Source organism: Lepus europaeus, chromosome 4, assembly GCF_033115175.1.
Source record: "Lepus europaeus isolate LE1 chromosome 4, mLepTim1.pri, whole genome shotgun sequence".
NCBI classification, from domain to species: domain Eukaryota; kingdom Metazoa; phylum Chordata; class Mammalia; order Lagomorpha; family Leporidae; genus Lepus; species Lepus europaeus.
In genome coordinates, this window is record NC_084830.1 from 158,177,488 (window position 1) to 158,299,383 (window position 121,896).

The 121,896-nt window shown below is 52.1% G+C and overlaps 1 protein-coding gene across 5 annotated transcripts; it reads right to left on the reverse strand.

Moving 5' to 3' along the window:
- Window positions 1-6,527: 6,527 nt before the first annotated feature.
- On the reverse strand, window positions 6,528-119,703 carry TNFAIP8 (TNF alpha induced protein 8). Of its 5 annotated transcripts, none has more exons than XM_062189815.1 (2): window positions 119,620-119,703; window positions 6,528-8,069 (listed from the first exon to the last, which is right to left on the reverse strand). In XM_062189815.1, coding segments are annotated over exons 1-2 (567 nt in total). In that variant the 5' UTR covers window positions 119,621-119,703; the 3' UTR covers window positions 6,528-7,503. The 5 variants fall into 5 exon arrangements, with proteins under 5 accessions (XP_062045799.1, XP_062045800.1, XP_062045796.1 ...); XM_062189816.1 differs by lacking the exon at window positions 119,620-119,703 and adding an exon at window positions 119,341-119,359; XM_062189812.1 differs by lacking the exon at window positions 119,620-119,703 and adding an exon at window positions 66,187-66,360.
- Window positions 119,704-121,896: the final 2,193 nt, after the last annotated feature.

Consider the following 121,896-nt stretch of genomic DNA (forward strand, 5'->3'; position numbering starts at 1 on the left):
AGGAACCAACCAATCGCCTTTCTGAGAGCTGGAACCTGCTGAGGATATGACCTCCACCAGGTGCTGAGGAATGAGAGGTCATTGTCGGAGGGAGCCGGCAGTGCGGCTCAAGGCAGAATCTGGTTTTGGTTGGGGAAACTGTGAGCACAGCCCTTGTACTGATAGTTGAATGTGGTATTATAGTTCCAAAGTGACGAGGAAGAGATGCAAAACGATGGTTAGGGAATGTTTTCAAAATGCAGATCAACAGTCCACTCTCAATCAGAATCTCCTTCACATGTCCATGGGTTAAGCAAGTCTCCTAAACAAATTCTCTTGACATTCAATTCTTTATTCAGAAAACAGCCTGGATGACAGCTAAACTGCATTTCAAATCCAAAATAGAACAACTAGAATTTTCTTAGGAAAGGCAGCTGTTGGCTGGCGCCGTGGCTCAATAGTCTAATCCTCTGCTTGCGGCGCAGGCACCCCGGGTTCTAGTCCCAGTAGGGGCGCCGGATTCTGTCCCGGTTTCCCCTCTTCCAGTCCAGCTCTCTGCTGTGGCCCGGGAATGCAGTGGAGGATGGCCCAAGTGCTTGGGCCCTGCACCTGCATGGGAGACCAGGAGAAATACCTGGCTCCTGGCTTCGGATCAGCACGATGCGCTGGCCGCAGTGGCCATTGGAGGGTGAACCAACGGCAAAGGAAGACCTTTCTCTCTGTCTCTCTCTCACTGTCCACTCTGCCTGTCAAAAAAAAAAAAAAAAAAAAAAAAAAAAAAAAAAAAGGCAGCTGTTAACCACAGTGTCATCTCCGCCAGAAACCTGACTTCAGCCCACAATCACCTCCGCCACGTCAGCGCCAGGTGGCTGTTCATATTCTCCGGGTGACGACAGTGATGACGGTGGTGGTGGTGGCAATGGCTGCGGACACTGAACCCTTCCTGCATCTGACGTACTTCTTCACAGAAGTGCTTTGTGTGGCTTATGGATAGGACCCCAATTATCTCTACTTAACAGAGGAAAATAACAAGGGCTAGAAGAAATATGCAATATGCACAAGGCCACAGCCACCAAGTGGCTCCCTCATACCCATTATCAGTCGTGGGGTCTGCGGACATGACAGGAAGCAGCTCCATTTTCTCACCGTCAGCAAAAAGCCAGCTGTCCATCGAAGCATCATCAGCATTCTCATGTGGCTATGCACGAGCAAGCAAAGTGCAGGTAGACAGGACTAGGGGGATGGAAATAACCATGTGACAGTAACTTCCTTAGATCCACCACAGAGCATTTGGTGCCAATGAACAGGTGGAGCAAGAGAACGGCAAAGATTCACTTCTGCCCACTGGTGCTGGGAGTGCAAGGGTGCTGCACCCAGAAGGGAGCTCTTGGTGTGTGCATCCCGTGTCAGGCTCTGGCTCTGCCACTTACCCAGTTCTATTACTGGAAATTTCATTATCTTCTCAGTGTCAGCGCCACTTCTGTAGTCGGGAACGGCATCCTGCAGCTTGTGTTGAGGGAGAGCGACATAAAACATCCACCATTGCATGTTAGCGTGTGCAAGTACTGCCCGATCATAGCACCACATTGACGTGTGTCAGAATCCCAAGATGACTGCACCACGGGCACAACTGACAGAAGACAACAGGAAACATGCAATTCAAAGATACCCACTTTATCTCTGTAAGAACTAATCTCAACTACCCCAAACGTGCCACTTCCTCTTTTCTGGAACAGAATAATTTTATCATCTATGAGAACTCACAAAGTTGCTGATGATCCCCTCACTTGCAGAGATGTTTTCCGATCTCAACCAGCAGCAGCCCTGCCACCAGTGAGCACAGGTGAGTTGGGACAGGTCAGGTAATTGACTGATGCCCTCGCCCAAATGATCTCTAAACTGTCTTCTTTTTTTCACTCCTCAAATGCCCACTACAGCCAGGGCTTGGCCAGGTCAAAGCTGCGGGCCAGGAACTCAATCCACATCTATGTGAGTGGTAGTGACCCACGGAGGAAACACATTAACAGGAAGCTAAAGTCAGGAGCCCGGGCTGGGACTCTAACCCAAGTACTCTAAATGCGTGACGTGGTTGTCTTAATGGCTAGAACAAATGCTGGCCCCAGACATGCCTCTTCTCCATTTATCAAGAAGCTGATGTCGAATGCATCACCACATCTCAGAGAAGTGTTCTTGATAGCATCAGCTTCCCCAACACCACAGCTGTCTCTCAAAACAGCCTGCACTCCCTTGAAAAGATGGACCGGGGAGAAGGTGGGAAGGCTCGGGTCCTAGCCACCATCTGATGGCGACCAGTGCCCACCTGAACCTGCTCAAGCAAGGTACATGGGAGAGAACAGAAAGGTTGCTGTGCTAGGTCATCCAGTTTTGGGTTGGTTCATTATGCAGCAACAGATGACTAAAGCCAGACAGAACAATCAGATAATTTAAGAGGTTCAACATTTAATCGATTAAGAGATCACACATCAGGAACTGCCAGAAACAACTACTTTCAACAACTCCATCCAAAACGATTTTTCTAAGTTGAAAGCAAAAGCCAATTTTCAAGAGACTGGAATCTACCAAAATGTTCTGTTGCTTGGTTTCCACTTAGCCTGATTTCCGTTTAGTTGGAAATGGTGACGCCCACCAGTAAACAATGCCTCACATGGGATTAGCCTTCAGGTTTCAAAGCCCTCTGTGTTTTCTTTCATTATATCCTTAAAATAAAACTGCGAGGTGGTTGTTTTCTTGCAAATTTCGGAGACAAGGTGAGAGGCCCCTGGCAGGCGAGGACACTCCAGTTACCTGATGGCTCCAGCACACGCCTGTGCCCTCCTGGGTTCACCAGGTCTCCCGCTGGTGAGTGCGGCAGGAAGATGCCAACCTCCTGACACACGGCTGAATGGTTTGTGAATGAGTCCCATGGATGCTCTCTAGGGAGTTTCGTAGCTGAACAGGCGAGTCCTTCCTTGTGAGAACACCGAGCCCACCAAGCAAGAATGCTGGCACTTTTATCTAATTACCAGCAAGTGCTCTTCTGGGACATGAACTGTCTTATAAAATTTCATAATAAGCTGAGCCAGTATTTATCCTTTGGTGAAAACAAGAGGTCTTAGGGAGAGCAGCCGAAGATGCTGACCAATCATTTGGCAGGAGTTAGCAGCAGCTCCCACTGAGCTCATAAAAGTCCATTTCTAGGAAAATGGAACTGGGGCTTCTTAGAACACATCACTCATCTCGGACAACGGCGACAGTACAGATATTTATACTCCCGAGTTTTTACTTCCAGGCTTTGTGTATCTACCTTACATCAGGCGATCTTAACCGACTTAATTAATCTGCTAGCTTCTAAATGGAAAAGCCAGAAGAGCCTACTGTCTTACATCACTCTAAGAATCAAAACACATTTTTTCAAAGTCAAATCTCCCTTCCTTGTGCTAAGAACAAACCCCCAGGGCCTGATCAACCGCTTTATTTCCCTGAGACAGAAACCCAGTTCTGCAGCTGTTGCTCAAGAAGCCAGAGGGCCTCAGCCACCCATGAAGGGAGATAAAGGGGCCGTACGCACGGGCTGGTTCATCTTAGATCTCATGGAAGTCGGGCAGACACAGAGCACAATTCTCTACGCTCAAGCAACCTTTTCCAAAGCACAGATGTTTTCCTAACTGTGAACGCTGGCTGACTTGTCCACGCCGGTTTTCAGCGCTCAGCACAGCCCGAGCTTGGAGCGGCTTGAACCCTGTAACTTGGGGCTGGTGCTCACTGCTAGGGGGAAAACAGATCTTCAGCTGGACAGGAATGATTCAGTACTACGCAAAAATGTTTCCGTTTTGGGAATGTCCCCGAGATAAAGATGTCTTTCCGGCTCTGAGCATTCCTAACTGTCCCCGGGACCCCTTTGTAAAAAACATATTTTGAACTCTGTGATGATGGTGATATGTGACAGTAAACCCCTAAGGATTTTCCGGTTGTTCTCATTCTGCAGACAGAAAGCTGACTCACTTTTCTGGTTAAGAGCTCCGTGTTTTCACTAGGGGGTTTCTATTAAATCTCCACCGGAATCGCACAAAATCAAATTTCAGATCTAAGATAAGGCTTTTTCTGTCATAAACAGACCTGAGGAATGAAACCTGTCGTGAGCTTCACAAATCACTTGGAAGTTTTACGGCCGGGAATGCAATATATTGAACTTCAGCTAATTTAGTGAAGTTCAGTTCATTTAGTGTGGAAATGCAAGATTGACTAAGATTTTTAAAACATTCTATTCCTATTAAAATGCTATTTCAGTTCATTTTATGATATTTTAATTTCCCAGCAATTGAATAGCACTTAATTTTTTAAAAACGATACATTTTTCAGCAAATGAAATCAACACATCCAACTTTCATTTATTGTCAGGGTTGGAATGTAAAATTCTAATTTAACCTACATTCTCTCATTAAATAGCCCAAGGATCACTCAAAATTGTCAGTAAAAACCCAACTGATGAAATGAACATTGGACCATTTTGAGCTTCTGGGAGGGAGTGGGAATCCACCAGAAAGGTTAAGCTTTGTATATTTATTTAAAGTGTATTTGTATGAATAGAGAAAAAGAAGTTTCCCAATAATTGTGAATGAGATACTGTTATATAAGACAAAAAAAAGAGCACTATTTCTGTACCATTAATGTTTCTAACACATGCTTTCCTTTTAAACCAAACATTCACAGTGTCTGCAAGGTTTAATAATCAGAAAAACACAAAAGTACTTTCTAACTTCCTTGCTCCAGTGTTTTCAGTCTCCAAGCCTGTACAACAATGCTGATGCTGTGAGCTGACACCACAGCTACCCAGGAGTGCATGGCAAGCTTCACCATGCTGAGTGGGTCACTGCCAGGCTACACCCACATGTCAGTGTCCACTGCGAGCACCCTGAATTGAGGCTCCGTGAGGGATAGAAATCCAGGCCCCCAGATGCCCCCGACTTAGCAGCCCTGTAGAAAACCATCTTTGTATGAAAATCACACCATTCTTTAGATCAGACCTGTAACGACTCAAATGCTGCCTCTAATATTACTGTCATTTCAGAAGCACCCGGCGCACTCTCCTCTGAGCCACTGAGGTTTTAGAGTTGCCTTTGGCCATGCCATCTTCACATGGAAATCAGGGACATCCATGTTCTGGCTGTGATCCTCAATAGCTATGGGACTTCAGGCAAATTCCTGACTTCTCTTGTCTTGGTTTCGTCATCTGCAACACGGTGAAGGATGCGGCAGAGATTTGGTGTTAGTGTGCCTGGCACTGGGGCAGGCGTTCTGGTGCAGTGGGTTAAGCCACCACTTGCAACACCAGCATCTCACACTGGCATGCTGGATAGAGTACTGGCTATGCTGCTTTCAATCCAGACCCCTACTCATGCTCCTTGGAAGCACCAAATGGTGGTGCAGGTCCTCGACTCCCTGCTACCGCCATGGGAGATTGGGATGGGGTTCTTGGCTGAATTGGAAGCAGGGAAGCCAGGACTCAAACCAGGCATCCTGATACGGGATGAGGGTGCCCTATGTGGTGTTTCAAGTACTACACTTGCATTGTATTAGGTATTATAAGACATGAGATGGTTTAAACTATACAGAAGGATATATGTAGATTACATGCAAATACTCTGCTATTTTATAATAAGCATCCTTGGATTTTTATAACCAAGGACATTCTGGATCTAACCCCTGCAGAAAACAAGATGACTGTCCTCCTTTGTGCGTTCCCTCTGCGTGAAGGCAGGGCTTCGTGGGCCACCTCCCACCACCATGTCCAGTTGACTGCTGTTCTGCTGGCATAACTGTATGAGCCACATGTAAATTTCTCCCCAGGTCTCCTCCCTCTCTCTATGATTGGTCCTGCCCACCGCAGCAGTCCACTGTTCACACCTCTGCTGAGTGAGGTCTTCTACAGCAGGCATTAAATCTACACCTGACAGCCCCTCACAGGCTCAGCTTTGCCACACCAGGCTGAGCTGCACTAATAAGCCACTTGGTTATTAACTGGTTATGAAGCAACAGCGGTCATTTCTGTGGTCACTGTGCTATTGTTAAATACCTGGTGACCACCTACAGGATCTGGGAAATGGGAATGGTGCCTCTAGTGGCAGGATGTGGTATCAACCAGGGAGACAACCTTTGCTGTGCTGCTAGTCTTTGCCAAAGCAAGTGAGGGTCTCAGGGAAATAGCTGGCTTCTTCCAGGCCACCGTGGGTTAAGGCAGACCTCACCTCCAGAGTTTTCATGGTGAGATTTTTCCAGGGAACTGTTATTTTAATGTCAGATTCTAGGAGAGTACACTAAGTCACAGAGGCAGTGACCATGCAAAGACTCCCTGCTGGTGACTGGATCTGTCACTTCCTAGGAGGATGTGGTCAGCCAGCGGGTTCCCATTTATCTTTTACAAAACAAGCGAATACCTACTTTATCATTCACACATGCAGAAGTGCACACAAACAGCACCCACACTTCTTGGAAGGAAAATAAACTTTCAGTTTACTCATCAAATACAACAAGTAACAAAAACCCTCATCAATTAAATAAAAAAGTGACATTCTTTATTTTATCAGACCTTCTTAGACATTATATTGCATTCATCTGCATGGTCACGTTCTTCAGGAAGATCCTTTGTTCCCTTCTGCACCCCCACCCCCTCAATTACGTTGATGGGCTCATCTCCAAAATGAAGATTTAAAAAATCTTCCTTAATGCCATTTTTTAAATTGACCAATCCAGATTTTTTTCTTTGTCTCTTACATGTTAAACTTAGATGTCACACGTGGAGATTTCATCAGCACATTTTCAAGATAAATCGAAAGTTAAGCCCTAAGTAAGCATTTCAAGGCCGAGACGTGCCATTATATTTCTGGGAATTTAAGAATCACCGTGTTGCATCAAAAAAGCAGGATTCAGTTCCAGAAGCAAATTCTTATCCTGGGCTTTATCATGAAGTCTAACATAGTTCATTTCCACAGTACTGACTTCACACAAGCAGTGTTCTGTTCTTCTGAAGGTTCACTTGGACTGCCTCAGCCTTAATTCCTGAAAGTCAATGACACCATCTTTACTCAAAGAGCCAGGGTAGACTAGAAAATGGAGCAATGCCAGCAAGAGAAAATTCTTGGCTTCTAAAAAGGAGAACATTGTAAGGAATAAAAATGAATCAAATCACGTAACTTTGTACATGCTGAAAATATCCAATGTGCCACCAACACAATTTCCAGAAAAATGTCTGAAGGTTTGGATCCATATACACAGTCTCCCCTGTCTGTGTAACTACCTTTGCTACCAACCGCACATCTTTCCTGTATCTGTTATTCATTACGAAACTTTTAACCAGAATTGTTGGAAGTAAGCTTCTTATTAAATAAAACAAGCCTCATAAAAGCACTAGCATTAACGTCGGAAAACTGAATTGGGAGTCTTTCTGAAATATGTGTCATCTTCAAAGAATTGCCTTTTCCTTCATAAATCAGCAGTGCTCCGTCTTTAGACAAATCACTCACGCGCTCAGATGTTCTCTTCGTCCAACATCTTGTTGATGCCATCACAAAGTTTCTGTAAGTGGGGTTTGAAGTTTCCGAAAGGATTATACAAGGCAGCCAAGAAATCGCAGTCTGAGAAATGGTCAAAGACATTATTAACCCGTCCGTGCGACTTGGCGGTGAGGTGACGCTGGATGATCTGGTGCAGCAGCTCTCTGCACTCGTTCAGCAGCCTGGACAGCACGTTCCGGTCGAAGGTGTAGTCCACCTGGTGGAAGCTGACCACCGTCATGGCCAGCTGGTGGACCTTCTTCTTGAACTTCTCCATGAGGGCCAGCTCGTCCTGGTTAAACTGGTTATTCCTGTAGAGAATGGCCAGCTTGATGACGGTCTTGATGAGGTCCTTGATGATCTTCTCGGCCTCCTTCTTGCTCTGGGTGTACTCCCGGGTCACCCTGTACAGCTCGTCCAGCACCTCGCTGCTTGTGTCATCTATCAAGGTGGTGGCGATGGATTTGGACACCATCTTCCCCAAGATCTTCTTTTGCGCCTGAACGGCCAGGTTTTTGGAATTGAAGACATCTGTGGCCACTGCAAAAGAGAAAAAGCGGGGGAGGGGAGGGAAAAATAAAAGACCATTAAATATCAGCAAGAGAAGCAAATTTTAAAACAGGTATTATCAGGGAGTACTTTTCCCCTCTCATTTCCCCATTATTTGTGGCTTGTCTCCCACTACTTTCCACATTTCCAGGCACTGTGGAATCAGTGGGTTCAGTTGAACAATCTTTAACGTCTTTGGCAATTCAATTACCTTCTGTTATACAGTTAATATCTTCTTTAGAAGTTCAAGGTGATAATGTCTTTAAAAAACAATTTTCATCTTTATAAAATAGTATGTCTCATCAGACACTAAGATTTTACGCCATCTTCCCTAGTTCAACTTTATTTAAAAAAAAAAAAATGCATTGAGAAGATCAAGTCTATACTGGTCCACTGGGCAACGAACAGCAAGGGAAGCAACAGAAAGAACCCCACCTAAATCAAGAAGGAGAAGTGGCAAAGCGATGGCAATGAGTAAAAATGGCAAATTCATGGAAGCAAATCAAAGGGGAGCCCTGTTTCACAACCCAGTTATAAAAAGGCAGATTTCCCAAGACGCTGGCCAGCACCCTCCAGCTGTGCTGCCCTGACCACTTTGGATTTCAACACTCAGAAGGTTTTGAAAGAAATACCACTCGGAGAGCTCACTGCCACCTGCTGTTTCTGACGCACAGCCCCTCCCCCTCAAGATTTGATACATTTTGAGGAAATAACCACTCTTCACGAGCAAATGAGATGTGGTACACAAAGAACCTGAACTCTGAAACCGCCGCTGCTTAGAGTTCATTTTTGCAATTCCTGTAACTTTGCATTTTTTTTTTTCTGACAGGCAGAGTTGGCCAGTGAGAGAGAGAGACAGAAAGAAAGGTCTTCCTTCCGTTGGTTCACCCCCCAAATGGCTGCTACGGCCGGCGCACTGCGCCAATCCGGAACCAGGAGCCAGGTGCTTCCTCTTGGTCTCCCATGGGGTGCAGGGCCCAAGCACTTGGGCCATCCTCCACTGCACTCCCGGGCCACAGCAGAGAGCTGGACTGGAAGAGGGGCAACCGGGACAGAATCCGGCGCCCCGACCAGGACTAGAACCCAGGGTACCGGCGCCGCAGGCAGAGGATTAGCCTAGTGAGCCACGGCGCTGGCCAACTATGCATTTGACAGATATGTGAGACATACATATTAACGGACTGTAAGCAGTGCTCCTAGCTTAGAACCAGCATCTGTCCATCCACTGAAAGACGTTCTCAACCTAACTAGCAATGGTGCCCTCACACATGTGAGTATTTCAACTCTGAAACACGAACTGAAACTGCAGAAGAAGAACTGGAATCCACTTTGAGAACGAAAAGGAAAGTGAGAACGCGTGAGAAGCAGCCAACTCTAGGTGGAGGGTTTCCAAGCGATCTTACGTTTTCATCGTTTGAGCAGTTGTCTTTCTATGGCTACTCTTCAATGATCTGCCAAAGAGAGCAAAGACTGATTCCCACGAAAGCATCTGTGCCACAGAAGCGGCACACGCGGCGTTCACACCACAGAAGCGGCACACGCGGCGTTCACACCACAGAAGCGGCACACGCGGCGTTCACACCACAGAAGCGGCACACGCAGCGTTCACACCACAGTACAGACCAGGACCACCCTTCATCTCAGAACTGCCAAGAACGCAGCACAACACAGAGAGCCCTGACTGACGGAGGGGCGGGTCCCTGGTCTCCTCACACACAGCACCTAACTAGATTTCACCGGGCAGGGGCCGGTTCCTAAGACCCCGCTGTGCTCCTCCATCAAGGCCGGACTTGCATGTTGGCACCTCTTCCCAGCGCCTTATTAAATCCCCAGGTCCCGCTTCATTTCAAACAGAAAGAGAACACACAAACTCCAAGTGCAGCACAGGAAGGGGCACGAAAGGTAAAACCTCCCACCAACCAGGCAAGCTCATTCCCCGGGTGCTGCCACCCAGCCTGGGCCAGAACAGGGACTCTGGGCTCGGGGCCTGCATACTAGTCCCAGAGAAACTCCTACCTGGGTTCTGGGAAACCCAGAACAGCACACTGGGAGACACGCATGAAGCAGACTTACTTTCCAGGGATAAAGAAGGCTCTGTCGGGGCCAGCTGGGGGCTGCGGCTCAGGCTCGCTGGCCAGCAATGCGCCGTCTGTGATCATGAAATGTGATTTTTTTCCCTTACAAGTTAACTGGCTCGCTCCTCTCCTGCTCAGGCTCGTCTGTGAGTTCCTCAGCCTCTCCCAGGTCCCTGAAAGGCCTGGTGCATCTCAGGGTTAGTCCTGGACCAAGGTTTTCCTTTCAGTGTGATCTCACGCACTCCTAGGGCCTGAGGTACCGCCCAGGTGCCAAGTGCCAAGGACTCCCACAGTAATAACGCGGCCTTGACCTCGTCTCCTGACTCACACATAAATGCATTAAAGCTGTCCTTCTCCTTGGCTAGTTTGCAGGCATCTCACATGTAGCATGTCCAAATGGGAATCCTTTTCTGAGTCTCTCTTGTCCTCACAGACAATAGCACCCTCTGCTCTGGTCAAAGGCCCGGGGTCACCCCCATACCAACCTCTCTGTGCCCATTCCATGAGCAAGCTCTGCCCATGCTCTCTAAATTCTGACCATTTCCCTCCATCAAGGCCAAGCCCCTTTCCAATCCATTTCTATACAGAAGCCAGAGTTTTTAGTATTTGTGCTGCTGAAGCGAGCACAGAAGCCAGAGTTTTTTTTTTTTTTTTAACTTTTATTTAATGAATATAAATTTCCAGTGTACAGCTTATGGATTACAATGGCTTCCCCCTCCCATAACTTCCCTCCCACCCACAACCCTCCCCTCTCCCGCTCCCTCTCCCATTCACATCAAGATTCATTTTCAATTCTCTTTATGTACAGAAGATCAATTTAGTATAAAGATTTCAACAGTTTGCACCCACATAGAAACACAAAGTGAAACATACTGTTTGAGTACTAGTTATAGCATCAAATCACAATGTATAGCACATTAAGGACAGAGATCCCACATGAGGAGCAAGTGCACAGTGAGAAGCCAGAGTTTTAAACACAAGTTCTCCTTGTTCCTGAAATCCTCATTTTTTGCTCACATTAAAAAAAAAAAAATTTATTTAGGGGCAGGCATTGTGACATAACCAGGTTAAACCTGTGATGCTGGCAGTTCATATGGGTGCTAGTTCGAGTCCTGGTTGCTGCACTTCCCACTCAGCTCCCTGCTAATGCATCTGGGAAAGCAGCTGAAGATGGCCCAAGTGCTTGGACCTCTGCACCCCAACACGGGAGACCCGGATTAAGCTCATGGCTTCAGCGTGTCCCAGACCTGGCTATTGTAGCCACTGGAGGAATGAACTAGAGGATGGAAGATCTCTCTCTCTCTTTCTCTAATTCTGCTTTTCAAATAAATAAATTTTTAAAACTGCAGGGCAGGCGCTGTGGTATAGAGGGTAAAGCCTCTGCCTGCAGTGCTGGCATCCCCTATGGACACCAGTTCTAGTCCTGGTTGCTCCACTTCCAATCCGGCTTTCTACTATGGCCTAGGAAAGCAGAAGAAGATGGCACCTGGAGGAAGCTCTAGGCTCCTGACTTTGGAACGGTGCAGCTCCGGCCATTGTGGCCATTTGGGGAGTGAACCAGAAGATGGAAGACCTCTCTCTCTCTCTCTGCCTCTCTGTAACTCTGCCTTTCAAATAAAATAAACAAATCTTTAAAAATAAATAAAACATTTAAAAAAGATTTATTTATGTATTTATTAGTGGGGGGGGGGGAGAGAGAGAGAGAGCTTCCATCCACTGATTCTCTCCCCAAATAGTGCAAGAGTCAGGTAGGAGCCAGACTGAAGCCAGGAGCCAGGAGCCAGGAACTCCATCTGGGTGTCCCACAGGGGTGGCAGGGACCCAAGCACTTGATCTGCCCACATTTTTGTTGTCTGCTTCTCCCGACTAGGATCTAAGCTCTTCTGTCTCCCATTTGCTGTGTCACCCCTGGGACTGGTAGCAGTGAGCTGCTTCCCCCACCCCACACTTAAACACTTCTCAATGAAAATATCTTGGCCCCCAAATCAGAGTTGTAAATACATAGGTGGGTGTTCTGAAAGCCAGAGGAAGAGGTATTTGTTTGACTTGGGCAAATATGTGGCTTCCTTGTAAGCATGCTTTAGAATGTGGTCTCCCTTACTGCCCTCTGTGAGTCCTTTAAAAAAAAAAAAGATTTATTTATTATTTATTTGAGAGAGTTACAGAGAGGGAGAGGGAGAGACACACAGAGAGAGGTCTTCCATACACTGGTTCACTCCCCAAATGGTCACAACTGTCAGAGCTGGGCCCATGTGAAGCCAGGAGCTTCTCCCATGGCTCCCATGTGGGTGTAGGGGCCCAAGCTCTTGGGCCATCTTCCACTGCTTTCCCAGGCCATCAGCAAGGAGATGGATAGGAAGTGGAGCAGCTGGGACTCAAACCAGTGCCCATTTGAAATGCCAGTGCTACAGGTGGAGGCTTAACCTACTGTGCCACAGTGCCAGCCCCCCTTTTAAAGAGCAAAGAGGTATGTGCACACTGGGAATACAACACAAACGTTAGAGTCTACACAAGGTGCAGCAGTTCTGACTTACACAAGCCCACCGCTGCTTCTGGCTGGTCCTGGGTTGAAATATGTGACAGAGAGAGGGGCCACAGGCCTGGCCTGTCCCAGGACAGGGGACAGAGAGAGTGCTCAAGGCACTGATTCAGTGTTGTACCTAGGAGGATGATTCCACTTGTGCTTTGGAAGAGACATGTAAGTTACTGACTAATGAAAAACAATGCCACCTATCAAACATACACAAAGAATTGCTGCTATGTTAATCTATTGAAGACTGGTTTACAGAACTAGTGTCAATTTCTTACTTCCCTCCCTCTTTGTTTTTGTATCTTTTCCATTGGCTTCATCAAATAGTCCCTTTTGGCAACGTTTGTTGTCAAGCAAACTGATGTTTAGGGAATCCTGGTTTTAGCATTGACAACTATATAGTTGATGGCAAAAATACACCAACTCAGAATGTGCTCAGAAGGAAAAAAGTGGGGGGAGGAGGGGAGCTTTTAATCGCCTTAATGAATGAAAATCTACAGTTTTCCGAAGATTAGCAAAATGCTCCATAATGGAACTATTCCAAGAGTTTGCTAACACAGCGAAGTATAAAGGTCTCTTTATTTACATTCCCACCAGCAAACACATCATTTTTTCACACTCCAATCTGTTATACTTGGAATTTGTAAGCGGTTACTACAGATGCACACGTCCCTGCAAACGCCTGCCCAGTTACACGCATGGAGGCCAGAGGGCCCGGTATCAGGAAGGAAAGGAAAGAAAATGTACAGAGCAGATATGTCAAACCGTGCCTCTCCTGCGTGTGAGTAACTCCACATCTAACGGCAACTGGACAAGGCAGCTTCCAGAGCAAAGTGGCTGCAGCCCAACGCAGGCACTGTCACAGGCAGGCTACAGGCTACGGGGACCACCCCCCCCCAAAAAAAAAAAAAAAACAAACAAACAAACATGGGGACTTAGCAACACTCCAGGAGAAAAGCAAGGAGCATCCAGAAGCCAGGATGTATCTGTGACACTAGCCTGCAAACTTGAAATCCCCAAGAAGTAAATGCAACAGGACAGAGAACAAACAAGGAACAGGAAGAGAGCACAGCAGAGGGCAGGGGCTGTGGCAGGGACAGCACCTGCCGGGGGCAGTGAGGGACAGAAGCATGAGCAGTGCTCTGGGGAGCACCGACACACCCGACACGAGTCCACCTTTTATTTGTCTTAAATGTTTATGCATTTATTTGAGAAGCAGAAAGAGAAACATACACACACATTGGGGAAGGGCGTGGAGCTCGTATCCACTGGTTCACTTTCCCAATGTTCACAATGCCCAGGGCTGGACCAGGCCGTAGCTAAGAGCTGGGAACTCAACCCAGTGGTCCCACAGTGGGTGGCCAGAACCCCATCCAGCACCTGCTGCCTCCTAGCGTCCGCATTAGCAGGAAGTAGTCAGGAGCTACAGGTAGGGCAGAAACCCAGGTACACCAATACGGGACGTGGGCCTTTTAACCGGTGACTCAATCCCCAGGCAGCGCACACAATGCCCAGAATGCACCTTTTGCTGTGTATACATTTTCCTGACCCCAATGATCTGCACCATCACAGGGACAAGCCACATCATTCCCTCTGTGTCCCATACCAACTCGATAAAAATATCCATATAAAATGGCAACACATGGGGCTGGCATTGTGGCGCAATGGGTTAAACCGCTGCCTGCTGTATCAGCATCCCGTATGGTCACCGGTTCAAGTCCCGGCTGCTCCATTTCCAATCCAGCTTCCTGTTAACGCACCTGGGAATGCAGCAGAAGATGGCCCAAGTGCTTGGGCTCCTGCACCCATGTCGGAGACCTGGATGAAGCGCCAGGCTCCTGGCTTTGGCCTGGCCCATGTCAGGGATGAACAAACAGAAGGAAGATTTCTGACTCTTCCTTTCTCTCTCAACCTCTGCCTTTCAAATAAAATAAATAGATCTTAAAATAAATAAATCCATCCTTAAAAAAAGGCAACACATTAAAGAAGACTTGAGTCAGGGGAAAGCATGACTCCCCCTCCCTCGAGATCACTGCCTTCAGAACTGAACCACGCTTGGTCAGAGTTAATCAGCTCCTTGTGCAAGTATCGTGGAACTGAGAAGCCCAAAACGCCAGATGGCTGGGTGAAAACAGACCTCACATGGCTTAGTGTATAAGGAGTTAATTTCCTTTTCCATGACGACATTTTGAAATATATCACACAGTAAAACTCTCTTTAGAAGGGAATTTCTCTTTTTTAAAGTATTTGATCTCCTGGTAGCAACAGACTGTGATGAGTAAGACCAGGGTCTTTTGCCTAGGAAGATCGGCCCGCTGGGAACAGAACAAAAGCCTGCAAAAGATGACGGGAGGGGAAGCAGTGTGGACATCCATGTGGAGTGGTGTAAGAGGGGCAAGGTGCAGAGGAAGTGGGCCAGAAATAAACGAGAGTGAAGACCCGCCACTGAAGATCCCCTCAAAAGCTGCTGCAACCTCACAGAGAGTTCGAGCAGCCTCTGGTAGGAGCAGAGCCCAACAGCAGCGCATGAAGCCAAGGCTCAAAGCCAGGGCTGTATACTGGGTGCGCTGAACGACTCTGAAGCTCAGTTTTCTCATCTGCTTAATGGGGGCTCACTTCAGGTGCTGGGACATCAAGGGGATTGGACGAGTCTGCAAACCCAGCAGTGTGCTAGGCTCACAGACAGCAAGGGAACACTGTTTTACAGCCTTAGCTAATCTCACCTGAAACAGGAGTGTAGACTCAAACCCAGTGTTTGCACACACTCTGCCCTCACCACTTACGTCTCCATACAGCCCCGATCTGCCAAATTTGTGCTCAAGATAAAAGGATGCCGCGAAGCAAACACTGCGCAGCCTTCCCTGTGCGGTGTCAGGTCGTGCTTGCTGCTCTAACTTTGGAATCTTTTGGGTTCTACTGTGTGACTTTTATTTCTGTGGCTAAATTCTGTGAGCGCTTTGAAAAGGCCACTTCCTGGGTTTCAGCTCCTCTAACTTCCTACCTGACCCCACCTCTGCTTTGTGTCCATCCCTCTGCCCCAGGAGTCACGTGAGGCCTTGGCTGCCTTTGCTATGGCACGAACTCTGCCAAGACATCCCTGCTGCTTCCAGATTGGTCTAGCACCAGGATGGGAAGAATGTCAGGTGATATTCACATAAAGTGGTACAGATGGGTCCAAGGCAGGTCAGTCCCGTCAACATCCAGAGGTTACAGGGGAAAACGGGTCAGAGGCATAGAGTCACAGCCATGAGAACCCTCCGGTTGCACTTGGCAATGTGACAGTGGTAGCGATGTAATTCATAATAATTACAACCACAGCAACCACTTCTTGAATTCTTACTACGTTACTGGTAGAACCTGCATTATTGTTGCCTTCACAACAACCCTTAGAATAAGGCTACTATTGGCCAGCGCCGTGACTCACTAGGCTAATCTTCCGCCTGTGGTGCCGGCACCCCGGGTTCTAGTCCCAGTCGGGGTGTTGGTCCTGTCCTGGTTGCTCCTCTTCCTGTCCGGCTCTCTGCTGTGGCCCAGGAAGGCAGTAGAGGATGGCCCAAGTGCTTGGGCCCTGCACCCGCATGGGAGACCAGGAGAAGTACCCGGCTCCTGCCTTTAGATCGGCTCAGCGCGCCAGCTGCAGTGTGCCGGCCATAGCGGTCACTTGGGGGGTGAACCAACAGAAAAGGAAAACCTTTCTCTCTGTCTCTCTCACTGTCTAACTCTGCCTGTTCAAAAAAAAAAAAAAAAAAAAAAGGCTATTATTATGATACCCCCTCTACAGATAAGGTAACTAAGATTCAGAGACATGAAGCTATCTTTTTTAAGATTTATTTTTTTATTTATTTGAAAATCAGCAGAGCTACAGAGAGGCAGGGAGAGCGAGAGCGAGGACAGATCCCCCAACCACTGGTTCACTCCCCAAAAGCTGGAGCTGCACCAATCTGAAGCCACGAGCCAGGAGCTTCCTCTGGGTCTCCTACTTGGGTGCAGAGGCCCAAGGACCTAGGCCATCCTCCACTGCTTTCCCAGGCCATAGCAGAGAGCTGGATTGGAAGTGGAGCAACCGGGACATGAACCGGTGCCCATGTGGGATGCCAGCACTGCAGGCGGTGGCTTTACCTGCTACGCCACAATGCCGGCCCCCCCACTAGCTACTTTCTTAAGGCCATATAGTCAGAGAGAAGCAAAAATGAAACTGAACTCAGATATGTTCAAGTCCAAGGTATTCTCTGAACAGCTATATTACAGTACATGAGCTCTGGAAAAGAGAGCTGCAAGACGGGCATCTGGCCCAGCAGTTACTCCACCTCTTTGGACAGCTGCACCCCATATGGGAGTGCCTGGGTTCAAGTCCTGTCTCTGCTCCTGATTCTATCTTTCTGCTAATGTGCACACTGGGAGGCAGGAGGTGATGGCTCAAGTGGGAGATCCAGATTGAATTCATGACTCTTGGGCATTTGGAAAATAAAACAGTGGACAAGTCTCTCTCTGTCCCTCTCTGTCCCCCTACTTCTCCAAGCCTCTCAAGTAAAAAATAAATAAATATTTTTAAAAGGAAACCTAGAGGCTTCCTCTTGAAGATATGGGGAAATCTAATAATGTTCCACTAGGTGAACTGAGATAAGAGAAAAGAGAGGTCAGATCTCGTACAGGGAGGAAACAGACGCAGAGTAGATCAAGCCAGCTCGGCTTGACATGGTCTGTACTTCCAGGGAGAGCTGACGCAGCTTAAAATTTTAAAATTTAATCCAAAAACTAAAACAAAAACAAATACCAGCGGTGGGTGTTCTGGAATAGCACGGCGAGCCCCTGCCTCAGACGCCTGCATCCCGTACCCACCGCCTAGGAGAGGCTCCCAGCTCCGTTTCCAACGCAGCTTCCTGCTAACCTGCTTCCTGGAAGGCAGCGGATGATGGCCCCTGCCACCTATTTGGGAGGTGGACTGAGTTCCTTACACCTGGCTTCAGCCTGGCCCAGCCCCAACTATTTTGGGCATCTGGGGAGTGCACCACTGGATTGAAGATTTTTCCTTTCTCTCTCTCCCTCTCTGTCACTACACCTTTCAAATAAATAAAAGTCCTACTAAACAAAAAACTGGGGCCGGCATCTTGGCATAGCAGATAAAGCTGCTGCCTGAAGCCGGCACCACGGCTCACTAGGCTAATCCCCCGCCTTCGGCGCTGGCACACCGGGTTCTAGTCCCGGTCGGGGCACCGATCCTGTCCCGGTTGCCCCTCTTCCAGGCCAGCTCTCTGCTGTGGCCAGGGAGTGCAGTGGAGGATGGCCCAAGTGCTTGGGCCCTGCACCCCATGGGAGACCAGGGGAAGCACCTGGCTCCTGCCATCGGATCAGCGCGGTGCGCCGGCCGCAGCGCGCCAGCCGCGGCGGCCATTGGAGGGTGAACCAACGGCAAAAAGGAAGACCTTTCTCTCTGTCTCTCTCTCTACTGTCCACTCTGCCTGTCAAAAATAAAAAAAAAAAATAAAATAAAATAATAAAATAAAATAAAATAAATAAATAAAAAAGAGTTGCTGCCCGAGACACCAGCATCCCACACAAGCACTGGTTCTTGGCCCGGCTGCTCCACTTCAGCTCCAGCCCCGCACTAATGGCTAGAGAAAAGCAGTGGAAGATGGTCCGAGTGTTTGGGCCCCTGCCACCCACGTGGGAGATCTGGATGAAGCTCCTGGCTCCCGGCTTTGGCCTGGCCCAGTGCTGGCCATTGCAGTCATCTGGGGAGTGAATCAGCAGATGGAAGATCTCTCCTTGTGACTCTGCCTTTCAAAATAAACAAACATTAAAAACAAAACAAAACCAAACAAACAAAAAACCCCAAACACTTCACTTACATTATTCCAAGTCAGAATGCAAATATATAAAGTAGACAGTCTCAGCTTTGCCACTCACTGCACAGATGCCACCCAACTCTTTCCCCCAAGGGACAACAACTGTTGTTAGATCTGCAGCATCCTTTCAGAGGTAGCAAATGTATGAACGATACTGAAGGGCTGGCAAGTCTCAGGAGAGGCAGTTTTTGAGTGGCGAGAGAACATGCATTGTGCAGGCGTAACCCTGACATCACATGGTGACACCCTGGAGGACCATGGGCTGTACTGGTTGTTCTCTACACACACAGCAGTGGGCAGAGTCCACAGGCAGTGATGAGCAGGCAGTGAGTTTGTGAGATGAGGCTTTCTTTAATGAGGTTTGTTCAGCATCATGAGTGGGGTGACCAGAGTTTATCATCCAGACAGGATCCTTTAGAAAAGGGCATTGTTAGTGACCACACTGTGACCGCTGCAGCTCTGTGACTGCCCCAGGTGGACATAAGCAGTCACCCTACTGAAAGGAGAAAGGATCCAAAGCAAGGACTAACCCAAATATTTAGGACTTGAGAAATTTAAAGGAAACCCCACAAAAGCACCCGTCAGCTTTTTCTCCAAACTATGTTCAAAACAAAAACAAAACAAATAAACAAACTAGCTCTTCAAGAAGTGAAAACGAGCAGTAGGGAGAAAAATCCTCTCCAGTTAAACACATCTGGAAAACAGTGTCCTCGGATCCCCTTGGAGACGCACAAAATGCATCGGTAACATTACACACAACTCTTGTGCAGTAAAGAAACATTGTAGCTCCACTTACCCTAGCTTCCTAAAATAATTTCACAGGGGACTCACCACCAGATTTGCAGAAGGTCAGTAGATTATTGGTTAACAAACTAACTGGGATTCTTGGTGTTCCTCTGGAATGGACTCAGAATTATCTCATGCAAATGGTGGAGAGCAAAGCAGGCCACCTGGTGATTACGAGCCTGGGCTCTGGGGTCTGTACTTAGTGCCCATCTCCCTGGAGCAGACGACCTAAGCTCGCTCGGGGTCTTCATCTGGACATGGGGATACCTAAAGGTTTTATAAAAATTAAATGAAAAACATCCATACAAAGGGCCCAGCACAGCCCCAGATGTAAAACAAGTGGGTATGTTTGTCTAAGCACTTATTGTCATTATGACTGCTTCCCTCACTATTCGGGTAGATTCTGCTGAAGCTCTGCTGGTCTTATGGTCAGGTCTTGATAAACAGGAGTGGAGAAGAGGAAAGACGAACCCAAAGACATGAGTCATCCAACAAAAACTTCAGTTGAGTGTTTGCATCAGATACTGCGGTTTTAAGGATAAACACGGCCCCTCTGCCCAAACACTTGGACCAACAATTTCCACGGGGTGGAGTCGGGGAGAGGAGCACTCCGCTAGGCAGGATACAGATGCACTGGGAAGCCCACAGCAGGGACTTGTCAAAATGCAGTGGCTGCAAAAGCAGGGGAGGTCAATTCTGCAGGATGGGGTGACAGTGGAGCCAGGTTTGGGGAAAGTTTCACAAAAGGAAACTGAGGTCGAAGAGAGGATTCTGCTGGACTCCAGAGCTGACCTACACATAGAATTCTTTTTCTTTATGCTTTATTTGAAAGGCGCAGTTATAGAGAGAGGGAGAGAAAGAGAGAGAGAGAGATCTGCCTTCTGCTGGCTCACTCTCCAAATGGCTGCAATGGTCAGGGCTGAACTAGGCCAAATCCAGAAACTTGGAATTCCATCCAGGTCTCCCGTGTGGGTGGCAGGTGCCCAAGTCCTTAGGCCATCCTCTGCTGCTTTCCCAGGTGCGTTAGCAGAGAGCTGGATCAGAAGCAGTGCAGGTGAAACTCAAACCGATGCTCTAATGGGATACTGATGTCTAGCGGCTTAGCCCACGGTGTTAAGTTAGTTAGGAGTGCAAGGTTCTGTTCATCAGTGTGCCTATCTCTGAACCCCACGGATGTATCTGAGTGTCCAGAGGATTACCTGAAAACATTAAACACAAACTAGGTACCACCTGTCAAGGCCCAGGAAACACTCCAAGGCACTGGGTTTTTAAGGGTGTTCTGCAGGGAGGCGAGATGGAGTAGGCACCAGGCAGAGGAGTCTGTATCAGGAGGGCCTGGAGGCTTTCCTCCAGGACTGCGGCCTGAGCACCTGCAACTGTAAGACGCGTCCCCCGGGGCGCTGGTGTGGAGCAGTCGGAGGACCCCTGCCTGGAAACTGACATAATTCAGCCACGAAGACAAGATGCGTGAGCACACTACGGATGCATTCAGTTTCCACTCACAAAAACACAGACGTCCATTTAAGCATGGTATTCAGATATTTTACAATCATTTATTCCAAACTGATATTAACGAACTCTTCCTCTCTATCCATTACATGAACCCTCTCTGATTTACTAGGCTAAATCAGTACATGCTTATTTTTCTGAATTTTCAATTCAGCTAAATGTAGTTACATATTTTCTTGAGGACAGAAGGCTTTTCCACTGTGGAGACAACACCATCTTCTACCAGGAAGCAGAGAAAAATCTTCTAAACAGCTCTGTGATTTTCTACAGTGTTCAACCCCCAATTTCTCCCATCTTGCCAGGGGCCCTGGCTTCTGCTGAATATTTATATTCATGATGTGTAGAAAACAGGACCAGATTTTGAAATCCAGCAAAGCAGAGAAAAGTTTATTTACAGAACCAGCCTCCAAACTCATCTCTCCTGATCTCATCAGGTTGCTCATGGCCACACAAGAAAAAACAACCAGACAACAAAACTACAGTGCAGCTCTGCACAGCCTGCAAAACATTTTCATTATAACACCTTCATATGCATTTCTGGTTTGGCCCTGTTATTACCCAACCCTGAGAGAACCACATGAGAGAACCTAGGCTCCCAAGCCAAGGGTACAGGAGTGGTAAAAGCTGAGGCAAGTTGATTCCTACAATAGTACACAACTGCTGTACCAGAAAAGTGAAATTAAAGTCAAGCACATTGTTTCTGAATTGACTATCAAATGCCACAATGTTGCTGAGCCAGCCACAGAATCCGGCTCCCCCAGAGAACAGAAACTAACGAAAATTACAGATCTGCCTTCACCTCTCCCTCATGCCTGAAAAAGTGCCGTTCACCAGTTTAGGCTCAGCTCAAATACCACCTATTCCAAGAAGCCACGCCAAATACAGGGGCCAGGACAGACCTTTCCTAACCTGCTTTTCTGCTGGGCAGGAGAGCTAAATTCCTCTCTTAATCGTTCAGATGCTTGACAAGTTAGGGACAAAGTCGCCTCTGTACTTTTCAACCTGTGTTACAGGTGCCCTGCGGCCAGCAGGGACAGAACTAACCACAGGGTGCTCAGAAGTACTGAAGACACAGCCAGAGTTCAGCTTCTTACATCTGCAGTGTAACAAGTGAACTTACTGGTGCCCCTTGGGCAGAAATAGAACCCTGTTTATGGGATGTAACACACTTTGCTTCAAAGGAGAAGAAGCTATACACAAGGAAAGGATTTTCCTTTTTTCATCTATGGGTTTTCTTCCCAGCCCTTTGCCAACAGATACAGAATAACCAGCTACTTCTGCTTGGGGAAGTGGCCATATTTAGTTAACTCAATCCCTACAGCAAATGTTCCGGAATCTTCCGTGCACTATCCCAAGTCCATCTGTTCGGGTATTTTAGGAGCAGTGACCTGCTGGCCTCGGCTTGGGCATCTCTCAAATACGTATCTTGGCACAACTTCGCAACATTCTAGGGCACAATCCTTCCCCCAAGGACTGTACTAAAATGTCTAATTAATTGAGCATTTTACAGCCATCTCAGCGTCCTGAGGCTATGTCCAGCTAAAGGGAAGGAGACAATGAGATGACATCTGCAGGGTCTTACCGTATCGCATTTCAAATACCAAGACACACGACGCGCTGCGCTGAAATTCCAGGGTAACCCCCTGACAAACGCCAGCGGTCTGCAGAAGCAGCGTTTCTGCCAAGGGTGCCTCCAGCAGGGCACCGATGCCTCCAGTGGCTTTTGCCCCTTTCTCACCTCTCCCTTCCTGATGCCCCAGCTCTCCTGTCCCTCGCTGTTTTATGCACATCAGGATGCCTCGCTGAGGCTGTAACCTGCAAACCCCATTCTTTGGCCTGTATAGTGTTGTACCACTCTGAGAATTCATGGTCCCTGTTAGAAAGTCGGCAAATTGCACTTCAAAATCTGTGTTTCTGATTTTCTTAAGATCTGAGCAACAACATAGGTGCACAGTCTCACAGGACAACCAGGGCGCTGAGCTCCGTGCTGGCTGTCTCCGATCCAGGAGGGACTCCCCTGCCCAGGTCACCTCCTGTGGTCCTCACACACTGGCGCTCACTTCCTGGGCTCTGCAGGCATTCGCAGGATTATCCTTGTCTTAGAGAAATAAGCACGCAGAGCTTCCAGAGCCAACCTCTGAACTCCTACAGGACACTAAGGTCCTGGAAAACCCTGTTCATTGGGCACTTGCGTGTCAGAAACTGGAGACATGTCTGGGTCCCAGGGATTCTAGAAATAATTTAAGGTGCTGGAGCTGTGGTTAAGCCTCTCCTTGCAAGATGGGCATCCCATATGAGCAACATTTGAATCCTGGCTGCTCCACTTCTGATCCAGCTCTCTGCTGATGTGCTCAGAGAAGGCAACAGAAGACAACCCAAGTAGTTGGGGTCCTCTGATCCATGTGGGAACTTCAGGCTCCCGGCTTCAGTCAGGAATAGCCCCCACTGTTGTGCCCACGTGGGGGAAATGAACCAGCAGATGGAAGTTCTCGCTCTCTTTTTAAAATTTATTTATTTTATTTGAAAGTCAGAGCTACACAAAGAGAGAAGGAGAGGCAGAGAGAGAGGCCTTCCATCCACTGATTCACTCCCCAGTTGGCCGCAATGGCTGGAGCTGCACCGATCCCAAGCCAGGAGCGAGGAGCTTCTTCCAGGTCTGCCACACTGGTACAGACAGAGGCCCAAGGACTTGGGCCATCTTCTACTGCCTTCCCAGGCCATAGCAGAGAGCTGGATCCTAAGTGGAGCAGCCAGGACTCAAACAGACGCCCATATGGGATACCGAAGCTTCAGGCCAGGGTGTTAACCTGCTGTGCCACAGCATCAGCCCCACTCTCTCTCTCTCTCTCTTTCCTACTCCTTCTGCCACTCTGCCTTTCAAATAAATAAATCTTAAAAAAAGAAAAAAAAAGTTAAACAAATTTTTACAGCCAGCGAGTTTCTAAGGAAGATAGACAGAGAAGCTGTGGGAAGCTTAAGAGGAAGTGGTGAGAAGGTTAAGGGTGACGATGATTTGTTTTTCCTACACTTGTTCCTTAGTCACAGGAAGCTACACTTGGGTACCTAAGTCTTCTTTTTATTTCTACACAACGGGTCAAAGGGTTGGAGAGAGGTGGTAAATGTGCCAAATTTGTAAAGATCCTACAAGAACATGGAACTTGGCTTCTCCGCACCAGACTGGAGCTCCATGCAGCAAACAGACTTCTGGCGGGAAAGCCTTCCCTCCTTCACTCATTCGTTTATTTGACACATTTTTATTGAGCACCTACTGTGTGCCAGGCAGGAAGCAGGTTCTCAGGAAGCACAGGCCCAAGGCCTAAGACACAAGAAACAAACGTGCACAAAAATGTCAGGGTGTGAGGGCGTGCTGCGCATGTGTCTGTGTGTACGAGTGTGTGCGTGTGCTAGGCTACTTCACACAGGGTCCTCAGGGGGAGCCCTGAGCCTGGTGAACCCCACGGCCCTTCCCAAACACTACCCTTGCAAGAAGCTTTCCTGCATGGTCCCCTTCAGAAATGCTGTAGCCGCCTCCAGCTCTCACAGGAAACCTTTCTATCACACTGACCTGCTTCCATTTCCCGTGCAAGCACAGTCCTTGAGACTGGCTTATGGCTTATTCCTCGCTATAATAACCACTCTGTTGACCCAGAATGTGTATCTGCTGGATTTAAAAAGGCTGCCATGTAGTTTGGGGGTGAGGCGGGAGAGAAGTAGGGAGCAAATACCATGTTTTATGAAACACAACCAAAAGAGGCTAAAAATAAATTATATGACCGCTAATTGGGCATCATATTGCAAATATTCTTATGTAGGAAATGAACATTTCACTATAATTCTTTGGGAAAAGTTTATTCTAAGTGAGTCAGTTCACAACTAAAGACAGATATCCCAAAACTCATCTGTTGATAACATTTGGAACTGGTAAGAAATACTGGCTATCTCATACTCCCCCAGAGAAAGCAAAAATTTATTTATTCATTTGAGAGGCAGAGTTATGCAGAGAGAGAAGGAAAAAAGGAGAGACAGAGAGACCTTCCATCTGCTGCTTCAGTCCTCAAATGGCCACAATGGCCGGGGCTGGGCCAGGCCAAAGCCAGGAGCTTCTTCTAGGTCTCCTAGGTGGGTAGCAGGGGCATAAGCACTTAGGCCATCTTTGCTGCTTTTTCCTGGGCCATTAGCAGGGAGCTAGATGAGAAGTGGAGCATCCAGGACACGAATGGGTACCCAGGTGGGATGCTGGCATTGCAAGTGGTGGCTTTACACACTACACCACAGTGCTGGCACCTAGATGCAGCTTTTTTTTTTTTTTTTTTAAGGTGAAGTCATATAATTTAGGATCAATTCATAAGAAATTTGGAAAGGCACACGCTTTACCTGCCTTTGCTAGTTTGTTAAGGAAGCGAAAGGTGAAGACTGAGGCAGGATACAATGCAACATCTTGAACTTACATGCAGAATTTAAAATAATTAAGCCCAGCAAAGCCATCAAGACAGAGTTTTGTGGAAGTAATTATAATCATTTGATGGTGGTAATACAAACTTGGTGTATGAAACTCGCTTTTCAGTTACAGAGAGTAACTGAAAGGACCATTATAGTGGCTCTTTTGCAAGAACTGAAATTTCTTTCCCTAAATACACTAACTTGCTGTCTCGGAGATGGATTACTTCCCTAATGGCAGGGTACCTGGGTGAAGCAAACACTGGCAAATAATATAACACAACCAATCAATTTTACGACTAGTTGCAAACAGCAAAATAAATGTCTTCCCTAAAATACCTCGGCAGGACCGCCCTTTGTGGCGCTGCCATTTCGGCTGTTCACTGTCTGTCACCAGGCAGCTCTGCCAGAGGGGAGACGCCATGCAGGCTGCAGGGGAAATGGGGCCTGGTTAATGCAGGGTCGCCAGGCGGCCCCCTTACCACGGGCCACTGGCTGTTCTGGGAAGACTGCTTTATGCTGCAGTTATCAAAAGAAGCAAACGGCACCTCCTCCAGCCAACACAGACCTGAGGCACTTCTGCTGGTGCCATGCTTGGCCTGGGCCCCTGGAGTGTGTTCTTTTAAAATTGAGATAAAATTCATAGACAGCAAAGCTCACCACTGTCATCACTTTAAGTCTACAAAGTGGCTTTTATTATATTCTCAGTGTAGTACAACATCACTATAATGTTTAAGAAGTTTTATTTATTTTTACTATTTTTGAAAGGCAGGGCAAGAGAGAGAGAGAGACAGAGAGAGAGAGAGAGAGAGAGATCTTCCATCCTCTTGTTCACTCCTCAAATGGCTACAACAGCCAGAGGCAGGTCAGGCTGAAGCCAGCATGCGATCCACATCTCCCACATGGGAGGCAGGGACCCAAGCATCTGAGCCAACACATGCTGCCCCCCACAACCAGCAGGAAGCCAGACCGGAAGTGGAGCTGAGACTCAAACCAGGCACTCTGATATGGGATGCAGGCATCCCAATGGCGGCCTAACCACTGCACTACAAACTTGTTCCAATGTTTTAACTTTTGTTTTTGCAATTGGTTACAAAGTATACACATAAAGAGATCTTGTGAAAATTGAGTTCTAGCTTCTCAGAAAAAATAAAATCTGAGCTTCTGGCAAGACCGAAGATGAGAAACAGGTCTTCTACAGTTGGCCAGCTGGCCATCCTGGTCCCTTGGGTAACTGCCCTGTGGGCACATGAGTTAGCTCTAACCAGAATGGATCACTTCATAGACGCCTGGGTGTGCAACTCTATGGGTGATTCAAGTGCTTGCAGCCTTCTGCTGCCAGGGCTGGCGACTAGGCAGGGAGAGGAGGCTCCCCAGCCCTAGCTCTCCAACAGGACCCCTTCACCCTGCTCTCCTTCACAATGCCTTGCATCCTGTCTTCTTACCTGAAAGCCATCCTGTATCTACCTGAGCCAACACACAACACCCCTGCCCTTGGAATGCCACCATCACAGCTTTGTTGCCAGCTTACTAGCTGCCTTCCATTGCCTATGGCTACTGTATTAGTCAGCTTTTTGCTACCATCAGGAAACACCCGAAGCATCTAACTTAATGAACAAGAGAGGCTTACATTGGCTCATGGTTCTAGAGGTTCACAGTCTGAGATCAAGGGCCCCATTGGTCCCATCTCTACATTTTTATAGCAGAGTCCCAAGGTGGCACAGGACATCACATGACAAGACATGGAGTGCATGGTCTATGTCTTTCATAAAGCCAGAACGACTCAATCATGAACCCCCACCTTAACTACAGGGCTCTGATTACAGCTCCCATGGGGAAGTCATTCTTGGTGTGAGGAGTTCCGAGCTGTCCTATTTCAGGGAGCCTTTGTTTGCAAGGGAAGTAACTGTGGCTAGTGCCTGGGAGTGTGGGGTGGGGGATTTGGTTTCCAGCCTTTGTTTCTGGGGTGGACAATGGACTGGGCACCTTCTGTGAGACTCCAGGTGCCATACAGGCCCAAGGAGGTTTTATTCACATAGCCAGGGCCAACATGGTAGACACTGGACAGAGATCTCATAAGCAAAAAGCAGTGTTTGTGACCACAACTTCAGAGAAATATACTGATGGTCACATTGTATTTTTAAGTTATCTGGATCAGTCTTCAGGAAGACAGGAGCCCTTAGGAACTCTGCAAACATAGTGCTCTGATGCTCAGTTTACAAAACTATGACTTCAATTTCACGGAATCAAATACTCAGCAAGGTTTATGGCCATGTCTTCCTTCTTAGGAAATACCATTGGTTACATCTAGCTGTTATCGGACAATCAATTCCTGATAAATAACAGAGCCTCCATTGAAAACATTTCTGTGTGAACGTCAATTGCACTTCATTGAAACTTTCTTGCTATATTCTCTAATAGTCTCATTGCTGCAAAGGGCAGAAAACACCTGTCTTGGTCTGTTCTGCCTTGCTGTCACAAAATACCAAAGGCTGGGGCCAGTGTTGTAGTGCAGCAGGTTAAGCTGCTGCCTGTAGTGCCAGCATCCCATATGAGCACCAGTTCAAGTCCTGGTTGCCCTGCTTCCAATCCAGCTCCCTGCTAATGGGCCCAAGTGCCTGCACCCCAGCCACCCACGTGGGAGACCTGGAGGCTGCATCACGATGTGGGGAAGACTTCCATGGCAGGAGCACGGGTAGTAGTGCCAAGGTGCACGTGGTAGGAGCCTCACTCTGTCACAACAGGCTCTCAAGGAAACAGCCTGGCCCCCTAGACCTAACCCTCTCCCGGGAGATGAACATTAATCCCTTCTGACAGGTGGAGCCCTCACCACCCAGACACTGGGGACCAGGCTTGCCGTGTCCACCTGAAACTGTGGGACACAAAACCAGATCCAAACCACAGCACCACCTCAGACAAACACCAACCGGCCCGTGTCCACGACGGGAGATGAGCTACGTCATGGTTAAAGGAGAAAATGAATCAAGACTTTCCAGTTCACGATTTGAGTCAGTCTTTCAGAAAACTGAAAATGCAATCTATCCTAGCTGACAGTTTCTATTTGAATGGGTGTCCTGTCGTGCAGGCCACCCCTGCTTTGGTAAGGACAGTGGTAGGAAGATTTGCCAAAAAGAAAGTGCTTCCCCACTCATGATTTAGGCATCCATCTTTTTCACCTTTTGTTGATCCTGGAATGAGGGAGACAGATGCGGTGGCTGACATGCCATGTGGTCTCCCACAGAACGTTTAAGCTGTCAGCTGTACTGTCCCTCTCCATATAGGCAAAGGAACAAGTGTTTCTCTGTACCTTTGTCTGCTAGAAACAGAGAGACGCACACATGCCAGAATCCCCTCCGTATCCCTACACCGGACAGCTTCTAGAGCAAATTCATACCATGAATTCTGCCACCATTTCCCTGTGAATGCAGCAAGGCAAAGTCTTTTTTTCACTGCACCCTACAGAGTAAAAGCAAACTGCGTATCATATTGCCCCACCCAAATTTAGACGCCTTGGTTCAACAAATGCTTAAAGACTGGCTAACATCAGGAGGGAATTTAATTCAACAGCAAGCATCCAGCAGCCATGAGGTCAAGTATTTCTCTTCCACTAAATTTGTATCAGAGTTATCGAAGACACAGGCCACAAAAGGGGGAGGGGGAGGAAGAGACCTCCTGGGTTGAGAGGCCAATGCAGGACCTAACAACCCTTGAGCACAGCAGAGTTTGAAGACCTCTCCTAACGCATGCTCAGGTCAGGCACGTGGTCCCCTTTCCTGGCGAGCTTCCAGCCATTACATGTTTCCAGAGGGAGAGAATCTGAACATTGCTAAGTGTGTTTTAAATGACTAGGGTAGCTGAGAGCATGCCAGCACTCCTGCTGCAGGCTGGCGTTGGGTCAGCAGAGGGCTTAGCCAACAGCTAGCTCTCGCTTCCTGGGTCTAGACTTTTTTTTTTTTTTTTTTTTTTTTTTTGCTTCTGCTGGCTTTGCGAGACCTCCCTGTGCAGGACTGCAAGCCTTTTGACCCATGCTTACCTTTTTTTTTTTATTTGACAGGTAGAGTTATACACAGCGAGAGAGAGACAGAGAGAAAGGTCTTCCTTCCGTTGGTTCACTCTCCAAATGGCAGCTACGGCTGGCGCTGTGCAGATCCGAAGCCAGGAGCCAGGTGCTTCTTCCTGGTCTCCCATGCAGATACAGGAGCCCAAACACTTGGGCCATCCTCCACTGCCCTCCTGGGCCACAGCAGAGAGCTGGACTTGAAGAGGAGCAACCGGGACTAGAACCCAGTGCCCATATGGGATGCCGTCGCCACAGATGGAGGATTAACCTAGTGAGCCACAGCGCCGGCCCCGTGCTTGCCTTTGCACCCCTTACCTGGCCGGCTTCAAGGCACGAGTGACCACTTGGAGGCCTTCGATTTACTGCCAACACCTTGCAAAGCCCTGGTCCACCTTCTACTTCAGTTGTCAGGACATCCCGTGGGGTTCAAAGGCTTCCCTCACTCAGCTCACCACAACCCTGCCTCTGGACACAGCCATTGCTTCTTGGCCCGCCAATCACCAAATGTCTTTCTCCTCTCTCCAAGGAACTGATTTTTATTTTAAATTAGCCATAATCTGAGCTGATGTGGGCTCCCCTAGCTAGAGCCCCAGAAGAATTCCCCAGATGTTTCAAAGACGTGAAACAGATGATCTTGTAGAAGAACAAACTTGGGGGGGGGGGACAGATTACAAAGAAGAAAGCATGTATTTCAGATGCAAGCATTGGCTCAGACACTCCCTTTATCACTGCTGCCAGTTTTTTGATAGTAAAGTGCCATCCGACCCAAATCAGAAAGAACTCTCTCAGCTCCTACCACTTTTCAAGAGAGAAAGACGTTACACTGCTCTGTCTGAGCCCAGACAGAGCCCGCCTGTGTGGGGCCCTCCACGGGGTGTGTGGGCTCTCAGCTGAGGCCTGAACGCCCATGCGAAAAGCAGGCTGGGAGACCCAACACCACCCACGGTGGCTCCGAGGGAACCAGCCAGGAAAAGGCACAAGGACCTCCCAGGCACTTAAACCCTCGGGGACCTAAAAACCAGACGAAGAGGCCAGAGGCCCCAGGGAAGCTGCAATGTCGGGAGAGGGAGGAAGCTCAGGAAAGCTGTGGAGGTTTCAGCTCCGTGAAATATTTCTCGCACTTGGGACCAATGCCTCTCCTAACCCACCATGGTCATCAGCAGCTCCTCTCTGTAGCATGCCCATCACCATGGAACAGAAGAGCCACAGCCACTTCAGGCAATATGACACTGCTACTTCAGCCCAGCCGAGGTCACAGCTCCCTTTGCTCCCTGAAAGCATCCGACTAGAACAGGCAGAGCCTGCTCTGCCCAGAGGACTCCTGTACCCCGAAAGGGGCTGCTTGGTCTGCCTGGTCGTGAGTGAACAGGGTGAGCTCAGGAGTCCTAGCGAGTCAGAGGCACGGCCATGCCATGCCCGAGGGCAACACCAAAACCTCACTCTTTGTACACTGAAGATCTATTTCTAAATGTGGCAAGTGAAATTTAATTGAGTCCTTAAAGATGTCTCAAAAACTGATGTGCCCTAACCCAAACTAAAAATATTTGCATGCACTTTGTATTTTAAATCATTGTCCCATGGCACACGTTCTGATTTGAAAAGCAAATAGACTGCCAGACATGAACACTTGCACATAAGAGACACTTTTCTGCTGATGTTCGAGACACTCTAATAAATGCTGTGTCTAACTTAGCATTTCCATAAACGTGGTGTCAAGACTTCATAAGTTCTAACACCTACTTTTCTTAAAAATCCCTGCTTAGAACAGGCAGAAGGAAGAAGAGACAGATCGCTCTTAAATTAAGGAAAGAGAAATTACATCAGAAAGAGAGCAAGAGGAAATAAAATATGAAGTTACTTTTTAAAAAAATTTATTTTATTTATTTGAAAGAGTTACAGAGAGAGGTAGAGCCAGAGAGAGGTCTTCCATCTGCTGGTTCACTCCCCAGATGACTGCAATGGCCAGAGCTGAGCTGTTCCAAAGTCAGGAGCCAGAAACCTCTTCCAGGTCTCCCATGCAGGTGCAGGGGCCCAAAGACCTGGGCCATCCTCTACTGTTTTCCCAGGCCATAACAGAGAGCTGGAGCAGAGAAAGTGGAACAACCAGGACTTGAACCGGAGCCCATATGGATGCCAGTGCTGTGGGCTGGGGCTTTAACCTGCTGCGCCACAGCACTGGCCCCTGAAGTTACTTATAAAATCCTAAAAAAATAGCTGTAGAACAGTTCTTCCTGGGTTGTTATGATGCTGCCTGACTAAAGAAATCCAAGCAGCACTGGACTGAGGGGCAGTGACTTTTGGGAAAACACGACTTCCAGAGCCTCAGATCCACTGCCAGGCATGCAGCGCACCAGGCACTGGCTTGTTGATCTTGGGCACAGTGGCTTCATGGCTGGCAGAGATTATTTCTCTATGAGCCACCTCAGGAGGGCGATGATTGAAAAAGAGCTAAAAATAGAAGAGGAAACAAGGAGACAACATGGACTCTGATGTGCATGGACATTCATGTATTAGCTTGCTCATTTTAAAAAACCAACAAAACACCAATAGCATGAAGTAAGTTCCAACCTGTGTAACAGAAAATGTGAGGGGACATGAGAAAGCAAAGTGGTTGACTCTGAACTGCAACACTCCTCAGACAAGCTGAAACGAGTGACAAAGACCTACTCTGTCCAGAAATGGCCCCTTCATTTTTCAGCCTGGAAACTGGGTAGTCATATCTATACGAACACTTCCTGCCAACCTTAGGAGCTGCCTACGTTTGTTCAATTGAGTCATTCATGGAATTAAAAAAGAGCATCAAACACACACACAAATCCAACTAACTGACGCTCTCAAAGACGTGCAATGGAAACAGGTTTGACTATTACAAAAACAGGGATGGGGGTGCCATGAGAAACCAAGCAGCAGGCAGCAAGCACTGGGCTAAGACAGCACTGCTGGTGGGCTCTGTGGCGTTCCAGCACCAATGCCAAGGACAACAGCTCTCCCACTCCCAGCCCTGGTCCAACTGCCTTCCCACTCTTTCCTTTACAAAAAGGCCAAAGACTGTGGAATGACTCCAGGAACCAAACAACAATGAAAGACCAATGTATTCTTTTTTCCTTTAAATTGCTTCACCCAGGGGCCGGTATTCTAGTGCAGGGGTCAAGCCACCACCTACAATGCCGGCATCTCATATGGGCTCTGGTCTGAGTCCCGGTTGCTTCACAGCTGATCCAGCTCCCTGTTAATGTGCTTGGGAAGGCAGTGGAAGACGGCCCAAGTGCTTGGGCTCCTGCACCCATATGGGAGACCCAGATGGAGTTCAGGCTCTTGGCTCTGGGTTGGCCCAGCCCTGGCCATTGAGGCCATTTGGGGAAATGGATGGGAGATCTCTTTTCTCTGCGTCTCCCTCTCTCTGTACTTCTGCCTTTGAAATACATAAATAAAATAAATCTTTTAAAAACAATATTTCGTCCACTCAAAAAGGGGTTACCTAAGAATTTTATTTTAAAGAGATAGAACGCAGAGGTCTAAACCAGATGGATGTGTTAACTGATGGCCTAATGACCACAAGGTCACAATAAGAACCCATCTCTCTGGACCAAGCAGGACAACGCTTCCTGAGGCTACTCTCAAACACCATAGGACAGATAGAAAGACAAAAATACCCATATCCATCTCTACACCCATTTGTCAGCTTCTGAAGTAGCTACAGAAAACAGATCTCCAGCCTTTTATCCCAGTAAGATTATGGGTAATTCTCTCTTAAGGGGGGAAATGTCAGGTAGGAAGTCAGAAATTGAGTTTCTGTGTGAGAAAGGCCTGAAGACCAGCACCCACTGCGGAAGCTCCAGAAGCTCAGCATCTTGCACTTCAAAGCCCTGCCCAGACCCTGATGATCTCCCAGGTGGTCCCAGCCCTTCCCCTAAGGGAAGCTCCCAGGAGAATTCTCTCCTCAGGACCAAATGGGTTACCTGACCTGATAACATGGGGCAATAAAATCTTCACAAATTCCTAAGGGAAGACCACTGCCAGCAAATCTGGGGAGGAATTTGCTAATTTTCACCCAACAAACCCTTCTGCTAGGACTCCCCATCCTTTGTCCTGGAAGAGAGGGGGAGGTGGGTAAACAGACTCCCTTAAAAACTCAGGGAGCCCAAACAGACTGCACACTCAGTTCTCTGCCTTTCGGCTGAGCTGCCCAGGTGTATTCTCTCCATTGAACCATGTAATCTCACTCTCCCACAGTCCGTGACTGGGTGCTCTCTATCTGTCCCTGCCATTCTGACAGATGCCCTATCCCCAGTACAGGTTTCTCACTTTGCAAACAACAACAACAAACAAACCAAACGCAGATCTGGGAAGGCAATATGGTTATGCATTTTTCCCAGGGGCCCTGTGGGCTGGGGGGGGGGGGCATGCTTTGGCTGGGCCACTGCCTCTCCCGTGGTTAACCCATGCACATGTCTAAACAGGCCAGCCACCACACCCCTTTGAGGACTACAGGAGTGCCTCCCCTCCCAGTAACCAGCTGTGCGGGGGTGGGGGTGGGGGTGGGGCGCAAAGCATGCTGTGAGTGCTGGCTGGGACAGGAATGCCCTTCCCCGGAACGTGCCTGCACTGCTGGGGTTATCAACGAGACCATCAGGGCAGAGCCAGGGCTGAGTGAACGAGATAATTGAAACCAGGGCTACCCATAAAAACGCAGCCTGGAATGTTCAGGAAGCTTGTGCACCGTCAGGTTTGTTAACGAGGGAAACCCCAGAAGCCGGGCCTACCCTCGCTGGCAGGAGTGGGGGCTCCGTGTTCCTCAAACAGCCGTCCACAGACTGGAGGCAGCAGACAGCTTCCAAGGGATGCCCCCCAGGCTGGCACCACTGCCTCTCTAGTCTGTCACCAGCCGTCTGCCGCCTGCAGGAAATCATTTTTACAACCCTGTAAGGAAGTTACTAGAAATGCAAGCCAAGACAACACAGCCCTGGCTTCTGCCCGATTTAGCAGCTGGAAGAGCGGCCACATTCCTGAGCGTGGTGACCAGCCTCTGTGTCCCCGAGGCCACCACTGCACTTGGAGACCAGCACCCAGCTCCCGGTAACCGCAAAATCAAACACCCAGACTGCCAGCCAAACACCTTTCCCCTCGGCGAGCTCTGCTGCTAGTCTTGTGCACAGCCCTTTGTTCTCTGTGTTATTCTCTCCTCCCCTCCTCTCTCCGCACTCCTCGGCTTCCCTGGCAGCTTCTGCACCAGGCCTGCAGCCCACCCTGGGCTCCCAGGCCCTCCCACTCACCTCCTCCCTGGAAACTCTGTAATCCGCCAACCAGCCCCTCTCTTGCCTGCCTCGGCTCCCTGCCTGCTCTAGGCTGGCAGAGCCACGTGCCCCTGGACACTGCCTCTGTTAAAACTTCCCGAGAGCCTTCCTTTCATCACCTCCTTTGTCTGGAGAACGGGAGGCCGAGGTCTAGACGAGGGATACGGGGGAGGGTGCATTTACCAGCTTCCTCAGTTCTCAGATGAGTCTCAGGAAGGTGACAAGGGTCTCATGAGTGTGGCTGTGCGCTGACGCCTGGCTGCTCCTCACGGAATGAGAAACAAGGACTCTGCAGGGACGGGGCAGGTCTGGGCAGGGCTCTGTCGGCGGTGCGGCTGCAGCCTCCTGGCCTACCAGCACTCTTGCGTGAGGCTGTCTGGGTGCTGAGCTCAACACGAACGCCATAGCGCTGGGCCTGAGGACATAACCACCGGCTGACGTCCTCAGGCTGACTCAGTTTACCAGCGCAGCCCAAAGCCTACCTAATGTGTCTACAACTTAAGTCCGAGGCATTCCAGCTCCGAGGCCGAGGCCAGGCTGCCCCCGGTCAGAAGCATCCAGTTTTCCGAGAGTCGTGCTTGGAATGAGGGAAGAACAGGCGAAAGGAAGGAGAGAAAACTCTTATGAGCTTGGCTGAGGCGTCCTCCCCGTATGGAGAGCCATGTGATCTATGACACAACAAGAAATTCGTCTTTGTCTTTGTCCCCGGCTGCCGGCCAGGGTCCTAAGAAATTGGGGGCTGGCACGTGGCATAGTGGGTAAAGCCATCACCTGCAGTGTCCGCATCCCATATGGGCGCCGCATTGAGTCTGCTTCACTTCCAGTCCAGCTCTCTGCTATGGCCTGGGAAAGCAGTGGAAGGTGGCCCAAATTCTGGGGCTCTTGTGACTGGGTGGGAGACCTGCAAAGAAGCTCCTGGCTTCAGATTGGCCCAGCTCTAGCCCTTGCAGCCATTTGTGCTCGCTCGCTCTCTCTCTCTCTCTCTCTCTCTCTCTCCCTCCCTCCCTCCCTCTCTGTCTCTGCCTCTCTGTAAGCTGCCTTTCCCATAAATAAATCAATCTTTAAAAAAAAAAAGATCCTTGCAATTTCCTGAGTGATGGGAGTGGGAGGGGCCTCCTCCTTTGCCCCAGGGTAAACCCCTCCTACCTTACCTGGGCTCATGCAAATAAAGTTCCAGAAGGGACTGCTCACCTGGGAACCAACCATGTGCCAGCAGCTGTACCTGCACTGTACCTCCATCACCATGGCAGCAAGCTGCTGGGATGGACATTCCCACCTTCCCCGGCACCTTGATCTCTGCACTCCTGCCATTTCTTTTCCTCCTCACTTGCCCCCCTTGTAATAAACCACCAAGTATTTCCCTACATCTTCTGAGCTAATCCAGCAAACGCCTGAACCTGAGGAGGAGGTTGTGAGAACCTCCAGTTTACGGCTGGCCAGTGACAAGGAGGGGGTGTCTTGCCTTGTGATCCCTTGGGCACATTGCTAACCCATGGCAAGACCCTTGCCAGGCACTGGCCATGCCTACGGCCCGCTCCTGGCCCTCCCAGATTTCATAGATTCCCCAGCCTGCGGTGTTCACTTCCTGTGGGAGCCGGGTTAGGTTCCCTACTGATGCTCACGCGTTCCTGCACAGAGCAGTGCTTATCTTGGGTGATGCCACAGGGTCAGCCTGTGCATGAGCGCTCACACATGGCCAGAGCGGACAGGGACCGGGAGAGGGCCCTGCAGCAGGCAGACAGGAGAGCAGGTGGAAATGGAGACCCTGGCCGCCTCCTCCCAGCAGGGCGGTAGTCTCCTACTCCCTGCATTCCACAGTCACCCCCTGAATACTGACCGGACACCCCCAAGGTGCTCCCATCCCTCAGCCAGCTGAACTCTTTAATGAACTCTCTGTCCCAGTCCCACCTCAAGGGAGGCCCCAGGGCACAGCAGCCCCTCTGCAGACATGGCTGATCCTGCTTCCTGGCTCTCACCCCCTGGTAGAAAGCCTGAGCTCCCTTCCGGTCCCCTCCACCCTTCTCCCCAGCAAAGATAAAGACAGGTGCTCTCGGCACACCCTCTGCTCTCTCTGTGGACTTTCCTTCCGAGATCACAGAGGGGAGATCTCTGCTGGGCTCCCCCGCTCCTGCCCTGGGGCTCTCATCCCCAGCTCTGTCTCACCCTCCGCACAAACTCAGGGTGCTCGCTGGCTCAGGATTCCCCAAGTGGCGGTCCACATACCCCTCTTCCACTCAGCTCGACAACCCCCTTCCTTACGAAAACTGTGTTTCCTGCCCAGAAGGTCCTCCAGCATATATTACTGTTCCCATTTTTCTGATGTGAAACGAGTTCAGAGAGGTTAAGCCGCTACTCAAGGTTGCACAGACAACCAGAGGCGAAGGCACAAGTGGAGGGAGACTCCTGACTCCCAGAGCCTTCTCTGCCTCCACACAGTCCCTCTGGGAGGCCCCCGGTTTCTAGCCTGGTCCAGGAGGCACTGAAACACTGCTTGCCAATGGACTCTCAGGCCGTCCACCCCACACTTGTTGCAAGCGTCCTTTCTGAGCTCACACAGGGCCCTGGCTGCCCTCTCCACCTGCTTACAGCCAGCCCTCTGCAAGTCACTGCTGCCCAGCATGGCCTTCAGGGCCAACTCCCTCTCCTGCAGCTTCACAGGGTGCACCTGGCCCTCTGAGCTGCACTCACTCTGAGCTCCCCACCAAGGACCAGTGCCTTTGCCTTGTGAATGCACACACGCTGTGCACGATGCTCCAAACCACTGGTCCTTTGAGGACAAGGAGTCCCACACATAAACACACTTATACACGTACACAATACACTTAGGTACACAAACACCCCACATATGCGCACACATGCAAACACCCCCATACACATGTATACAATACGTGCACACACAGCCACACATACACTCACACCCCCGTACATGTGTATACAATACGTGCACACAGCCACACATACACCCACACCCCCGTACACGTGTATACAATACGTGCACACAGAGCCACACATACACACACCCCCATACATGTGTACACAATACGTGCACACACAGCCACACATGCACACACACCCATACACGTGTACACAATACGTGCACACACAGCCACACATACACACACACCCCCATACACGTGTATACAATACGTGCACACACAGCCACACATGCACACACACCCCCATACACGTGTATACAATACGTGCACACAGAGCCACACATACACACACACCCCCATACACGTGTATACAATACGTGCACACACAGCCACACATACACACACACACATCCATTCATATGAGTGCGCACATACACACATACACACACAGTCTCTGCTTCCCCAGGTACTGGCTCAGACAACTTTGTTGCTACAAGTACCAAGGCCATAGGCAAACAGCACTGGGTGAGGAAGGGCGGCCACCCCTGGAAGCAGGAGTCGGTGCAGTGAGTGTCCACAGAAGACAGCACAGCTGGAGCTTCTGCTCCTCCACCTCACGGAGCTGACACCTGTCGGGGCAGTGAGCTCGCAGCAGCCACAGACTGACTGCTTCACCTCCTCCTGACGTCACCTGGACAGAGGAGGTCTCGAGGCTCCTGGATCCCGAGGCTGCGCTGGTCACTCAGGACTCTGTGTAGCAGCTGCCACCTTCTGGGGAGAAACTTGGCTCCTCATCACTTGCACAGTGAAATTTTTGTCACTACAAAGCTGGAAAAGAATTCCCACTGAGGTCCACAGGGGGCACCAGGCACACAAACACCTCCCTCTCTCACCTTTCCACCTGAAAATGCGCCCAGGGAATGGACTCACAGCACAGGCTTCAACCAGGCGCACACAGCCCTCGGCCGCTCACTCCCCACTCACTCCAGCCCCTGGCTAATTCTTCTTAGAGCAAAGCCTAAGCGGCCGCTTGCTCAGAGCCTGGGGGAGCAGCGGCTGCAACCTCACATCTGCAGAGAAGGTGTTCTGACTCCCAGAATGCTCCAGGCCTTGGCACAGGCGGGGAGGCGAGGCTGTGGGAGCCCACCTGCACCTGCCATGGCCTGTCCCATGTCAGAGCGCAGACTCTCCCTCCACCCTCACAAGAGTTTTCGTGAATGACATTCTCAAAAGAGTGAATGAAAGTGGGCTAACTGGTTAACCACCCTGCCTTGGCTCTACCACATATACAACCGGGGCTCTCACAGAGGATGAAAACGGAAATCTGCATTTGTTCACATTCCATTCAGGTTCTGTAATTCCCCAAAAGGTAACGAGTGACATCCACACGGGTTAGATCTGTCCTCCTTCAGGGAAATCTCATGCAAAAACATTTGATGCTAAACTCATGCTTGCAAAACTCCACAGTGCTAAGGCTATGACTGCAAAAATCCCAGCTTGCAGAACATGTGGAGCGGGCCTGGTGACCCCCTTCTGGCCTCAGTGCTTGATGTCTAAGATGAACAGGTTCTGCGAACGATCTGCCAAGTTGCTTTGAAGGCGAAATCAAGGTGAGCTCTATGGGTTGCTGCAGGGCCAGTAATTTTAATTGCCAAAGAGTTCTCCCTACAGACTTTTCTGGAACATTACAGATGGACACAGGCCTTGGCTTTGCTTTAATTCCCCTTACACTATCTCTTGAAGAGCAGTCCCCTAAATGAAGGGAGGGCTATAACCACACCACACCCATCTCCCTGATCTCCTGGTTGTTAGCATCCTTCTCACACCCATGGGAATGCTGGCAAACAAAAGGTTTATGGCCAATACAGAAACTGTGCGTCATTCTGAGATGGAATCAGTGGATTCTGAGATTTTCTTGGCCCTGTCGCATTCTTGCTTAGCCACCCACTTTTGGGCTACTTCCTGGCTTACTAACAGATGGGAGTAGCCAGACACTTAATCTCCCACGTTATGCTAACTGCTCAATGGTATAATTCAGGGGCAAGAAAGGCTTGACATATACCCCAGCTGATAAAAACTTCAGAGGTGAGGAAGAAAAAGACCCAAATGGATTTAGGTCTGCAGAGTTGGGAGTATCACGCAGCACCAGGTTATCACGTGATGTCCACTGCATAGGAGTGAACATGACACATGTCCATGCACTTTCCACTTTGAGTCCTCATCAGCAACCACTCTCCAAGTCTAATGATGACATAAACAGGAACAGGTCACCACGCCTGAGTCCGGTGCCTAGGAGCATATGTTGCACCTGCTACGTGAGGGATGGGACCGAGGGCAGCCACATTAGGTGCCACACATTTGTCAGAGCTGAACCACCACTTGGCCTCCCTTCTCTTCATTCCCTCTGCAAAGCAAGGGCTGGGGAAGGGAGGGAGCAGGGGACAAAGCTACTGAAGACTTGAGCGTAGCATTGAGTGATGCTGCGTCAGCTACCACAGTACAGAAGGTCCAAATGGTGAGGATGCTACACTGTATGGCAGCTGCTGTGTTACCACTGGGATTCCTTGTTACAGAAGAGGAAGCCTACAAAAAACCAACATAGCACAACCGGCCGTCTCTCCTCCATGACAGCCGCCAGGCCAGGGGGTCTTTGGAAACACAGGAGAATCACTTCTGGACTTCAGACTTCCTGGGGTAAGACCCCTCCAAGAGCTCAAAGAAGAGACAAAGAAGAGACAGCCCGCAGAATGGGAGGAAAGATTTGCACACTGGATTAATATCCACAGTAGGAAAATCAAAACCCCAAATAATCCAATCAGAAAAGGACGAATGATCCCAAAGGGCATTCCCCAAAGAAGACATAGAAATGGCTGGCTAGTATTCCTGTATGAAGAAATGGTCCACACCACTCATCAACAGGGAAACGCAGATCAATGAAATATCATTTCAGCCCAGTCAGAACGCATATGATCAAAGACAAAAATAATAAATGCTGATGAGGCTGTGGATAAAAAGGAACTCTTATGCCCTGTCAGTGGGAATGTAAATTAGTACAGTCATTACAGGAAACCGAATGGAGGTTCCGCAAATAACTACAGACAGAACAATCCTGTGATCCAACAATTCCATGATGGGAACATAACCCAAAGGCACGGAAATCAGTGTGTGAAAGAGATTCCTGCGCTCCCACGTTTACTGCTGCACCATTCACAATAACCAAGAGATGGCCGACGGAGGTGTCCACTGGAAATGGATAAAGCAAACGTGATACATGCACACAATGGAATATTACTCAGCCATGAAAATGGTGGAAAATTACAGGTAATTTGCAACAACATGGATGAACCTGGAGGATATGTTGTTCCATGAAATGAACCATGCACAGAAAGACAAACACCTCACGTCTCACCCACATACAGAAGAGCTAAACAGCTTGACCTCACAGAAGTAGCACAGTAGTGGTTCACAGAGGCTACAAAAGGCCTGGGGAGAGCGGGGAGTGATGGGTGGCCGGTGGATCCAGAAACACAGATGGGAGGCATACATTCTAGTGTTCCACAGCACAGGGCAGGGTAAGCATGGTTAACACTAACTTATTGTACTAGTGTATTTCAAAATAGCCAGAAAAGGGATTGTATGTGTTCCCAGCCCAAAGCAATGATACATGTTTGAGGGGATGCAAATGCTAATTGCCCTGATTTGATCATTACACTTGTGTGTGTGTACAGACACCCCACACTGTGCTCCAGAAACACTAGTACGTACAGTTATCACATGCCTATTAAAATGATGCTCATTCAAGTACTGGCCCATTCGATCCAGTGGTCTGCACTCTTCACTCCCCTGAAGGGTTACAAACACCAGGATGTGGGGCAATGCCGAGCTCCCAGGAAGGTTCTGGAAGGCGGCCTGCAGTGCACTGCCTCCCTGCCCTAGTCGGACCTCAGTCACTTGACTGGCAGCTGGCTGATCAAAGTGAGCGTCCTGCTCAGCCCACTGGGGAGCGGATGCTGCAGCCAGCGAGACTCAAGGTAACCAGCGCCCAGAGAAACCACTGCACCCGCACAGCTGGGGCACCTGTCGAATGATATTTAAACCACGGAAAGCTATAACCAAAAGTGCCAAGGCCTATGCACAATCCACAGCAAACCAGCACACTTCAAGAGATACAATGGGCGACTCCAGTGTAACACGACTGTGCTGAGACTCACTTGCTTACATGCCTGCATTTTGTAGATCTTAACGCAACTTGAAACACAGCAGATGCTGGCCGGCGCTGTGGCTTAACAGGCTAATCCTCCGCCTTGCGGCGCCGGCACACCCGGTTCTAGTCCCGGTTGGGGCGCCGGATTCTATCCCGGTTGCCCCTCTTCCAGGCCAGCTCTCTGCTATGGCCCGGGAAGGCAGTGGAGGATAGCCCAAGTCCTTGGGCCCTGCACCTGCATGGGAGACCAGGAGAAGCTCCTGGCTTCGGATCAGCGAGATGCGCCGGCCGCAGCGGCCATTGGAGGGTGAACCAACAGCAAAAAGGAAGACCTTTTTCTCTGTCTCTCTCTCTCACTATCCACTCTGCCTGTCAAAAAAAAAAAAAAAAAAAAAAAAAGAAAAGAAACACAGCAGATGCTGTGGAGTAGCCCAGCAGTTAAAACAGAACAGCACAAAGCTGAAATATGACCCATGGTCTCCTTTCTCAGGCTGACACAGCAACTGAGGTCCCTTTCTTGTCGCCAAGGCACTTGGGTCCCTTGCACTTGAAGGCTCCAGGCAGCTCCCACATCTCGTGCCACACCTGGGAATCCTGCTATGCTCCTGTGCAGCGGCCAGCAGGCAGGGGGTGGCAGAGAGGCAGTCGGAGCCTGGGCGCTGGGCTCCTCCTCCATGATGCCTGTCTCTCCCCTCCTTGCTTCTCAAGACAGGGGTACGAGGATATACACGGACGCAGAGCATAAGGGCGACCACGGGGTGCTGAGCTCACTTGGGGACAGGTGAGGTTAGCTTCCGATGGCGCGGAAACTCTATGCAAGGGTAGAAGGCACAGGCTCTGTGAGCTTCAGTTCAAGTCCTGGCTCTACCTTTTCTATCTCTGTGGCTGCAGGTAGAGTTGTAACCCCTCTGAACCTCCGTTTTCTCACTGTTTCGTGGAAACGAACACAAGAAGTTCCTGCACAAGTCTGCATCATGGAGATAACCCACGCAAGAAGACGCTCAGCACCAGAGCTGGCGTAAGAGCGTGAGGCCTTTTAGCTTCAGTACTGCACTGTTCTGCCAGCCCACAAGGAAATGTGAGATGCTGGCCCAAGTAATCAAAGACATATGCTTGCTCTGCCTCTGTTTTTAGGAGCATATTAGTGGAAAATTTAAGAACCCTTAAATGGCTGTGTCCTTTATGTTTGGAAGGCCCTCCGTCTATAAAACGAAGCCAGATAACCACCAAGCTGTGCTCTAAAGAGGTCTCAGCAGCTCGCACAACCCCACGGTAGATGAATGAATGAACAGACTTAATACGGCTTCGTTACACCCTCCTATATGAGAAGCCCTCAGTCTGGCAATGAGGATTCAGAGAATAAAACACGGGGCCAGTGTTGTGATGCACTGGGGTTAAGCCAGCATCCCACACTGGCGCACTAGTTCGAGTCCTGGCTGCTTGGCTTCCAATGCAGCTCCTGTTACCAAGCCTGGGAAAGCAGCAGATGATGGTGCAAGTACTAGAGCCCCTGCCATCCACATGGGAGACCCGGAAGAAGCTCCTAGCTTGTGACACGGGTCTGGCCCAGCCTCAGCCACTGCAGCCACTTGGGGAGTGATCAGCAGAGATGTCTCTCTCTCTCTGTTCCTCTATCACTCTGCCTTTCAAATAAACAAATACAATTTGAAAAGAAAAGGTACAAACTTTGCTGTCATAAAGCTCATAGTGAAGTGGAAAAAAACAACACTAAGAACCACCACACAAGGTGACAGTACAGTCCAACTGCCACAGAGAAGGGTGAGGGAACAGCCTGGCAGGGCACCTGCCCCAGACTGTACCGGAGTGATGGAGGAGCTGCCCCACACACGAGGAAGGACAAGAGAGTGGACCCCAGCAGAGGAAATGGCACTGTTTGGGGAATGAGGAAGCAAACAATGTGGCCACACTCAGCCAGCTGGGTCTGGTCCATGGTGTGGCAGGCACGTGGTTGAACTGTTTTGGAGATCCACATACCAACTCCTTTCCTACTTAGAGAAGTGCTCATTGCACAAGCGGTGGAAGGAGGCAAACCCTCTCTCTCTCTCTGCCTCTCCTTCTCTCTCTGTGCAACTCTGACTTTCAAGTAAATAAATAAATCTTTAAAGAGAGAGTCTTCCATCCGCTGGATCATTCCCCAATTGGCCACAACGACTGGAGCTGCACTGATCTGAAGCTGAAGCCAAAAGCCAGGAGCTCCTTCCGGGTCTCCCACAAGGGTGCAGGGGCTCAAGGACTTGGGTCATCTTCTACTGCTTTCCCAGGCCATAGCAGAGAGCTGGATCAGAAGTGGAGCAGCTGGGACTCTAACCAGCGCCCATATGGGATGCCAACACTGCAGGCGGCAGCTTTACCCATTATGCCACAGAGTCAGCCCCAAACCCTATCTCCTGCTACCAAAGCTGGAACCAGAAGTTCCCTTTGCCTGGGGAGCAGCAAGGGGCAGGTATCCGACTAGGCCTTGGCCAGTGGGATGCTCTCTGTGTTAGATTCTGATGGCTCAGGATGACCAAACAGCTAGCTACCTTTGCGGTCCTGGCTGAGGTGCTGCAGGCAGAAGTGAGGCCTCACTCCGGTAACTCCTGGGCACCTCCAGGGCTGGACCTCCTGACACATTTCAGAGGCCACTCTCCAGGCTTCCTGGGGACGTGTGAACCACCCAACGTCCTTTGGATAAACTCCCCTGTCTTGGATGGTAGGAATTAAATTACACTTTTTGCAGCCAGGGGCGATGAGGACAGAGGTGGTTACTGTAATAATGAGGTGCAAATGCTGAGGTCTGAACCAAGGCAGGGCTGGGGACCTGAGAATGAGGCACGGTCCACAGGCAGTGAGGAGGGTGAGGGCCGGGGCTCTGTGTGCAGCTGGAAGCAGGAGACGACAGAGGGCACACCAAGGGCTCTCCCAGGTTTGCGGTTCGGAAGCCAGAGAGAGAGGCCCGTGATAGTCTGTGACAACACAGGAAAGGATGGGCTCGGTGCAGACCTTCTGGACGCGTGGAGCCTGCAGGATACTCACAGCACGGGGTCACCCTGGAAGCCGGCTGCACGGTTCCTAGAAGAGCCCCGACTGCAGGATTAGGAGACCAGAAACAAGCAGGTAGAAAAAGAAAGGAAAACCGAGAGCACACACAGTCACAGTTGTCAACAAGGATGCAAAAAACGGGAGAGCACCTGGGCCCCTAGTGTTAAGTGCAGGACAAAGACCATGAATATGAGCTCACTGATGACGGAAAGGCACTAGTAACTTTGGCAAACATGATTTTTCTAGATGGGGATGAAGGCAGACAAGGAAAATCCAAAATCACAAAGTATTGTTTTTAAAATGGTGGTTTTCCTTTTAAGATTATTTTTTTGAATGGCAGAAATAGAGAGACAGGGAGAGAGAAAGAGATCTTCCATTCGCTGGTTCATTCCCGAAATGGCCACAATAGCTGGGTCTGGGCCAGGCTTCTTCTGGGTCTCCCACGTGGGTGCAGGGGTCCAAGGAATTGGGCCATCTTCCCTTGCTTTCCTAGGCCACTTAGCAGGGAGCTGGATGGGAATCAAAGCAGTTAGGACTCGAACTTGTACCCATATAGGAAGCTGGCACTACAGGTAGAAACTTAACCTGTTACGCCACAATGCCAGCCCCTAAAATGGTTCTTCTAAAGAAGAAATAAAGAATGGAGGTCATGCATTCATTCATTCCCCATGATGGAAGGATCACCTCTGGCTATGCAGGTCCTGGAGGCATAGCGTGGGGTAAAACTGACAACAGCGTGTGGCCTGAAAGGGGAGAGATGTTAACCAGCATGGGGGCCAGTGGGGACGGGAGTAGGTACTCCGAGGGAGAGGGTTTAGGTCGGGGTTCAGAAAATGTCTCTCTGAGATGGCCAAGGAAACGGGTTCAGGGAAACATTAGAACATTTGGGGCAGAAACCCCAGCAGGAGCCGATGCCCCGGAATGGGGGCCTGAGCTCACCTTGTGCAGGAGCCCAGGCTGGAAGGGGTGGCACTCTGCATGGCAGTGACACCTGCTGCACAGGCACCAGGAGGTTGAGGAAGGGAGACTACCGGTCTGGGAGCAGGAAGGGGAAGCAAGTGTCCGCTGGTTACGGTTTGCTCTGCCAAAGAGCAAGCCAGGCGAGGCATGGGGGAAGCTGGCGAGTGGTGGTGGGGAATGGCTGCTGCGGGCAGAGGAGGAGGGGGTGAGCCCACTTCTACTTCCGCTATCCTTACAAAGTGACCACTCCTGGTACCCAGTGCTGCAACAGCTGGGCAAAAGAGCCTTGCATTCCTTGATGCTTGGCACTGGGACAGTCCTCAGAGACCTGTCTGACCACGAAGTCACACTCGTGGCGCTGATTTTCTTGATAGGAAGCTACTGGGTGCAAAGCTGCAGCCTGCAGCTACCTCCCAGGGAGCCCCATCTCACAGAAACCGTGGACACCGTGCAGGTCCTCTTTTCAACCCTTGCTTTCCCATGTATTTTCTGTCTGGATGTCTTCAGCTCATTCAGCTTTTAATAAAGCAAGGCCTGGATTATTTCTCCCTCTAATGTCCAAGCACAATCACCTATTCATCTGTAAGTCACTTCTCTAGGAGGTGGCCACGGGCTGAGGACAGAGGTCCAGCACCCCTGGCACAGAGTCAAGCACACTCTGAAGCTATGCGGGTGTAACAATACCCCAGTCATTTGCTTCCACATTCACGCACAGAAGCAAATATGTGGGCCTCCGGAGACTTGAGTCCTACTTCATATTTTTTTTCAGATTCAACCCCAAAGTACACAAGTTGCTTACTGTGGCTCACAATGACTTAGGAGTATTTCCCATTATAGCCGATCAGGCACAAAGCATCCAGAGGCAATTTTCTTGCAATACAGACATTGGGAAAAGCTTGTGGTGACGTCACAGAACGGGATGTGTAAGTCTGCCAGGGGGTGGGGGGGGGAAGGGGGGGATGAATAGAAGCGATGGCGAAAGAAGAAAGAAAACTGAGTTATTTACACAGTACAACTCTTTACACGGATAACTCAGTGGTAGTAGCTAGTGGGTTCTAGGTCAAGGCCTGTAGCCAGCCTTGCAGGAACTACCCAGGAGACAGACAGACACACTCACACACCCACAAACACCCACAAACACACTGAAGATGAAGTATTTGATCAGTCTCCTGCAAGTTATCCAACATCTGGGCTGGTGTTGTGGCACAATGGGTTAAGCTGCCTGCATCCCATATGGGCATTGGTTGACTCCTGGCTGCTCCAAGGGGCACCTTGGTGGGGTTTGCAGCTCCCAGCTTTGGCCTGGCCCAGCCCTGGCCATTGCAGCCATTTGTGTAGTGAATCAGCAGATGGAAGACCTCCCTCTGTGTTATTCTGCCTTTCAAATAAATAAAATACATCTTTTTTTTTTTTTTTTAAAGTAGGGGATGGCGCCATGGTGTAGTAGGTTAATAATCTTCCGCCTGCCTTGCTGGCATCCCATATGGGTGCCTATTTGTGTCATGGCTGCTTCTCTTCTGATCCAGCTCCCTGCTAATGGCCTGGGAAAGCAATAGAAGATGGCCCAAGTCCTTGGGCCCCTGCACCACATGGGGGACCCGGAGGAAGCTCCTGGTTCCTGGCTTTAGATCGACCCCATTCCGGCTGTTATGACCATTTGGGGTCATAACACATGGAAGACCTCTCTCTGCCTCTGTCTCTTCCTCTCTAACTCTGGTTCTCAAATAAATTAAAACAAACAAAAGCGTAATCCAGTATCTTACCCTGAGATCACCGTAAAGTTCTGGTACCTGATGATCCTGAAAGAAACATTCGGGTCTCTCTTTGGAAAGCACAGAGACCAGATCATGGCAGCAGGGCTGCAGAAGGCATGGGCCCCGGGAGGGAAGGTGAAGGGGCAGGAGACCAGCGCACTGGTCATCAGGGAAGCCTGGGCGCAAGGCTGCAAGTGTGCGACACACACCTGGGAAAGGGCTCCCCCTGGTCCCCTCTGAAAGAGGAGGAAAACAAGACCAGGGGTCACCGGTGGGCTCTCTGAACCCAGCTGCTCTCCGCCTGGTTCTCAGCCAGCCACACAGGCCGCAGCCAGGGAACCGAGCCCCCCGCCCCACATCAGCCTCTGGCTGCCACTCTGCACCCCGCCAGCCTCTGCGTTCAACAAGCCCGCTTCCCCCACGCAAGCTCACAAGGGCGAGGGCGCGGACAAAGCCCCCAGCCTTCATGGGGAGGGGTCGCTGCCCGCTGGAGGCCACGGTCCCAGGGCTCTGCGCCCGCTCCCAGCTCCCGCGCGGCGTGAGGGGCACCAGAGCCCGCAGAGGCGGCTCCAGCGCAGAGGCGGGAATTTCAGGATCCGTGCATTTTCCCCCTTACCCTCTCATCCCCCAACCTCGCCACTTACAAGGGGACTTTTGTGTACACAAAGCACCGGGGAACAAAGCACGCGCATAAACTCCCCCAACCAACGCGTAACTGTGTTTGGGTTGGGCCCTGGCCAGCCCTGTCACCCGTTCTCTGGGCAGAAGCACTCGGCCGCCCTTCGCTTCCCAGCAGCACAGCCCCTGGAGCCTCCCCGCCCCCCAAAACCAGCTCCGTACAGAAAAGCCCGCAAAGACAGAAAAAGGAAAAAAAAAAAAAAACCCAACTATTCCCCAAATACAGATCTCTCACTTCTCCCCCCTCGCCCAGCTTCCCCTTCAGGCCGGAAACGCACGGCACCCGCAACTTCTCTAAGTCCCCTTTTCCACGCAACCCCAGCCTCCCGGGCTGCTCCAGGGGCGCCCGTCCGCGTGGTCCCCACGCAGGCAGGCGGCCGAGACCCCAGCGCATCCTGCGTCCCCGGAGTCAAACGGGGACCCCCTCGCGCTTCCAGAGTGAGCGCAGCGACCGCTGGGCTGGGGGCCTCCCGAGGGGCGCGCGGGGGTCCCCGTCGGCCCCTCCGCCCTCGCGCCCCGAGCAGCCCAGCCCTACCTTCCTTACCTTCCTTGCCCTCCTCAGCCTCGGAGCGCATGGCGTCGGGGTCGGGGTCGCCGGCCAGCCCGCCGCGGGCCTGTCCTGGGGAGCGCGCCAAGCTGGCCCCGCAGCCCAGACCCCGCACACGACTGGGCAGGAAACTCGCCCAAATCGCAGGCGGCGGCGCGGCAGGAACGGCCCGGTGCAGGGATTTCCAGGGGAAAGTTCTGCCTAGTGACGACTCGCGTCTCCGCCCCGTGGCCGTCGGGAGGGAGGCGACCTGGGGCAGGGCGCACGCAGGTGGGCGCGGCCGCCCGGGCGGAGCGGGGGCGCATGGTGCGCGGTGCGAACGCGGCCTCCGCGTCTGCGGGCGACGCTGGCGACGCCCACTTGCCTTCTCCCTGTCGGGGGGCTTGTGCGCCACTTTGGCAGGAAACCAGCGTGGGTGACAAGCGGGGGCCTGGAGGGACCCGCGTCGCCAGGCACAAGGTCCCGAGGGCCAGAGGCGGACCGTGCGCACAGAGAGGGGCGGCCTGTACCCCCATGGCGCCGCGCTGGGCAAGCCCCCTCACCGCATCCGGGCCCGCGCGGCCTCTGGCTCTGGCCAAGGCTGAGAGCGCTGTCAGCCCTCGCTCAGCGCAGCCTCGGTGTTCGCGGCGGAGAAATGGGCACGGGAGCTGTGGGAAGCCCTGCGTTATCTCCAGCCTTGGGCCAAAGACCATGTCTGAAAGACCCATTTGGAAACTGTGACAAAAGCTATCTCCTTTTAATGGGTTTTCCAGTGCTTTCTTCTCGTTTCTCTCTTTCTTTTTTTTTTTAATGGGGCTAGACACAAGAACAGAGGCACTGTGGCAAACTTGGTAAAGATTTCATTCATATATATATATATATATATATATATATATAGCAAAAGACAGAGAGAGAGAAGGAGAGAGACCTGGTCTACGAGTCAGAATTTAAATCACTTCTGCTATTTACTGTTTGTATGGCTGTGAGCAAATCACTCAACCTCTGTGAGCCTCCATTTCCTCATCTGTAAAGTGAGGACAAAAATGGCATTGTTTACTGCACAGATGTTTGGCATTAGGAGGTAAAATAAGTAAAGTACTGCTACACCATCAAAAGTAAATTTTTGTGAAAGACACTGTTGGGTTTCATTCCTGCACTGGGTTTGAACCACGAGAGTGCGGATGCTCTCACAAGCAGGGCAGGCTGGAACGACTCCTGGGAGGCCTGGAGCTAAACCACTTGCTGTTACTGGGTGCGGCTCACACGCCGAGAGTCCTAGCAGGATTTTGTCTCAGTGTCACTGACAAGGGCAGGCGGGAGATTGGAGGACACAACAGCAGCCGGCAGAGGGGAGAGGAGGAGAAACATCTGGAAAAGATCAGTGCTGTGGAGCCTCCGGAAACGGACTCTGCCCCTGAGAGGGTCACAGGCTGCAGCTTTCTGCAAGTCATGGCCAGCTTTGTGGTCGTCCCCTTGCCTTGGATCCGGGGTCGGGGACCTGCTAAAGTGTGCACCTTACACTCGGTCACCCCAGACTTACGGGGACACAAGCTGGGATGGAGATCTTTGTGAACCCCAAGAGATGCACCCTCTCCTGCCCCCACACCACCTATGTGTCCCTGCCACCCCCACTGTAGCCAAGATGTCACCAGGGGCTCTGAGGACACCCCCCCCCCCGCCTGTGCTACATGAGTGAGACAGCGTCTGTGGATCTGTGATGGGGAAAACAACACCTTTTCAAGGTGACGATTATGCAAAGCAAGACAACCCATATTCCAGGCCAGTCTGTCCCAACCAGAATTACTTTCACTGTGTTCTTTCAGAAAGAGCCCCCGTAAGAAATACTTGCGAAACGTCCTTTTGCAAGTCTAGGTGTGGGTTAAGTCCATCTCCTTCATGTCCCAGTTGCTTTGACCTTCAGCCCCAGCCTCTCCCCGGCCCCACCTGGTGCAGCTTAGCCAAGGGGAACAAATGCTGAATGAACAGTTCAGGCACCACTTTGTCAGCCTTGTAATTCAATTTAGGGTCATGCTGGCAGCTCACTGATCTTTGAACATGCACCAGGATCCTCAGGAAGCCCACAGAGAAACTTCGTTTATATTTAAATACAATCCAGCAGTCACCTTGGGGTGAATGTCTTCATCTAGCTCAAAAGCAAGGAATGAATGCTCAGCTTGTTTTAAAAGACTGCAGGAATCAGGGTGCTCCTCCTCTGGTGTAACCTCAAAGCCACCACCTGGGTTAGGCTGCGCAGACTCATCCCTGTCTCTAACCTGTGACAAGGACAGCTGATCCTCCAGGCTCACTGGTCTGCTCCTGCTTCACATGAGTGGTCTTGATTTTGCTTTGCTTTTAATCAACACAGGATGACAGTACTTATGTTTAGCCCCTGTGCACGAAAAATGCTCCAGTATCTCACCAGGATTTTGGGGGGATAGGCATTCTGATGCAGCAGGTTAAGCTGCTGCTTGCCATGCCAGCATCCAGTATCAGAATACTGCCCCCACTTCCGATCCAGCTTCCTATTAGTGCACATGGAGCCAGCAGATGATGTTCCAAGGACTTGGGTCCCTGCCACCCATGTGGGGAACCCAAATGGAATTCTTGACTCCTGCCTTCAGGCTGGCCCAGTCTAAAGCTATTGAGGGCTTTGAGGGGAGTGAATCAGTAGATGGAAAGATGCAAGACCTATGTCTGTCTCTCCCTCTGTTTCTCTGTCACTCTCTCTTTTTTTTTTTTTTAAAGAAAAAGAGAGAGAAAGAAAGGGAGAGAGAAAGAAAGAGTATTTGAAAGGCAGAGTTAAAGAGAAAAGGAGGCGGAGAGATGGTCCATTTGCTGGTTTACTCTCTAAATGACCACAATGGGCAGGGCTTGGCTGGGCCAAAGCCAGGGGTTTGGCACTCTATCGTGGCCTCCCATGTGAATGGCAGGGTCCCAAACACTTGGGCCATCTTCTGTTGCTTTCCCAGCCACCTTAGCAGGGAGCTGGATCAGACAGGAGCAGCTGTGACTCCAACTGGTGCCCTTAGGGATGCCGGTGTTGCAGGCGCGGCTTAGCCACTGCGTCACAACCCTGGCCCACTGTTCACTCCGGCATGTTTACCGAACTCTCACACCCTTAGCCTGCCAATGCCCTTGGAATTCACAGCAATAGTTAAAGACCATATGATACAAAATGGCAACTAAATAGCAACACTCACCTTTTACCTCAAACTGCAATGAAATGCTAGGAGAAAGTCCTACGCACTCCTGAGTGTCAGGACATGAGTTAACACACTGGTGAACATGCTAATGGTTTACTCATGCATTCAAGCATTAGCAGACATTTACATATGCCACATGTAAATTGGCCTGGCTTATCTGGAAATCGGTGTAATTTTGGTCATTCTGACCACATACCTAACGAATTCAACTTTCCAGGTCACCTTGGTTCTAAGAAAGGTTTATTCGCACCAACTCTCAACTGAAATTTATCACAGAGTAGCAGAAAAATCTCCCCAAGTTGTACTGCAGCTATTAAAACAAAACAAAACAAAACAAAAAAACAGCACCACCACCAACACCAACACAGGCCTGGGCTTTGGGGCCTCTCTGCTCAGAGGGGCCCAGATGTCTGTGAAGATCAGGGGAGACAGCTGGGAGTAGCCCGGCAGACTGGGGAGAGGTTTCACCGGCTCTTTGGTATCCAAGATGGTTCTGAGTTGCAGGCAATGAAATACTTAGCACCTCCCTGAAATGGATGTGTGCCTGCAGTTACTGCTTCCTATGGAAGCAATGGAGGATGGCCCAAGTGTTTGGGCCCTGCACCCGCATGGGAGACCAGGAGAAGCACCTGGCTCCTGGCTTTAGATCCATAGTTCCAGCTGTAGTGGCCATTTGGGGGGTGAACCAATGGAAAGAAGACCTTTCTCTCTGTCTTTCTCTCTCACTGTCTAACTCTGCCTGTCAAATAAAAAAAAAAAAAAAAAAAAGATAACCACAGGTTTTTAACTGATCTTCCTTTTCAAAAGCCTCGTGGAGGTCCCCCTCACAGACTGGTGGGCTGCTGGTTGAGAGATATACATGACTTCCATCAGCTCCTGGTGACCCGGAAGCATCCAGTAGCGATGAGCTCTTCTCTTTGCAGTACCGGAGGAAAACAAAGCCAGGACAGGTTGAGTAACGGGCCCTACCTGGATGCATCTGAGCAGGCAGGAGCTCGATGCAGGTTCCCGAACAAAGCGTGAAATCCACCAAGAAAACCAAAGTCGTGCTCCAGGTGTGGAACCGGAGCACAGATTCTCCACCTGAGATCTGTCCGACAGTCTACCCTACTTCCAGCTGGCGTAACTTGATTTTCAGATTGTGTTTCGGACATGGGCTGAATCTAAGAAGCGCACAGTATGCCAGCTGGTCACCCTTAAGAGAGAGAAGGCTGGCACCGGCTTGCAGGTGAGAGGGGCAGCGGCGGACACTCACCAGACCAACTCAGCAGTGGTGAAAACGCAAACCGAAGCAGAACTTGTCCAAACAGGGCTTAGGGAAAGGGGAGGCTATTTTTGCAGACCTGGGTCAGAGGTTTTTCCACTTGAATAGGTCAGGTTACAAAACTTGAGTTACTCAGCCTCTCCTTAAAGAAGGGCTATGGAAAGGTGTGCCAGTTACAACTCACGGGGTTGCAGGCATCACCAAACGATTGCCTTTGCAGAGAAACTGCTGGTTGGAACAGTGTGCCTGCCTACCTGGGAACAAAGAGGAGCGCAAGGCCATAAATGTCTGAGTAGAAGAAAAAGAAAACTAAAAGCATGCCTTTTCTCCATCTGTGGTCTCTTTCAACAGATTCTTAGCTACTTGGCAAAGTCTTTCCATGTGCCCTGGACTCTCTCAATTTCAGCCATGTGCAATCAGCCCCAAGTGGACGCAAAGAAAGAGAAATAACAACCTAAATGTCACACCAGCCCCTACCCAGCTTATCCCTGTGAGATGGAGCTGGAAACTCACTGTCCCTGCCTCCCTCTGGTCTCTGCATGGCCCCTCCCGCTGTGGGCACTGCACACAAGGGTAAACATGTTCGTCTGAAAGTGTGCAGTTTTTTTAACTGACAGATAACAACTGCACATCTCGATGGGGGTACTATGCGATGCCTCAGTCTGTGTATATACTTGTGTATTGATGAACCCTTTAGGGGGTCCCCACGTCAAACATTCACCATTTCTTTGTGATGAGAACACAGAAAAACCCTCTCCTCTAGCTATGTTGAGTTATGCATGTTTTTACATCTAAAGACAAGCCAGCCTGGTCCCCCAGAAAGCCAGCCAGGCCGGAGGGCAGCTTGGGCTTGGGCATGCCTGCTCCTCCGAGCCGCTGTGCTCCTACTCCCAGGGCTCTCTTTACTTCCTTTTCGCTAGTTCCCATCATGGTTACTACTTCTTTTGTCTTTAATGATTTGGATTTCTATTATTATTTTGAAGTTGTAAAATATCAGGGGTCTTCAAAAAGTTCAGAGAAAATATATATTGTGAAAAAAAGTGCACAGATTTCAAAACATTTTGCATCAAAATAAGCATATCTATTAATTGCATTTTCCTAGGACTTTTTTGCAATACCTTCATATGCATAACAAACATACACAACACAAACTCTGCTATCTCCATCATTTTTCAGTGTGGCATTAAGGACATTCATATTGTTGTGCAGCCTTCACCATTCCGTCTCCAGAATTTTTTTTCATCCTGCAAAAACCGCAGAATGAGCTGTTTTCTGTCTCTCTGGACTTCTTAACTGCTGCTGTCACTCACAAGGAACATGCACGGTACAGCACGTGTCAGAATCCCTTTCCTTCCCAAGGCTGAGTGATATTCCACTGCACGTGTGTGTCACATTTTGACTTCCATGTGCCCACAGGCGGACACTTGGTTGCCTCCAACTTTTGGCTATCGTGGTCAACGCTGCTATGAACACAAGTGTACAAGTTTTCTCTCCGAGACCCTTTCTCCATGATTTTGGGTAGACACTCAGAAGTGGAATAGTCATTCTATTTTTAATAGTTTGAGGAAGAATACTCTTTTCCTAGTTAATATTTATTTTAAAATGTTGCCCAAATTATTCTGTGACTTGGCCTTGACTGGACCCTGACTGATGGATACATGGAGTACCCAACAGGTGCACACATTCTATTAGTAAATAAAGAACAAAATAAAAACGTTGTTCTTATCTTTCAGGTTAGGTGTATTACTATCTCACATGACTACAAAGTTCTCAGTACATAAACAGTGACGAAGCTGTCTGAACCTGAGCCCTTAACAAATGGGAATGTTAGGTACTTCTTTGGTCCTAAAAATGATAGCAAAAAAAAAAAAAATTTACTGAGACACTAAGGCAACTCTGAGTCAAGGTCTGGAGCCCCTGCTGCAGCCTGTGAACTCGCTGCTGCCAACAGGTCTGTCTGCTTGGAGGTCTCTTAGGGTCTCCTTAACTGGGGTCTTTACCCCTAAAGGCACCTGGAGACCCTCATCCCCACACCAGCCCTGACACAGCATCCCGAGTTTCTTGTAACATCAATTTTTTTCTGAGCTAGGCAGTGGTGTCTAGAACCTTACAGTAACCCTAAGCGATTCCAATTTCTCCCCTTATTTCTAATCCTGCTAAGCCCCACAATCAAAACTTTTTTTTCCTGTAGGGCTTTCTCTTCCATTCCTGCATCACCTGATGGATGTGAAGCTGGATCCCTTACCTAAGACCACAGGTTGGAAGTTCAAACACCTGCCAAGGCCAGCAATGCTTTGGGGTCCTTGTCCCCCCGGAGGGGCACAGATGAGAAGGCTGGGGCTGGGGCGCTATCCTGGGACGTAGGCTGAAGGTGATGGTAATGCAAGGCGGCACGCAAGACGCTTCTGGATGTGAGATCCTGAATGCATGCGCCTCCATCACCCCCTCACACACAGACAGGAGCGCTCTGAAAAGCAGGCAGTCATTCAGAAACCTCTGACACTTGTTTGCATGAATGGGAAAGTACTTAGAAAAACCTAGCTGTGAATCACAACAGCCTGTGTGGAGGCAGCGTGGGTGTGGCCGCTGCCGGCCTGGCTGTTCTCAGGGCGCGCTCTTCTCACCTCTCCACAGCCCCACTCAGCCCCAGCCCCTCCAGAAAGTTCTGTGAAGCCGACGGGGGACCTGTGCTTCTACAGCTGGGGGGGGGGGGGGACGTCCGGCCCGTGGGGCTGGCCCTGCCAAGGCAACCACAGGCGAGACTCAAAGTGCACTGAACCTAGAGCAGGCTGATTGTTAGGCTGGTGACTGTGTACGGTCTGCGAATGATGTGGTAACCGCCCAAGATGCCTTTGCAGGAACAGGTTCCCCTGCTGTAGTTGGCACGCGGGATCTCGAAGCCAGCTGCCTTCTGACACAGATCCAAGCTGTGCCACTGAAGACACAAGATGATGCCTCCTGTCTCCTGCTTTCAGAAGGCACCACGCACCGAGGGCACGGCACAACGAACGCAGCGCATCATCTACCCACGTCGGAACACGGAGTATGACAACACAGAAAAAAAAGCCGTTTCCCCTGACCCAAAAGGCAGATTGCAAGGAATCACACCCAATATTACCTGCACTCCGCAGACAAGGAAAGCAAGGGGAGCACACTGGCAGTGCAGACCCTCCTCTGCAGCCTCCCCCACATCTACCAGGTTTCCAAAGATGCTCGGAAATGGAGCCAAAAAGAAAAATAATAATAATAACTCTGACAGTGCGAGCCTTCTGTCTTACAGCATGCATAGAGAGCACCCTTCCTTCAGCATCTTCAGAAACAGAGCACTGGGCACAGGCAGACGTCCACGGGGACCCAGGCTTGCACCAAAGGACCATGCTTTCCCCTCCAGTGGCGACCTGGCCAGCCCCCATCACACCGTCCTAACTGCCCCAGAGGCCATGAACCAGACACACTGAACAAAGTGCTAGCTCAGCTGATGGAATTCCCAGGGCCAGCAGCTGCCCAGGTTAAAAGAGCAGCCATCCTCAGACTGGAGACTGTTTCCTTCATTGAGCCGAGAGCTAATGTCCGGTCCTGGACCACCTGAACACATAAACTAATAAACCCCAGATGGGAAATCCTGCCACCTCTCTTCTCCAGGCCTGGTTTCCCCTCGGGCGATAAACATCCCATTAAGTGAGCTTCCCTCCAGAGATGTTTTCATTGACAACACGTCAGGTTTTCTAAAGCCAATTTGGCACCATGCCTGCACAGTGTGTAATTAATTTTGTCTTTTTTTTTTTTATGACTGAAATTAATCTGTGAGAGTAAAAAGCAACATCTTAGCTGTCCCAAACATCTCATTATCTGGACCAGGGGAAGGAAGGAAAAAGTATCCCACTTGGCTACAGCCTCAAATGCAGAACCAGTAATGCCGTTTAGGGCCCAGTGATCTATGTACTTTTGTTAAACTGTCTTTTTTTTTTTTTTTTAAGATTTTATTTATTTATTTGAGAGGTAGAGTTACAGACAAGGAGAGGGAGAGACAGAGAGAAAGGTCTTCCTTCTGTGGTTCACTCCCCAGATGGCCGCAACGGCTGGAGCTGCACCGATCGGGAGCCAGGAGCTTCTTCCCCATCTCCCATATGGGTGCAGGGGCCCAAGGACTTGGGCCATCTTCTACTGCTTTCCCAGGCCACAGCAGAGAGCTGGATTGGAAGAAGAGCAGCCGGGACTAGAACCAGCACCCATAAGGGATGCCAGCACCACAGGCAGAAGATTAACCTACTGTGCCACGGCGCCAACCCCTAAACTGTGTCTTAACCTCATCAGCAATGAGTATAAATTTTCAAGCACCCACTATGTGCCAGGCACATTCCAGGCACTTAACCACTCTCACCGTCTCAACACAAGGTGGCGCTCTCTAGCTCCTGGAGGTCTCCTGCACACACTGTCGCTGGTCCTTGCAGCAACCTAGCTGGGCACGAATCCCGGGTATCACTGACTCCGCTTGTTTCATAGGAGGATGCAGATCCTCACAGACCCTCCGTGGCTGCCTGGGCCACCAAGCCAGGGCCGTGTGTGTGTGCTGACACTAGGGTGGGGTCGTCTGCCCTCAGCCCCTGCTAGTTCTCCTCTACAAGACGGAGTCTCCAACTGAGCAGAGATTCTTACACTTCACGCCCCAGATGAGAGGGGTAGAGAGCAGGAAGGAAGGTCAGCGGGCAGCCGACGTGGACGTGAGCCTGGCTGACTTGGGGAAGAGGGAGGCGGACAATCGCAGCTGAAGGGAAGCCCCGGGGAGCAGCCACTGTGGCCAAGGGGGAGGCAGGAGCTGCACTTCATGCATGAGAGTCTGGGGTCTGCGCCGGGCACCCCATGTGGTGTTAGCATGAGCCCCCGCCCAACCCCATGAGTGACTCCTGGATACCCAGGGCTCCACCAGGTCTGCCTGGTCAAGCTGTGCTTCTCCACTGTCTTTAGGCCCAATCTTTCCTACCTACGTTTAAGAGACAAGAAAGTACAGGTGACCAGGATGTCATCTGCTTTTCAAACACTCCAGGAAGCCCATCCCCAGTACTCAAAAATTACAGAGCAGGTGTAACTCCCTTCAGACAGCCGAGTCACACGTCTGGAGGTGAGGCAGAGCCGTGAGCTCCAGAATCCATAAACGGAACTGCACACGTATAGTGGTAATTTCCTTGGAGATTCCCTAGATGGCCCGGAAGTACGGTGCCGTCTACACAGTTCTGCACGTACACCATCCTGGACCAGTTCCTCTAACATTTCTGTTGTTCTACAGACGCCACCATTCAAGTTCTTCCTCCATAATGCCGATCAGTTCATTCCTGCCCACTCGCCCAAGCTCCTGAACAATGAGTCTTGTTCTGGTGGAGGTCAGAGTCCCTAAAGCTCTCCCATTCCATGGCTCTGTCAACAGGCAGCTCCTGGTACCTGTCCAACCCAATCGGTGCAGAGTCACCACCCGGGGACACAGTGTTTGAATGGGAATGACTAGGAGGTCCCAGCAAGTGTCTTCTCCCTAGGACTGATGTCACTTCTTGTGGACATCGGCCACTCCCTCTGTAGCTTCCAACTGGAGACCCAAGGGCCCTCTGGGGAACTCATGATCGTGGAGGACGCCAGAGGTCATTCACCCTGCTCTGGTGGAAGCTGTGGTGCTCCTGCGTGATGTTGTCCCCGTGTATACGTTGCTTCATTCAGCAAATGTTTATTGCACACCTACCACGTACAGGCAACTGGGGTGGATATGACGGCCATGGTGTCTGCCCTGGAAGAGCACGTCAAACACGCTCATTAACGCACAGTGTTGTCAGTGCGACAGCAAAAAGCATGAGAGGCAGGCCCACAAGAGAAGAGCTGGCAAGGAAGTGTGGCTAGCAAAGGGAGGGAGCTGGAAGGCAGCCCCCGTGGAATCCCCCACACAAGGAAAGGTCCACCACGGGAGAGCGGGGTGGAGACGAAGCTAAAGAGAAGGCCAATGGATGTGACAGCCAGGTGGCCACTGTTGATCCTTTGAGAAAGAGGCCTTGGGAACATGGCTGGAGAGAGAAGCCAATGGCAAGGAGTAGCATAAGAAGCTAGTGTTCAGAAGTAGAGAAAGTGGCGGGCGCCGCGGCTCACTAGGCTAATCCTCCACCTGCGACAGCGGCACCCCTGGTTCTAGTCCCGGTCGGGGCGCCGGATTCTATCTTGGTTGCTCCTCTTCCAGTCCAGCTCTCTGCTGTGGCCCGGGAGTGCAGTGGAGGATGGCCCAAGTCCTTGGGCCCTGCACCCGCATGGGAGACCAGGAGGAAGCACTTTGGAACGGCGCAGTGCACCAGCCATAGCGGCCATTTGGGGGGTGAACCAACGGAAGGAAGACCTCTCTCTCTCTCTCTCTCTCTCTCTGTCTGTCTCTCTCTCTCACTGTCTAATTCTGCCTGTCAAAAAAAAATAGTAGAGAAGGCATCGGGGTCCATTCCATAGAAGACCTTCCGTGAGAGGACTAAGTTGAGTGAATCCCCATGGCAGTAACGGGGGCTTTGCCAGAGGAATCTTATAAAGCTCCCATGACTCTGCTAACACCAGACACAAGGAAGCCGGTGCCTCCCCATCTCTTAGAAAACACAGTTTGCAAGAATTTGTGTGGACTCCGACAAAAGTTTGAATCATGCAAATAAAAAAGGAGAAACTCAAATTCTGCTCAATGCCCCTTGGCGAGTGCCGAACCAATGGGCTGGACCTGAAGCTGGAGCACAAGCTGTTACAACAGGCGCAGGCGCCTGGAGGTCTCCCGAGCCCGGAGCCGTCAGCTCAGCAGAGCAGGAAACACTCCGATTCGAGGGTCAGCATGGAGTGACACCCTGCCCTACCTCCTGCTGTGCCATCAAGTCCTTTCAAAAACCCAACAGTCCCCTGCAGGAAAGGCCCATGGATGACCAACATCTAAGGGTCAAAGAAGTCACTGCTTTCTCGGGAGGAAGCCGAGGTGCAAAACCAAGAGTGTGGGGAGAGCTGGGGACATGAGCTCGACCACTCTGGGTTTGCTTTTGTTTTTGTGTTTTACAGGCAGAGTTAGACAGTGACAGAGACAGAGAGAAAGGTCTTCCTTCCATTGGTTCACCCCCCAAATGGCCGCTGCAGCCGGCACACCCCGCTGATCTGAAGCCCGGAGCCAGGTGCTTCTCCTGGTCTCCCATGCGGGTGCAGGGCCCAAGCACTTGGGCCATCCTCCACTGCCTTCCCGGGCCACAGCAGAGAGCTGGCCTGGAAGAGGGGCAACCGGGACAGAATCTGGCACCCCGACCGGGACTAGAACCCAGTGTGCCAGTGCCGCAAGGCGGAGGATTAGCCTAGTGAGCAGCGGCGCCGGCCCCACTCTGGGTTCTACGCTGGCCACAAAGCCCAAGCCCACAGAGATCCAGCAGACACGGGAATCAATCAGCAAGGAGGCAGGCTTGTGGGTTTCAGGGATGCAAATTCCTCAAGGATGTAAATACTCAGCACTGTTTTGACTGTGATGTCCATCTCTTCTTCTCTAAACTGACTCAGCTTCCAAAGGCCACACACCAAAAAGTGGCTTCCAGGAGGATATTCCTCCCCAAAACTGAAACTGTGAAAGGCTCCCACCGAGAAGATCCGCACTCTCCGACCCCAAGCAAACACAGCCAAGAATTCCAAACGGGCAGCCTGAGAGCAGTGTCCAGCACCTGGTATGGGAGAGGGGGAGGGCAGGTCTCGTCCAGGCAACTTTGGGTTCTCACCTGGACACCGGTCACCTTTCCGTGGGGCCCATTCTCTCTGAAGTTTGCCCCGGGCCCCGTGACTGTTCAATGCAGCACTGTAATGGGCTGAGTAGGATTGTCACCCCAGAACTCAAGCAGCTGTCTGAACTCTGATGTTTTAATGTTAATGGCGGACTGACTGAGGGAGGAGACTTGATACGAAGATGGCTGGCATCTGAGAGGCTGGGCCTGGGGGCGGGGGTCGTTGGGAGCATGTGCTTGGAGGGCGGTTCTGGCCAGAGGCTGGAGCAGTCCAGCTCATGGCTGGCTAAGTGCTCGCTCTGCTTCCCGGCTTGTCCTGTGCTGGTTCCTCTGCGCCTCCTGGGCCCTATTCCTGGGCTCTCTGACACTGTATGTCCCGGAGCTCAGCCAGAAGTGAACACTGTGAAAACACGGCCCCCATTCAGTGGGGTGCAGTCACACACACACTCTTTCTGGCATCTGACACTTCTCACCTTGGAGGCAACGTGCACCCGGTACTCGGCCCGTCCAGCCCCCTGGCGCCTGCTTCACTCGGGCACTACTGAAACTGTGCCACTGCCTGTCGGTCCATACGCCCCCACAGAGACTTCAGTCCTCACCCCTACTTCCCCCCGACTCAGTGCCGCATGACCCTTCCTGCCACACCCTGCACAGAACGCAGCCTTCAGAAAGCTGGGCTGAGCGTCTGGCACAGTGGTTAAGATGGCCCTTAGGACGCCCGCTCCGTATCAAGATACCAGCTCTGCTCCTGATTGCAGCTCCCTGCTAATGCACACGCTGGAAGGTGGCAGCGATGGCTCACGTAATTCAGGCCCTGTGAAAGACCCACACTGAGTTCAGGCCCCCGACTCTGGCCTGGCCCAGCCCCAGCTGTTAAGAGCATTTGGGGATGGCCGGTGCCGCAGCTCACTAGGCTAATCCTCCGCCTGCGGTGCCGGCACACCGGGTTCTAGTCCCAGTCAGGGTGCCGGATTCTGTTCCGGTTGCCCCTCTTCCAAGCCAGCTCTCTGCTGTGGCCGGGAGTGCAGTGGAGGATGGCCCAAGTGCTTGGGCCCTGCACCCCATGGGAGACCAGGAGAAGCACCTGGCTCCTGGCTTCGGATCAGCGTGGTACGCCGGCTGCAGCGCGCTAGCCGCAGTGGCCATTGGGGGGTCAACCAACGGTAAAGGAAGACCTTTCTCTCTGTCTCTCTCTCAATGTCCACTCTGCCTGTCAAAAAAAAAAAAAAAAAAAAAAAAAAAGGAGCATTTGGGGAGTGAACAAGATCAAGATCTTGGGACACATTCAAAGGCTCTGCCCTGTGAGCACCTGAACTGCTCTAGTCATCTGGGCCAAACCAAAGTCTCCTGGTAGGAACCAGGCTGCACTGGCACTTCTCCCAGACAGTAAGAGCCAGAACTGACAGACACTCCTGGGCGGCGCCAGAAGAAGGCCAGGCATGCCTAGTAGACCGGCCCTCCCACCCCATCTCCTGCCCACGGTCTCACAAAGCCAGCGAGCAGCCTGGGAGCCCCCTCCCCAGGGCTCCAGCCTGTCTGAGGGCAGGGCCAGCTCCAGCCTGTCTGAGGGCAGAGGCCCAAGGCCGGGACAGAGGGCAGCTGAGAAACCTCTGCATGGCCTGCAGAGCCTGCGAGTGGGCTCGGGCTCCCTGACCTAGCTCCTGCACTCGGAGCGGGTGGGAATGTCCCTGTCATATCAGGGCGGCTGCCTGTCTCCCAGGGAACAGAAAGGGCAGGGCGGGACAAGGCACTGGCACCTTTATTATGCATGTAAAAGCCCCAGGTTCTCATCAGGAGCACAGAGCCAGGAGCCTGGTCAGGCCCACCCGGGATTTCTTCTCGGCGTTCAGCAGCTCAGGCGCACACGCGGGGAAGGGTAGCAACGCGGCTACGACAGTCGCAGGATGAGGGGCAGATCAACAACGGGAGGCCTGGGCTGCTGGGGTCAGGCCAGAGTAAAGCCTTGAATGAGCTCAGGACCCACTCGGGCAGCTTTCCGCGGGGGACATGGTACTAACTACTGCTGGAATACAGCTGCGTCCCAACAGAATGGCGCTCTGGCGCTGGGGAACTGAGCCGGAGTTTGCCCTGGGATCCCTCGGTGGCACCGGTAACCAAGCACTCTCATTCTCCGTCTCACTCACACAGCAAATGCTTGCCATGCTCCTGCTCGGACGGTGAGCAGCAATGCCCACTGCTCACCGCAGTCCCCATCAACACCCCCATTTCTGCATGAGTCTGGGGTCCCTAATTAGGGTCCACTGGCCCTAATCATAACACCATTTCCTCCAGCCAGCACTCAATCTAGGTTCCTACCACATCTAGCTCAGAGAACGTCTCAGCTGCACCACTCCCCTAAAAATACAAACCGAAGACCACAGCTCGGCACTCGCAGCCTCCAGGGTGGCAAAGACCGTCAGGGAAGGTTCAGACAACTGAATCCACAGGACGCAGGCCGGTGGCCACCCTAATGCTCACACTCGGGACTTCAGAGCTCATTCAGAGACAACACACAGAACTAAACACAGGAAATCACCCTGGCACTTTTCAAACAAACGTCGACACCAGACCCATCTCACGTTCTCTATAAAGGCGGCTCTGGCTTTCAGAGGAAGGGAGAAGAGGCAAGAGAGGTTGGGACGAGTTTGCTCTGCAGAGGCGACACTTCATGTCACTCTGTCCACTCACAGGGGCCCTCGATGGCAGCCAAGGGGACGCAGGTGACACTCAAAGTCATTTTCCTCCTTCCTCAGCACCGCTTTGGCCTCTGCAACAGGCAACAGCAGAGGATGTGGCCTTGGCCAGAGGAAAGCAGTCCTGAGATCTGAAGATGAGAGAGAAAAGATAAACCACGAACAACCAAAAAGACTTGAGTTGCTTCAAAGCACAGCAAGACCCAGAGCCCCGCAAAAGCCAGCCCGTTACACGGTACGGGATGGCCGTGAATGCTCAGTGGGCAGTTCTGTTCGCAAATTCATTTCAAATTGTAATTAATACTCAATCATACCTTCACTGCAAGGGTGTGGTGCTGGGAACTGGGGTCACACACTGTGGACCCTGGAAACCTCATCCTGTGTTAACTACAACCAAGCAACTTGTAACTGAACACAGTAAGGTTTTAGATGACTGTAGTCTCTTGCGTTTAGCAGAGCACCACTGGGAAAACCCAAGGGATTTATCCCCACACCAAAACAAAGGAGGCCGTGTCTGGCAGAGAATGCCCTTGGGGAAGAGGTCTGGTTCCCTGTGGTGCTCGGGTGCCCATGCGGCCTCCACAGGTACCTGGGGACACACTGGGGAGCGGCCAAGAGGAACCATGCTGAACCACCGCCCCTGGACGTCTGCAGCTGTGAGCGGCTGCCCCTCTGCCCTCTGCCACCCCACCCCGGGGGCAAGAAGGGAGGCAGGTGCCATCCCAGCTTCGGCACTGCCGGGCGTGCGACCACGGACACCTGGCCCAATCTCTTCCGCCTGAACTTCACTTGTGAAGTGACCACTTTCCCTAGAAAGATGGCTGCTCCTCTCCCATGCCCAGGGCCAAGTCAAGCTTATGACCACTGCTCATGAGGCCTCACCTCACCTGGCCCCTCTGCTCCTCTCGCTCATCCTGCCCTTCCCATCACTCTCCCAGCTATCGCTGGGGTGCCCCAGGTTGGTCACACCTGGTGGGCTGTGCCTGGCTCCCCCCTGCCTGCAATGCTCCAGGTCTGCCTTCCATGCACCTCTCAGGTGGGTGCAGTCTCCCAGCCTTGGCGAGGATTCACCCCCATGTGCGATGCCTCTAACCGTGTGCACCCACCCTGACTCCTCCAGCTTTCGCAGGGCCAACTCCAGAGCATCTTATTTACGGTTGCAGCCAGCTGTCTCCTACCAGCACCTGGCACTCACCGGGCGTTCGCTGGGTGGACACCCGCACTGACTGGCAGGAGTGTGGACTGCAGGGCGTCTTCGGCTGAGGTCTGTGGACAGCAGAGCCCACACTCAGAGCGCTCTGTGCCAGCAGCACGGTCAGGCGGGAACCACGCGGAGACACGAGCCCTCCAGCCCACCTGGGCAAAGACGCGCGGTGGCCGGTTCTGCTAGGTGGCGCCACGCATGGACACGCGGCCTCTGGGCACGGCCACAGACCCTGGGTAGGAAGCTGCCTCCGGGATCCGCATGGCTCTCAGCCCCTCGCCTCCTCCGCATTTCCGGCCTGGCTATTTCCTGCCTTTTATGGACAGTCTGTGCAGCAGGAATGCCAAGGCCTCCTCACAGCAGCCTGATGTCCACCTCTTCCCGCCCCAGTGCCACACACTCCGCCCCCACGCCGGCTGGGACCCCCACCGCACCTGCGCCGTGACCAAGGCGCACACGGGTGAGCGGACAGGGACCCGCGGGCACAGCTCTGAGAACCCTGCGGCGTAGACAGACATGTCAGGGACCGCATTCCATCCAAGACAGGAATCCTGACTGCACACAAACCAGTTCTGGCTGTTAGAGCAACCAACGCCCACCCGAGTCTTCAATTTCCAGTGTTCTCTTAGTACTCGACTCCAGCTCCGGTGAGTCTTTTGAGCAGGGAAAAAAAAAATCTTAGATAAACTTAGGCAAATATCATGCATGGGTTTGAAAAAAAAGTATGTAAACACCAACAAAACCTTACGGGCTGTTTCAAACCTTATCTCTGTTTCAATCCTTGATTAAATACAGCTAATACAAGCATTGAATACAGCATAACTATAGCTAAAAACATACCCAAGACGTTATTCTAAGCAGACAAAAAGCTTTCTACAGAGGCCTTCAGAAAGTACATGGAAAACGAGTATTTATAAAAAAAATTATGCATTGACTTCCAACATCTTTTGCACCACAATGATGTTTTAAATGTCATTCTATTGTATCTTCCGTCCCCCCCCCCCCCCACACCGCCCCCTGCAGTTCCCTGGAACATCAGGTCGACTTGCTCTCTGGTTGTTAACCTCCCAGGGCGAAATTCTGAAAATCCCGTGACCTGCGGGTGCTCACAGGTGCCCAGGTGTGGCCCTGCTACCCGACACCTGGGAGCCAGAGTGTGGAAGACGCCCTGGGACAAACATGGACTCACAGAAGCGTTTCCGAAACGCCGCAATTGTTTGCTAGTTCACAAATGCAACTCTCCACCTGCAAGCGTCAGAGGCCGGTTCTCCCCAACCAGAAACTAAGGCCTGGCCGGGGGCAACGCCCAGAGCCACGCGGAAGCCAAGCCGCCACCCGCCGCCCTGCAGCCGGCAGAGACACTGCCCACGCAGCCTCCGCGGGTTCAACTTCCAGCAAACGAGCGGCCCCACTCACCCAGCTTCAGCATGCTCTCCCCGCGCGGGCGGAGGGCCTCTGCAGCCCTGCTCCGCGAGGTCCTTGGGCCAAAATCCCCGGCGCATCGGGGGTTGCGACCATTCATGCAGGGATGGGCTGGGTGCTGCCTGCGCTTGTGTCCCGCGAACACAGGCCTGCCTGCCAGAGGCCCACAGAGCCGGCAGGGCAGGAAGTCCCACGTTTCAACATGCTAGGGAAAAGAACCAGATTCTTCAGAAGGGTGTGGGGGCGGAGCGGGGCCCATGCACAGATGCCTAAAAAAAAAAATCTTAAAGTCCCCCTTGTTCCTCCCTGGCCAGCTCAAACACGAATCTATCCGGAGGCGGGGCTGCTTCCAGGTGCCCGGGCTACTGAAAATCGCCGGCCTTTTTGCTTCATGAAGAGAAGTCTTTAGTAAAGCCAGTGGCACATCCAGTATGCGCCCGGTACCCACGGACATGGCGCCCATGTTAAGCCCATGTGTGTGGCTGTACAGTCTCTCCAGCATCCTGCCACAGTGGGTTAAGCTGCCACCTGGGATGTGAGCATCCCTGTGGGTGCCAGTTCCGGCTGCTCCACTCTGATCCAGCTTCAGCCACAGGAAAATGGCCCAAGTGCTTGGGCCCCTGCCCACCACGTGGGAGACCTGGATGGCATTCTAGGTTCCCGCTCTCAGCCTGGCCCAGCTGTGGCTGTTAGGGGCCATTTGCGGATGGAAGATGTCTCTCTTTCTAACTCTGCCTTTTGAATAAACAAATAAATCATAAATCTTTTTTTTTCTCTTAAAGTAATTAAAAATAGTCTCTCTAGACACTTATTGATCTAGCTGGGTACTCACTGCTGCCCACAAACTCCTGCGTCCCCCCTGGGTGAGAGGACCTTGGGGGGCCCATGTGTCTGCAGCCCTCTCCCCACTGAGGCCTACACGGCATCAGCCTCTTCTGTTAACCCCCAGCGTGCCTCCCTGAGCCCAGGTGACACTTCCTGCTACCTCTCCAGTAGCCCTTGCACTGCCTGCTGGCCCCACGACATGGAAGCATCTTGCTTATATTTTTACCCTCTGGGAGCCTGCAGGGCCCCCAGCAAAAAAAAAAAAAAAGCTGCCAAGTGGATGTAACAGATGAGCTCTCCGGGGGCTGGTGGGCTTGGTCCAGATTCCATTGATGCTGCTTTTGGGGTTTGTGGCCCTGCAAGGTATGTCATGTCCTGAGAAATTCTGCACTTGTGTAAAATGCGAATAAGGTCACTGATGCCACACAACTGCTATCAAGATAAAGAGAGAACCGTGAGAAGCAAATAACCAGCCTGTGCCAGCGCACAAGCAGTGACAAGCCTCGTCACTGACCTGAATTCAAATCCAGTGCCTCTCACTAACATGGTGAGGTGCAGAAGGAGACAGGGCGCCAGCATCGAATACGATCACGAGCCTGACTCACGGCGGTGTGACACTAAGGCCGTGGAAATCACCGTCTGTGCTCCTCTGTGTTACCTCTGCCAATCGGGGCCAGCTGGGAACGTTCGGCAAATTCCATCGGGGACTAAAGGGGTCACGGAAGACGTGAAGAGCAATCTCCACCTGGAAGAACAGGATGCTACATGCCAAGGGCTTCCTAAATCTTGATGCACTGGCAATGCCAAGTGTCTAGTTACTCAGCAGAAATGCCACATGCTACATCCAGACAGAGGAATGGCTTTCTCGCATGCCCCTAAAATGTGGCCAAAACGATGGCTGCATGGCGTGGCCATTACCAGGAACTGCCCTGTCCACTACTGCCTGGGGCGGAGGCGGGGGAGGGGGCAGGGGGAGTCGGGGAGGTGCAGAGGAAGAACCCTGCAGCCCCAAGTAAAACACCTGCTCATCAGCTCCAGGACCAGGACGCCAGCACGGGGAAGGTGCTGACATCCCCGCGAGGGAGGGCAGAGAAGGCTGCGGGCACTACGGCCTTGATGTCAAGGGCACCTCCACCCCTGCAGGGCATTCTGGACCTCAGAGCCAGTGCTCCAGGAAGGAGATCAAGAAAAGCAAAGCTTCAGGCTGGACTCTGTCTCCTGATTCCCCTGCTGTCGGTGGAAACCCAGGTTGTGTACGCTCAGATCTAGACAGAGCATCTCTTTAAAGCAGTCCTGCTTTGGGACCATCATGTGCCCGTCTTCAACACTTGGGTCACAGCTCACAGAAGAGCCTCACGCCCAGCAGCGCCTGCCTCTGTCAGCAAGAACACAGCCATGGTTCCCCAGATTGAGAGCGACCACACTCTGGGCAGATCCAAGGGCCAGCAAGTGTGAGGGTCACCCACTGAAGACATGTCCCCCGTGTTCTCGGGCGGGGAAGAGAGGCCAGGGACCTGGGACTTCCAGCCCAACACCCTGACTGGGCCCCACGGCTGAAGAATTCACCCCGGGCTCCACCAGGGCAACCTGTGCTCAGGAACACCGAGCTCAGAGTTTTCTTGGTGAGCCCGGCTCTGCAGCCCCTGGGGAGTGCTCCTGTCACTGGCAGGCCCGGAGCACAACGCAACTGCTGGGGCTGGGCTAGGCTGAAGCCAGGGGCCTGGAACTCCATCCAGGTCTCCCCCGTGGGTACAGGGGCCGAAGCACTTGGGTCATCCTCTGCTGCTTTCCCAGGCTCATTAGCAGGAGCTGGATGGAAGTGGATCATTCACGCTCGCCACACCCAAGGGCGGCAGGTGGCAGGCCCATTCCCTAACACGGCAGCAGAGCACAAGGCTGGGCAGCCCCTGTCCCAGGGCGTGCAGGAGGGGGCAGGGTGGGGACACAGCCGCGCGGCCCTTCCGCCACAGCGCAGGCTGCGCACTCAACAGTCCCACAGGCTTCGCGCAAACCCCAACGTGAACATTTCCCGTCCAGCTGCCCACATGCCAGCAGCAGCATATTCAACATGACCGCCGCCAAGCATGTGTGCTTGCAGGAAAAGGATACTTTCACTTGTCCATCTCATCAGTCTGGAGCCATCCACAGAACCCCGGCCCTCTGCTCTTCCGCCTTTGCCCGCCGGGAGCGCGCGCGGGACCCTGGCTGAGCCTCCTCTCGGGATCCGCCCACGCCAATGCTTCCCCTGAAAACCACGGCCCAACGGGGCTCCCTTTGCTGGTCCACTGTCCCTGTTGCAAAGAGGAGGACACCCAGGGCTTGAGTGGGTCCCCCAGGAGGCTCCCAAGGGATCCTAGTGACCCAACAAAGGCTGGGGAGTGGGGGACCCACCTCCCACCCCAGGGAGGGCTTACCCTGCCTGGCACCTCTGCTTTGATGCAGCTCTCAGAAGCACGAAACGAGGCCTACTGCCTTCTCCTATCTCCAAAGCAGGGGACCTCCTCCGTTGCCATGGACGCTCGCGCCATGCACAAGGTGCACAAGGCAGCCCAGGGCGGGGCCAGGCAGGTGTCAAACTCAAGAGGCCGAGCCTGGGGACGCCAGAAGGGGCGCGTGTCTGCCTCCCTCTCTGGGTACTCGTGCGCAGCAGGGCGGTTCATCCTCCACTGGCCGGAGCCCAGCAGCAGCCTGACACTCCAGAGCCTTCTTCCACTGCAAACACACAACACGATCCCCAACAGTAAAAATTCCTGCATCAGCGAAACTCTCCACCTGCCAAGGAAAACCCTCCAACTGGAGAGTAAGTTTCTCTACAAACTTGTAGAATTTCCAGCTCATAGACGACACCTGCTGTTTCCAGCGGAACCCTGCCACCTCCCTGCACTGCCGACCTGCTCTCCTTCCTGTCACCCTTTCTCCAGCTGTCACCCCTGTCCCTCAGGGCCAACTCCTGCTCTCCCTGCCTACCCGGTCACTCACTTGCCGGCTCGCTGGCTTCTCTGTGCTTCTCCCATCATGCCTTCTGCTCAAGCTCTGGTACCTTTGCTTTTAAGCTGAGCGAAGGGGACTTGTTAACTAAGGGCCCAGACAACTCCAGCAAGGCAAGCAGTTCTGCTCTCCATCCCTCCCTAGCCAACAGACAGCTTCGTCCATCTGTCACGTGGCTACTGCAAAACCTGTATTAAAAAAAAACAACAACAACATTTGGGGCCAATGCTGTGGCGTGAAGGGTGGGGATGCCACCTGTGGTGCTGGCACCCCATGTTCAGGTCCCGGCTGCTCCACTTCCAATCTGGCTCTGTGCTGTGGCCTGGGAAGGCAGTAGAAGATGGCCCAGGTGCTTGGGCCCCTGCACCTGCGTGGGGAGCCCAGAGGAAGCTCCTGGCTCCTGGCTTCAGATCGGCTCAACTCTGGCCATTTGGGGAGTGGGTCAGTGGATGGAAGACCTCTCTCTCTCTGCCTCTCTGTGACTCTGCCTCACAAATAAATACATAAAATCTTTTTTTAAAATACATTTTCCAGAAACTTTTCAATCTAGAGACAAATCAGAAACTACCACACCTCCTGGATCAAGTGCTCCTTTGACTCCCTGTTTCCCCCTGCAGAGGAGAAAACACTTGATGTTGGGCTGTGATGTGCCACCAGTTCTGGGCCTCCTGCTGGTACCCAGGGTGCACCTGCTCACCGCTGCCCTCCAGGACCAACGAGGGTGCACAACCTGGCTTAATTTGCAAAAGGCTCCCTTTTGCACAGCTCGCAGCTTACACCCTCCCTTCTCTCAGGGCTACTCACAAGCTTTCTCATGTGTATTCCCCATGTGCTGCCCCAAGGGGTGGCCACTGGTCTGCACACCTCAGCTGCCCACCTGCACTGCAAATTCCTAACAGCAGGGGGCGTTCTACATCCACCTGTACCTGTCCAGCATCTCCTGAATGCTGGTCCATGGTGAGCAAGAAGCCACAAGACACCACCTGTTCCACAAAGTTGGCGTTCAGTGGGAGAAAGGTGGCAGACAAGTACATACACAAATACACAGGAGGCGGACTGGGAGGCACAGGGTGCAAATGAATCTGGGGGAGGGGGAGGGTTCAGGTGGAGCCCACACTGGCAGAAGAGGCTTCGAGGTGAATCCGCAAAGCCAGGAGCACAGCAGTCTGGGTAGCAGAGAGGGCAGAGGCTTCATTCTGAGACAGGGCATCCTTGAGAGAGATGGAAAGGGGGCTGGTGTAGCCCCAGTGCCGGGAGAAAGAGGAAGAGGTGTGAGAAGCAGACCCTGCAGGCCAGGCAGCAGCAGTGTGAAGTATTTCTTAGGGTGGGAATGTGTAACAGGACACATCTGGGAACGTGGCAATAAGGACCATCGACCTTGGGGCCCCTTGAAGCACATCCAGAGATGCAGCTGATGAGACCAAGACAGGTGTGGACAGCTGTATGCAAGAAGTCAGGGGACGTCACAACAACCCAAATACCAGAAACGGCCCCGCTGTGCAAATGGGGATGGGTGAGTGATCTAGGGCACAGCCACATGATGGCACTGAATGCAGTCTTTAAAGCGATCTTGCAGAGTTATTAACCACAGGGGACTCTTCCTGAAGACCACAAAATATATGCAAGGAAAGACCTTATATTTTTGTAGAGGAACACCATACGCATACAGAGGAAGACCTGGAGTGAGAACAAGAACATTCTGGGGGGTCAGATTGTAGCCGATTAATACGTGACACAAACATGCAATGGTTTTATAAAAGATGGCACACAAGGAGGACATGCATGGTGTCAACAGAAACAAGAGGCTGACAGCCAGACGGCTTAGGCAACCTGCTGTCTTTTTTATAAAAAAAAAATGCTTTATTTATTTATCTGAAAGGCAGAGTTAGAAAGAGAGGGAGACAGAGACCTTCCATCTGCTGGTTTATACACCAAATGGCTGCAAAAGCTGAGGCTGGGCTAGCCAAAGCCAGGAGCCTGGAACTCCATCTGGGTCTCCCACATGGGTGGCAGGGGCCCAAGCACTTGGGCCATCTTCAGCTGCTTTCCAAGACCATGAGCAGGGAGCTGGATCGGAAGTGGAGCAGCTGGGACTTGAAGCAGTGCTCACGTGGGATTCTGGCATCGCAAGCAGCAGCTTAGCCCTCTGAGCCAGGGGTCCTCTATCATTGCCAGGTACTCTTCAAAGTAATACAAAATAACAAACCCTAGAAACTCCCTAGAAGCAAGGGCAGGAAGTGTGTCCCTCCTTGCTCCGCCCTGTGACTCAGCAGGGACTTAGCCCGGCCCTGATTGGAGAGAGCTGGAGAAGAAGCAGGTGCAGACACCCCACTCAGGAGCTCCCTGCCCCGGGGCTCAAGTCTGAAACGTCCACCTGGCTCTTCCATGGGATCAGCTCACCCCGACACTTTTCAGAGTCATCCCTGTGTCCCCCTCTCTTGTGTTTTGTTTTGTTTTGTTTTTGACAGGCAGAGTGGACAGTGAGAGAGAGACAGAGAGAAAGGTCTTCCTTTGCCGTTGGTTCACCCTCCAATGGCCGCCGTGGCTGGCGCGCTGCAGCCAGCACACCGCGCTGACCCGATGGCAGGAGCCAGGTGCTTATCCTGGTCTCCCATGGGGTGCAGGGCCCAAGCACTTGGCCATCCTCCACTGCACTCCCGGGCCACAGCAGAGAGCTGGCTTGGAAGAGGGGCAACCAGGACAGAATCCGGTGCCCCGACCGGGACTAGAACCCGGTGTGCCGGCGCCGCTAGGCAGAGGATTAGCCAAGTGAGCCACGGCGCTGGCCCCCCTCTCTTTTATAGCTGAGCATGGTCACAGGCTGGTCCATCTCTCAGAACCAAGCCTTTGCCGCAGACCCCGCCCACCCCCAACACAAACGCCCTGAGGTCTGCAGCCTCCTTCCCAAACAGGCTTGGACGTTAAGGTGCAGACTGGACACGTCTGGGCAAGCCTCAGGTATTCTGATCCCGCCTTACACAAGCCTGCGGCCCCTGCTCTCCACGGAGACTTGGCTTTGTGTCCCCGCCAGCAGCCCCGGCCTCAGCTGAGCACTCCACACAACACACATGGAAGCCCATGGAAATGACACGGCAACACACACACACACACACACACACAGGACCAGGAGGGAAGACACACACCTCTGGCTCTGGACGCCTTTGCGTTTCTAAGGCCAATTCCATCAGAATGTGAGCACTCCGTCGGTGACCATCTGAGGCCACCACAAAGAGTCTCCACCACTATTTCCAGAGGCTTCCCTGTGCCTGTGCTGGACTCCAGGACAAAAGAGAAGCAGGGCTGGAGGTGGAGCCGGTGGGCGTGGACTGAGGGAGGCAGAACTTCACCATGACTCCAAGCAGTACAGTCAGTTTGGGAAGAGGTTGGCTACAGGCTAGTCAGGGTTGTGCGAGCCCTGGTATAGATTCTAGCAAAACTCCAACGAGGCATCTCAGGCAGGGCTGATGTAATCAGACAGCAGCACAGGAAGCCGACTGGAAAACATGGGCTAGGGAGAGTCAAATGCCCTGCGGTCATCAGGCAGCGGATGGTGGAGGTGGCTTGGCCGTAGCTAGTGGCAGTGGACAGTGGCAAGCAGTGGCCAGGTTCCAGGTGATTCATGGAACTGGCAGTGCTGCTGGCTGCAGGGCACGGGGCCGTGGCAGAAGATGCCTCCCAGGTTTCTGGACAGTGCCTGCAACCTTTACTGAGAGGAACACTAGAGACGAAGGCACTCAGCTTTCCCCACACTGCATCCATGATGCCTGGGAGACGTTTTGCATCCAGACTTAGAATGGAGACAGGAGCTGGGCCTCGTTACATGAATGTGGAAGTCAGTAGCAGGTAGAAAACTGGAAACCCTGGCAACAGATGGGACCATCAGGGAGACAGCACAAGAAGCAGGCAGAAACCAGACAGAGCCTAGGAAATATCAGGCTTGGGGGATGGGCAAAGAAGGAGGAGGTGCCATGAGGGCATGAGGAGGAGCACAGAAGGGAGTGGGGACGGAGGAGCAGGCTGAGCGCCCACAGCAGGTGCACTGCTTGGCGGGGAGAGCACGGTGGAAATGAAAGGCATCCGCCAGTCACTGCAAGTCCCAACGACTTCCACCTCACGCTGCAAAAGCGTGCAGGAAATGGAACGGGAAGAAACATTTAGTGCAAAAACTCGGAATCCGCTCCTAAGAGTGGATTCAAATGCATCTTATGAAAAAATTGTACATAGATTGTACATAGATTTCAACTCACGTTTAATTCTACTTTTCTGTGAACTTGCTGGAAGTCCTCTCATATTTCTGGAATCATTTGTGAGCATTCAGGGGGCCAAGTGGGAGGAGGAGCAAAGAGGAGTTCTGAGACAGACCTAGCGGTCAGTCCTGGCTACAGCCAGAGTGGCCTGCGTAGAGCCTGCAGACAGAAGTGACCGCAGGGGCTGGCGCTGTGGTATAGCAGGTAAAGCCGATGCCTGCAATGCTGGCATTCCATATGAGTGCCAGTTTGAGTCCCGGCTGCTTCACTTCTTCTTCTTCTTTTTTTTTTTTTGACAGGCAGAACTAGACCCCCAAATGGCTGCTACAGCTGGCGTGATCCAAAGCCAGGAGCCAGGTGATTCCTCCTGGTCTCCCATGCGGGTGCAGGGCCCAAGCACTTGGGCCATCCTCCACTGCCTTCCCAGGCCACAGCAGAGAGCTGGACTGGAAGAGGAGCAACCGGGACAGAATCTGTGCCCCAGCCAGGACTAGAACCCAGGATGCTGGTGCCGCAGGCAGAGGATTAGCCAAGTGAGCCATGACACTGGCCCCGGCTGCTACACTTCTGATCCAGCCCTCTGCTACGGCCAAGGAAGGCATTGGAAGATGGCCAAGTCCTTGGACCCCTGTACCTATGTAGGAGACCTAGAAGAAGCACCTGGCTCCTGGCTTCAGATCGACCCAGCTCCAGTCTTTGCAGTCACTTGGAGAATGAACCAGCAGATGGACGGTCTCTCTCTCACTCTTTCTCTCTCCCTACCTCTGTTAACTCTGCCTTTCAAATAAATAGATAAATCTTTAAAAAAAAGGGGGGGGGGGAGGGGAGGAAGCGACCACAGACACAGAGGGGTTCTGAGTTCAGGCCTCTAGGAAGGTGCTGCATATTCAGTCACGGTGATTAATGGTCACAGCCCCGCATGGGAGCACTGTCCACAGAGCTGCGACAAACGTCCTAGTGAAACAGCCAGGAACACAAGATCTGAGCAGAGGTAAATGCTGGATGGGAAAACGAAACCCACAGCAAGGCGCAGAGCGACAGGGAGAGGGGCACACTGCAGATGGCCTTCTCTGGGTGACGTCCACATGGAACCCTGACAAACATGAGGGCAAGACCCAGGGAGCAACCTAGGGCCCAGGCCTTGCAGCCGAGGGGAGGGTGCGTGCAGGTGTGCAGAGGTGGGACAGGCTGGGAAGGGAGGCAGGTGAGGGCTGGGCAGAGACCTGGGCACGGGAGCCCCTGTAGACGGTGCTAAGGACTGGGGACTTCACCAGCTGGTGTGGGAGGCCATGGGAGCCCTCAAGGCAATGACCGTGACACATGAGTTACAAGTCTGTCTCCTGGACTTCGATTGGCCAGTTTTGTTTCTGCACCTGTAGGACACACAGAACCTGTCTAATCCCCCTGGCCTACCTTGCAGACTTTTGAAGATTAGTTACTCCTGCTGCACCTTGTTAATTCCATACTGCCTAAAGCCAACCAGGCCCTGTCAGACCCAGACACACGGTCCCCCGGGCTGGCGATACAGCCAGGCTGGTGCTCCTTAACAAGACGAACACATGCACACACATACTGGAACAAGAGGTACACCAGTGCAAACACAAGCACCCACAACCACCCTGGTTCCTCAAAAATGAGATGGTGTCAGGCTATTTCCACTCCAAGAACTTCCAATCCATAAGCACTAATTTAATTCTCTTCCTCTCCACCCCTTTCCCCAATACCAGCAGAGAACTCCCCAACACAGATACACACTCATACTCTCACACACACACAACTCACACACACACACCAACACACAACCCTCGCACACACATACAATTCACATACAACACACAACTCTCACACACTCATATACACTCCACTCATACACACATGCACAAACACTATTCTCACCACATACATACAACTCACACACACTGACACACACTCACACTCCACTCCCTCACACTCAGACTTACACACATCACCCACACACATTCCTCTCACATACACATACTCCACACATACACACTCCACACACACACACTCCACTCACACACACACACACACTCTACTCACACACTCATACACTCGCACACACAACTCACACACACACTGACACACAACTCTCTCACACACATACAATTCACATACAACACACAACTCTCACACACTCATACATACTCCATTTATACACACATGCACAAACACTATTGTTACCACATACATACAATTCACACACACAGACATACTCACACTCCACTCTCTCACACTCAGACTTACACACATCACCCACACACATTCCTCTCAAACACACACTCTACACATACACACAGTCCATTCACTCATATACACTCTACATACACACACACTCCACTCACACACACACTACTCACACACTCACACACACGCTCACACTCACACACTCATGCACTGACACACACGCACACTCCACCCCTCAGACTTTCAGGATGGAGAACATTTACCCAGCATAGCTGCCCTGCTATGAAGCACCCCTTGTCACAGTTCCAATGGCAACCAAGTTTTTGGGAAAACACCTCTTAATTTTAGACAGCCTCTCAAAATTTCACATCAGAATATGAACCTCCAAAGTTTGAAGAAAAATGTGAATTTTCATCGACCTCCAGAGAACAACCTTCAGAGCAGTTATAGACTTAGCTAAAAGCACAGCTTTGAAAACCAGAATTGCAACACAGTGAAAGTGTACCATGGGTTATGGAATCGCTCACTTCAATGGAGAAACAGGTGCATTATTCCAGCACTTACCCACGAGCTGTCATTTCACAAGTCTTAATTTAAAATATGCCAACCCCGGGTGTGAAACAAGAGTGTTGGGTCAGGGCCTCAAATCACACAGAACTAGGCTGAGAACAATTTTCAGCCATCATAGCATTGAATGCAAAACTCACACCAAAGGCTCTGAAAAGGCTGCGGAATAAACTGGAGGTGGGGGCTCGGCAGGTGGGGGCTCGGCAGGTGGCCAAAAAGGAGAAGGAATAAGGGGAACACCGATCACAGGTCTGACCCCAGGCTCACAGGCATGGAATCCTGTTCTAGAACAAAAGGCTGGTGGACAGCAGCAAAGGAACAAATTGAGAAAAGGAGAACTGGCCGTGGACCACCTGCCTGAGACCGGGGCTTGAGAGCAGAGTCAAGAACAGAACTGCTGAAGTCAGGGAGCAAGGTGTTCCGAGTGTGTTTAACCTTGGCTTCCCGCCAAATTCACTACCTCCATCCAATGCTACACCTGACAACTGCACAGTAGAGAAAAGACAACAAATGTGTGGCTAAGATCTTTGATGACTGCCCCATTCGAAGGAGATAAAGTCCTAGACACTAGTTATTCAGTAAGATAACCAGTGGCGACAGCCAACCTGCTACAAAGGCATTTCTGGATGTCTCAAAATTAAAGACAACTCACGGTGACAAAACCAAAAAAGTCCCTTTCCGAGCCTCCTCTTACCCAATCCGTGGGAAGGAAGAAGCGAAAACGCTTTGCACCGCATTAAGGTCAGATTTCCTACGATCCCACACAATCTCGCTCAGACGGCCCACTCTCGGCTTTGAGAAAACTTTGCATCAGGCCAAGCAATCCAGAAGCTTATTCAAAAATGATTTAGCTTGGCTAATTTTGATGGGCTTAATTTTCTTAACTTTGGCCTTCTCCCAAGCCATTCAAGTGCCACAGGACGGGATCCAGCGCAAGAAACCAGAGCAGGGAGCTGCACCAGCCACGAGGGCCCGGCTGACGGCGGGTGCAGAGGAGGCCCGGAGAGGAGAGGTTAAGCCACTTCCTTTCATTCAGGGAACAGAATGTAAACGTCTCCGTGCTACGACTTCCTCGCCACAGGCACACACACTGCCCTGGCACTTCTTAACTTTTTCTCAGCACTGCTGCTCAGTTGTGGTTCTGCTGATACTGGGGCAGATCACGATCTGCCATGGGAACCGTCCTGTGCACCGGAGGCTGCTTCGAAGCAGGTCTGTCGTGTACCCACCCCTTCCCCAGCTGTGACAGCCCAAGTTCTTCCAGACAGTGCCCCATGTCCCCTGGGGCCACGATCACCACCACCCCCAAGCCGAGAGGCACGTTCCAAGGCACTGGCTCTTAAACCCTGCCACATATTGAAGTACCCAAGGAGTACGTTTTCTTTTTTTTTAGAGGCAGAGAGACAAAGACAAGGTGGGGATAGACAGAGAGACATACAGAAAGAACTCCCATCTGCTGGTTCACTCCCCAAATGTCCACAACAGCTGCACCTGAGCCAAACCAAAGCTAGGAAGTGGGTATTCCACCCAGGTGACCCATGTGGGTGGCAGGGCTCCAACCACCTGAGCCGTCACCTGCTGCCTCCCAGGGTCTACCTTAGCAGGAACCTGGAGTCAGCAGCAGGGGCTGGGACTTGGACCCAAGTTCTCCAACGTGGCCTCTTCTGAACCAGCATCTTCACTCCCCTTGTTCTTAAAAACGCTGATGCCCACGACTCATCTGCAGAGATTGTGCCTGAGATTCTAACGTGCAGCCAACATGAGAACCTCGCCCCAGAGTCTATCGGCGACATCAAGTAAGTCACCGAGTTAGTTTGACAGGAAACAAATGTGTCTTCCACCCTGGTATCTTGGTATCAGAATGGACATGACTGGAGGAGACAGAAAACCCAACCACAGGCCAGCGCTGCGGCTCACTAGGCTAATCCTCTGCCTGCGGCACCAGCACCCCGGGTTCTAGTCCCGGTCAGGGCACCGGATTCTGTCCCAGTTGCTCCTCTTCCAGGCCAGCTCTCTGCTGTGGCCAGGGAGTGCAGTGGAGGATGGCCCAAGTGCTTGGGCCCTGCACCCACATGGGAGACCAGGAGAGGCACCTGGCTCCTGGCTTCGGATCAGTGCGGTGCGCCGGCCGCAGCTGCCATTGCGGGGTGAACCAGCAGAAAAGGAAGACCTTTCTCTCTGTCTCTCTCTCTCACCGTCCACTCTGCCTGTTAAAAAAATTTAAAAAAAAAAAAAAAGAAAGAAAGAAAAGAAAACCCAACCACAGCTCAGATGTGCAAACTTCTTTTCTCTTATGGTTGGACAGGTGTGCAAATCTCTAGTGCACAGAGAGCTAGTGGAATCTTTTAAAAAAATATTTATTTGAAAGTCAGAGTTACAGAGAGAGAAAGAGACGGAGAGAGGTAGAGAGGCCTGACATCTACTGGTTCACTCCCCAAGTGGCCACAATGGCCAGGGCTGAGCCAAATGGAAGCCAGGAGCCAGGAGCTTCATGCAGGTCTCCCGCTTGGGCGGCAGGGGCCCAAGCACTTGGGCCATCCTCTGCAGCTTTCCCTGGCTTTTAGCAGGGAGCTGGATGGGAAATGGAGCAGTCGGGACCCAAACCAGTGCCCATGTTGGATGCCAGGCTGCCCCCTATGCTACAACACAGGGCCCCAAGTACCTGAATCCTAACATTGCATCTGACAATACTGCGCAGTCTGAGAGATTTGGAAACCAAGCCTCATGAGCTGGAGACACAGAGGGATGCCACAGTGAAAACGCCACCCCACGATGAAGACCACTGTGGAGCTGCCGTCTCCCATGGGTGCCTTAGAGGAAGACCAAGTTCATTAAAACGAACAAACTAACCAGCAGTCTGTGGGCTGGGGGCTCAGCCGGGTCCCCCCAACAGGCCTCTCTGGGGGGTAGTCACTCCCAGGAACCTGCCTGTGGGGGACAGCAAAGCTTAATCTCTGCACCGAGGCCCCACAGCCACGAAAGCCCGCCTGCTTCCCTCCCTCTGTCACTCGTCACCCTCGGCGTCCTCTGCCTGCTTCCTCGGCGCATTCAACAGCCCAGGGCCTGCTTCCAGCGTGTGCAGAGAACGGCAGGGCTCTGCCCCTGCAGGCACAGTTCCCAGAAGGGCCACTCTCCGGCTGCCATCTCCTGGTCGGCTGAGCGCCAGCCGGCGCCTTCTGTAGTTAAGGAAGACGCAAGCAGATACACACGGACACACAACGCCACGGTTACTCCTCTCTCCAGCAGTAACCTGCACCCAGCTCTCTCTCTGACTCCTGACCATGCTGGAAAGTGGAGGCTGCGTCACAGCGAAGTCACGGAGGCTGGGGCAAAGCCAGGACTTGGCCTGCTGTTCTCTGGCTCCAAAGCCCATGACTGAACTGACAGGCGATATCACCTCTCCAGTTCTCCAAAAAAATAAAAAATTTAAAAACCACCTATAAATCAGTGATGTGAACTCTGCCACCTCTGAGAGGCTCAAGTTCTCACTGGTTTGGGTCGGGCTAACATAGATTTCCTGTGTTTGGAGAGGATGTACGGTATCCATATTTTGTTCTCTCTCTCTCTCTCTGTCCCCTGGGTGGGAGATGTGTGCGTGGACAAGAGACACAAGCTGTTCGTAAATACTACACTGCACTGCCTCTGCTACACCACGTGCTAGTCACACTCGGGACACGTTACTCTGTAGACAGCGTGGAAAGCTAACTTGACCACGTTTAGTCCCGTAACCTCGAAACCCAACACAGGAAAGCCTCGTGCACAGTAAGCTCTTTGCTGCCCCAGTGCATGGGTCCACAGCACACACCTCGGCACACATTGCCAAGCTACACAAGATACGTGCAAATGGTAGCTGCCTGAGATATGCTATTTACAGGCACCAACTGAAATCTCTCCACCCGACAGCCGCTTCACACATAGAGAATCTAACAGAAGCATGGGGCAGGCATCTAGCACAGCGATTCAGACCCCAGCTAAGATGCCCACGTCCCACAGCAGAGCCGGGATCCATTCCCGGTACTGGACTCTCACTCCAGTTTCCTGCCAGTTCAGATCCCGGGAGGGAGAGGCAATGGCTCACATACACTGGGGTCCTGCCACCCACGTGGGAGCCCTGGATTAAGTTCTCAGCTGCTCTCTTCGGCCTTGGCTACCATGGGTAGCTAAGTCTGTCTCAAATCATGTAAAAATTTTAACAAAAAAGCAGAGATCTTCTGAACCTTAATGGAGTTCTGAAAGGTGCTGAGAATTCTATTATACACACCACGTGTCAATAAAGTGCTCTCATTCTAGAAAGTTCTACATGTCAGCAAACACTGTATGTTCCTGTTGCAGGACAGCCATGGGATAAAACATGGGCCTGTTAGGGGGCCTAAGGCTGGGGGTCTGGCAGCTCTGCCAGTGGCGGCCCCAAGGCAACACCTGCTCCCCACTCTCCATCCCCCCTCGCCAGGCCCCTAACCGGCTCTGCCTTTATGATTTCTGTAAGGCTCTCTCAAGTTTGTGGCTTGTTCAAAAAACAACTGCCTTTTGAGCTTTTAAGTCTGGAAATCAAATATAAGTTATCAGCTTTGAATGCACTTTCTACAGCAAACTGACAAACACAAAGCTCTCTATAACACCCTTTCAATACAGTTTGATATGCATCTTCACAGAGGCCACCTTAATACAGTTTAACCACTCTTAATCTGGAAGCCAAAATAAGGATTATACTAACAATTAGAAAGTTTGCCCTGATTTTATTAGCCTTTTTTTTTTCAAGTGCCAACGGTCCTAATCAACTTCATTTTCTCTTAAAGATGTGTATGCAGGGGGCCGGCATTGCGGCGACATGGGTAAAGCTGCCACCTTCAATGCCAGCATTCCATATGGCCACAGGTTCAAGTCCTGGTTGCTCCACTTCCCAGCTAGCTCTCTGCAAATGGCCTGAGAAAGCAGTAGAAGATGGCACAGCTCCAGGGCTCTTACATCCACACAGAAGACCTGGATGAAGATTTGGCTTGTGCCTTGGGCCTGGTCCAGCCCTAGCCCTTGAGACCACTTGGGGAGTGAAACAGTGGATAAAAGATCTCTTGGCCAGTGCCGCGGCTCACTTGCCTAATCCTCCGCCTGCGGTGCCGGCACCCCGGGTTCTAGTCCTAGTTGGGGCACTGGATTCTGTCCCAGTTGCTCCTCTTCCAGGCCAGCTCTCTGCTGTGGCCCTGGAAGGCAGTGGAGGATGGCCCAGGTGCTTGGGCCCTGCGCTTGCATGGGAGGCCAGGAGGAAGCACCTGGCTCCTGGCTTCGGATTGGTGCAGCACGCCAGCCGTGGCAGCCATTTGGGGGGTGAGCCAACGGAGGGAGGACCTTTCTCTCTCTCTCACTGTCTAATTCTGCCTTTAAAAAAAAAAAAAAAAAAAAAAAGATCTCTCTGCCTCTCCTCCTCTCTCATTCAAATAAATAAGTAAATCGTTAAACAAACCAACCCTACTCAGTGTCTATTTCATTGCCACATCCATTTGCTTTGTGTGACCTAAAGGCTGCTCTGTCCTTTGATATTCTCTTATTTCTCTGTGTCATTTCCATATCAGTATGCATTGTTATATTGTCCACATTACTTCTCAAACCCTGTAAGTTCACACTCTCCCTTGGGAACAGACCTGCCCCGTGGGCAGCAGCACTTCAGACCTGGAGAAGGACACAGGCTTCCTAGCCTGACCACAGCTTGCCACCGAAATCACTTAATTTGGTTTCTCTAGTGTTAAAAGTAAGACGTGTTCTCTATAAAAATTAAAACATGCTGCACACTTACTACTTACTGTATGCTAGGCACTGAACTAAGTTTATTTGTATAAATATTTATTTTAAAGACAGAGTGACACACACACAGAGCGAGAGAGCGAGAGCGAGAGATCTTCTGTCTACGGGTTCACTTCCAAATGACCACAACAGCCAGGGCTGGGCCAGGCCAAATCCAGGAGCCAGGAACCCCATCCAGGTTTCCCACATGGGTGGCGGGGACCCAACCACTTAAGCCACCACCTGCTGCCTCCCAGGCTGCACATTCGCTGGAAGCTGGACTGGAAGTGGAGGCAGGACACTGTCCCGGGCTCTCCAGTATGGGACGTGAGTGTCCCAAGCAGCAGCCTAACCCGCTGCATCACAGTGCCTGTCCCTCAAAATTTCATTCCATTTTCCATGAAGTTTTACAAAGCACCCTCATATGTGCATGCGTCCATTATACCCTAACAATGAATTCCTAAAAGAAGAACTGCTGGGTCAAAAGGTACCGCGTTTTATATCGTAATACCTATTGCCAGACCTCCCCAGAAAGGCCATACCAACTTACAATCTAATCAGCATGTTTGCCTACTTTCTTTCCTGCCCTGGGCCTTATCAAACCCTGCCTATTGCATAAGTGTGAAACTGTATCTCCAAGCACACAGACCTGGTCCTGTTCTGCTCTTACCCAACATCTTCCCTGACAAGCACAACACCTGGGTTCCCCCTGAAATGTCCCTGATAAGAATTCTGTTGACTCTGATCCTGAGCTAGGATCACAAGGTTATCAGCTAGAGCTGTTCTCAGGAGTCCAAACCACCTCGGGAAACCTATTATGCAAAAGCCCATTGCAAAGAGTCCAGGAGAAAACGTGGAGTGGAAAGGAGGTGGCAGAAAGAGAATTCAGAGGGGGGAGTGGTTCTTCAGGGGCAGGGCAGAAAGAGGACAGAGAAGGTCTTTTGTCACCCCACAGAGGTCACCAGTGAGACTGCAGATCCAGGAGGGGCCCGGTTCTGAGTGCACTTGCATTCCTCTGCTTGCTGCCCAGAGCTTGTGCCTCCCCCGAGAGTGAGCACCTCCCAGACCCCCTCGTGGTCATCTCACTCTGCTCCTGCTAATCACTGTTGAGAGAAAAAGGTGCACTTGGAATGGGCGTTGGACGTTACGTTACGCCTGCATCCCATACCAGACTGCCTGGGTTGCACTCCGAATTCTAGCCTCCAGCTAATGTAGACCCTGGGAAGTAGCAGGGAGGGGCTCATGTAGGTGGGTCCCTGCTACCCACAGGGAAGGCCAGATGGGGTCCTGGCCATTATGGGTGTGTGGGGAGTGAACCAGCAGACAGAAGCTGGACCCCGGCTGGGGCATTGTGCTCTGGGGCTTGGCAGAGGTGAGGGGCGGGCCCAGGGGGCTGCTGTCTGATTCAGGTGGGAGGCCATGGCGGTGCAGCTGCTCATGGGACGCTGTGGCTTCCCACGAAGATGAGAAGGGGTAGAGAGGGGCACAGCAGGTCACGGGGGCCACACATCAATTTCAGAGCAGTGTCTGCCTCTGACTGTGGACATTCAGCCCTCCCTGCTCCGCCAGGGGCCTCTGCACAGAGGGTCCGGGGGAGGGGGCTCTCGTGTTTGTTCCCAGGAACTGAACTCCCCACAGGACAGTCGCCTGCAGGCCATGGCTGAGGCCAAGGCAGAGCTCCCCGAGCAGGGCAGGGCAGCCGTCTGGGGTGGGCGTCCTGAGGCCTCACTGGTGCCCCGGCTCTGGTGTGTTTCCTCTGCTCTTAGCCTGCACGCTGTCCTGAGAGGTCAGTCGTGAACACAGCACTCAAACAGGGACACATTCTTGGAGAAGGTGCTGGACGGTGTCACGGCCGCCCTGGGTCCCGGGCCTTACCCCTCCAGCTTTCCTCACACTCCCCAAAGGGTGCACAACCAAAGACAAGGGGGAACCTAGCAAGGAGAACCTCAACTCTAACAGGAACAGGGGCCGACGCCGTGGTGCAGCTGGTTAAGCCATGGCCTGCAGCGCCGGCATCCCACATAGGCGCCGGCTTGAGTCCCAACTGCTGCACTTCCAATCCAACTCCCTGCTGCTGCACCTGGGAAAGCAGTGGAAGACGGCTCAAGTGCTTGGGCCCCTGCACCCACGTGGGAGACCTGGAAGAAGCTCCTGGCTTCTGGCTTCAGACTGGCTCAGCCCCAGCCACTGGATGGAAGACCTCGCTCCCTCTCTCTACCTCTGCCTTTCTAATAAATAAATAAATCTTTAAAAAAAAAAAAAAAAACAGGAACAAAGCGGGCACCCAAAAGGATGTCGGTTCAGAGGTGCAGAGACACGCCCCAGAGGCCTCCATCGCTGCATTTCCTTCTGGCCCTGTAGAATTACCGTCCTCCACTGGGTGAGAAAGTTGCACACCAAGGCTACTACAGGGCTTCGAACAGGGAGGAAGGAAGCTGCGGTCTGAGCCGGGGAGGAAGCAGCAGCAAACGTCTTTGATCTTTGCCTTTCACAAAAGACAACCGAAAATGTCAATAACTGTCTGCTCCTGGACCAGGTGATGACTAACAGCAACAGCAGAACAGTTTTATCACAAGGCCTGTGACAGACAGCCCAAGGGAGAACACACCCAGGGGCCCCCTTCCCCACCCCAGGACCCCCGCCTGCGCAGACACCCTCCCAAGGCACTGTCAGAAGAGTCTCCAGCCAAGAACACCGCAGCCAAGGGCACGTATTAAGTGCCGACTGTTTAAGTAAGACCTCCTTCCTAAGATGCAGGGATAGCCTGGCAGAGAGCAGAGGTGATGGGAAGAGACACACACAGCCGGCAGCCGGGGAAACAGGGTGGAGGCCGCAGGGAGGAGAGACAAACACAGGCTTCCAGCCCAGGCGGACCAAAAGGGAGGATGGGGGGAGAGGGCGAAGCCACGGAGGCCACGCCCCTGGGAAGCGGGCGCAGGCCCCTGGGGACTCTGCAGGTGGGAGCCGCGGTGCGGTGCAAAGCTATCCCGGAGTGACTCCAGTACGCCTCCCTGCTCTGCGTCTTCACTGACGACTTATTTTGTTATCAGCCATCGGATGGGGCAGATGCACGACGTAACGCGTGCCAAGCCCTAAGGAGTTAGGGGTAACAGCTGGCTTCTGTTGCTCTAAGGAACCCGACGCTACCGTTTGTGCAGGCGCTGCTGCTGACGTGGTCTGCTGTGGAATGGGCGCCTGAGGAACACAGGGCAGCAGCCAAGCCGGCCCCCGTGGGAAAGTACTTAGTTAGAATAACTTCCACACACATCCTGGCAGACACAGGTATGCACAGCCTTGATTCCGGAATGCCACCGGAGGGGAGACGCACCATTTCATAGCACGCTCTTTGGGGCAAGGACTGGGACGCCCCCTGTACACGGCCATTCCACGCTGCCGCCCCAGTGGACAATGGTTACGACGTGAAAAACGCACGTCTCAGAGCTGGAGAACTGAGTGGTGAACAGGTACCCAGCCGTCCTTCCAGAAACCTCGCTCTACAAAGGACCAAAGCTGTTCGGATCCCATCTAACACTGAAAACCACAGGTGCCACTAAAAGTTTTACAGAAGTTGTTCCAAAACGTATTGTGTGTGCACCTTTGGACCCAGAGCTTACCTTATAAATAGAATTGCTCACATGCACTGACAGAGACACATGGACATCTACCGCAGTATTAACATAACCTAGAGGAAGCCTGTGAACAACAAACAGGCATGAGGAGCGATTTTGGAAATCGAGCTATTTTTGTAGACTGATACATGTCTGACAAACTTGCAATACAGAATTCCACAGGACAAAAAGAACAATGTGGATCTCTCTCTTGGCTCCTATGGGCTCACTGATATTCAAAATATTTAATGTAAAAAGCAGCGGGTCTCAGAAAGAGACTTTCTGGATGTGAGCAACAGTAAAATACATGTCTCTTCCTTTCTTAACATATTTGAAACTGGGGAGCACTATGCAGTCAATGGCAGCACGTTAAATGGAGTGATGGGGCCCTATTTGCAAACACATGTATAAAATACGCAGTCTTGAACATGCAAAGAACATTTCCAGAAGCTGTTTCTGACTATACCATAGAAGAAGAGGGGCAGGCATTTGCTTCGGATGCCCCGGGACTGAGCCTTAGCTCTGCCTCCAAATTCCAGCTTCCTGCTGTTTTGCTCCCTAGGGGAGAGCAAGTGATGGCTCATGTACTTAAGCTCAAACTTCCTTGCCACATGTGTGGGAGACCCAGATTGAGTTATGGGGCTCCTGGCTTCAGCCTGGCTCAGCCCTGGCACCTACAGCCATTTAGGGAGTGAACCAGTGGACTGAAGATCTCTCGTTCTCTGTGCACTTGCACTCACCTATGTATGTGTGTGTTTCTGTGTGTCTGTCCTTCAAGCAAATAAAAAAAAATTAAAAAATAGTTCACTCTAAATAGTTGTCTTGCTCAGTTTTACTTAACCCCACATCTTTTCTCCAAGTTTGAGGTGCTTCCCTGTACATTTACCACTCCTGGGAAAACAACCCGAGTGAGTTGTCCCAGGCCCCTAAAGGGGGCACCCACTGCAGGCCATGCCTTTTGGGAAAACTACTCCCTGGAGATTTTTTGTTTATAAAAACATTTATTTTGGCTGCAGCACGCCGGCTGCGGCGACCATTGGAGGGTGAACCAACGGCAAAAAGGAAGACCTTTCTCTCTCTCTCTCATTGTCCACTCTGCCTGTCAAAAAACAAACAAAACAAAACAAAAAAACAAAAAACAAAACACACACACATTTATTTTGGGGCCAGTGCTATGGCGCAGTAGGCCAAGCCTCCACATGTGGTGCCAGCATCCCATACGGACACCAGTTCAAGTCCTGGCTGCTCCTTTTCTGATCCAGCTCTTTGCTATGGCCTGGGAAAGCAGTTGAAGATGGCCCAAGTCCTTGGACCCCTGCACTGTGTGGGAGACCTGGAAGAAGCTCCTGGCTTCGGATTGACTCAGCTCTGTCTGTTGCAGCCATTTGAGAAGTGACCAGAGGATGGAAGACCTTTCCCTCTGTCTCTCCCTCTCTAACTTTACTTATCAAATAAATAAATAATACCTTTTTTAAAAAAAATTATTTCATAGGAAAAGCAAGGATCAAAGAAGGTGTCAGCTAAGAGACCATGGGCACCTGCAGAGCTTTGCTCCCTGTTTCTGGCTCACTAGGGCAACGTCTGCAGGATGGCAGAGGGTGGTGTCCACGCTGGGGCAGAGGGAGTGCAGTCCTAAGGAGAATGGGCCATGAGGCACAGCCCAGTGTGCTCCTTCTCTAGGGGCTGGCTAGGGAGACAGCCCCAGCATGGCCCAAGGCACCTACACCACAGGGTGGTCAGAGGCAAAGAGCCAGGTCCTGGGCCCAGGTCAGCAGGAGCCCTGAGCACCTGCAGAGGGTAGGGACTTGGGGGCTTCTGGCTGGAGCAACCAGAAACCTTGGTCAAAATGCAGATTCCCTTGGGCTAGGCAGGCCAAAGGCAAAGCGGCTTCCACACACATCCCTCAGTGGCCTGGGCGATCATGGTCTCACTGTTTGTCACTTGTCACTCAGAGGGTGAGGCCTAGAAATGGTAACCTTGATAACATGGAAAAAGGAGATCTGGGACACATCAGTTGAACAAATTTTGTTCCACGTGACTTTTAATGCCAGAATTGATGGTACCGCTCCTACAGGAGAGCTAGATCTTCGGCAATTAAACACTCCTATATTTTAATAGTTGTGAGGAGCAGAAACAAAAGCTGGAGAACTCCAGCCCCTCTTAGGGAACCAGAAAATATGCACCTTTCCCAAGACACTCAACTAAGACACAGGCTGTCTGCAAAGTCAGTTCACGCTGGAGGAGAGGAACCCCTACAAGGACGACCACCGGGATTTTTTTTTAAGCTGCTCTGTGTTTTCTGAACCCTTCTGTGTCCTTTAGTAAATGAGCTCGTGTAGATGGCTCAGTGACCTGCAGCTGGGAGCTCACAGCACCGGAACCCACATTCAACACCACGTGCCCGTCGTTCCGATTTCGGCTCACCGCCCTCCTCCCTCCAAGTGGCGCGCTATTATTTTCCTCTTTATATTACGACAGAGGGCAGACTGCACTGACTCACGTGTAAATGATTTAATTATGTGTCATTTTTCAGAGATGACAATCACACTGCTGCTCTCTTGGGACTTTTCCATTCTGCCCCAGGCAGCTGGAGTTTGGGAAATTTATCACTCATGTCAATTGATATCAAAACAAACCAAGATATGCTTATGGAGAAGTAACTTCCAAAAGGACAGCGTCCTTGACAAGAAATCATCCCGAGAAAGAAACAGGGAGTCACACGGCTTCCACCTGATGGGAGTGGGCTCCTGTCATTACGGACTTCACTCAACTTTCCAACAAGACAGCAACCATGTGGACTGCACTGCATTCAGTCCAGGATTCGGGGTGCAGGGTAGAAGGGGCCTGTCCACGGGACAGTAGGCAGTCGGTCACTGTGGCCATCACCACCACCTGTGCCGGTCACCCCCCACACCTGCCCACCCCACCAACACCCATGAGCCCTGTGCCTCCAGCAATCCAGCCTGTGTTCAAACACGAAGACAATACAGATTTTTCTTAGCAATCAACAAGAGATTAGTCAGGATTCCATCAGGATCTGATAACCACATTGAGGAGCCAGCCAAGCAGACAGAAGACTGTCACAGCCACTCTAAAGCAACAACCCCCTGCTGCAGGTCCCTAGGTCTCACGGAGCTCACAGCACATCACTGTATTCATGGCTTGTCTCTTAAACCTGGTGTCCGCTGTTTGCCCAAACCAGGGGGTGTAGGAGGTCAAGGCCATGGAGCCAGCGAGCCTAACAACAAATCTGATTTCTGCCAGCTGGCAGCGGCAAGAGCTGCACACTGTCCTGTGACTCAGTTTACCCAGCTTTAGAAGTGGAAAACATAATAGCATCGACTGCCAAGTGTAGCTGTGAGGACTAAATAAGCCAGCACAAATAAAACCCTCAGAAAACCGCCCAGCGTTCGGGACCTGCTCAACACACGGCAGCCGCAGGTGCAGAGACGGCCAGCAGATCCGCAGCCACGGCTCAGGACACCAATCCTCGGCAAAGGCATTGGCAGTGTCGGCACCAGGGATTGCCCAGGAACATCTCAAACCCGAGTCCAAGGGGCAGTGGCTGAAGCCGTGAGGAGCCCAGGCAGGGGAATGACATGTCAGGTTCAGAGAATAAGATGGGGGTCGGCCTCCAGTGCCGGCATCCCATATAGGTGCCGGTTCGAGTCTCCGCTGCTCCATTTCCAGTCCAGCTCTCTGCTGTGGTCTGGGATAGCAGTAGAAGATGGCCCAAGTCCTTGGGCCCCTACACTCGTGTGGGAGACCTGGAAGAAGCTTCTGGCTCCTGGCTCCTGGCTCCGGATCGGCACAGCTCTGGCCATTGCGGCCAACTGGGGAGTAACCAGCGGATGGAAGACCTCTCTCTCTGTCTCTCTCTGCCTCTCCATCTCTCTCAGTGTAACTGACTTTCAAATAAATATTTTAAAAGAAAGAGAGAGAGAGAGAGAGAGAGAGAGAGAGAGATGCTCAGAATGGCTGGAGCACAGAGGAGGGGCACCAAGGCAGCCGAGGCTGGGAAGCCAGACAAGACCCAGCTTTGGACTCAGGTGAAGGAGCTTGACCTTGACCCTGAGAGCAGCCTTTGAGACTAACCAGCTGCGGTGTGACTGCATTTGTCTCTTCAAAGAATCTCTGGGGCCCTGGGGAGGAAGTCACGGGCTGGCGGTCTCTCCATTAAAACTGAGAAGACACAGAGCGAAAAGATGGAGGAAATTTCCACTCCAACTGCTGAAACCGTGAAACTTGGAACGCCCTATCTGGTCCATTTACTTAGGCGAACTATTTCACCCTCCAACAACGGGGGGGAAGCGGTTGCGCAAGGTTCCAGAAACTCGAGGGGCTGTTTCGTGCTTGCGTCTCCCTGCTGGGCTCACCTAGACCACGTGACGGGCAAGGTCGTCTGGCAGGGGAGCCTTGTGGCACTGCTGGGAGGGGCCCCTCCTGCCCTCCTCCTCCTGTGGCTGCAGGAAGACGACTTGAGCCCAGCCGGTTTCTCTTCTCCATTTCACAGATCTGACGCAAGCACACCATCCTCGGTTCTGTGCCATCACATGGGCGAGCTCCCAGGCTACTCCTTTACTCCTACTGCCCACGTGACGGGAGAGAAAGCTCGGGGCTCTGAGCTCCAAGTCAAGATGACCAGCTTTGCTGGCCAGAAAGAAGCGCCGTGCCTCTGAGCCCCTGAGCTCACGGTGTTGCTACCCTGTCTGTGGCAGCGAGGGTGCAAGGGGGAAAGTAGGGGAAGCAGTGTCTGCGAGACCTGTTGTCCTGGGGACCTGGGACCCAAGCCTCTGGCTTCCAAACTGGTTATCTGCAAGTGGACGGCGGCACACGCTGAGACAAAGCACGAAGCTCTCTGAAGTGAGCGAATTGTTCACGACCTCACCAGCATGGGTAATGGAAAGCCCAGACGCTCTCTCTAACCCCGCCGGAATGTTTACACTGGCTGCACACTGCTCTCCCAAAGAAATCCACTGGGAAGCCAGGCTCCACTTTCTCAATTTCCTGGTGTGTGGATTTGCTCTGCAGGGCAGCAGGGCAGCAGGGCACGGCAAAGGGGGCTTTCCCAGAGGAGAGAGGGGGCGGATGTGATGGATCTGTCCAAACAACGCTCCAAGACGTCATAAAATCAAATGGACGAAGGCGGAGATGACGGACTGAGTGCCTGAAAGTGTAACAATCGCAGCTTCCAGTGTCTGCCCAGAGTGGGGAAGCCCCATTAGGAAGCCTCCCTCCTGCCATGCTGACGCGGCAGGGAGAAAGTGCAGGCACAGCACCGCTGCGAAGAATCAGCTGCTTTGCTTTGCTTTGCTGTTTGGGGCTGGAGGGGAGGGTTGTTTGCTTTCGCAGCTGATTCAGCCCAGATCATAGCTTGAAGTGCTAATTAAGAATGGAAAGATGATGGGCAGGTGAGCCACGCCCCACCGATGAGCTCACGCAAAGTCCACTTAGAGACACCCCCGGGGGGGGGGAGTGGGGAAGACTCAGGAAGACCCCGTGTGCTCAGCACCCCCTGGTTCTCAGGCGGAAAACAAGTCTTGTTCCACTCACCCTTCCCACAGGAAGACGGGCTTTTGCCCGTCTTAAATTTCCCCAGTGCCTAGCAGGAAACACACCAGAAGTAGAGGAGAAAAGAAACTGCGGTGTTCTTTCATCCCCGTCTCTAATCCAAAATCCTGGATTACCTCCTTTGGATTGCAAGCTTCTGGGCATGGTCACAGGAGCACAGGGACCTTCCAGCTCCTGAAACACCAGTGAACAGTTATGGGAAAGCTGTGCCTTAGAACCTGCCTACAGCAGGTGGCTGGAAGGTCACGCACTGGCCAACATGACCCTAAACAGGTCAACCAGATTTGATCCTGGGACACAACATACGCAGTGAGCGAATAACCCCTCCCTCCCTTTCTCTTATTTGCTAAAAGGTGTTGACAGAAACAACTAGCGATATTTCAGAGCTTGATGGAAACTTAGAAATTACGTCAGCTCACTGGCGCCTTCTTTTCTGAAGATAAACTAGAAAATGTGTAGGAACACCTGTCTTACCCTTCAGTTCCTAGACCTTGTTTCTCCCACAGCTTCCCCAAAATGCACACAAAAAATCAGATGAGACCTTGGAGTGTGGAAGTGGGTGTGGCTGTTGTAAACTCAGTACTGGGGGTTGTTTCTTGGAGTGTTAATAGGCCCACACTTCGGGAACATTATGAATATATGCTTCAATATTTCCATGTCAGTTTCCTTTTTTTCATATAAAGCAGACTTTCTGAATGTATTTTTGTCTATAAGACGTTTCACTTCAAAAATCACACACCAATGTTCTATGGAAAAGTTCATTCTACCTTTACTAGCTTTTCATCACCATAACCAACATCCAACAGGAGCGCCTTAGGCAGGAGGGAGTTTTCTTTTGGCTTGTGGTTTTGGAAGTCCACAGTCCAAGATTGGCTGGCCCCATCCACTAAACATGTGGTGAGGGTGGTGGATGGTGATGGTAGCACACGTACAGAGAAACAACCACGCAGCGAGCCTGGAAGCAGAAATATGGTCAACCTGACTCGGCCCTTAGAACTCAACTCCTGAGAACCATCTACTTCCAGGGTCATGGCCCAATGACCAAGGACCCACTAGGCCCAGCTCCTAGGTACCATAATTAGATTGAGCTTCCATGCTTATAGTACCACCCACTTACAACTTTGGGGTTTAAGTCTGCACAGCATCCAACCACAGTACCAGCCACGTTCCTGGGGGCCCACCATGTGCCAGACACAGAGTTGGCTGATGGGATTTAAAGGTGGGGCTCCAAGGTGTGCAGACAGCAGGAGCTGGGGCATGCAGACACCAACAAGACCATACACACTCAGGTCTGCAAAGTGTCCTGAAAATTCAGAGAAAGCAGAGCAGACGCTGCCGAGAGAGCCTGGAGATGAGGTCTTACTAGGGCTCTGAAGACTCCAGAGGAGCCGGTCAGTGGCGAGAGAGACAAGGAATTACAGCCAGTGCACCGAGGGGTAGGCACTGAGGAACACCCCAGACAGCCCGAGCACACGGCACTCAGTGGGGAACACCAGAGTCTAGGGAAACGCGTGAAATAAGTCGGTGGCGGTCTGCACACTTCAGTCTGCAGGCAGTGCAGGGCCGTGTGTGACAGCTGCTACGAGAGGAAGCGACACAGCTGGCTGGTGGCAAGTCCAAGAGCGGAGTGGAAGCTGGGAGACCAGGCAGGAGACCTAAGATAATCCTGCGAATAAATGAGGATCTGAGTTCTGAATTCCAAACAACTGTCTCCATTATGGTCAAATCAAAGCTTGGACCCATTCGTCATGACTTAGCACGAGGCGGCCCCAAAACTATGCCTTGGGGACACTCACTGCCTTGGCTGGCACCCACACCAAGGGTTCTTACTCCAGGAAACATCCCCCACCTCTTTCCCACCTCCTTCCCGTGTAGGTTCCACCGTGGTTTGAAGGTCCCCATCCTGGTAACCTAATGCCCAAACTCGCTTGTTAACAGTCTGTGCTGGTGGAACCTTTGGAGGACAAGGAGGGTCAGATGGGCTTCCCAGGGTGAGCTCCTCCATGGCATCAGTGGCTTTTTGGGAGGAGGAGATGAAACTGGGGCTGGCCCTGGCTCTGTCTCGCCATGAGCTGGCCCTGCCGTGCTGTGACGGAGCACCATGAGACCCCAGTGCCATGCTCCGGGGCTTCAAGCTAAATCAGCTCCTATTCCTCATGAATTACCCCATCTCAGGTGTGCTGCTACTGCAACAGAGAACGGACTGAGACAGAGTCAATGAAGGCAGAGAATCACGGAGGTCAGGCTGCAGCCTTCAACGGACACCATGCTCCAGTGCAACTAGGGAGTAAGGGACAGGAGCTCAGACCCGGAGGGATGCAGCCCAGCATGAACGTCTACCGGCCTCCTGGGCTCAAGAACTGAGTCGGCCTCGCTGTGCCGCTGCTTCCTCCAGTGCAAAATGAGGACATAAAACTCCTTCTTCAGAACGTGAGTTATGGAGCTGGCACTACAGCGCAGCGGCTAAAGCCACAGTGCCAGCATCCCATACAGGTGCCGGTTCAAGTCCTGGCTGCACCACTTCCAATCCAGCTCTCTGCTGTGGCCTGGGAAAGCAGTAGAAGATGGCCCAAGTCCTTGGGCCTCTACCAGCACAGGAGACCAGGCAGAAGCTCCTGGTTCCTGGCTTCGGATCGGCACAGCTCCGGCCGTGATGGCCAACTGGGGAGTGAACCAGCAGATGGAAGACCTCTCTCTGCCTATCCTTCTCTCTCTGTGTAACTCTGACTTTCAAATAAATAAATAATTCATTAAAAAAAAAAAAAGAATGTGGGTGTGTGGGTTATGATGAGTTGGGAAACAAACCTGTGGACAAGTGAGTGGTAAGCCAAGCGAGAGGGTAACCTCACTCCCACACTGCCTGCTGACAGCAGACCACGTCAGGAACACAGCGGTACCTCTGCGTGTCCATCACAGAGAAGTCAGTAATGCAGAGCACCATCATGACGCTGTCCAGTCTGCGTTTGTAAGGCTCCCGGTCCCGCTGTATCACAGAAAACCTCATTTTAATTTTTTTTTTTTTTTGACAGGCAGAGTGGATAGTGAGAGAGAGAGAGACAGAGAGAAAGGTCTTCCTTTTTGCCATTGGTTCACCCTCCAATGGCCACTGCGGCCGGCGCATCTCGCTGATCCGAAGGCAGGAGCCAGGTGCTTCTCCTGGTCTCCCAAGTGGGTGCAGGACCCAAGCACTTGGGCCATCCTCCACTGCCTTCCCGGGCCACAGCAGAGAGCTGGCCTGGAAGAGGGGCAACCGGGACAGAATCTGGCACCCCGACTGGGACTAGAACCCGGTGTGCCGGCGCCGCAGGCGGAGGATTAGCCTGTTAAGCCATGGCGCCGGCCACTTTAATTTTAATTCTAACACTCATCACTCTTACTTGAACACAGTATGCTGAACAGGATGCAAATTCCTGGGCAGGTGTTTGGAGCAACGGTTAGGACACCACTTAGGACACAGATATCCCACATCAGAGTGCCTGGGCGTCTGTCCTGATTCCAGCTTCCTGCCGATGTGCACGAGGGGAGGGAGCAGGCGATGGCTTATGTACTCAGGTCCCTGCCACCCACACAAGAGACCCGGATGGAGTTTCTGACTCCCAGCTTCGACCTGGCCCAGGCCTGGTTGTTGTGGGCACTTAGGGAGTGAACCAGCAGATGAAGCAACTCTGCCTCTCTCTACCTTTCAAATAACTGAAAATTTCAAAAAACTGCTTAACCTCCTTTCTGATGATATGATTACCATGATTTTCTCACATTCCTGCTGAGATACTGGCAAGATCTCAGAGTGACTTGACATAGAGTGACTTGCTATACCATGTGTTTGTTTTCAATGAAGGTCAAATGATGCCCTCCAACTGCCGGAACATTCACCATTGTAAAACGTTAGACACATGCTGCAAGTGTTATGTTACATCCACAAAATAACGGGCTTGCATCCTCTTCAAATTATTTTTACTATGCAGATTTTCAAACACACACTGAAGTGGAAACCAGAATATAATGAACTCACATTACCCGTCAGCTACTTTACCAATCAACTTATTGCCGTTCCTGCTGCATTTACAGTGCTCTGCCTTCTCCCCCTTGTCTGTCACCTTTTATCCCCCACATTTTATTGAGAAATAATTTATAATTTTAAGTCAGTAACTCACTGATTGGGGGCAAGGTCAGAGTTGCAAACAACCACGACAACTAAAGTTTTAGAACATTTAATCATCCCAGTCGGATAAAGAAAATGTGGCCCACACGTACAAGGCCCAGGTACAAAAGATCTACATATGGGCCAGTGCTATAGTGCACTGGGTTAAGCCACTGCCCGTGAAGTGAGCATTCCATGTAAGTGCTAGTTAGTGCCTCCTCCACTTCCAATCCAGCTCCTTGCTAATGAGCCTGGGGAAGCACTGGAAGATGGCCCACGTGCCTGGGAGACCATGAGGGAGACCTGGACAGAGTTACAGGTTCCTGGCTTCAACCTGGCCTCGCCCTGGCCATTGTGACTTTTTGAGGAGTGAGCCAGTGGATGGAAGATTGCTCTCTCTCTTTCTCTCATCTCCCCCTCTCTCTTTCAAATAATCAAACCTAAAAATTAAACAGTATTACACAATTTTAAAAATATCTACACACACAAGGTCCAGCACACAAGGGAATACTGTTTAGTCTTAGAAAAGAAGGAATCCTGTCATCCATGATAACATGGATAAACCTGGAAGACATCACACTACGTAGATACAGATATCTATAACATCTATAAACATACACTATGTATACAGCAAACACGTACAATATTGTCTTGTCCAAACAAATTTCAAAAATAAAACAAGAAGGAAGGAATCCTGACATTTGTGACAACACGGATGGACCTGGAGGGCTCTGTGCTGGGCCAGACAGAAACCTAGGTACTGGGAAAGAACATCCCAGTGTCCCACAGTGGCCACCTCACCACAGCCTTGGGCAGCCGCTGACCTACTTGTTACCTTTACAGATTCAGTAATAACCAACACCTTGCCAATTCGTCACATAAACAGAATCACAGAATACATCGTCCTTTGTGTCTGATTTTCCTCACTTGGCATAATTTTCACCCAGGTTGTACTGGGTACAAACTTTGTTGTTTTATCGCACCACTGAGTAAAGCTGCCATGTTCTGTTACCCATTCACGAATTGGTGGCTCCTGGGGCTATTCCCACTTTTTGGTTGGTATGTGAAATGCTTCTAGGCACACTTACAAATAAGCACTTGGGTGGACACGGGCCTCATTTCTCTTGGGTGGCTGCCTGGAAGTAGAACTGCTGGCTTTCTACCCAACAGAATCACAGATACGAGCCTGAATGGATCTTCAAGAAAATCAAAGAACACACACCCAGAGAAGTTGACTGATGTACCCGGACCTGCAGTCTAGACACAGACCCCAACAGACACAGCACCCAAACCCAGGGCTTCTTACTCTTCCCTTCTTCCTCTTCTGTAAGCTGCTGGAGCCTTCCTCCCCCACTCCCCTTGACCTGGCTTCTCCATGGGCCAGAGCTGTGGGGAGCTCCCCACCTTGTGCTTCTGGGGTCCCCTCTGCTGCTTGGGGACTTTCACCCCCAAATCCACGCCAAGCCCTGGATCCTGAGCACCCTCCTTCCGAGCCTTCCTGAGACGCCGCGAGCAGGTGCCCTGCTTCCGGCCCCATCCCATGCGCTCCCCGCCCCACAAGCCCTTGGTCCCCCACTTTACCCCTTTGCTCTGGGAATTCCTTGGCCATCCCTCCATGGGCTCCTCTCTTCACACCCGGTGCAGCTCAAGGACACAGAGGCCTCTAAGGGTTAGGAGGACAGAGCTTGCATTCCTGGGTTTTACTTTTTTAGTATGACGGAGAGTTTCAAGAAACAAAGCAAAAATGTCTTTGCTGGCTTGAGACCACGAGTCTCCACCATTTTTGAAGCTACCTCATGAGTCAAATGCTTACATGATCAATGAAAATGCATAGACAACAAGGATGTCATTCAATCCCAGAAGGAGGAGGAAGGGGACAAAACTCTGCCTCCAGCCCAAACCAGAAGTTGTGCTCCACAAATGTCTTCCATGTGCATAAAGAGGCTGAACTTATGGCTGTTCAGACATGAAAGTGACCCTTCCTCCATGCTCTGGTCGGTTACTGTTCCACTAGCCTAATTTAGGCAAAATAAGAACTCTCTTTGAAGCTGAAAATAATCCCTGGGGTTTTAAAAATAAGATTATTATTCAATGTTTCCTAAAAATATTTTGGCAAATGCCAAGCACACAGAATCACTTGTGAACACTTTTTTCCATGTACATAAATCAAATCCACTGCACTCGCTCTCTCCTTTGAAAAATGCTGAACTGTAAATTAGGCACCTCCGGCCAGAAACAGTGGCTGCACACACATATGGTCACTGGCTGCTCTCGCCACCCAGTGAGCAACTCTTTATGGCATGGTGGGGCAAACAGCCATGATGCAGATAAAGATTGGTCCTCTGGCCTCTGTAATCTATTTGATAACAAGACAAATACATGAAAAATCAAACAGCGCAAGGCAGTTTGTGGTCAAGGCACAGGGGCAGAAGTGCTGCAGAACTGTAGACACAAGAGTTGACTCCTAGATGACACTGGGGACAAAAGGGAAGGGGGAACATGAAACACAACAGCTCACAAAGCGGGGCTCAAATGCACCAACGATCCTGCGACTCACCTGATAACAAACCCTCCAGGTCTCATCGCTAATAGTCCAGACCCCTGAGCTCGGCCCTCAGATCTCACAGGCCCCAGCCCCCTTCCACCTGCCATGCTGTGCTCCAGCCACACGGTCCCCCAGTGCCACCGGAACACACTGACACCTGCTGCTGCTGCTTGGCCCCACTGTTCCTGGTGTCCTTCCCTACCCACTGCCCTGGCCCTCGACCTCAGCAACTGGAAATCCATACACGACAGGCCGCCTCTTGCCCTCGACGTGCCACACACGTCCTCTTCCAACTCCAGGCAGCTCCTGGCCTCTGCCGACAGCCAGTCTCCAGGCTGTGCCCATGTCTCTGCCCACGACCCTGAGTGCTCCTTCCACAGCTTGATCCTGAAAGGCACCCGAGGCTTCCACCTTGTGCTCTCTTGGCTCACTCGCTCTGGGGACAGACACGCACCAGGCGATGAGGACATGCCTGTAAACCTACGCACACAGCTATGCGGCTCCTGTTCGCAGCCAGACCAAGCTTCGAGCTCCTCATGACCCACCTTGAACACCCTGCAGTTGTTGGCAGCCCGGGCCACGCCCCTGCCTACGGCCTCACCACAGACCCCCAAGTTGGAACACAGAGCTCTGCTGGCCTCCGGCTCCTGACCCTCAGAGCTGAATGTGCTAATGGACATTTACTGCTGATGTTAGCCCGCTAAGCCAGGTCGGTTGTGCCACAGCCACAGATAACCATACAGCGTGCTGGAGACCTCCACCTGAACCTTTTCTAACCTTTTCTTCCACATTTAGTAAGATATTTCACAAGCATTAGTTGATTGACTGAATGACCCAACAACTGAAAACCTTAATGCAGTGGTGGTGCTGTGCCTCCTGTTGACTTCGTATTAGTTGGTATGCTTTTGTCATAGTTGACTTTGTTGTTTGTTTTCTTTGTTTGTGTTTGGTTGAAGGAGTTGGCAGTGTGGAAGTCATCACAGCTGGCATGCAGATTCTGATCCCAGCCCTGCCTTGCAGAAAATACCCCTGGGAACAGAGAGAGACCTCGCCTCACCTCTCCAGATTTGTCGCGTATCTGACACTTGTAACACATCCAAGGCCAATGGTGTAGGCAGGCAGAGAGGATAAAATTGATTAGGTTTGTGAGCTGGAAGACCACGCTCCCTGTGTGATCTCATGCCCCTACCTCAGCCCACCTGTACCCCCACCTGCCAATCAGACATAACCACTCCCAGTTTGGGAATAAATAAAAGGCCGGGACCACACACGATGGGCCCTCCCTGTGGCCCCAAGCCTTCGGGGGCGTGGCCTATCAGCCTGCTCTCTGTGTTTGCTTCTCTAATCATACACTTGCTCCACGTGGCTCGCTCCTGGCCTGCTCTCTGCTTGGTATGGACCAGCTTAGCTTGTAGACTCCTCTTTCTCCCCTTAACAGAGCCCTCACTCTCCTGTGCATTTCTCTCACAGAATAAAATCCTTAAAAACTCACCATGCTGTCTGGTCTATGTGAGCCAGCGTTCAGAATTCAACTCTGGATACATGGCAAGAGCCCACAGGCTTATTAATATTGAAAATTATTCATAAGCAGTCCGATATCAGCAAGAGCAGCTTTAAAGTGTCACAGGTGGTCAGGGAGCAGCGATGGGGCTGGGGGCAGGGGCCTGGCCTCAATAAGCAGCTGCCACTCAGAAGGTTCAGAGTGGGGGGCCCCGTCCAAGCAGCCGGAACCTGGCAGGATCCCTGTATCTCAGGCACACAGGCCTCAGCCCCAGGAATTGGAGGCGTCTTGTAGGTTCCTATTTGGGAGTTATTGCAAAACCCTTCACTATCTTAAAGAGGGCTCCAGGCTGACGCAGGCCCTCTGTGGAACTCAGCACTAAGTTCTAGCCTCTCATGGACTCTCCGGGGCCACAGAAGCCGGCCTGTGTGGTGACTAAGACCCCATGCCTCTCTTTAAGCCACAAATAAAGCAGGAAATAAGTAAATAAATAAATAAAACCCAGAACCAATCTTTTGTGACTCCATTCATAAGTTAAAGCCATAAATACCACCCAAGATACCATCAGCCCATTGGGAAACACAAGCAAACGCCATTCCTTGGTGACATCACAGGAAGTTACACACAACGAATACACAGGTGCGAGCTCTATAAAGTGTGCTAATGCCTACCAGGTAAGCTGGCCCGGAAGACAGATCTGGGAATGACGTTTGTATGAATGACTCTGACTCATGCAGCTTTACAGGAAAGCTACAAAGTCTGGCTCGACGACAGCAGGTGCTCCTGGTAGGCAGGAGAGACTGACTCTAGGTCCACAGGGGAGGGCCAGCGTAGTCTGCCCAGGACGCGGCCAAAGCTAGAATAGCAGATGGAGTACACAATGCTCGCTGCCAGTCTGTGCAGTTCCTGTCAATGCCCACACGCCCTAACACAGCCCTCAAAGAGACCCTGGTGTTTGGCCTAGTTCTTCCCATCAGTTCAAGGTTCATGGGTTCAACACACCTCACTGCCACAGGCACCACCCAGATTCCTTTCTTCTGAAAAGAAGGCTAACAATAGACTCTCCTGTGTAAATTATCTCCTTCTCTACTGGCGTTAGAGACCTGACATTCATTAGCAAAGGCCTGGGGCTGAGACAGGAACCTGCCAAGAACGAGGGCTGCCTTCCAGCTGTTCTGAGTGTGCCTCTGGCAACAGAGTCACTGTTTGGGCAAAACTCTGCTACGGATGAGTGTTTAATGAAAGAAAACCATGCGCAGTGGCCTCCCATTCACTGTACCGCAAACATCCATCAAATCATCTGTTGGCATTTTTGCTTGGTCTTTTTAAACTGCATGACTTCCTCCGGCTACATCTTTGTTTCACAGCCAAGAAAGGCAACCTCTAATCACTGCATTTAGAAACAGAATCGAATGTCCATAAAAATGGTGAGAGAAAGCAAATACTTCAGAGTGTGAATCTATGGTCACAGCTATATATAACTTCAGATTAAGGAGAGAAATATGAGGAATTAAATAAAATGTTTCCGCACACACATCTTCACCCGCACTGTGTTTTCCTTTCTAAATTTCCTTTACTTTTGCAGGGAGTTGTCTTAATAGTGGGTGCAGCTTGTTTGCCTTTCTGAACCATCAGTGTAAGACGTCACCCCACCAGACTAGAGCTCACAGCCACTTCCTCGTGCGTGGGGCGGAGACTGGGGTACCTGTCCGTGTGGGTGCCTGAATGCTCCTACCAGCTCTTCAGAGTTGGGCCCATCCTGTGGTGTGAGGGTTAAGCCTCCACCTGCAATGCCCGCATCCCATGTAGGTGCCATTTTCAGTTCCGGCTGTTCCACTACTGATCCAGCTCCCTGCTAATGCACCTTGGATGATGGTGCAAGTCCTTGGGCTCCTACACCCATGTGGGTGGGAGACCCAGATGGAATTCCCAGGCCCAGCTCCAGCCATTGCAGCCATTTGGGGAGTGAACCATTGGATGAAAAATCTCAAACTACTACCCCCCATGTATCTCTGCCTTCCACATAAAAAATAAATCTCTAAAAACAAACAAACCCACAAAGATTTCTGGTTCAGCACTGTAGCACAGTGGGTTAAGCATCCACTTGCAGTGCCGGCATCCCATATGGGTGCTGGTTCGAGTCCCAGCTGCTCCTCTTCCAATCCAGCTCTGTGCGAAGGCCTGGGAAAGCAGTGGAAGGTGGCCCAAGTGCTTGGGCCTCTGTACCCACCTGGCACACCAGGAAGAAGCTCCTGGCTCCTGGCTTCTGATTGGCCCAGCTCCGGCCATTGTGACCATTTGGGGAGTGAAGCAGCGGATGGAAGACCTTTCTCTTTCTCTTGCTCTCACTGTAACTCTGCTTCTCAAGTAAATAAATAAATCTTTAAAAAAAAATTTCAGAGTGAATTCCACAATTTTCAAGCTCAATCCCTGCAAGAGGACACGTTCTTACTTTTGGTGTCAAATTGAAATAAGTGAAAGAAAAAAACGATATTTGGGCCAATCGTAAAAACAAAGCCACTCCTAACACATGTTTACTGAGAACACGGTGTGAGGATGAGTTATCCAGATGAACTTATGTGACTTCCCAAAAGCACAAAGTGGACAGAATCTGCCAGAAGCTGCACAGGGAGGGTCGGGCCAAGGGTACAAACCCGGGGAGGTTCTGCGGATCGAAGGTATGGCACAGCCACCGTGGTCAACAATGCCATAGTGTTCGCTTGGGTGCTACTAAGAGAGCATATCTCAGAGTCTCACCCCCCCCACACACACACACGGTAACTACGTGCTGAAATATGTGCTAATCTGATCATGGCAATCACCGACACGAGGTAACCCGTGTTGGGAGTCATCATGTTCTGCACCTTCTATACCAATTTTTACTTGTCCATTATGCCTCAACCAAGCAGGAAACCTAAAATCTCTAGTCCCTGCACCCCAGGAGCCACTCTACTGGGGTACAGAAAGCAGCAGCCTGAGGCAGAGAACCCAGTGAGACACCCAGCGAGGCAGGGCGGCAGCTAGGGGCTCTGCGGACTCCCGGTGGGAGTCTGGACTTCTCCCTGATGGAGGACAGAACAGGAAAGCTTCCAGGAGGAGGCAGCATCGGAGCTGCTCCTGCAGAGCCACGCTGTCCTGGGGAGAGCAGCATGGGCACGGCAGCAGGGGCTGTGACGGGCTGGGAACCAGGGGAAGGCACAGAGCAGCCTGGGTGAGGCCGGGCCTGGGACAGCAGAGAGGGGTGGGGCAAGACAGCAAACACGTCCTCAGGCCCCAGCAAGGAGCCTTGCACCTGCTGTTCTATTTATTCCCCACCTCTCCAATCCAGCTCCTTGCTACAGGGAGAAGACGACGGCCGGGGGCTGTGGCCCACAGTTTCTGGAAGGCTCGCAGTCCCCCCACCTCGGTCTCCCCACACCCACCAGTGGGCCGGCCCACGCTCCGCACACCTGCCTGCCCCGGGGCCGGTCAGGATGGTCTTGGCAGACACCGGGGAGCCACTGCCGCAGAAGAGGACTATGCGGCGGGGGTTACCCAACCTCGGGAGCCTGAGTGTGCACGAAAGGCCTTGCCTTTCCCAGCATGCTATATTTATACCGCGTTTTCTAAGCAAGTATTAGAATGCCCCAAAACCTCCAGCGAAATCTTACTTCCCTCCTTTGCCAAATGTATTTTTATTATGGAATTTAAGCCTTTTAGATGGCATAAAATTAGAATGCAAACCCCTTCCCCTCTTCCAACCCCACAGTTCCCTTACTCTAAGTATGGCTCATTCTTCTAAAAAAACACTTATGTACCCATAAACATATAATATGCCTTTTTAAAAACACAATGAGATCATTATTTTGCTTTTCAGTTTAATCTATCTTGGAGATCTTTCCAGATCAGTGCACAGAGACCAACCTTGTTCTAAAGCCACACAGAGCTCCAACTCAAGGAAGCAGCCAATGAATATTTAAATTGTGTAGAGGTTTTGTCTTGTATATTCTACTTATTTGTGAGGCAGAAAAAGAGAGAGAGAGATCTCCCATCTTCTGGTTCTCCCCCAAATGCCCTCCAGAACTGGGGCTGAGCCAGGCTGAAGTCCTGACCTGGGATTCAATCCCAACCTCCCGTGTGGATGGCAGGAACCCAGCAACTTGAGCCATCACACGCTGCCTCCCCAGGTACACAAAAGCAGGAAGCTGGAATGCGGGGTAGAGCTAGGAGTTGAGCGCAGTTTCCCATGTGGGACATGGGTATCCTCACTGGCATTTTAATCACTACATCAAATACCTACCACTTGCCTTGTTCATTTTGAAAAACAACACTGTAGGGGCCAGTACTGTGGCGCAGCGGGTTAACGCCCTGGTCTGAAGCACTGGCATCCCATATGGACGCTGGTTCAAGTCCTGGCTGCTCCACTTCCGATCCAGCTCTCTGCTGTGGCCTAGGAAAGCAGTAGAAGGTGGCCCAAGTCCTTGGGCCCCTGCACCCACATGGGAGACTCGGAAGAAGCTCCTGGCTCCTGGCTTCAGCATGGCACAGCTCCAGCCATGCGGCCAATTGGGGAGTAAACCATCGGATGCAGACCTCTCTCTCTCTCTCTCTCTCTCTCTCTCTCTCTCTGCCTCTCCTCTCTCTGTGTAACTCTGACTTTTAAATAAATAAATAAATCTTTAAAAACACTGTATGGGCCAGCACTGTGGCATAGCGCATTAAATCGCCATCTGCAGTGCTAGCATCCCATATGGGTGCTGGTTTGAGTCCTGGCTGCTCCACTTCCAATCCAGCTCCATGTTAATGTGCCTGGGAAAGCAGAAGTTGGCCCACGTGCTTGGGCCCCTGCACCCAAGTGGATGCAGCTCCTGGCTCCTCGTTTTGGCCTGGTACAGCCCTTATCTTGTGGCCACTTGGGGAATGAACCAGCGGATGGAAGATCTCTCTCTCTCTCTCTCTCTCTCTCTCTCTCTCTGCCTCTTCCTCTCTGTAATTCCACCCTTCAAAGAAATAAATAAATCTTTAAAAATAAATACATAGATAAAATAAAAAGAACACTGTCATGAATCCTTTGTGTACCAAAATGAATTGACTTGTGGTCACTGTAATGTATTAGCCTCTTGGCTACTGTCACAGACGAGGTCTCTCGTGTAAGACAGAGTTGAGCAGGGTTTCCTATCAGTGTCTTAGCACTGAAGGGGAAGATTTGAAGATAAGTTTAAAATCAATTTTCTAACAAGAGTATTTCAGGCCATACTTTGTTGCCCTTGAGCCTGGCAGGAAGACTCGGGCTGGTACTGCAGCTCCCGGCCCCCAGCGCCCCAGGCCCCTTGTGCAGAATTCCTCACCCCACACAGGGACCGGTCAGCTTTCCTCCACGGAGGAACCCAGACACTGCCCTCTGCCTCCACCACTGGCCTCCCTCCCCCGGTTTCCTCACTCAGGATGACAATGCAGGGCCAGGTGTACCAGAGTGCTGGGTTCCAGGCCCAGTCCTGCGTCCAACTCCAGCTTCCTGGTGCCCCCGTTAGGCCCTGGCCTGGGGGTTGTGCAGACTTTCTGTGGAGTTCACCAGTCACAGGTGATACTGGGACACCCAGCCATCTTACCAGACAGAGCTGTCACCAACGCCCTGCACGCGGAACACAGATGTATCTAGGCGATGGCTCTAGATACGACCTGGATTCCGTCTGGCCCAGTTCCAGCTGTTACAGGCATGTGGGAAGTAAACCTGCAGACGGAGTATCTCTGTTTCTCTTGTCTCTGTCTTTGTCATTTTTACTTTTCAAATCAACAAATATTTTTTTGAAAATGAAAAATGTAGGTGATAATTACCAGCATCATAGAATTCCAGAGCTGGGAGGGATTAGTGATCACTTCATCCACACTTATCTGTTCCTAGATGTGTCAATCATGGCCCATGGGGGTTAAACATCTCAGCAAAATCACAAAACCCACTGCTGGGCAGCCCACACCCTGCATGCCTCTGCAGAGCTGGCCCCACCACGGAGTGCCAGATGCCACCTGCGTCATTTGCTTAGAAAGACCCTTTTTGTCAAACAAACAAACAAACAAACAAAAAAACATGAGAGCAAAATGTGTCTACAATATTCCCCTGAGTAGAAATGATGATTTTTAAAAAAGATTTCTGGAGGCCGGCGCCGTGGCTCAACAGGCTAATCCTCCGCCTTGCGGCGCCGGCACACCGGGTTCTAGTCCCGGTCGGGGCACCGATCCTGTCCCGGTTGCCCCTCTTCCAGGCCAGCTCTCTGCTGTGGCCAGGGAGTGCAGTGGAGGATGGCCCAAGTGTTTGGGCCCTGCACCCCATGGGAGACCAGGAGAAGCACCTGGCTCCTGCCATCGGAACAGCGTGGTGCGCCGGCCGCAGCGCACTACCGCGGCGGCCATTAGAGGGTGAACCAACGGCAAAGGAAGACCTTTCTCTCTGTCTCTCTCTCTCTCACTGTCCACTCTACCTGTCAAAAAAAAAAAAAAATTAAAAAAAAAAAAAGATTTCTGGAGCTGGTGTTGTGGCGTAATGGGTAAAGCTGCCACCTGCAATGCTGGCATTCCATATAGGCACCAGTTTGTGTCCCAGCGGATCCACTGCCCAACCAGCTCCCTGCTAACAGCCTGGAAAAAGCAGCAGAAGATGGCCCAAGTGTTTGGGCCCCCGCCAGCCAGGTGGGAGAGTCAGACGAAGTTCCAGGGTCCTGGCTTCAGTCTGGCCCAGCCCTAGCTATTGCAGCCATCTGGGGAGTGAACCAGCAGATGGAAGATATCTCTCCCTCTCTCTTTCTCTCTCTGACTTTCAAATAATAAATAATTTTTTTGAAAAAATGGTTCTGAGAATATAGGTAGATATGGCACAGATAATAAGAAAAACCAAAATCTTATTTTTAGATCTACTTAATGTTTTTTCTCCACGAAATTCACTTTCAGAATGCCTAGCAAGTTCCCAAACTGACACACTGAAGTCTCACCTCCCTCTCCCGTCCCTGGCGAGGTGTTAACAAGCAGGTGCTGGCAACACTGCTCACTGTCATCAGCGAGACCTGTGGCGCTCAGGCCACCTGCCACCCTGGCCACGGACTCCCAGCCCTGCAGCTGCCTGTTCCCCGGCACTCTAGAGTCTTCCTCCCATGCACGCTGCAGGAGTCGAGACCAGGGACCCTGCAGAGCTCCAGGAGATGTCTGTGCAAGACCGCGACGTCACGGAGCAACCAGCTCCACCCTCCAACCCTGGGCTGCAGGAAACACCTGTCCTGCAAGTGGCCTGGGTGACGTCACGGCCACAGCCCAGGCAAGAGGAAGGCCAGAAACATGGTGTGAATCCCAGATGTGCCACTGACCTCTTACGGTCTCAGCTTTCTTGCCTTTAAAGTAGGGACAGCAACAACAGAACAGGTTTCAAACTGCCACTGACGCGTCTGGTGCTGTACACAAGGACCCAGTGCCTGACACATGGTAAGTATGTACCCTCTCTCTGCCATGTGGCTTCTCACACGGGACAACCAGAAGCAGAAGGCAAAAACACAGGCTGGGAAAAGGGAAAGGAAAAACATCTTCCGTTGGATTTCTGCTGAATCAGTAAATGACGAAGAGACGCGCACACGCTGGGAGCCCCACGACCCCACGGCTTCTCCGTGTCTCAGCCTTCCGTGTTTAGGGTCGGAGTGAGTGACAGCACTGTCTGGGAAGATGGCTGGGTGTCCACACATCACGTGGGACTGGTGTGCTCAGCAGAAAGTCTGCACGGCCCCGACGGGACACTGAGGCAAAGACGGGTCGTGCCGGGCAGCCCAAGGTCATACCTGTGTGGGACACCAGGGTTCAGAGGTCACCAATTCAAATGGCAGAGAAATGAAATGTACGACCGACCAGGGTTACACGAACCCCAGGAGGCAGCAATCACAGCTTAGGTGATTGGGTTCTTGCCACTCCCCTTGGGGAAAAGGGGGTTGAGTGCCCTGTTCCCAACCTGGCCCAGTCCTGGCTGTCGGCATTTGGAGAGTTAGCCCGTGGATGAGAACACACAAACACAGTGTTGTCTCTCTCTGTCTCTCTCCATGTGTCTCTCAAATTGAAAAAAAAAGTGCATTTTTAAAGAGATAAGGATATCACAGTGTAAAATATTTTGAAATTCACATACTTTTTTCATAATATACATTTCCAATAAACTGTGAAGATCTCATGGCTTTCAAAAATTTTGCACCTAAACAAACATATGTTTTAATTCCATTTTTTCCCCTGAACTTTCTGAAATACAACTATACACTTAAATTCTTTTTTTTTTATTTTTTATTTTTATTTATTTATTTATTTTTGACAGGCAGAGTGGACAGTGAGAGAGAGAGACAGAGAGAAAGGTCTTCCTTTACTGTTGGTTCACCCTCCAATGGGCGCTGCGGCCGGCACACTGCGCTGATCCGAAGGCAGGAGCCAGGTGCTTATCCTGGTCTCCCATGTGGGTGCAGGGCCCAAGCACTTGGGCCATCCTCCACTGCACTCCCGGGCCACAGCAGAGAGCTGGACTGGAAGAGGGGCAACTGGGACAGAATCCGGTGCCCTGACCGGGACTAGAACCTGGTGTGCTGGCACCGCAGGCGGAAGGTTAGCCTATTGAGCCGCGGCGCCAGCTACGCTTAAATTCAATGAGGTCATAATAGTAAATTGAAAAAACTCTAACTGGAGGCTGGCACTGTGGTGCTGTGGGTTAAAGCCCCGGCATACATCCCATATGGGTGCCAGTTCAAGTCCTAGCTGCTCCACATGTGGGAGACCCAGAAGATGCTCCTGGCTTCGGATCAGCTCAGCTCCAGCTGTCATGGCCATCTGGGGAGTAGACCAGTGGGAGGAACTCTCTCTCCATCTCTTCTCTCTTTCTCTCTCTCTGTATTTCAAATAAATAAAATAAATCTTTTTTTAAAAAAACTCTAACTGCTCACCAAAGAATAACAGGAAATCAATTTTTGCAAACTGGGTGAACCAAATGCTTGTGAACTGTACTACTGGACAACCAAGCAGCAGACAGAAGGGGAATCTATAAAGTTATTCCAGCTGACAAATGAAATAAAATGATAGAACGTCACATACTACAACCCCCAGTGATCTAACAGCTGCTAACATCAAAAAAGTGTGGAGAAACCAGTGCCAGGTGCCTGCAGGGACCTAACACAGCACTGCCAGCACCTCCCGGCCCCCTGCCAAGGGAGCCACCTGAGTCCGATCCAAACGCCAGGGAACCAGACAGCCAGGTGTGCACCCTCTCTGCTGAGACTCTGGGAAACACCTCCATCCAGCCCAGGTCCTCAGGCATCCCCAGAGTGTGTAAGGGCAGGAAGAAGCTAACAGAGCCCATCGATGAAAAGGCACACAAAAGTCACACCTTTTTTTAAAAAACTGGACAAAGCTAAAGTATGGGGGTCAGCTGTTGGCTTGTGTGATAACCCCACGAAGAGGCAGGGAAACAGGGGCTATCAAGGCCAGGACACGGCGAAAGGTGACCAGGATGGGCTGCGAGGCCGGGGACTGGCAGAGCTGTTTCTTGGCCTCAGGACTGGTAACAGTGGTGCTTGTTCTACAATAATTCAGTAAGCTGGGGATTGTCTCACCCGGCTCTTTAGTATTTGGTTTTTATTTTACAATAAACTGGTAAAAACAAAAAAAGCTTTAGAAGTTAGACGTGTCAGCTGAACAGGACCCAGTGTTGGGATGCACGAGAGGGAGAGAAGCCCACCCTATCCCCCGGAGTAACTCAGTTCTGCCAGGAACCTGCATCTGCGGCTTGCTTCAGTGGCCTGCTGCTGCTCCGGGTAAAATTTACCCTGTTCTGATTCAAAACTCACCTGGCAACATTCTGAAACATCTTTAAAGTTTATACTCCAAATGACAGGCTCCAAGCCATCTCAGGAGGGTCTCAACTCGAACCCACCCCTTGGATGTCCCCTGGAATTGCAAAAAGCTGTCTGTCGGGCCCTGGGTGCCCAGACACAGACTCCACATCTCTCACTCCACAACAGGTGCACACACCAGCAGCACACACTGCGCGGCTCATCTCTCTGTGAAGATGCAAACCCACAGACAAGCCATGGGGTCTGACAGGACAGGTGCACGAGGCAAGGGCTGGGGAGACAGCACAGAAAACAGGGGCACTGGCAGCAGCCCTGCGGCTGCCCAGAGCCTGGAGGCAGCTGAGCTGCCAGGGGCGACTCTCAGCTCAGCCAGGCTGATGTCACCTCCGAGGGCCTCCTTCCTCATCAGCTAGGGAGGACGGGCAGTAGGGTCTTGCTCACGGATCCACGCCGAAGGTGAAATGCAACAATGCATCTAAAGCCCGCTCATCGTAAGGATTCCATAAACACTTTCCACGATGACAGGGGCGGGGAACGTTTCCAGAAACGTAAGGAACTCTCTTTTGATGGACATCTCTGGGTTTGAGTGCAGCAGTACTTGCTATTTTAATAAACCTATGATCATCGACATGAAAAAGCAATCATGGGGCCGGCGCCGCGGCTCAACAGGCTAATCCTCCGCCTTGCGGCGCCAGCACACTGGATTCTAGTCCCGGTCGGGGTGCTGGATTCTGTCCCGGGTGCCCCTCTTCCAGGCCAGCTCTCTGCTGTGGCCAGGGAGTGCAGTGGAGGATGGCCCAAGTGCTTGGGCCCTGCACCCCATGGGAGACCAGGAAAAGCACCTGGCTCCTGCCTTCGGATCAGCGCACCGGCTACAGCGGCCACTGGAGGGTGAACCAACGGTAAAGGAAGACCTTTCTCTCTGTCTCTCTCTCTCTCACTGTCCACTCTGCCTGTCAAAAAAAAAAAAAAATCATGGTACTTCCGACACCCTTTTCCCCGTTTTTTGTATGCTTATTTTGTAACCTGCAACTTAATGAATTGGTTTATCAATTTTTTGAAGATTTATTTATTTGAAAGACAGAGTTACAGAGAAGGGCGAGGCAGAGAGATCTTCCATCTACCGCTTTACTGGTTTACAACTGGGGCTATGCCAGGCAAAAGCCAGGAGACTTGAGCCAGTACCTGCTGGCATAGCAAGTGGCAGCCTTACCCTCTATGCCACAAAGCCAGCCCTCATACACCTTCTATACCACTGTTTTTTTTTTTTCTCCTAACTACCATCATGGGTGGCTTTAACTCTAAAAAAAATCTGAAATTCCTATTATCAGGAGTGGCGGTGGCCTTGGTGGGACAGCCGTTAGGTTGTCAGGGGCTAGCGCAGGTGCTGTCTGCACCGATCACCATACCTACTGCACCTTCCTATTGGCACAGGCTGTAAGGTTCCCACAGTCGAGGGTCCCCCTCAATACCCAAAAATCACTTGCACAGCTCCCCTTGGTGTTGTGACTCAGTTCCAGCCAAGGAGACTCAAGCCAGTAGCGTCAGGAAAGGCTCTATCCCCTGATGTGAAGAGACAGACACTAGAAGGGAACCTTGGGATGCCCCAGCCCTCCACACAGACAAGAGGCCTCAACAAGGTCACGGAAAATGTGTATTAGGAAAAGCCTAGGCACTGCTTTAAAAATGAACTTATCGGCCGGCGCTGTGGCTCAATAGGCTAATCCTCCGCCTTGCGGCGCTGGCACACCAGGTTCTAGTCCCAGTCGGGGCGCTGGATTCTGTCCCGGTTGCTCCTCTTCCAGGCCAGCTCTCTGCTATGGCCAGGGAGTGCAGTGGAGGATGGCCCAAGTGCTTGGGCCCTGCACCCCATGGGAGACCAGGAGAAGCACCTGGCTCCTGCCTTCGGATCAGCATGGTGCGCCGGCTGCAGCGCGCCAGTCGCGGCGGCCATTGGAGGGTGAACCAATGGCAAAGAAGACCTTTCTCTCTGTCTCTCTCTCACTGTCCACTCTGCCTGTCAAAAATTAAAAAAAAAAAATGAACTTATCGGGGCTGGTGCTGTGGTGTAGCGGGTAAAGCTGCCGCCTGCCATGCCGGCATCCCATACAGGTGCTGGTTCAAGTCCCGGCTTCTCCCCTTTGGATCCAGCTCTCTGCTATGGCCTAGGAAAGCAGTAGAAGATGGCCCAAATACTGCACCCGCATGGGAGACCCGGAAAAAGATCCTGGCTCCTGGCTTTGGATCAGCACAGCTCCGGCCACTGGGGCCATCTGGGGAGTGAACAAGCAGATAGAAGACCTCTCTCTCTCTCTCTCTCTCTCTGCCTCTGCCTCTACCTCTCTGGAAGTCTGCCTTTCAAATAAATAAATAAATGAAATATATAAAAAATGAGCTTATCAATAAATGTCATTTTCTACAAACATCCTGAAATACCCTCTCACACACACTTCCTGTGAATGGCATCAGTGGAAGCCGGCACTGTCCCTCGCTGGAGGAACCGCTTCCTGGCCCCTCGACGGCACGATGCAGACAGAAGGCAGGATGCTAAGGGCAGGAGGGCAAGGACATGGAGCCCCTGGCGCCTCCGGCCCCACCCGACCGCGGATGCCCCTGCACGAGACGCCAGGCTGGGCATTCCCTTCCCTGCAGCCTGAAGCCATCCAACAGGCACGTACAGAACTGTGTCCCTCAGAATTCATTCGCTCGAACCCCATAGTGAGGACAGCGTCACAAGGTGGGGCCTTGTGGGAAGCTCCACCCTCATGAACAGATGGGCGCCCCTGGGCAAGACGTGGGGCGGACTCCCTGCCAGCACCTGCCCTTCCGCCTCCCGTCTTGTGCACGTGGGAGCACATCGCACCGCTCCCCTCTGCCTCCTTCTGCCGTGTGCAGACGCCACCAGAGCCAGAATCTGCTGGCACCTCCATCTCAGACTCGCCAGCATCCAGTACTGTGGACAGCAAACTCCTGCTCCTAACAGATGACCCACAGCAAGACAGACTTCAGACGCTCGCCTCCTCGTTTGCTCGTGGGCGCCCTAACCCCTGCGCTGCGGAATGTGACTGCTTTTGGAGACGAGACCCAAGCAGGTGACTCAGCTAACAGGAGGAACTTAGGGCAGGCCTTGTCAGTGTGACTGGTGTCCTGGGAGAGGTTAGGACCCAGAGACGCCAAGGATACACACAAGAGAAGCTGAAGGAACCCACTTCCTGCAGATCTGAACTGCAAGAAATATTAATGGAAATTCTTCAGGCTTCGGGGGCGAGGGGGCGGGGGGACTGATGCAAACGTAGGCCTGTTCTAAAAAACGGTGAACCCAAATAGGATCTCTAAGTGGGTAAATTAAAAATCACCCTTTTTGGGGCCAGCGCTGTGGCATAGTGAGTAAGGCCACAGCCTGCAGTACAGACATGCCATATGGGTGCTGATTTGCGTCCCAGCTGTTCCACATCCCAACCAGCTCTCTGCTATGGCCTGGGAAAGCAGCAGAAGATGGCCCAAGTCCTTGGGCCCCTGCACCCGCATGGGAGACCAGATGAAGCTCCTGGCTCCTGGCTCCTGGTTTTAGATCTGCACAGCTCCATCTATTGCTGCCCTCTGGGGAGTGAACCAGCAGATGGAAGACCTCTCTCTGCCTCTCCTCCTCTCTCTGTGTAACTCTGACTACCAAATAAATAAATAAACCTTATCAAAAAAATCATCTTTTCCCTCTCCTGCTTTAATGGCTTGAAAAGATAACTGTGCAGAGCAAAAGTAATGGATCTGCAGGGATTACCCCGAACAGAAACAAACCACGCGGCAGTCACAACACTAGGGGCATTATCTGCAATGTCCTTTAAAAGGCGACTGTTAGACACAACTTGTGTCCCCTCGTCCCCGTGACCCCCCACCCATGACTGCACATTCATGTCCTGAAGCCCTGTCCCCCAATACGACCACACTCGGAGACAGGAGTTTACTAAAGAGGTGATTAGGCTAAAGCACATCGCAAAGTTGGGGCCTCATTCCAATACAACTGGTGCCTAAGAGAGGGGGGCCACACAGAGAGAGGCCCACTGCAAGCTGAGGGGAGAGACCCCAGGAGAAACTAAACCTGCTGACTCCTTGAACCAAGAGCAAAGCAGTAAATGTCTGTGGTTTCAGCCTGCTGGGCTGTGGTGCGTGCTGTGCAAATGAACACACTGGTAGAGACAGAACTTCTGAGCCTGACTGTACAGACACGAACTGGAAACCAAGGAGAACTTGGGACAGACCAGGGCTGGACATGCATGCTTGTAGGGCATCAGAGCCAAGTGTGCAGCAGGGAGAGTGGGCCGGCTCGTCGCCTGCCCCCGCCATCTGACTCTGCAAGTCACGGCCCGGCCTCCTCCCTCCACCTCGTTTCCTGAAGGGTGAGGAAAGACTCAGTTCATTTCACACTCGCACATCCCTGATCAAACAGCAAACCCGGAGAGGGAAAAGCAGTGGTTCCAGGAAAACTTTCTCTCAGCCCACAGCAGGACGCCTTTGTTATTCCCAATTCCCCTGGCCCATTAGGGTAATAAACTAAAAACCTCCAGAGTCAGAAATGGGGAAGAAAGTCTCAAAGTCAGACATGACCCCCCATCCCCTACCCCCACAAAAAAGGAGAAGGAAGTTATAGCAAGATTTAAAAAAGGGTAGTTTTGCATTTTCCGGTTGCTGACCATTATGAAATGAGGACCCTCTCTGAGGGAAGGGATGAGGGGGGCCCTGCAGGCGCCTGGACCTCAGGCAAAGGGAGCGGGCCTGGGACAGGGAGAACAGGCCGCCTGGGACTCAGAATCTCCCAGTGGGCCTGGGCTCTTCTGAACATGTGCTATGCTGGAGAGGAGGAGGAGGGGGCCCATCCCAGAGCAGGCTTGGATGGGGCCCCTGGCAGGTGCTCATCAGCCGTCCAGCCTTGTTGGGGCGCCGTGGTCCCAGCTCCACTCTGGACTAGAGCTTCCTGCCAATGTGCATCTTGTGGAGCAGCAGGTGATGGCTCAAGTCGTGGATCCCTGTGATGCACGTGGGAGGCCTGGATGGAGTCCCAGACCCCTGGCTTCAGTTTGGTCCAGTCCTTGCTTTCTGTGGGCATTCTGGGAGTGAACAAATGAATGGAATACATCTTTCTCTCTCTCTCTGCTTCCAAATAAAATGAAAAGTATAAATGACATTTTATAAAAACATTGGCTTCCCTTCTATCTGGGAAGATGGACTGGGCCCTGTGGCTCCTCCTACTCAGATACATCCCACACAATCACCTGCTGTGGCTCATATCCCTGCAACAGCAGGCCCTGGGTGATCACATGACCCCGCAGCCGGTAACTGCTGGAACTGGGCTGCAGCTACCTCTTGCTCCTCTGGCACCTTTGGTGGTGGTGGTGGTGGGGGGTTCACGCTACAGTCACAGATGGCTCAGAGACCGGCTCCGCTGTGGCCCAGAATGGACACCGTCCCCTCGAGAGCAGACCCGTGCAGCCAGTCCATCCAGGCCCACCACCGGCTGGGTGCCTCCCACACACTGATAGCCAATGAGGAAAGTCCTGGTTCAGTCCACTCAGCAAGCATGTGCTGTGAATGCCGGCCCAGTGTTTAGGCGGAGACACAGTGTGCAGCAGGCTCCAGCAGTCATCCGCACCAACCACTTCTCCATGGAAGTCATCTTTATTCCCAGTGCTCATGAAACCAAACAAGCAGAATTCTGAACTTAATTCCCTTCTCTACTAAAGAAACAGATTTGTCTACAAGTCCGCGAGGGGCGCCCCAGTGGAGTGACCTGCTTGCAACTCCCTCACCCCGCTCTTTCCTTTCTCACGCCCCGTCAGCCACCTGCTCGCTAACCCGCCTTGTTCTAGACGCCAAGGGCAGCCTTCGAAAACCACCTGGCTGGTGCCCCCCCCCCCCCCCCCCCGCCTGCAGGGGGTTCTGTGCCTCAGAACCATGAGAGCCACCATGAGAAAGCGACCGCTGTCTGCAAGGACAGGGTAGGGATAACGTGATTCACGCTGAACCTGGGGGGTTTTTGATCGAGTTCCTCAAGTAACTTTCTGCTTGACGAGAAAGCATGATTCCTCGGGAAACAGGTTCACTGTGGTTATATCACTGGGTTTAAAAAAAAAAAAAAGACATCAGGAAAACAAAAGTGCTTCCTTCGGTGTCTCCTTTTTTTGAGAAAAACAATGTTCTGAAAATCACTCTACTGCCTGGCTGAGGAGGTACCTCTGCTTCCCTTTGGGAAACACAATGGAACCCTGAATCCATTTCCACCAGGGCCTTAGCTTCAGGGACCCCTTCTTACCAACACGCATCTGGGACCCAGTTCCTTTCCCTCTTGTGTTTCAGGCCTTCCTGCGTATGTGAGAGAGTTGTGCAGCACTAGCATACAGCAGGAGCTCAATAAATGCTTGCTGTGTGCATGAATGGTGCTCACCTCTGGGCTGGATGCCTTCATGCCCAAGGACTGGCAAACATGATGGTCTAGGACCACAGGCCAGCTGCAGTCTAAGGCGGCTCTTGCCTCCGACATTCTAGAATCATCTGCCCTGCACCTTGTAGCTCATTTCCTCTTCAAAGTGGAAAATGAAAATGAACTGCTCTCCAGCGGATACTGAGAGCACATGGCCTCGCCTGCAGGTGCAACAGGCGCTCTGGCCCTCTGCTGCTGCTGTTGGGGTTTGATCCCTCTCAGCTGAAGAGCAGACCTCAGAGCCACCAGCTGGGACCCTGGGGCCAGTCCTCACCACCAGCTGCAGGCGAGCAGGGGCTGAGCCCTCAGCCATGGGGTAATGCACTGCTGGGTGGCGTGACAGGCAGAATGTGGGCATGCAAGGACATCTGTGGCACCAAGAGTCCCCTGGCACCACTGTGCTCTCCTCAACTTCCCATCAGAGCCAGACGCCCGAGGAGGCCCAACTGGGTCAACCCTCCCCAGTGTCATACACACTGGCCCCTGTGCCAGTGTCAGGGCCAAGAGAGGCCCTGTACGGGAGTGGCACCTGTGTGCCCTGTATCCCCTGGAGAAAACAGGTGACTCTTACCCATCGGCTTCTGGGGGTTAGGAACCCCAAGACCCAGTTCCTCACCTGTGCCAGACACAATGGAGGGGGAATGGAAAAGGACCGCTGATGTGGCTAGGGGCTAAGCTGGATTGTGAACGTGGCCTTGCTGTCTGCGACCATGAAGGCAGCTGGCTTCCGAGCAAGGCCACGGCCAGCCCAGCGGGAGAGAAACAATGCATGGATGAGCACAGCCAGCAGCCACAGCTTCGAGGACCAACGATCTGACGCTCCCCAAGCCGTAAACCACCAGGCCTCTGCTCCTCCCCCAGCCCGCGTTTCCCAGTGAGCACCGTCTGGACGTCTGGACGCAACCCTTCCTCTCCACACGCCCTTTCCTCCAATTGCAACAGAACAACTGCTGGGAGCGGGCCTCGAGAATGCTGGGCTCCCAGCCCTCGTGTGTGCTCCCCACCCCGCGGCGCTTGCCGGTCCTCACCATGCTCCCCGCCCAGACACCCAGCACCCGCGGGTGACACGCTCAGAAGCAGGAAACACAGAGACCACAGCTGAGAACATTTCCCCACACCACTACCCCTTTTGTGGCTAAGTCCAAACACGGCGGAGGAAAAGGCACAGTGGAGGGGTCAAAGCTGTGACGTGGCAGGTAAAGCTGCTGCCTGCAGTGCCGGCATCCCATATGAGTGCCAGTTCGAGTCCCGGTTGCTCCACTTCAGAGCCAGCTCTATGTTCTAGTCTGGGAAAGCAGTAGAAGACGGCCCAAGACCTTGGGCCCCTGAACCCTCACAAGAGACCTGGAAGAAGTTCCTGGCTCCTGGCTTCGGATTGGCTCAGCTCTGGCTGCTGTGGCCATTTTGGGAGTGAACCAGCGGATGGAAGACCTCTCTCTCTCTCTCTGCCCCTCTGTAACTCTGCCTTTCAAATAAATTAATAAATCTTAAAAAGGAGAGAGAGAGAAAGAGAGAGAGAGAGAGAGAGAGAAGGCACAGCAGAGCCAAAGCATCCCAGTAAGAGACAGTCCAAGGCCCGTGTGTGCAGGGTGCCACCCTTGAGGTGGGATCCTTCCCTGCTGAATGAATGATTCAGTGATTCTGAACTCATCTGCTAATGTCGATGAACATCCTGGCTTGCAGAGTAGAGAGCTGAACCCAGACAACCAGTACAGAAGGGACTCAGTGGTTCACGAGGAGGCAGGTGCTGACGCACTTCCCTAAACTTGACTCAAACTACAGATAACCCCGTGTGCCACGGGCGGCGACGTGTACGGAGAAGACACCTCTAGTGTGGCCGGCTGGAATATTAACAGCAAAGCGCTGACTTAGCACCCCACAGCAGATCTAATTAGAAGGTGGCAATCAATGTTTCGAGGTGTTTAATTAAACTCGGTAATTATTTCTTCCCTTAAAGAGAGATGGCGTCATAGGTTTACACCGCCAAGTCTAACGTTCCCGTAGTTAAAACAGTGTGGAAACACCCTTGCTGGACACAAATCAGGACAGAAATGGCAGCACAGGCAGGGGTGGACCCACCCCGCTCTCCCTGCCTCGCACCTCAGTGAAACACTTCCCCCTCTCTGTCTTTCCCTCCCAGCCAGACAATGCTTTCTTGTCTAGGGAGTGGGGGGAGGCAGGGGATTTTATGAGATGTAAAACTCAGAGACCATCACAGCCAGATGGGAACCTGCGCACCGGGCAACCAGCTCACAGGTTAAGAAACCAGGGGAGCAACAACTGCTGTTTTAAGGGTGCAAATATCATCGGATTTAAAAAAAAACGAAAACACGTGCAAATACGCCCTGCACTGGGAGAGTACTGACCCCGAACCCCCAGCTGAGGCTGAATAAGCAGCCCCAGCTGCAGGCCCTCCACGGCTTCATCCCTTCCAGACTCCGCTCTGGACCAGGCTCTCTGTGTTAGAAAACCACACAGCTGAGAAACTCGGTCTGAGGTCACCGTGTCCATAAACATCTTCCAGGTGCCCAGGCCTGAGGGTGGGCCTGGCGCCTACCAGCGGGGCTGGGTCCCAGGTGACCTGGCGGCAGGTGCGGAGGGCACGCGTACACGCACACACACATGTAAAACACACAAGAACGCCTATGCACACGCGTGCACACGCGCACGTAAACACACGTGGACGGGCCCACGCCACACGTGGACTGCGCGCGCAAGACGCCCATACACACATGGACAGGCAGGCACACGCGTGCACACGCGCATGTAAACACACGTGGACGGGCCCACGCCACACGTGGACTGCGCGCGCACAGACGCCCATACACACATGGACAGGCAGGCACACGCGTGCACGCACGCACACAACTCACAGGAAGTCTCCTAAAAGTTCTCAAGGCAAAGCTGCTGCGGTGGCGGCCGCTCGGCGCCGGGCTGGGGCAGGGGCCCGGCGGGCATCGCAGCCGGCAGCGTGGGCCAGCGCGGACGCCCACTGGTGCGGCGGCCGGGACGCCCCCGCGGCAGCCGCGCCGACCGAAGCCGGGCGCGGAGGGAACGCGGCCGGCCGCGTAGCCCGGGACTCCGGGCCGGGCGCCCAGGGCCCACGAGGGTGGGCGCCCCGCGGCGCGCACTCCCCCGCACTCCCCACTTACTGGAGCAGGCGCGGAGACGCGAGGGCTTCGGGGGCGATCGGGGGCTCGCGGGCGTCCGCGGACCTTGCAGCGCGCGCGGGAGGAGCCGGGGCCGGGGGCGGAGCCGGGAGGGGTCCCCGGGCGTGGCCCGCCCGGCCCGGGCAGTGGGGAGGAGCGCGCGGGGGAGGAGGAGCCGAGCGCGCGGGCAGCGGGAGGGCGGGGGTCCGAGCGGCCCCGGCGCGGGGGGCGGGCGGCGGCGCGCACACCTGTGGGCGCTGGGGGCTGGGGCCGCGCGCCCTCGGGCCGCCGAACTTTCTGAAGCTGCAGAACTGCCAGGCCCGCCTGGTTCATCCCGCCTTGTCCAGGCGGAGCTGGTTAGACGCCGGGTGCACGTTCGCCCCGGGCCTGGCGCGGAGCAGGCGCGTGTGCGGGGCCCGGCTGCAGCCCGTGTGCCTGGCCGTGGAGCACAGTCCGTGACCGCGCCCGCGTCGCCGTCGATTTTGACTTTTCCCTTTTTTCTCGTCTCTGTTGGCCCGAAGTCTGCCTGGCGACGGGTGACGCGCGCCCGACTCCTGGTTCCCATTGGCGGACGACGTCCGGTGTTGGAGGCCTTGGGGGCAGCGGGCTGAGCGCTGTCCAGCAGGGGGCAGCAGCCGCTGGGTCTCCCCTCTGCGAGAGCCCTGGCGCCGGGGAGACCTAGTCCGAGGGGTTCAGGGCCCCGCGCAGCCCTCACAGCCAGCCGCGGGGCAGACCTCAACGCCACGCCGCACGGAGCTGGGGGCGCACCTCCCTTGACGCCGGCAGCCACGGGGTGGGGGGGGGGGGGCGTGTCTCCGCCCTGCAACCGCAGAAAGGGAATTTTGCCAAAACCCCAAGTAAGCCAGCAAAGTTGCTGCCTTGCAGCCCGGCGAACGCAACGTAGTCTGCCGGCACCTGGATTGCGTCCTACGGGACTGAGGCACTGAGGAGCTGTAACACAGCGCCATGTGAGTTCCTGAAAACTCCAGCTGATGCAGGTGGCCCGGGCGGTTAGAGACCAGCGCAGGCCGAGGGTGGAGCGGAGCAGGATTAAGGGAGTACACAGGATGGAGGGGAGGGGAGGGAGGGGAGGGGATGTAGGGGTGGGGAGTAGGATGGATGGGATGGGACAGACGAGATGGAATGGGAGGGAGGAATGGGAGGGGAGGGGTGAAAGGAGTGGACTGGGAGGGGTTGAGATGGATGGGGTGGGAAGGGATGGGATGGGATAAATGAGATGGAGTGGGAGGAGGAATGGGAGGGGTTGGAATGGGATGGATGGGAGGGGATGGACTGGGTGGGATGGAAGGGGGGGGGCGGGGAGGGAAAAGTGTTGTCAGGGACGATTTACCCCTGTGTGGATTGGCAGGCTCAGTGGTGCTGCTGGGTTGGAGGCAGGGACAAGGCGGGCATTTTCTAAACACCTCTGGGGTCCGCGGTAACCCAGCTGCAATAGGTTAAAGAGGTTGGGGCACTCGCAGCCTCCCTCATGCCCGGGTAATCCGGAGCCATCCCCGAATGCCCATGGCAGTGACACTGGTCACCACCAAGTGCGAGTTCCAGTCTGGGCAGGGCTGTGAGCAGCACAAAGCTCTGCGCGAGAGAGGAGGCGTCCTGCGGGCCACTGCGCCACGGTCACCCAGGCTGCTGGTCGTCAGGAACCCCCACCCCACGGGCGCTTCCACCCCGGTTCCTTTCAGTCTCCCTTCCCCGGGGCAGACCTCCCACGCCCCAGACCCCCACCCGCTTCCCTCCCTCATCTGGCTTGTCCTCCGCCCTCTTGCCAGCAGTTCAGCCCCTGCCCCGCGAGTGCCCCGCCCCCACTCCTGTCCCTGTTCCCACCTGTCAGTCATTCTCAACACCCGCGGGTCTGCAGGTTCATGACCTCTGAGATCAGCCGAGTCTGTGCACCATGGATGGGAGGGAGGGATGGGGCTAGCCTTGCCCACCCCTCACCCTTCCTAGGTCACAGAATATATAGGGGTCAATAGTAGAGATTTTTCTCAGCCTCCTGCCCCAGCCACCAAAAGCACCCCTGCACCCCTGCTCACCCTGCCTTTGCTTTCTTTGAGCGGCTCAGGGCAGACCCATCTGCCCCTTCTCCAGCCCTCCCGGCCCCCTTCCATCTTCTCGGGTCATATTCTGAGCATTAGCTCCCCCCCCACCTTTTTTAAGACATTTATTTGAAAGTCAGAGTTACACAGAGAGAGGAGAGGCAGAGAAAGAGAGAGAGAGAGAGAGAGAGAGAGAGAGAGAAAGGTCTTCTATCCGATGGCTCAC

What these genes read in the sequence shown, in the direction of transcription:
- TNFAIP8 (XM_062189812.1), bottom strand. Translation starts at nt 66,292, where the DNA reads ATGAATGGTCGCAACCCCCGATGCGCCGGGGATTTTGGCCCAAGGACC. An exon ending in GGAGAGCATGCTGAAGCTGG is followed by an intron (nt 8,070 to 66,186) that starts GTGAGTGGGGCC and finishes TCTCTTTTGCAG; the next exon opens with TGGCCACAGATGTCTTCAAT.